Here is a 144,179-nt window from a genome sequence, read left to right as displayed (position 1 = left end):
TCAACTTCTGCATCCTTGAAAACTGGAATCCCAAAAGATCACAACCAATAAAACAAAAACTGTGGAAAAGGTCACTCCATAATACAAACGTGAATGAGCTCATATCGCGGTGTAATATCTCCCTTCCACCGCCTAATAACATGACCGACGTTCACAACCTCACTGAACAATATAATAACGCCATGATGTTTGCCCTAAACACAACTGCCCCCCTCCAACTAACAAGAATACCCATCAAAGACTCCAAACCACGATTCAATGACAGCTTAAATGCGGACAGACAAGCCCTGAGATTAGCACAATGCGCCTGGAATCCTCACCATAAAAATAAGCAGCTACAATAAACTAATCAGAATGGCAAAAGAAACCTTCTTCACAGCCCAATTGGACAAAGCCAAAAATTGCCCGAACTGCTTTTTGAGCTGATTAAGACGCAATCCAATAACACCTCTATCGAATCCCCGCACATCTCCTGCCCCCAACCAAACTGTGATGCGTTTGCTGACTTCTTCCTCATTAAAGCAAACAAGAAAGAATCAGATCTTAAGTCTGCTCTACTTGAACTCACACCCTCCCCTGAACCCTCTTTACCCACGCCCCCGACCACACCGTCATGTCTATCTCCCAAAAACAATAACTTCTGGAATCAATTCACACCCCTCAATAACACAGCCATCCTCAACATACTCTTGACCCTGAAACCCTCTAATCACTTAAATGACTCCCTAACTTCTTCAAAGAAATGTTAGGATCACTTGTCCCGCTATAGTCCAAGATCATCAACGCCTCTCTTCTTGAAGGTGAAATCCCCGACTGCGTAAAGGCTGGCCTGGGGCTCCCTATTCTCAAAAAACCCACGGCGGACCCTGAAGACCTTAATAACTTCCGACCTATCACAAACATCCCTACCGTTGCAAAACTCCTGGAGAAATGTGTATATGAACAACTCCGCAAACACATTGAGCAATTCCGACTCCTCGACCAATTGCAATCAGGCTTCCGCACAGGCCACAGCACGGAAACGGCCATCACTCATATTGTGGTTGATGCTCTACCTCTGCTTGACCAGAATGAAACATGCCTACTAATACTACTTTTTAAAAAAAACATATTTTATTGAATTTTTTAGTAGTGAAACCATACACTTGTTCCAATGTCTTTGTTACATAACCAGATATAATAAGGTGTTCCAACACAGAATCCACAATTTGCACATGTATGTACATGAGTTTCCAGCTTTCCATTAGTTATTGTACATTCAGACATATTGTATATTATCGACATTCCAGTGTAAAGCAATACTTCCATTACAACACAAAATAACACCCCAACTACCCCCCTCCCATAAGGTCTCGGTCTCTGTCCGTCCATTACCCGCTGCATCAACAACATAGTGGGAATTGTCATCAGTAAGAGTGTCTGGTCCGCATACACAACATTGCACCACGACACAACTCTGCTCTTCGGCACACATAGTACACGAGTCACTACCGCACCAAACAACCACTACCTAGATCACAGAATCCAAATCGTGGGATCGCATTCAACTGCGGGATTCAAGGGAGATCGAGTTTTTACGCAGGCCTCTGACTTCTTCTCTGCGCAGTACCGCACTTTCTGCGCCGCCCCAGCGTAATAATTCTGTGCGCCAAGAGGGCACTTCCGGGGGTTTACGAGATTTTCACCTCATGGTTATAATTCTAATAGCCAGAATACATGCAAGGTTTACAAACCGGTGTTGCACTTTATGGGTGGTGCTAGTGCCTACTAATACTACTTGATCTCTCTTCTGCTTTTGACACTGTCAACCATAACAATCTACTTAACCTCTTGGAATGCAGGATGGGGCTCTCGGGCACAGTCCTTACAAGGTTTGCCTCTTTTCTCACCAACAGAACACAAAGAGTCAAATCCAACCAATCTTTCTCCAAATCCAGCCCCTGCACTCTGTGTGTCCCCCAAGGATCCTCACTCTCTCCCACGCTCTTTAACCTTTTCATTGAACCACTAACCTTAATCCTCAAATCATCGAACATACAATATCACATGAATGCGGATGACACTCAACTGCACATGAAAATATCCTCCCCCGAAGACATCAAGTCACTCAACGGAACCCTGCTCAAAACCCTCAACTGGCTAACCACCAACCACCTCAAACTAAACGCCCTCAAAACGGAATTCCTCCTCATCTCACCCACTAAGCAAACCCCCACTGTTGTAAATTATCTACGTAACGTCACCGCTCTCAACTGCACACCACACATAATTGACTCCACAAAATCACTGGGAGTGGTGCTACATAAGAACCTTACATGGAAGACCACATCAGAGCATCTACCAAAGGAGCGAACTTCCAACTGAGTGCCCTAAGAAAGCTCAAACCCTACCTTCCCCAAGATGACTTAAAATCGGCGGTGCAAGCACTAGTCATCTCTAGACTAGAATACAGCAGTGCTACTCTATGCGGACTACCAAAACTCAGCCTAGCCCCCCTCAGAGCTTCACTCAATGCGGCGACCAGACTCATCAATGGTTCCAAGAGAACCAACCACATCTCTCCTGACATGAAATCGCTCAACTGGCTTCCTTTTGAAGCAGGGATCCACCTTAAAATTGCTTGTATGACTCACAGAGCCCTACACTTCAATACCCCAACTCTACCTGAAAAAGAAGCTAGAACTCTCCGGCTGCAACCGGCCCTCAAGGAGCTCCAACACACTGCTGCTTAAGCCAAAGAAATGTAAAAAACTGAAAAATACAATCGCACATTCTCTGGCATTGCCCAGAGAATTTGGAATTCCTTACCAGCGGACACAAGACTGATTCCCTCAACTTTTACCTTCCAAAGAAAAGTTAAGGCCCTCCTAATGAACAATGCGCTGATCTAGAACTTTTTCTCCTCCTGCCTCTGATCCGGTTTAGCTCCTTTAGCTACGATCTGACATCTGTTACGTCCTGTGTCGCCTGCCAATATATCCTTTTGTTCCTGTTGCATTTAGCTTTTCTTGTTGATGATGTATTTGGTTTTTCCTTCCTCTTGCCTACAGATATCTTCCTATGTCTCCCGCAAGCCGTATGTAAAGTGCTCTGATACCCGCTTGGTTATTGTTCATGCTATACAAAACTTTTTAATAAATAAATAAAGAAGACCCAGATTATTTTTGCAATAATTTTGATTGCTTTGCTCAGGTAGCTGCTTGGTCAGCGGATCGCTGGGGACAGTACTTAGGACCATTACTCACCAGTGAGCCACAGACAGCTTATTAACTGACAAATTCTAGAGGACGCACCTCTTATGCAGACATGAAAAGATATATACTTGGGAGGATCAGTGGGAAGACTTATGCTTTCAGCAGTTACACAAGCAGAGAAACGCCTTGAACATTGTTTTACAGAGTGATTGATTCAGTGGACAACGGCTAAAATCTGATACTGATAATAAAAAGGAAATATTTGAAAAAATACATTTGGATCAATTTTTGAGATCCTTACAAATGGGTAAGACAGCCCAATAATTTAACTTTAGCCTTTGGCATAGAAATGATATCCGAATTTATTAGAGCTCAAGACACTGAAGCCGGGAAAGACGATTTAGCTGCCAAAGGTAGGCTCCTTAGTTCAGCGCGATGGGGAAAACCTCTTTTGGTGGGATAGTCTGAGCCTTTTGTATGCATTCCACCTAGACGAGGACCAGAATTCAGGCCAAGAGTGTTTCGAATGTGGAACCTGAGGTCACATTGCTAGATGTTGTCCTCAAAGAAAAATAAAAGAACCAATGAAGATTTGGGTAACAATAAAAAATCTATGTGTTAGTGGGCAAGGCCCCAGCCAATTCCACTATCAACTAAATGTAAACAGGCAACCAGCAGGAGCTCTTCTCGATATTGACTGTAGACAGTCAGTAATGAGACCTCAAGACGCCAATGTAAACCCAACCCACGACAAACAAAATATCAAGAGCTGATGTGTTCATGGGGAACAGAGTGAGTACCATCTAGTCGAAGTCGATAAATAAAGGAAAAAATACGACTCTCCTAAAAGTTAGGTTCATTCCACAATTACCTGAACCCCTTATCCTGGCAACTGGCTACCCAAAGTTCTGTAATCTCGTACAAGACAATCTTGATGAAAACAACCTATTGCTGCCCGAACCCCTTTATTTTTCAGAAGAATGGTAATCCTTTCCCGTGAAGGAAATGCAAAGTAAGAGAGAGAGAAGAAGGGTGAAACATCGTGAGGTTCCAACATCTCTAGTCCTAGTTAATACAGTGGTATTGGAAAGCAAGATTGCAAAGGTGGTAGAGAGCAGTCAACACAGTTGATAGTTCCTCAGCTTTACAGGGAAAAGTCTATGTTCCTGGCACACAGATTGATGGCCGGCTATTTTAGAAGGGAAAAGACAGAAAAAAAACATCTTGAGAAATGTCTTTTGGTTCAAAATATTCACTCAAATTAGACAGTGCTGTAAAGAATGTGAAGTTTGCCAGAAGCATTGTAGGTATTAACCTCCTTTTGCACCATTAATTGTTTTACCCTTCACTGATGACTCTTTAAAAAGAGAAGAAATGGGTTACACCGGATCCTTTTTACCTTATAAGTGTGGGTATAGGTTTGTCTTGGTGATGGTATATTATACAACTCGTTGCCCAGAAGCAGTTCCTCCTGGACAATCACTACTCAGGTTTCTAATGCCATGATTGATATCTTTCCAGAGTAGACTTTACCCAAGAAATTCTGACAGACCAGAGAACTCCTTTTATGTCATGGCTGTGGCCCAAATATGTTCTCAGATAGGTGTAAAACAAATCTACACTTCAGCATATCACCCCTAGTCAGATGGGAAACATACAGCTCTACCCTCAAAATGACTCTTAAAAAATTATTAGGTTTAGAAGCTTGGAATTGGGATCAGATGCTAACTTTAGCTTTAATTGTCTCATGGTGGCAAGAACAAGAGTCTACTGAGTATTCTTCATTTGAATTACTATTTGGACGAGAGTCTAGAACTCTGATTGACATGACTAGAGAGGCTTGGGAAAGTGAGTCTAACACTGCTGAACCCCTACTAGAGCATATTACTACTCAAGAACAAAAGCTTTGTATGATGGACAAGTCAAACAAAGGACCTTTCAGCACAGGGACGTGGTTTTGTTATTCTTACCGACTTTATACAATAATATGATGAGTAAATAGTAAGCACTGTATAAAGTAATTGAAAGGCTACTCCAGTAACATAATGGCTTGAGATAAACAGGACCTGCAAAGAGACTCAAATATACTATGTTAATCGGTTAGAGTAGTAGGAGGGTCTAGACCCTACAATACAGTCTTTTGTGAGAATAACCAGGAAAGGCTATTTAAATGATCATCTGGAGGAAGGGCAAAGGATGAGCTGTCGCAAGTTTTAAAAAGGTTCCAAATATTGTTTCACCAACTTTTGGTTAAACAAATGTTATTTAGCAGGACATTATTACAGAACCTGAAAAGGTACTAAAGACTTGCTGAATGCTCGGAGATAGACAAGCTGCAATAATTGAGGAGGTGATGACATTGTTGGACTCAATCAATCAATCAATCACGGCATTTATATAGCTCGCTACTCAACCGGGAGGGTCTCAAGGCGCTGGGGGAGAGGGTTACGTCACTGCTCGAACTATCTATTGGATAAGCCTTTACAGGGAAACCCATCGGGTCCTCTGGGAGACCAGAGGGCTAGGGTCCCCCCAGTACATCTCCCTCCTGATGCAACACCTTTTGTGGCTGTGCTTGTTAATGTTCCCAAACTAGAAGCGGGGGAGGTAGAACACCATGAAACACTGCGAAATCACACGGAAAATTGGTGTAATGCAAATTGTACGGGCGAAAGTAATGTTGCAGCTAACATATTGATGTGCAGAAGGGTAAATTGGGTTGGCAAAACCAAGAAATGTGTGACAGGCGATTGTGTAATAGTCAACTTTAAATCGCGTGATGTCACAAGCCGCCTCTTCTGGGATGCCTCTCCTTTAGATTCTTTAGGTAAGGGTGTGCGCGCCATGCCGCTGGGTTTTTTCTACCCACCTACATTCAGGGTAACTGGAGATGGGTATGGCAGGCCCCAGCCAAATAATAATCCTGGCTTTCACGGCAAACAAAATCTCCCTTTGATAGGGAATGAGTGGGTGACTAAGAAGGTCAGGGGTGGTGGCGTAGCCACAACAGCAATGAATACACACCCAGATAACCTGCCTCTTTCAAATAGATTTGCGGCTCTTGCCAATCAGGATGTTATGGACTGACTAGAGCCCTCGCTAACTAACCAGCCAGTCATTGCACAGGATGACCTCACTGACACCCCTACCCTCTGTAACATTGCTAACACTACTAACAACTCTACCCCATGCAATGTGGCATGTATTGAAGGGGAGACAATGACAGAGGGAGGCAATAGTAATAGAAATATTAAAATCATGTCCTGGAACATTGCGGGCTTACGAGCCAAACAAAATGATCCAATCTGGTTGGGTAAGCTGAAAGAACACGATATAGTAGCCATGCAGGAAACATGGGCTAGGGAAAACTCATTTTGGCTGGATGGCTACTCCTCATTCTTTGTTAAAGCACAGCATTCCGTGGTGGGAAGAGACATTGGTGGCCTGATGTACTTGGTATCTCTCAACATAGCTGGGAGTGTGAGGGAAATTCCTAGTTCCTCACACTACTTTCAACTGTTAGAGATACGCCACGCAGATAAAAATAAAACACTCTTTATAAATTGTTATAATGCCTCGCAGGGTGGTCCCCAAAACTTTGTTTTAGATTGTTTAGATTTATTTGTTACTGAATATATGTCAAAGCAAACCACTTTTGTTCAAATTATTTTAATGGGTGATTTTAATGTGCATTTATGTGAATCACAATGTCATATCAAGGATCTAGATGGGCCTGATCTCACGACCCCTCCCCACTTTGAGCATAGCCTGAAGGGCTCAGCTATGGAACATCTATTATCAGCTAATGATCTGTATGAATCCAGTTTTGCTGATCCAAAGGATCGGGTGGTTACTTATAATGCTAGGGGCAGTGAATCCATCATCGATTACATTTTATGTCTCCAGGGCTCCTTCATTATGTTCTTTTTTATAACGCCATTGAAAGTGGTTTTAGTGACCACAATCCGGTGTGCTTAATGCTGGATGGATCGCTTGGATTGCTGAAGGGGGCCTTGTTGGCCACTTCTGCGAAACATGTTAAGAGTAAAGACCAAGGGCGGCGATTAAAATGGTGTAAAGTCTATCCAGAAGATTTTTCGTACTTTATCGAACACGAAATGGTGGTGGAATTCCAGACCTGCAGGGACCCTGCTAGGGGGGACAAAGAGATCATTGCCGCTTTTGAGGCTATTTGCTCGAAGGTGGAGAAAGAGCTAACACTTAGACCCAAAAGGGGACCTCCCCCTGCCTCCGGTTGGTTTGACCATTCATGCACCAAAGCGCACTCTGCATTGATAGCAGCACTTAAACAATTCCCTAGAAATAAGCTAGTGATAGCTCAACTAAGGAAAAAATATGCAGAGGCGGTAAAATTACGCAAAAAGGCTGTGAAGGTAGAAGCCTGGGATGCTTTAATGGATTCTACCACCCTAAAAAATAGCTCTAAATTCTGGTCTATAATAAATAACCCCATTTTTGCCAAGACTTGTAACACTGACCTTGAGGCTAATATTCCGGAGTCAGATTGGCTTAATCATTTTTCAGTTATCTATGGGAGCAATCAAGTTTATGAAACATTCTGCATACCCCGTTATTCTAATATGCTACCCATTGTTGATTTTACTGAAAAGGAAGTCAAGGTCGCAATAATTGGGTCTGCTAAGAACAAAGCCCCTGGACCCGATGGGGTTCCATTGGATTTATATAAATCAAACCCAGAGTTGTGGGCATCTGTTTTAACGAATGTATATAATAATGTACTTAAAGGGGGTTTTCCTAATACCTGGGCTTGCTCAATCATTGTACCAATTTTCAAAAAAGGAGTAAGAAATGACCCTAAATGTTATCGCCCCATATCCTTGCTGGATTCCTCCATGAAAATTCTGGGGAAAGCACTACTGGGGAAAATTAATAAATGGACCTTAGAGAATAACATCTTGTCCAATGCCCAGTATGGCTTCCGGTCAGGTAGGGGGACAGAGGACCAATGCTTGAACTTGAACATGATCATCTCTAAATACACTAAGGCCAAAAAAGGGACAATCTGCGTTGCCTATATGGATCTGTCCACGGCATTTGATCTAGTGAATAGAGCCAAGTTGTGGGCCATGTTGCTACAAATGGGTCTGGACCCCCCTTTGGTCTACTTCTTGGCTGAACTTCACAAGGATCTAAAGGCTTCCATTAGAATGGACCAAGAGGGACATCGCACAGCATGGTTCAAATCAGGCAGGGGCGTGCGACAAGGTTGCATCCTTGCCCCTATGCTGTTCACTTTATATATAAACTCTCTGGAAAAAGCTCTACTGGCTGCATCTGTGGACATTCCGTGTGCAGGAGACACTAACATCCCAGTGCTTTTGTACGCGGATGATGCTGCTTTAATAGCTAGGACACACTTGGGCCTCCAGAGACTTCTTAATGCATTTAGTGACTTTATGTCCTCTCTTGACCTTGTGGTCAATAACACGAAATCCCATGTGATGGTCTTTGGGGCAGCTATAAATAACACTAAATCTTTTTTTTGCAAAGGGGAAGTGATCAGTAATGTTAAAGTTTTCACTTACCTGGGAGTAATTTTCGACACTAAGGGCAGTTGGATCCCCCAGATAGTAGCAAAGACTAAAGCAGTGAGAAGCTCGGTTAACGCTATTTTAAGCTTCTCAAGGAGACTAGGGGGGAAACTGAAGGACTGGGTTCTGTAAGACCCAGCGGTGCCAGGGCACAACACCTAAAACCTTCGTGGGTAACCTGCTCCGGCGTACAAGTCACAGAGACACGGGACACTTCCTTCGGCGTCAAAGATTCAAGGTTTATTTGCTGCAGGGAACACAGAGATCACGACAAGTACACAGCGTGCAACTTGGGGAGACTGCTTCAAATTGGTTCTGTGGATCGCTCCTTTTATACAGTTTTTACCCATAGGATAACATTGAACACAAAAGTTTACAACCCGGTTCTCACAATTATCCCCCAGAGGGGTCGCTTTGGTCACTTTGAAACACATGAGGTCCGAAACATAAGTGCGGAAACATTTGGCGGTTCCCAACTGTAAAATCCCATCTTCCCACTATTAGCAAATTCCAATCAGCAGTAAAACAGATCGAAATAGGAACAAGGACAGGTGTAGAGGAAGACGGAGACAGTGGGGAGATCGGAAAGGGTGTAAAAGGGGAGATAACGGGAAACACGAGATGCAGGCATCAAAGGGACGTGCCTAATGAGATGCACGGCTGAGACAATAAGCCCGTGCGGCAAGATGAGCCTCATGCGGCGTCATCTGCCTTACAGTAGCATCCCCCTCGTCATAAAGACACTTACAAAGAACATGTGTCTTCCGCAAATATCTTGGGAGTCCCAGGGTCGCGAAGCGGACAACGTCCGTTCGCTGGCTACTTGAGGGCAAGAGACAAAATGGATGCCGTATCTAAGATGGAACCCGTGGGTACAGATGAAAAACCCACATAACAAATGAACGGTTTAAGCTAGCACAGCGAAACTGCGCACACTTACTAAACTCGTCATTTGCGGTTCATAGATACCAGACTCGACTATATTCGTGCGAGTCGAAAGCACCACTTACAATTGTCACGGAACCTCAGACGCTCCTTTTGCCCTCATGTAGGCAAGCACTAGTCGGGATCATATTCGATATTCATCAGACCATCGAGATGTTGCTGTAGCATAGCTCTGTCCAACTGAGTCCCCCTGGTAACAGATGGTTGTCTCATACACGTTGTAGCACAAAGGCCACATAAGGCAGGACCACACTGCACACAAAGGCAACACGTGAACAGGAACACTACCACAACTCCGATGATCATCAGAATTTTCCAACCCCAAGTCGACATCAGGCCCCAAAACCATCCTAGCAGCGTCCAATCCCCTACATCCACGTGTATGGATTCGGAGATCTTATGCAACCTCGAGATGGCTTGATAGACAGTTGGAGCATTATCTGGAATGAAAATGCAGCAGCTCGAATGGATCACCTTACATACCCCACCGCGGTCTGCTAAGATGACATCTAAAACCATACGGTTTTGTAACGTCATAAGTCTCTCCGCCTGAAGTTCTGTGGTGATATTACCAAGGGCACTGGCAGTAATATTAGCTGTCGATTCTACCACTCGAGTCAACTGTCTCAGGTTCCTACTGTTAACCATAGGTCCCCAAAACGGGAGGAAACCCTTGAAAAAGTCTCCTGCCTCTTGACCGGCAGTATCCTCTTCGCTAACTACGCCTCGCACAACTCTAGTCTTGTGATAATCGGCATCTACAGTGAACGTCGGAGGCAACAGATTTGCAATGAAGCATGAGCCCATGAAGTCAGCGGGCAACCATGCATATGCACGATCATAACAGATAAAGTATGTACCCTTGGCAGCCAGAAACACAGGGGACGAGGACATCGGCAGAATGTAATTTTCAGTGCAAGCACTTGCTCCAAGTCGGGCTTGCGATCTTCGGCCACGACCCATAAGACAAAAATTACCAGTGTGGGGTACGACCCATATTGGAGGCGAGCTTTTAAGCTGCTTTTCGCTAGTGAACACACTATATTCGCCTCTACTTAGGACTCTATAGGCTTGTACCTCTTCTTCAGGAATAAGCGAGGGATCATAGATATCGCTATCTAAATCCTCTATGGCTATCGACAAAGGCTTCTGATACGAGGTAGGACCAGAGTAGGGGGAACGTGGTTCTCGAATGGGGTGGAAACCCAGTGCGCTTCGAAACATTGTTTGGAATGCTCGAGCTGACCCTTGGGAACTATACGGTAACACCAGATATGGAATTCCCTTATCCGTAGTATGTGGCATCAACCCACACACCCAACAATTAGTAGTATTAACCACTAACTGATGCTGATGGAGGAGCTGAATAAAGGAATTGTTGCGAAATTCTACACGTCTAGCCTGCTCGTGTTCCGGTAACATGTGAAAGGAATGGGGAGAAGCAGTAGAGGTAAGATTAGGGTAGGGAGTAGGAGTAGGTGTAGCAGGTAAGAAGTAAGACATCGTATAGTACACCCCACCCGCCAATAATGCAGAAGCAGTCAAAAATAACACAAACAGTTGGAATATAAAACATTTGGTACGACTGAGTTGCTGCAGCTTGAGTCGGTGCGCCTTAGCTCCCTCCAAATCATTCAACTTCGAGAATGCCATTCCCTACGACCGTCCGCAACGTTTCTTGACGCACTTCGTTCTGTGTAGCAATAGTCAACCCCTAGGAGTTCCCAGGGACCGACGGCCTTTAACCTAGCGTCAAGACCTACTATCCAGAAGGAAGTACGCGCGCGGCCCTACGGCCTTCAATACACAATATGTATATACAAACACAAAGCCTCTCGGCTGTAGAAGTAAAAAGATACAAGGGAGGAAGCTCAATATATATATATATATATACAAAAATTATAGTGATACGTATGCTCAAAACTGATCACGGGAAACAGGGATAATGCAGTCGTTAATTCAGCAAAACTAAATATTTTTATTTGTCCTTAGTGCGAGATCGCAAAGAATATCGGTGTTTCCCGGGACGTGTCTGCTCGTTGAACAAAGGATCCGTTGAAGAGACAGCGTCCTGCTGATCAGTCGATTGTTCTGGTCTTGAGTCTTTTGCTGACAATTGTTCAACAGTGTCTTTCTGCTGCGCTGAGGATTCTCCAACAGGCTGCGCGTCGCTGAAAGGTACAAACGCCGGCAATGTTTCTGTTTCTGTTGACGCAATGCCTTTCCTTACCCACGGGTCTGCCGGTAAAGGGATAGGGACTCGCTTCGTATGGGTGGCATGCACCCAATTTTTACGCCCCTCAAGACGAACGGCAGTCCTCGTGGCCAGGAGCACCTGGTAAGGTCCGGTGAACCTCGGGTCCAGATTATTCTTGCGTGAAAAGTTGCGTGTCACCACCCAGTCTCCAGGCTGGAGCTGGTGGCCTGGACCCTCCGTCTGCGTCGGCAATGCGTCGTAAACCTGTTGGTGAATTAACCTCAGTTTAGCAGTCAAGTCATGTAAATAGTCAATCAACATTGGATACTCAAGATCAGAAAACATTCCTGGCCTAGGAACCCCCCACACATTCGCAGGACGGCCGAACACTATTTCGTAGGGACTAAGCCCTATTCGGGAGTGTACAGTCGCCCTAGTTGACAGTAATGCTAAGGGCAAAGCGTCAGGCCACGAAAGACCAGTCGTAGCCTGAATCTTCGCTAGCTTTAGCTTAAGGGTGCCGTTGTACCCTTCAACCAATCCAGCTGACTGGGGATGATTGGCGCTGTGGAATTTTTGATTTATTCCAAGGCCCTTACACACACTCTTCATCACACTTCCAACAAACTCACTTCCGTTATCTGACCAGACGACTCTAGGCATTCCATACCGAGGAAAATATTCCTTCAATAGGATTTTCGCAGTAGACAAAGCAGTATTGTCTTTGAGAGGATAGGCCTCGATCCATCGGGAGAATGCGCAAACCACAACTAAAACGTATTTCAGGTTATTGCATCGCTCCATATGGATGAAGTCCAATTGAATCACCTCAAAGGGATACGAAGGGGGAGCAAAACTGCCAGGAGGAGTTGGGGTTCCTTTGCCAGGATTGTACATCATACACACCATACAATTCTTCACCAATCGTTCAGCACATTTCGTAATTCCATCATTCTTCCACACAGGCGACAACAATTTACAAATGCCTTTCACGCTAATATGTGCTAACCCATGTGCCATTGTCACAACGGCCAGTACATACGCGTCAGGCAACAACCATCTTTTCTGATCCGACAAGTCAATCCAACAACCACTCGCATCCAACTTTCCCGTACTTTCTTTCCACTTCGCCTTTTCAGTCTCGGTGGCCTCATTCTGAATTTCTTTCACACTTTCAATGGTGTCTTCACACATACTCGATTCCGTAGGCCACCTAACCGAACTCGTCACATACATTCGAGTGCTAATGTTCCGGGCAGTCTCCTTAGCAATCTCATCTGCAAACGCGTTACCACGACCAACATCATCCGTCACCTTACGATGCGCACTACATTTAACAATCGCAACTTGCGTAGGCAGCGTCAATGCATCCAAAAGATCATTCACAAGCTGGCCATGCTGAATCTTCGTACCGTGCGACGTCAAGAAACCTCTCTCTCGCCACAATCGTCCAAAACTATGCGCTACACCAAAAGCGTATTGGCTGTCGGTGTACACATTCACACGTTTCCCTTTCGCCAACATACACGCTCTAGTAAGAGCAATCAGCTCCGCAGCTTGGGCAGAATTCTGATTCAATCTTGCAGTCTCAACAACAGTATTCAATGTTACAACTGCATAAGCAGTAGTCACATCACCATTCGGCAACTTAAAACATGACCCATCCACATACAGAGTGCCATCCGGATCTTCCAATGAATGGGGTGTTTTTAAGGTCCACTCGACCTTTTGTTTCCTCTTCAGTCCTCAAGTAGCAGTCATGTTCTGCTACTTCATCTGACTCTGTGTTAATTGGTAACAAAGTTGCCGGATTTAAGACATTACAACGTTTTATCTGAATATGGCTTGCCAATAACGTCAACTCGTACCCAGACAACCTCGCACTCGTCAAGTGCTGAGTTTTCGTACGATTTAAAAGAGTATCGACTGCATGCGGAACCATCACCGTAAGCATATTATCCATGACCAATCCTGCTGATTGTCGGATGGAGACCGCAGCTGCCGCAGTTGCTCTCAAACAACTCGGCAATGCTCTAGCTACTGGGTCCAAGGTCGAGGAAAAATATGCACATGGACGTTGCTTACCACCAAAAGGTTGCGTCAAGACACTCAAAGCACAACCTTCTCTCTCGTGAACATATAATGTAAACGGCTTGCTGTAGTCAGGGGTACCCAACACAGGAGCCGAACACAATGAATCACGTAATTCAGAAAAACTTTTCTGACATTCTTCCGTCCATGGTAAAGGAGTCGAAACATCCTTGCACGTAAGAGCCACCAATGGTTTCGCTAGCAATGAAAAATTAGGAATCCATTGCCTGCAGTATGACGTGATACCTAGAAAGGCACGCACATCTCTTTGGGTTTTTGGCACAGCCATTCGCGCAATCGCTGCAATTCTCTCTGGGGTCAATCTCCTTCCCTCCTTTGACAATAAGTGACCTAGATAGGTTACTTCTTGACAACAATATTGGAGTTTAGAAGGGGACACCTTATGATTTAGCTCACAGAGATGTTGCAGCAATGACACCGTAGCAAGTTTGCAAATGTCCTGAGTATCGGCAGCCACCAATAAGTCATCGACGTATTGGATCAAAGCCGCACCAACCGGCAACCGAAACGCATCCAGTTGACCCTTCAAGGCTTGACTGTAAATCGATGGACTTTCACAGTAGCCCTGAGGAGCGCGTTTGAACCGGAAGCTTCGTCCACCGAGAGAGAAACCGAAAAGGTCCCTGCTCTCTTCGGCAATCGGGATGCTGAAAAACGCATTTTTCAAATCAATCACCGAAAACCATGATGCAGTAGCTGGAATCAGAGTCAGGAGCGCCGTGATGTCAGGCACAACAGGGAATTGAGGAACCACAATTTTATTCACCTCCCGTAAATCGATAACAAAACGATAAACAGGCGGTTTTGTAGGATCTGTGCGTTTAAGAATAGGCAGTACAGGGCTATTGCACACGTTTCCCCGAGTCTCTTCAATAACATCTTTCTCGATCAAATCATAGATGATCGCCAACAGCGCTCGTTCACCGTCAAGGGAGATACGATACTGGGGAATACGTGGCAATCGCACATTAGATTTCAACTGAACAACATAGGGAGAGATATCCAGTAGGCCCACGTCATTTGGACCCGTCGCCCACAAAGACGCAGGAAGAGAACTCAATTCCGGTGGAAGCTTATCAAGAGACAAGTACATAGGAGAGACAACCCTCTCTCCTAACGTAAGCTTTACACCCGCAGGAGAACAATACAAAGTTGCGTACAAACGTTTAAGCAAATCCAGGCCCAAAAGATTCTCGCCACAACCCGTGGTTAAAATCAACGGAGCTTCTAGCTCACGTGGCCCAATTTGAAGGGGCAAAGGGCGCGAAACTGGATTGCTAACGGGGGCGCCAGAGAATCCAACGGAAACATTTGTTAAGCCAGACAAAGGTGCGCCAGGGAGTTTCGAATGCATGATAGAACTTTTCGCTGCACCAGTGTCCAACAGAAAAGGCTCAACGACGCCCGATGTAGCAACTGCGACGTAAGGCCCTCTCTGATCAACCGGAACTGATACCACTCCCTCTCCTTGTCTTTGGCTGTCCTAGTAATTACTGTCGTCAGTTCCCTGATCGACGTAATAATCGTCTACATTGTACTGCGCAGATCGTCCTTGCGATGATCCACGTTGATCGAAACAGTTATTAGAATTAGATGAGTTATCTGAGCGATCATTCTGAGCACCACGACCTCTACCACGTGACGCCTGTTGCGAACCACCACGACCTCCTTTAGATGAGTTACCACTATTACGTTCATTCAAAACAGGGCAGTTAAATTTAATGTGTCCCTCCTGTCTACAATAAGCACATTGATTGTACCCTAACGATGATCTTTGGGAGGAGGAATCATTACGCGGCTGTGACCGATTCGATTGCGACTGCGATCGATTCTGTTGTGAATTGTTCTGATTTGACCGCGGAGGATACGCTTGTTGCAACAACACTTTAGTTTTCAGCTCTTTCGTCTTTTTGTCAGCACGGTCATTCTCTTCTTTCTCTCTATTCTCATAATATTGTGCCGTAGCCAATATCTGAGCTGAGGTGGAAACGGCCCATGCACTCTCCGAATTTCTCAATTTATTGCTCAAGTCGGGCAATAAATTTGAAACAAATTTATCCACAAACAACCTTTGACCACCCTCAGTACCCATATCCTGACCACTATGGTCGATGAATGCTTCCTCAAACCTCGTAAAGAAGTCGGAAACACTCTCATCTTTCTTTTGCTTACAAGCTGACAATTTGTCCCAGTTTACCTTCATAGCTGGCATAAGAGTTTTCATTAACGTAATAATCCTTTGGGGAAGGTCAAGAATCAACTGGTCGGGTTTAGTAGCAGCTACTTGTCCGGCGTCTGCCGCTACAATGGCAGCCCAAGCACCACCTAATTCAGCCGGGTGATTTTCATGTCGAATCTTAGCCCATACCGGTTGCGGTACTACATTGCCAAACAACATATCGATATCGGCAAGGTTCATTATCGTAGCATCTACGAGCTGCGATAATTCTTTGTAATACCCTGTAGGATTTTTGCGAGGGTCAGGCAAAGATTGCTTCACCTGTAACACTTCCGAGCGTTTCCATGGAAGATGTATCCATATTCTCTGGAAATGCGCCAATGTCGGAGGATGAGCATTAGGATCAGCTGGTACCCAAACCGGCGGAACTTCGCGCATAGGATATTGGCCAGATTCATCTGGTTGTTTCTCAATATCCTCAACAAACAATGCATGAGGTATCGGAGCGGGGCGAAGAGACAACAACCGCTCAATAGCACGTCGAACATTAGTATCTACTATCAGTCCATGTGAAAACTGGAGCTGAAGCTCAGACAGGGCGGTCAGTACCTCGTCAGGCGCATCGGCCGCTATCTGATCATGAAGGAACTTACACATTTCATCAAACACGTATCTTTGGGTAGGTATGTTGAATTGACAAAACGTTTCGAGGACAACACGTGGTGGATTTCTCTGCGGATTTACCATCCAACCCATCGCCATATTATATAGCGCAACGCGTTCTCTGTTACCAGGAAGCTGACTTCGTCTCTGAGGACCATCGAAACCAGCGGACCCATGAACAGGTCCGAGCGAATGAAAGAAACTAGCCGCAAGAGGAGAATTGCGGCTACGGGTAGAGGGAGAAGAATAAGACACAGGGCTAACAAGAGAAGGAGTAGAAACAGTAGCAGCGACAGGGGTTAACAAAACAGGAGCAGTAGCGGGAGCAGGAGTATGTGGAAGCGGAGGAGCAGTAGGGATAGAAGCAGGCAAAGGAGCAGGAACAGTCGGAAGAACGGGTGCAGGTTGAGGAACAGGTGGAGGAGGAATAGGTGGAAGAACAGGTACGGCAGGGACCACAGGAGCTGCGGTACCCTGTACGTACGGAGGTGGCGACTTCATAAGATAAGACATTAAAGGATCCTCAACTACCTCTTCCTTCTTATCCGACTCCGTAGGCAAAGCAGGATAGCATTTATCTATGGTCATACGCTGTAGTCTCTCAAACACTTCCTTATCCTTATCCTCCTTATCACGCTGGAACTGCTCAGCTTTCTTCACTATGGTAGCAACATTATCTCGCTGACTACGTTTATTCTGTCTGATTTCTTTCTGTCGGGCTTCTTTGCGCCACAACCGAAAGGCATCAAACATGGCCGGCCTTGATTTTCGTTCGAACAACTTCATTTCTAGATTATCTAAGATTGACGCCTCGAAGCTACCGTGAGGTGGCCAACGAAGGTCGCCGTCCTTCTTTGTATATTTAATCCAATAATCGTTAAAGGTAATTGGGCTTAGCCCATGTTTGCTATATAGATCATAAGTAGGAGTTCCAACCGGAGGTATCGGACACGAGTGCTCCAGTCGGGAATACGCACCACAAGGTCTGAAACAACTAAACAAAGTACTGCGACCAGGCATCTTGCACACTAGCCGAGTTTCACAAACTTCAAGGGTTACGGGATTTACCAAGTCCCAGCAACGAACAAAACCCTCGGTTTTTGGCGGCTGCAGTCGTCAAACAACACAACAAAGTACGCTAGCAAAAGTGTCACCGACAAAAACACTCACACAGCGTGTACAACAAAAACACTCGCTAAAGTGTCAACAACCAAGAGCTATGGGAGCGACCCACAAATACTTAACTCAAAAATCGATGGCGTCACCAGGAAGGCCCGTCAATCGTCTCGCTATACCAAGGTCTACGCCAGGCGCCAAAACAGGTCTACAGTCAGGGCAGCAGTCCGTTGCAGCCGTCCGGAGGCGGGAATCTTCGCGGGAAAAGTCTTCGGGCCACTTATTTCGACAACAGGATCGATGAAGCGGAGTGCACCTTCCCTCGGAGATTTCACACGAAGTTCCTCACGATCGTCGGGCTTGGACCGGTACCACTGATGCAGCCCCACGTTGGGCGCCAACTGAAGGACTGGGTTCTGTAAGACCCAGCGGTGCCAGGGCACAACACCTAAAACCTTCGTGGGTAACCTGCTCCGGCGTACAAGTCACAGAGACACGGGACACTTCCTTCGGCGTCAAAGATTCAAGGTTTATTTGCTGCAGGGAACACAGAGATCACGACAAGTACACAGCGTGCAACTTGGGGAGACTGCTTCAAATTGGTTCTGTGGATCGCTCCTTTTATACAGTTTTTACCCATAGGATAACATTGAACACAAAAGTTTACAACCCGGTTCTCACAATTATCCCCCAGAGGGGTCGCTTTGGTCACTTTGAAACACATGAGGTCCGAAACATAAGTGCGGAAACATTTGGCGGTTCCCAACTGTAAAATCCCATCTTCCCACTATTAGCAAATTCCAATCAGCAGTAAAACAGATCGAAATAGGAACAAGGACAGGTGTAGAGGAAGACGGAGACAGTGGGGAGATCGGAAAGGGTGTAAAAGGGGAGGTAACGGGAAACACGAGATGCAGGCATCAAAGGGACGTGCCTAATGAGATGCACGGCTGAGACAATAAGCCCGTGCGGCAAGATGAGCCTCATGCGGCGTCATCTGCCTTACAGTAGCATCCCCCTCGTCATAAAGACACTTACAAAGAACATGTGTCTTCCGCAAATATCTTGGGAGTCCCAGGGTCGTGAAGCGGACAACGTCCGTTCGCTGGCTACTTGAGGGCAAGAGACAAAATGGATGCCGTATCTAAGATGGAACCCGTGGGTACAGATGAAAAACCCACATAACAAATGAACGGTTTAAGCTAGCACAGCGAAACTGCGCACACTTACTAAACTCGTCATTTGCGGTTCATAGATACCAGACTCGACTATATTCGTGCGAGTCGAAAGCACCACTTACAATTGTCACGGAACCTCAAAACCAAGTGGTGCACTTTTAGCCTTGTATAGAGCAAAATCATTGGCTATAGCTAGGTACGGGGCTGGATTATGGGGTTATGTAAAAACTGAAACCATCCAAACGGAAGTTAATAAGTTTTTATGTTCAATATTAGGACTCCCCGCATCAACAGCCACTTTTTCAGTCCATCAGGAGCTTGGAGTGGGATACATTACTGATGTCCTCTCTATGGCACCTATACTTTTGTGGATAAGAGTGTGGACAAATAACAACTTAGGCCTCAACCACAAAATCTTATTGGACTGCCTAAAATTGGATAAGTTTAAAGATATTGCTTGGCTGGCATACATCAACAAGTGCTCTGTAGAACTGGGACGTCCAGAGATTTTCTCCTCCCCGCTTGATTTACAAAAAGCGGACCTGGCTTGGGTCAAGGAAAATTGCTACAAACTTAAGTCCTTGGAGAGAGAACAACACCAGTTAACAAAACCCACGGTCAGAGCGCATTATATGACACTTACCCGTATTGCCATCCAACCGTATCTTGCCATAGTCAATATCCCGTTTCACAGATGGCTTCTGGTTAAATTTAGATTTAACCAGATTTATTTGGTACTCTGTGACAAACAGGGATGGTTCAAGCCTGAGGAAGCACCTGTATGTGGATGTGACAACTTTTCCATACAAGACAATATGCACCTTATGTTATTCTGCCCTTTTTATCATGTTCCAAGGCAAAAGTATCTGTTACCCTTGTTGAAGGGGAAAGCGTTCATGCAAGCAAAACCTGCTCTTTTGTACCTACAAATGCTTGACTCTCCCCTGGTAATGTTCAGTGTGGCAAATTACCTTGTCGCTGCTGTTCGAATTAGGAGGAGGAAAGTACAAACCTAACTGTGGGGACTGTAATGAATTTGGTATCTCTTGCTTTTTTGCACACAATGAGTCTTTTTAAACTGACCTTTTTATTGTTCTAAAAATGCACTATACCATATGAAATAATTTTTATATTAATTTGTACTGTATCATATGGAATTTTATTATACTTGTATTGTATTATGTAAAAATTTCTTTTTAAATATGTACTTGGAACGATTTTTAACTGCTGTAGTATGCTTTTATGATTTTTAACAAAATCGAATAAAGTGGTTTTTGACTTGACTTGACTTGCTCGAACAGCCAGGTCTTGAGCTGCTTCCTGCAGGAGAGGTGGTTCTGGGTCAGCCGAAGGTGGATGGGGAGGGAGGTCCAAGTCTTGGCTGCCAGGTAGGAGAAGGATCTTCCTCCGGCGGTGGCTCGGCGGATGCGTGGTACGGAGGCGAGGGCGTGGCTGGTCGATCGTAGCTGGCGGGTGGGCGTGTAGAAGGTCAGCCTGTCGTTGAGGTACTTTGGGCCCAGGTCGTGGAGAGCCTTGTGTGCGTGGGTGAGGAGCCTGAACGTGATTCTCTTGCTGATGGGGAGCCAGTGCAGGTCTCTCAGGTAGCCGGAGATGTGGTTGTGTCCGGGATGTCCAGGATAAGTCGTGCGGAGGCGTTCTGGATGCGTTGGAGTCTTTTTTAAAGTTTGGCTGTGGTTCCGGCGTAGAGGGTGTTCCCGTAGTCCAGACGGCTGGTGACGAGTGCCTGGGTGACGGTCTTCCTGGTTTCGGTGGGGATCCATCGGAAGATCTTGCGGAGCATGCGCAGGGCGTTGAAGCATGATGTTGACTTGTCTGGTCATCGATAGGGAGGAGTCCAGGATGAATCCGAGGTTGCGTGCATGGTCCGTTGGTTTGGGAGTGGTGCCCAAAGCAGGGGACCACCATGAATCGTCCCAGGCGGAGGGTGATGATCCCAGGATGAGGACTTCCGTCTTGTCTGAGTTCAGTTTCAGGGGGCTGTTCTTCATCCACTCGGCGACGTCTTTCATCCCCTCGTGTAGACTAGCTCTGGCGGTGGCGGGGTCGTTGGTGAGGGAGAGGATCAGCTGGGTATCGTCGGCATAGGAGATGATGTTGAGGTTGTGTTGGCGTGCGATGGCTGCGAGGGGGCTCATGTAGACGTTGAAGAGGGTTGGGCTGAGTGATGATCCTTGTGGTACGCCGCAGATGACTTTGATGGCTTCGGATCTGAACGGGGGGAGGCGGACTCTCTGGGTTCTTCCGGCGAGGAACGAGATGATCCACTCTAGTGCCTTCTCTTGGATTCCGATGTTGCTGAGGCGCTGCACTAGGGTGCGGTGGCAGACAGTGTCGAACGCTACGGAGAGGTCCAGGAGGATGAGGGCCGCTGTTTCCCCGTTATCGAGTAGGGATCTGATGTCATCGGTGGCTGCGATCAGGGCGGTCTCGGTGCTGTGGTTGGCTCGGAAACCGGACTGTGAGGGGTCGAGGGATACATTCGTCTCGAGGAAGGCGGCGAGCTTCTCGATGACTTTGGCAGGAAAAGGGAGGAGCGAGATGGGGCGGAAGTTCTTGAGGTCGATGGGGACCGCTGTTGGTTTCTTCAGGAGGGCGCTGAGCTCGGCGTGCTTCCAGCTCTCCGGGAAGGTGGCGGTGTGGAAGGAGGCGTTGATGATGTCCCGGAGATGGGGTGCGATGATGACGTCGGCCTTGTTGAAGACGTGGTGGGGGCAGGGGTTGGTGGGGGATCCGGAGTGGATGGTGTTCATCGTGCTGGTGGTGTCTCCGGGGCTGACCGGGGTCCAGTTGCAGAGGGTGGTGGTGGCGGGCGTTGGTCCGGTGGTTGGGTGCGTGGTTTGTGCGCCGAAGCTGTTGTGTATGCTGGCGATCTTGCGGTGGAAGAAGGAGGCGAGTGAGTCACAGAGGTCTTGCGAGGGGGTGATGTCGTTGTTTCCGTCGCTGGGGTTGGAGAACTCTTTGACGATGCTGAAGAGTTTCTTGCTGTCGTGGGCGTTGTTGTCCAGTCGTTCTTTGAGTGCTGTCTTCTTGGTGGTGCAGATCAGCTGGTGGTGCTTGGGGGTGGCGTGCTTGAGGGCGGTCCTGTTGTCTGTGGTCTGGTCGTGGCGCCAGGCTTTTTCTCGAGGGTGCGGCAGTTCTTCTTGGAGTCATTGAGTTTGTCGGTGAACCAGGGGGTTTTCTTTCAGCCGGGTCTGCTGGTAGGGTTCTTTAGTGGTGCGAGGTCATCGGCGCAGGCGGTCAGCCACTGTGTGAGGTTGCTGGCTGCTTTGTTGGGGTCCGTTGTGCTGGTGGGAGGGTACTGGTTGAGGGAGGCGGTGAGCTGCTCAGCGGTGATCTTGCTCCAGCTCCGGCGAGGGACCTGTTGCGGGCGGTGGTGGGTCGTGGTTCTTCTGAAGCTGAAGTGGACGCAGCTGTGGTCAGTCCAATGAAGTCCGGTGGAGTGGCTGAAGGAGATGTGCTTGCTGGATGAGAAGACGGGGTCAAGCGTGTGGCCGGCGTAGTGGGTCGGGGTGTTCACCAGTTGCTTGAGTCCGAGGTTGGCGAGGTTGTCCAGCAGGGAGGTGGTGTTGTTGTCATTGTTGTTCTCCAGGTGGAAGTTGAGGTCCCCTAGGAGGATGTAGTCAGCAGAGGGGAGGGCGTGCGGCTGATGAAGTCTGCGATGTCTTCGCTGAATTGCATGCGAGGTCCCGGGGGTCTGTAGATGAGAGTGCCTCTGAGGGTCGTCTTGGGGTCGGTGTGTATCTGGAAGTGGAGGTGTTCGGCGGCGGTGAAGGTGTTGTCGGAGTTTGTCAAGATGCGGATGGTGTTCTTGTGTACGATGGCGATGCCTCCTCCCGTCTGGTTGACGTGGTCCCTCCGGGTGATCTTGTATCCGTCCGGGATGGCGATGGCGATGTCGGGCGCTGAGGAGGCGTTCATCCAGGTTTCCGCAAGGAAGGCGACGTCTGGTGCTGTTGTGTCAAGCAGGTTCCAGAGTTCGACGGCGTGCCTATGGACGGAGCGGGTGTTCAGCAGGATGCACTTCAGGTTGTTGTTGCTGGGGCTCGGTTTGGCGGGAGCGGTGCAGTTCCGGAGGCAGGTGAATTTGCAGGCTTGGCAGGTGAAGCGTCCGTGGGTGCGTCTCGGGGTGGCTTGGTAGCAGGCAGGGTTCCGGCCGGCGTTGAGTGCGTAGAGGGTGGAGGAGTCGTAAGTCTGTCGTGTGGGCTGGCATCCTCGGGGGCCAGGGGTCCTGGCGCTGGGCGCGGTCCAGGCGCAGACAGGCTTGCCTTTGGGGCGCCTTTGGCACGCCCGCTGCACGTGACCGCTGCGCGTCCTTGAGGTCTCCATTTAAGGCGAAGTGGGAGGAAGGAGCAGCTGGGAGGCGGGAGCGGGGAGGACACGGAAGAAAAGGGGGCGGGGCCACGAGATCACGGCGGCAGGAAGCGGGGAGCGGGGCTATCACCAGGGGAAACAGGCAATACAGGGTACAAATATCACAAATATCACAATGAGACAGCAGGGGAAACAGTGCGGCAATAACAGGAAAAAACGAGCTTAGGAAAAACAGGCAAAAAACGGCAGATCATCACAGTGAGCAGCAGCGAGGGGGCACACACACAGCTGGGGGGCCATGCGGCGCAGAGGTGGCCTGAGAACAGGTCACACTCACCTGCGCCGCGCGGTCTCCATTTAAGGCCAAGTGGGAGGGAGGAGCAGCTGGGAGGCGGGAGCAGGGAGGACACGGAAAAAAAGGGGGCGGGCTGCGAGATCACGGCGGCAGGAAGCGGGGAGCGGGGCTATCACCAGGGGAAACAGGCAATACAGGGTACAAATATCACACATATCACAATGAGACAGCAGGGGAAACAGTGAGGCAATACCAGGAAAAAACGAGCTTAGGAAAAACAGGCAAAAAACGGCAGATCGTCACAGTGAGCAGCAGCGAGGGGGCACACACACAGCTGGGGGGCTGGGGGGCCGTGCGGCGCGGGGGTGTCCTGAGAACAGGTCCGGGGAGTTATAGAAAACTCAAATAGTTATTGGAATTCCCCAGTAGTCCTTGTACCAAAACCTGATGGGCCCATCCGGTTTTGCATAGATTTTCGACAAGTGAATACGATTTTGAAGTTTGGCACATATCCCTTGGAAAGGATAGATGAGATGAATGAGAAATTAGCCTTTCCTTAATCATACAGAAAGGAAAAATGGCTTTCTCCACTCTTAGTGGGTTGTACCCGTTCACTGTTCTGCCCTTTGGGCTTCAGGTTGTACCCACAACTTTCCAAAGAACGATGAATACTCTGTTACAACCCCACCAAAAATATGACCTCTCCTATACTGATGATGTTATCATTTACAGTTCAACTTGGTTTGAAAACCTAGAACATTTTTCAGCAGTCCCAGAGACTTTCAAACCAGGGAGGTTTAAAAGTAAATCTAAAAAAAGGCATCTAGCTTGTAGACAAGTAAAATATTTGGGATATTTACTCAGGCAGGGATTTATTAGACTCCAGGAGTTAAAAGTGGTTGTTAATTAGAATGCTTTCTTTTTCCAAATCCGGAAAGATCTTCCAGCCTTAATAGAACTTGTGAGATATTATCACAGGTTCATCCTTTATTTCTCTCACTGAACAGCTCTGTTAAGCGGTAAAACATGGTATCTCGTTAAATTAGCCTCTGCTCTCATGCCATTTTGTATACCCGCCCCATTTTGTGTTTCTGCGGGGACTCTGGTGAAGTTAGAGGTTACGTGCTCACTGAAAGCTGGCTGTATTCTTAAGGCTCACGTTTCAGAGTCAGCAGCCCTGCCCTGCCGAAGGGCCTATGTGCACAGATGTGTGTAATCTGTTAGTCCACCAATGCCTGTAATCTCCCTTGCCTATCTACAAAGATGACGTGGGTAGGGGTTTATCAGGGTTCAACAGTTCAGCATGTAAGTATTGTGTAAAGGGATGTATAAGGGGTTGTGTAAGCGTTATGTAAAAATGCTAACGAGGGTTATGTAAAGTGTGATGTAACCATGACAAAGGGATTTTTGGTGAAATCCTGTGGTATCCAAAATGTATAAAGGTAGGTCTCATACTGTTCTAGTTTGTTCCCTCTCAGGCACTTGCAGTGTCTGTATGACAGAGCCATCTCATGAGATATAATAAACTTGTGTTTTGTCCCACTCCAGTGTCAATCCTCATTTTTTGAACCCATAGACAAGAGTGTGTCCATGCAGCAGTGATATTTATAAGAATCTCGCTTCTACAATTGGAGCTCAACGTGGGGCCCCATTGGGGGACACAGCTGGACCAGAAGGAGGTTGTGTCAACGGGACAGAAACACTAAGGTGTGCCCCACAGACTGAGACTTGTTCTCGCAGCGAAGGTGGTTTTCAGGTAATCGACTTGACCTTTCTGGCTGCTGTGTATCTCAACTGGGGCTCTTTGGTTGGAATTTGGGAGGTGATCTAATAATCCGAGGATCAGCAGGTGGGAGTTGGAGTACTTCGATCAGGTAGGATCACATTGGTTGTCTCTTGGGATTTTTGTGAGTAAAAGTTATTTGCGTAAATGCCTTTGACGGGTAATGTGAGCATTTTTTCTCATCTTTTGGTTTTGGTTAAGAAGTATTTGGTAAACATGCTTGTTTTGAGCACTCTTCGTGCACTATGTTGTTGTTGCAACAAAAATAATGGTTAGAAGAAAGACAGCCAGCACGTTTAGAAGGCACTCCAAATTATGAAATGTCTATTAAATATGATATTTCTTCCATACTGTTTAGTGCATTATGGAATAAATATACAAAAGCCGATGCTAGTTTACAGTGGACACTTCATGGTACCTTTGATTAAAATAAACTGCAATATATAGAAGAGCAACTTTAAAAAAAGAAAAGTAGGCAGAATATGTTTGATGCTTTAGCATTATGAAAAAAATATATTAAACAGAAACAGATTAAAGAAGACAGAGAGAGGAAAAAAGCTAAATAGCAGACTATTGTGCAAAAGATTAAAGAGTTAGAATTAATAATACAAGAAGAAAGTGTAGAAAGTGATTAGAGAGGATTTAAACTTCAGTTGCAGAAGGCATATGTGGCAAAGGAAGAATCAGTGTCTACGGGTTTAGAGGAGGAGGATTCAGAACTAGAAGAAATGCTTTGCAGGCCAGCCCTGCCTCCTTATGCACCAAACCCTCTTGGGAATAATGCAGTCTAGATGGCGCCTCCCCAGTTACCCCCCATTGGTTCAAATGTATCCTCCATTACCTGCTGTTTCTGCTGCAACCCCTGTCCTTGATAGAAAGATTGGAGCCAGTAAACTCACAACTCCTAAACGACGTCATAGATCTACCCTTATAGAAGATGACAAAGTGGTATTATTAGTTAGGGCATGTGAATGGGTTCGGGATGGTGATATACGATTGGATGAGGTTTTCACGACTTTAACACAATACCCACAAATGACTCAGCAGTATGTTGTAGGGTAAGTGGCTAATGCACTGATAGAGGACTGGAGGAATAATATGGATGAGGAAGCCCCTTGTGAATTAATTAGGATATGTATAAGGACAAATGAAGGAGCACTGACTGCTGCTCCTTTAAAACTAGCGGTAGAAGAGATATTTACTCATAAAAGAAAACTTAAGAAGCTCATGTCGCCCTCAGCGAAAGCTTTTCCTATGCGAGAAGCGACCCCTGTGTTTCAAGCAGCCGTAGGTGACTGTCAGGGTGCTAACGCGGCTGGGTTCCTGTTCCAATGGACTTTACCCTAGAAAAGACCAGAGTGCATTTTATGGGGAATTGAATGCTGCAGTGACTTCTTGTGTTATGACTTTAGTTGATATTGATATGTTTTTCGGATTGATATTGCCCCCTGACCTTTGGCGTATGGTCCGCAAACAGGACCATGCAGCTTTTGGCGGTACTTGGGTGCAATTACAAGCGGCGGATATTGATAGGAAAGCGGGGGAGAAACCACCACAGCTTATATTAGATTTACCGGGTCACATCATTACTTATGCACCATAGATAATATCATGGGCAAAATTGGTAGCTTGCAAACAAAGGAAAGATGAGTCGGTCCCTGATTTTTTTCACAAGGTTTGAAACAACATCTCATGATTACAGTGGCCAAGACACAACTTCTGATAATGGTCAGCATTTATTTGTGGACACATTTGTAGCTAACTTGTTTTGCAGACATTACGAATAGCTGAAAGTACGTGGACTTCCTCTACTTCGCCAAAGATTTTGGACATGGCCCAGTATTATGAAAATCAAATAAATGATGAAAAAGAAAAGAAAGTGGATACAACTAAGGAATTAAAAACTAAAATGTTGTTGCAACAGGTTTATGGGCCACAGAGAGGTAGAGGTTGTGGAGTATGTAGAGCTGACCTCCCAAGGAGGACTAAAATAGACTCTTGGACGCTTAGTTTGTTGAGACGGAATCAATGTGCATATTGTATACAGGACAGACATTGGCGATCCGACTGCCCATTGCTTCACGAACAAGGTAGAGGTACGGGACGGGGAGTGACAAGGGGCCCTCAGCAGCGCTCTAGTCCTAGTAATAGACAGAATTATTTTGACAATCCTTCCCCAACGAAAGCCTATTAAGCAGATGATTTTAATGCATTTGATATCACCGGTGCACATTTTAACTAGGACAGCGTAGGACAAGGGAAGGGATCGGTTTCCTTACCAATAGATCAGACAGGCCCACATGTTACTGCTGAAATATTGGGGACCGCGCCAATATTACCAGCCCCATTTTGTTTTTCTGCGGGGACTCTGGTGAAGTTAGAGGTTACGTGCTCACTGAAAGCTGGTTGTATTCTTAAGGCTCACGTGTCAGAGTCAGCAGCCCTGCCCTGCCGAAGGGCCTATGTGCACAGATGTGTGTAATCTGTTAGTCCACCAATGCCTGTAATCTCCCTTGCCTATCTACAAAGATGACGTGGGTAGGGGTTTATCAGGATTCAACAGTTCAGCATGTAAGTATTGTGTAAAGGGATGTATAAGGGGTTGTGTAAGCGTTATGTAAAAATGCTAAAGAGGGTTATGTAAAGTGTGATGTAACCATGACAAAGGGATTTTTGGTGAAATCCTATGGTATCCAAAATGTATAAAAGGTAGGTCTCATACTGTTCTAGTTTGTTCCCTCTCAGGCACTTGCAGTGTCTGTATGACAGAGCCATCTCTTGAGATATAATAAACTTGTGTTTTGTCCCACTCCAGTGTCAATCCTCATTTTTTGAACCCATAGACAAGAGTGTGTCCATGCAGCAGTGATATTTATAAGAATCTCGCTTCTACAATTGGAGCTCAACGTGGGGCCCCATTGGGGGACACAGCTGGACCAGAAGGTGGTTGTGTCAACGGGACAGAAACACTAAGGGGCACCCCACAGACTGAGACTTGTTCTCGCGGCGAAGGTGGTTTTCAGGTAATCGACTTGACCTTTCTGGCTGCTGTGTATCTCAACTGGGGCTCTTTGGTTGGCATTTGGGAGGTGATCTAATAATCCGAGGATCAGCAGGTGGGAGTTGGAGTACTTCGATCAGGTAGGATCAAATTGGTTGTCTCTTGGGATTTTTGTGAGTAAAAGTTATTTGCGTAAATGCCTTTGACGGGTAATGTGAGCATTTTTTCTCATCTTTTGGTTTTGGTTAAGAAGTATTTGGTAAACATGCTTGTTTTGAGCACTCTTCGGGCACTATGTTGTTGTTGCAACAAAAATAATGGTTAGAAGAAAGACAGCCAGCGCCTTTAGAAGGCACTCCAAATTATGAAATGTCTATTAAATATGATATTTCTTCCATACTGTTTAGTGCATTATGGAATAAATGTACAAAAGCCGATGCTAGTTTACAGTGGACACTTCATGGTACCTTTGATTAAAATAAACTGCAATATATAGAAGAGCAACTTTAAAAAAAGAAAAGTAGGCAGAATATGTTTGATGCTTTAGCATTATGAAAAAATATATTAAACAGAAACAGATTAAAGAAGACAGAGAGAGGAAAAAAGCTAAATAGCAGACTATTGTGCAAAAGATTAAAGAGTTAGAATTAATAATACAAGAAGAAAGTGTAGAAAGTGATTAGAGAGAATTTAAACTTCAGTTGCAGAAGGCATATGTGGCAAAGGAAGAATTAGTGTATATAGGGGTTTGGAGGAGGAGGGTTCAGAACTAGAAGAAATGCTTTGCAGGCCAGCCCTGCCCCCTTATACTGGTCAGCATTTATTTGTGGACAAATTTGTAGCTAACTTGTTTTGCAGACATTACGAATAGCTGAACTATTCCTCTACTCCGCCAAAGATTTTGGACATGGCCCAGTATTATGAAAATCAAATAAATGATGAAAAAGAAAAGAAAGTGGATACAACTAAGGAATTAAAAACTAAAATGTTGTTGCAACAGGTTTATGGGCCACAGAGAGGTAGAGGTTGTGGAGTATGTAGAGCTGACCTCCCAAGGAGGACTAATATAGACTCTTGGACGCTTAGTTTGTTGAGACGGAATCAATGTGGATATTGTATACAGGACAGACATTGGCGATCCGACTGCCCATTGCTTCACGAACAAGGTAGAGGTACGGGACGGGGAGTGACAAGGGGCCCTCAGCACGCTCTAGTCCTAGTAATAGACAGAATTATTTTGACAATCCTTCCCCAACGAAAGCCTATTAAGCAGATGATTTTAATGCATTTGATATCACCGGTGCACATTTTAACTAAGACAGCGTAGGACAAGGGGAGAGATCGGTTTCCTTACCAATAGATCAGACAGGCCCACATGTTACTGCTGAAATATTGGGGACCGCGCACAACTTTCTAGTGGATACTGGGGCTTCCTGAAGTGCACTTTATAAAAAACGGATCCCTGGGACTCCCTCCTTTGGCCATATGAACCTGTCCATAGGCTTTGCTGGAAAGCCTATTCTTAGTCCTGTGTCTAAACCCCTGGATCTTACTATTGGACCGTTTACTGTTAGTTCACTGTTCCTTCTTGCACCAAACTGTCCTGACAATTTGCTGGGTCTCGACTTACTCAAACATTTCCATGCACGCATCTATTATTCACCAGATGGTGTATATGTTACGTTTGGTAAGCCGATGCGTAATAAGCAGTATGTTATTGATGAAGTCTCACATGCATTATCCACTGTCCCGTCTTTTGTGTGGGCGGAGGGCGATACTGACGTGGGTTTATTATCTATTAAACCGGTGCATATTCAGGTTAAACAGAATGCTGTCTTGCCCCACATACCACAGTATAAAATATAGCAGGAAGGTGAAAGCGCCTTAGTTCAGATTATAGAGGATCTTGTTGTAAAAGGAGTAGTGGAGGAGATTGATAGCAATGTTTGTAATAGCTCTATTTTGCCTGTTTTGAAGCATTCCATTTCTGAAGACAAAGAAAAAGTTTATCCCTTTGTAATCGATTTGCGTGAAATTAATAAAATCGTAGTGCCACAGTTTCTCGTAGTTCCAGATATTACTACTTTATTGACACTGATTCCATTGTGTTTTCTCAGTAATTGACCTCAAGAATGCGTTCTTTTCCATTGCCATTGCTCTCTCTAGCAGGTATTTGTTTGGTTTCTCTATTAAGGGGCGATCATTCCAATTCTGTTGCGCTCCCCAGGGGTATACAGAAAGTCTGAGCATTCATAGTTAGGCCCTTGAACGTCAACTTGAAACCTTGCAGTTACCCCCGGGCTCTTCATTGTTGCAATATGGGGATAATCTGCTGATAGCAGCCGACACCACTGAGCTTTGTATTGAGGCTACCCTGCCTTTACTGACTCACCTGGCAAAATTGGACCACAAAGGATCAAGAAAGAAGTTGCAGTTTTGTCGACTAGAGGTTACCTATTTAGGTCACCTCTTGTCAAAGGAAGGAAGAACACTGACCAAAGACAGAATTCAGGCTATTATACATACACCTATTCCTCAAATGCAAAAGGACGTTAGGGCATTGATTGGCATGCCGCCCTATTGTCATCATTGGATCCCAAATTTTTCACTCATTATTAAACCGCTTCTTGCCCTTACGACCAAAGATACCCCGTTTTCAATGCCTTGGTCTTTTGAGTGTCAGGATGCATATCACCAACTCCGAACAACGTTATGTTCTGCACCTGTATTGGGAACACCTGATTATATGGAACTATTTTCTCTTTATGTACACAAACGAAAAGGTTGTGCATTGTCTGTCCTAACACAGCCACACGGGGACAAACAATGCCCATGTGCATACTTTTCTGCAGTGGCCACGGCACTCCCTGGTTGACTGAAAGCTGTGGCAACAACTGCCATTTCGATCAGACAATCAGCATAACTTATATTGGACCACAAATTGATGGTTTTTGTTCCCCACTCAGTCGATCTATTATTGAGTCAAACTAAGACACAACATTTGACGAGTGCTCGTCTTACCGGATACAAACTCACTCTGTTAGCACCACACATTACTCTTAAACGATATCTAACCCTAAATCCTGTCACTTTGTTGCCATTGCCTTCTGAACAGCCTAGTGATAGACACAATTGTATTTTCACCACTGAAGAACAAACTAAGGGTCAAGTGGATCTTACTGATGCTCCTTTGTCTGATGTCCAGGGTGAATTGTATATAGATAGGTTGTGCTTTAAATTGCCTGATGGCATCACGACTGCAGCCTATGCTATTACTACGCTGCACACAATTGTGGAGATGGCTCGAATCCCCTATAAGTCTGCACAAGCTGCCAAACGTATTGCACTCCTGAGAGCTTGTGAGCTTAGCCAAGGACTGTCTGTAAATATCTATGCAGACAGTCAGTATGCCTTTGGAGTTGCACATAACTTCGGACGCTTGTGGCAGGAAAGGGGGTTTCTGACGTCACACGGAACAAAGATCCAACATAGAGAATTAATTCAGAATTTATTGACTGCATTAACGTTACCAAAAGAAAGCAGGTGGCTATTGTTAAGTGTAGTGCACACCAGAAATTAGTAGATGATGTGGGAAGAGTCAATGCGTTTGCAGACAATACTGCAAAAGAAACAACACAAAGCCAACAAGGAAAAATGTAAGTAATGTATTCCTCTGCAGAAAAAAATTGGGATATCAACGAAGAGATTAAAGAGATTCAACAGATGGCAACAAAGGAGGAAAAAGAACAATGGGAAAAGACAGATATTGGACAGTGAAAATTGTTGGAGAAAAGGGCCGGATGGGTACAGGTGGAAATTGCCCAGTTCTTATGTATTACCGTTTGTCACTATGGCACATGGCCTAGCACATGTTAGCGCAAAAAGTATAACCAAACAGTTAGAGCAAGTATGGGAACATCCAGATATAAGAAAAACAGCTGATCATCATGGTAGACACTGTATTATCTGTTTGCAACACAATTCGGGGACGTGAGTGGCTACCCCAAAAGGAAAGGTTCTCTCCACCTAGTGCACCATTTGAAGTCCTGCACATGGATTTCATCGAACTAGAAAGGTGCAATAACCTTAGGTATGCCCTGGTTATCGTATGTGCCTTCAATAAGTGGGTGTGGGCATATCCTACAAAAGATAATACTGCACTTACCACAGCTAAGATTCTTTTAAATGAGTATTTCCCTAGGTTTGGGATTTGTCGAATTTTATGGAGTGAAAATGGACCTTATTTTATTGCACATGTTATTACATTAATTACTGAGAGTTTGGGCATACGTCAGAAATGTCATGCTGCTAATCATCCACAATCTGCTGGTTTGGTGGAAGGTTATAATGAAACTTTGAAGCGTAAATTAGCTAAAGTGCAGGCCTCAAAGGGGCTTAAGTGGCCTAATGCTTTGCCAGTAGCCCTCATGTCCACACGAGCAGTGGCACATAGCAAGTCCGGCCTTACACATTATGAGGTGGTATTTGGAAGGCCAATGAATGTATGGGGTCCCCCACGTCCTAAGAAAATGAGAGTACTTAAATATCCTATTTTGTTAGATTACTTGAAGGAACTTACAGACAATCTCTCTTTGATTCATCAACAGGTGCGAGACTCACTTCCTGACAATACTGAAGGAACTGGGCACTTGTTACAACCCGGTGATTGGGTTCTGACCCGCAATTTCCAGCGTTCAGAGAACTTGGAATCTCGCTGGAGGGGGCTGGAACAGGTCCTCTTGGCAACGCGAACAGCAGTCTGAGTTACGAACAGAAACAGTTGGATACACGGCTCGCACTGCAGAAAAGTGCCAGCTGATCTGACTCAGATTACAGAAAACAAGACGCAGGAATTGCACACAATATTCTCAGCAACAAAGATACCTGAAGAATTGCTTTTCACTGATCCAACAATAAGTGGAAGAGAGAGGTACAATCTGAGGCCTCGTGTTACCCACTGAACGGAGTGCTTTGAAAAAAAAAGTAGCAGCGAGTCTGGTCCGGTTAGAGGACCTACTTGGCAGGAGACTCTGTGCTGCAGAGGTGGCTGAACTAGGTTCGGTGCAGTTTGTGGCGTGGATATTCTAAATCCGTGGAAGAACTCAAATTTTTTAACTATGAATTGAGTTTTGGCAAAATAATCTGTCTTACAGTATTCGAATGGAGAAAATTTCAGGGTTTATAGTACAGAAATCCCCTGACACTATTCGAGTGATTATCAATCTGCTATGCCAGGACTGGAAGTAGAGTCAGAACTTTCCACTTCTTGGCCACGGAATCCAGTAACGAGTTAAATAGCTCTTGTTTGCCTTGGCCCAGAGCTTCAGTTCCCAGACTTTTCCGCAACAGGATTTTATAGGGGACCTGAATTGCATCCTTTGAAAGAGGCAGTATATCTAACGATCCTTGAAGCTATAAGGGAATAATTAGTGGACGATTTTTCTTGAGCACTTGCAATATTGGCTTTCTTTTTACTATTATTGAACTGCAAGCCTTCAACAAATTTTTGTTTTTTTTCCTTTATTTTTTTGTTTGGAGGTGAATAAGTGTTGTTTAATTCAAATGTTTGCTTAGCCTCTGAAATTCCCCATTCACTGGTACATGCATTCGACATAAACGATAGACTCCTTTTTTTTAGAAGAATAAAGAACATTTCATGCAGCATTTTAAAGAGACAATACAGTTAAAAACATTTTTGGTTTTTGGTTGCTAAATATTGAGGAAGAATGCAAGGATATTCAACACCTCACGTCGTCAAGAAGGAAAAATTAAAACAGATGTCCATCTGTTTAGCAGCAAGTTTATTTAGTGATATAGGAATTTGTGGAATAGCCTGGTTTGTACATGTGAAATTTCCTGTGCATACGCTTGTTACCCCTGACATCCACACCGTCCGAAACTTACCATTTCACACTGTCACCGATAGATGAAAAACATAGAGTCTCCTACAAGAACAATTCATTTATTCGAATGTTGCATTACACTCATAGCATTACTAATATTTCTAATAGTTGAGTTTGCGGATTGTTACCTGCACACCAGGGTGCAGTGGGAACTCCTCTCATTCCGCTCCCATTTTTGCACAATGGTTCTTGTTGTCTTTCCAGACAAACCGGCAGAACCCCCTAAGGACACTTCTACCAATAGACAGATGATTAATAATGGAGGTCTTAGTCAGTTTGTGGTGCCTAATATGATGGAGCTGGTAAGCATTATACATAGCATTAAATCTGGCTCCCCGGAGGATGTGGCTCGTCCCAAGATTTTTAAGAATCAAGTCGAACTTCTGGCAACGCATATAGGCCACATGGCGAAGCAGTCATTTCTAACAAGTCAGATACCTCAAGATTGGAAAATAGCGCAAGTTATCCCCTTTAAAAAAAAAAAACCCATTTAATGTGTCACACAGCTGGGCAACTATCGTCCTATATCGCTGTTGCCTTTCTGTGCGAAGGTAGTGGAAAAGATAGTTAATAAACAGCTCTCTGAACATTTGGATAACAAACTACATCTGCATCCCTCTCAGTCAGGGTTCAGAGCACACCACTTGACGGAATCAGCACTCCTCTTTTCTACTGAGCTATTGAGGAGTAGAGTAGATGAGGGAAAGACAGCCGCGCTCCTTCTACTAGACCTGAGCGCGGCATTTGACACCGTCTCCCATCCTATGCTGCTCTCTCGTCTTGAGGAGGCGGGTATTGAGGGTCTGGCTCATGAGTGGATGTGTTCATTTTTGGCGAATAGACAATTTCAGGTCCACTGTCCCCTGTTCAAATCCGAGGTGCGCTCGCTCAGATATGGGGTGCCTCAGGGCTCAATTTTGAGCCCAACTTTGTTCAATCTTTATATGGCACCCCTGGTCAAGCTGGTAGTGACGTACGGGGTTGAGATAGTGTCATATGCTGATGACACCCAGCTGATAGTGACTCTGTCTCAGCCCCCGGAAGAGGCCTCAGAAATTTTTTTGGCATGCCTGAGCGGAGTAGCCGGATGGATGAACACCAATTGCTTGCGTCTCAACGCTAATAAAACTGAGCTTTTGGTGGTGGGGAAATCTCCATCCATCTGGTCAACGGCATGGTGGCCTAGGGAACTTGGCACCATTCCGAAACCATTAGATCAGGTTAAAAATGTAGGGGTCAGACTGGACGAGACTCTATCCTTCGAACACCACACTAAAGGGATAACAGGGAAATGCTATGGGATCCTTAAGGTCCTCCGCAAAACCTTGGACTCGCTTCCTGCAAACAGCAGGAAAACTTTAATCCATACTTTGGTGACGCCCCACCTTGACTATAGTAACGCCCTGTACTTAGGTCTGAGTAGCAAAGGTTTGCATAGGCTACAGTGTGTTCAAAACGCGGCAGCGAGACTAGCCCTCAATCTCCCAGGAAGATCATCTGGGAAACAAGCTCTAGCCCAACTTCACTGGCTCCCTATACGGGAACGTATTATCTTAAAAAGCATGTGTATGACTCACCGCATTGCCTATGAGAGAGGGCCTGCCTATCTGCAAACGCTACTCACCAAATATCATCCCAATCGTTCTTTACGATCTCAGGGCCGTATGCTCTTTCAGGTACCCAGAATCCAATGGGTACGGATGGGGGGCCGGTCTTTTAGATATTTGGCTACTAAACAATGGAATGACCTCCCCATTGAGCTCCGGATGGAGCCATCAGAAGCAAGATTCAGGCGTAGCTTGAAAACCCACCTCTTTCCCAAATCCTGATTTTCTTCTGCTCTCTTCCTAGTAGTCTTCTTGTCTTTGGGGTTCAGTGCTGGTGATCAGTTTTAAAGCGCGGGGATACACTGTACCTAGTGTAACCAGGAGCTATATAAAAGGTGTTTATTATTATTATTGTGCTTGGTTTGCACTTTTGTGGGCGGCAAAAACTAGGGGTGTTTCATTTTTTTTTTTTTTTTAGTTCCACACTTCCAGACACATGATAAACATTACAACAAAAAAAAAGATGCTCTTGCTTTGAAGTTCTGTACATCAATACCGAAGTACAAGAATTAAACAAAATACAAAGATTACACAGCAGTTAGATAACCCGAGAGTTAATGCATCTAAAGAAGAGTAAAAATACATTTACACATATCCTCTATATCACCTGGAGATTAAGTAAGGCAGATAGCCCCAAGTCAGATCATACAAGCAATAACCTTCCATCACTCGTCATCAAAATACCCCAATGATATATTTTGTCATTTAAATCCACCATGGGTCTTGTAATACAAATCGTACATCCATACATATTTACCTAATAGTGCCCTCAATTGTTCATATGAGCCAAAAAAAGATCCCAAATCATAAGGCCCACTTTCCGTTTCCTAACCCCCTTTAATGAGTATAAACTAAATTCCAAACTAGCTATTCTATACATTTTCGCCCTCCAAACCTCAAACCTTGGAGCTTGGGGTGTTTCAAGTGCTGATGTAGGGGGTTTTAATAAGAAACTGAATACAGTATGTTATCCAGAAGATGATGGTAATCTGCAAGCAAAGGGATCGTAATGGAAAACTGAGGAATATGCTAGAGGTACCACTGCCACGAGATATGTCTTCACAAGGACACAAACCAGATTAGAGAAAGGATTCCCTATTATAACAGTAACAGACACACAAGCTTCCCTATGTGTAAAAAGTTGTGGTCCCATTTTTGTAGGTAATAGTGATTGTAACACTGTATTGACTATAACAGGTCCGGCTCTTAGTAGTTTTCTAGCATCCCATAATACATATTTTATTTGTGGGAATAAAGGTTATTTGTATCTATCACCAGGATGGTCAGGGATATGTTATGTATCTTTGCTCCTCCCTTCTGTTTATTTAGCTCTAGCTTCTTATCATAAAACTGGACTATCGCCTCTCAATCCTATATTAACTTGGACCAAGAGAATGATAGATATCAAAGCAGTGGATCAGACTGACACCTCATAGCAAGAATAAGTTGACATAAACTTGGGTATGTTTTTTTTTTCATTGGGCCACCCCTTACCAGTTGGAACATACAAAGATTTACTAGAGTAGTTGAGGCAGTAGTTAATCAGACTACGACAGTTCTAGGTAACATCACTGAGGAACTCCAGGCGGCAAGGCTTGTAGATTTGCAGAACTGTGTTGTTCTAGATATTATTCTTGCAGATCGTGGAGGTGCATGCCGAATTATTGGTGCCAGTTGCTGTATTTATATACCAGACAACGGACCTTCCGTATATCAGGCAATTTCTAAATTTCATAAGATAGCGGCCGCGATACACCAAGACAATGGAACATGGACCTGGTCTAGTTGGTTTTGGGGCATTGTTATGTTGTGGGGATGGAAATTACTTATTATTGCAGCCTGTATAGTAGGTGCTATTCTAGGATGTTGCCTTTGTATTCAATGTATACCTATTATATGCCCCCACTGTTTTTCTTTATGCATGTCCTGTACCCCTAAGAAAGTGGATTTTTGTAATGCTAATAAGCAGCTTATGCTTCAGCAACAAATAGATACATTTATGAAAATAGATACAGAATGTTTGAAGGATGCAGATAGAACACCTTCGACAGTTGCAGTATAACGTTGATTTGGTTCTTTATTTTTTATGTATTCTGTATTTCCAAAGGTTTTTAGTTTTTTTACATATGTTTAAAAGATATTCTTGATTGGACAAAATGTATTAAGCAGAGGCTAAAAGGAGGGGCTATTAAGCAGTAAAAAATTGTATCTCGTTAAATTAGCCTCTGCTCTCATGCCATTTTGTATACCAGCCCCATTTTGTGTTTCTGCGGGGACTCTGGTGAAGTTAGAAGTTACGTGTTCACTGAAAGCTGGTTGTATTGATAAGGCTTGCGTGTCAGAGTCAGCAGCCCTGCCATGCCGAAGGGCCTACGTGCACAGATGTCTAATCTGTTAGCTCACCAACGCCTGTAACCTCCCTTGCCTATCTACAAAGATGACTTGGGTAGGGGTTTATCAGGATTCAACAGTTCACCATGTAAGCATTGTGTAAAGGGTTGCGCAAAGGGTTGTGTAAGGGGTTGTATAAGCGTTATGTAAAAATGCTAAAGAGGGTTATGTAAAGTGTGATATAACCATGACAAAGGGCTTTTTGGTGAAATCCTATGGTATCCAAAATGTATAAAAGGTAGGTCTCATACTGTTCTAGTTTGTTCCCTCTCATGCACTTGCAGTGTCTGTATGACAGAGCCATCTCATGAGATATAATAAACTTGTGTTTTGTCCCACTCCAGTGTCAATCCAAATTTATTTAACCTGTAGACAAGAGGGTGTCCCTGCACCAGTGAGATTGTTAAGAATCTAGCTTCTACAGCTCCTCTCACAGACTTGCCAAGGAAGTACAGTAATACTATTCTTCATAACTAGTATTGCAATCCTTGAATTTTGAAAATCCTTCTTATCAATAACAGATGTGCCTGGAATGCGTTTATGAGTAGTCTTAGCCAAGGATGATCAAAGGGGAGAGGAAAGAATGGTAATATTTATTAGTAGAAGAAATTTCCCTTGCAAGATTAACTATTCTACAGTGGAAAAACAGTGCCTTGCGATCAAATGTGCTTCTAGAATCATTACGATTTTAACTCAAAGGTAGGGAATTTCAGTATTATACATATCATGCTTGTTTCGAATGGATAACTAGATTAAAGAATAATAACCCAAGAGTAATGAGGTGGATTTAAGCCCCTAAACCACTTTAGTTTACAGCTTATCATAGGAAGGGGAAAGACCAAAATAATGTAAATTTTCAATCCCACTGACCACATCCCAATTTATTCCCAACCGGTGAAAAGGAAGCAATGAGAGATGTGACAAGGGAACAGAATAAGGAGGGTAATTTACCTGGGCATAAAGTCCTCACTCTTCTAGAACAGGCCAATGTGATCCAGAAAACTCTGAAAATAGAAAAAGGACAATATAAATACAAAGGTGTAGCCGAAACAAAGTATAGACAGAAACACGGAAAGACGGGGAAAAGAGGAAACAATGGACACGTACAACACTGAAAATGGACTATACTTTAGTTTACAGAGTGAAGAAAAGGAGGAGCAAAAAAGCAAGGAACAAGGAGAAGGACGCGAAAGAGTGTATGTCAAGGAAGACAAAGCTAGAGAGGAAAGTCAGGATTTAAATAATGGACATCCCGAGCAGGAGACCCTGACAGGTCCAAGGAAGACTGTGACAGCCAAGAGGATATGGAGGAAGCCTAAGATACCTGGTCAGAAGACTGGTGGACACCATTGACGGAAGGCCATTAGTTTGCCACACTCCTGGAGAGCTGTGGTTACCCAGGTGATGTAAAAGGAGTTTGGATTGGGTGGGAACAATGACAGGAGATTTGAGAAGGATTCTTTTGGTAGTGTGGCGTTCTGCCAGCCATAGGTAGTAAAATAAAGCCGTAATGACCAGAGTCTATATGTGGGGACCAAGAATCAATTTTTTTGTTTCATGACAATTCAAAATTTGCAAACATTCGTGACAAGAATTTTCAATTCTATTAAGGACTAGGAGGCGAGGATTATGCTAGTCTCATTTCTTTATTTAGAAATGCCCAGCAGCCATGTAAAAACTACATTACCCAGAAACACTTGGGTCATAACCATAGAGTCCGTACTATAAATAGCCATGTAGACAATCCCACTTCCTCTTTCTTTGGTGAGAAGGAAATCCAGGAAAGCAGTAAACAGTACAAGAAAGTCAATGTCAAAGCAAACCCAATCCAGGGCAACGAAGGAAAGTTCAAAACAGCAACCGCCGAAGGCAGAAACAGGAAACAATCTTCAGAGAAGAAAGCAGGAACATCCACGTCGCACTGCAGGCACATCATTTGGGATCAGATCCTGAAAAAGATACAAAGCCGTAATACACGTCCATCATATATAGGAACATGTCAAAGAAGGGCGGGAAAAGAAAAACAAGGCAATAGTAACAATCGAATACAGAGCAAGTCATGAACATTGTTCAGTAAATACAATGTATAAACAATGGGTGGGATAATCCTCGCCTCCTAGTCCTTAATAGAATTGAAAATTCTTGTCACGAATGTTTGCAAAATTTGAATTCTATTTCAGGACAGGAGGCTCCGATTATGCTTGTTTAAAGCTCTTCCACCACAACAGAAGCAACAGTAGCAATAGGCTTAAAGTAAAAGGTTTTAAAAACAGAATCTGACGACCAGTCGGCAGCTTTCATAATGTCCCACAAGGTGACACCCAAAGAGAAGGCCTTAGAGGCCATGGCCCCATGGGCAGAATGAGCCCCAAAAACAGAAACATCAATGCCTGCTTCCCCCATAAGCCACCGTACCCAGCAAGCCAATGTGGCAGGAGTAACGGGGCGAAAGGGCTTTTGCAATCCAATCAACAATTGACCTTGCATATCAGAGCGAAGAAGAGAAGTACTCACCTCATAATCTTTAAGGCACTGGACAACACAAAGGTTAGGACGAGCAGGAAACGAAGGGTAAGAAATGACCTCAGTATTGGTTTTAGTTGAACACACCAATCACTCCAACGTTTCCATGAACCTCTGTAACGTTTGTGAGTACCTGGGGCCCAGGCGTTGCTGAGGAATCTGGTAGCGTCCGCAGAAAGGCCTGACACCGCCCAACGTTCCCCGAAATCCGCCACGCCAGGAGAAGGAGGGAGCCTGACTGAACCAGGGGATGCGGATTCTGAAGCGGATCGAGTAGGAGATTCCACTTCTGAGGAAGAAGAAACGGTAATGCGCATGCCATTTCCAGAAGAACAGGGAACCACGGCTGAGCCCTCCACAGAGGAGCAATCAGAATCAATTCCGCCTGAAAGTGTGCCGCATAAGCCAGAACCCTGGGGAGCATCATGAATGGGGGAAACGCATAACATAGGGACGACGGCCACAGTTGAAGGAAAGCATTCGTGGCCAGAGCCTCCGGATCCGGTCTCCAACTGAAGAACTGGGGAAGTTGGGTGTTGAGACGGGACGCAAAGAGGTCGATCAAACAAGGGCCCCAAGCCCGAAGGAGCTGGCGAAACACACGAGGATGGAACCTCCAGTCGCTGAAATCCTTCAGATACCTGGAGTTCCAATCCGCCACAAGATTGCGAGAACCGGGAAGGTATTCCGCAATAACTGTGATCTTGTGCTGAAGACAATAGTGCCAAAACTCCTTGGCAATCTCCCCCAACAATCTCGACCGAGTCCCTCCCAGCTTGTTGATGTATCGAACTGCCGATACATTGTCCATCCGAAGAAGGATACAGCAGTGGGACTGAAGAGGCGACAGGCATTTGATTGCAAACGATCCCACCAGCAATTCCAAACAATTTATGTGGAGTGAAAGTTCCTCCGGAGACCACCGTCCCCCCGTCGAGATCGGACCGCAGCGGGCCCCCCAGCCCCAACGACTGGCATCCGACTCGATCACAATCTCCGGAGATGAGCCGAAAAGAGCTCGGCCGTTCCAGGCGTCCATATGGTCCAACCACCATTGCATTTCCGACTTTGCTTCTTCCGAGAGAGGAATCTGATCGGAATAACGAAGGCCCCGTTGAAGATGTTGAATCTTCAGGCGCTGCAGCGCACGATAGTGCAGCGGAGCAGGAAATATCGCTTGCAGGGAAGACGCTAAGAGACCGACAACTCGTGCTAACGATCTCAACGATACAGTCGAACTTGAGATAACCGAATTCAATTCCCTCTTGCTGTAACAAATCTTCTGATGGGGTAGCAGAAGTTGACAAGTGAGGGAATTGACCCTGAACCCCAAAAAAATCGATCACTTGAGTAGGTTGTAGTACAGACTTGGGAACATTCACTAGAAAACCGAGGGACTGAAGAAGGTCTATCGTCCAGTCCAGATGAGTCATCAGCTTGACAGGACAATCCGCCAGAAGGAGGATGTCGTCCAAATAGATGATCAAGCGAACTCCGCGACTGCGGAGAGACTCCACTACCGGACGCAACAGCTTCGTGAAGCACCAAGGTGCTGACGAAAGGCCGAAGGGTAGAACCTGATACTGATACCAAGTCCCCAGCCACTGAAACTGCAGAAAGCGGCGGTGGGGACGGAAGACCGGAACAGAGAGGTAAGCATCTTTGAGGTCCAGACGAACCATCCAATCCCGTTCCCGCAGGAGATCCCTCAGCAGATGGATGCCCTCCATCTTGAAGTGACGATAAACCACTCCCGCATTGAATTCCTTCAGATTGAGAACCAACCTCGATCCCCCTCCCTTCTTCTCTACCAGGAAGACTGAACTGGCAAAACCTTGAGGATGGCGTACTGTCGGCACAATTGCCCCCTTCAATTCCAGAGACTTGAGTTCCTCTGTGATGAACTCTTGACTTTGCTTTTAGAATTGAAGGGGGAAGGGAGGACGAGACTGGCGTAAGGGATGATAGAACTCGATTTTGAATCCCTGAACCATCTCCAGCCCCCAAGCATCGCTGGAGATTGCGCGCCAATTGGCTAGAAAATGGTGAATCCTGCCCCCCAGAACAACACTGCATGCAGGAAGAAGTCTCACCTGAAGTGGCGGAATCCTGATATCCTCCGGAGGCGCCACCGGAACGTCCTTTATTGTACTGTCCACGACCCTTTCTGGAGGAGTAGAAATTTGAACGCTGGGTGTAGCCCGAATCCTGCTGGCCTCCCCTATAGGACTGATACCCACGTTGACTGGGTGGTTGCGACCACGGCCGGACGAGCGTCCCCTGTATCCTCCGGCCCTGTTGAAAACCGGACGCATGGCCCGCTTTAAAGATGCCTGGGCTTTGTCAATACTGCTGAAAGTACTGACGAAATGAGTGAGCTCCTTTAAGAAGGGTTGGCCGAAAAGGAGGCCCTGAGATGCTGCTTCCGCCTCAGAAGCTGAAAGTTCGGCCAATTTCGGGTCCAACTTAAGAAGAATAGAACGCCGACGCTCACTAGAGAGCGCACAGTTGGCGTTCCCCAACTGACAAATTGCCCGCTGCGCCCATTCAATTAGCTCATCAGGATCAACTGTGGAGGATGCCTCCTTAGCCATGAAACCTAGGTCCAAGATCTTAGTGAGAGGCCCTAGGAGATCTAAGACCTTGTCCTGACAAGCTCGCCAGGACCGATCCAGACCCTTCTTGGGGTCCTTAGAAAATTTCTTTAAGTAAGTCAACATCGTAGGGTCGACCTCAGGCGTGTCCGCTAAGTTATCCGCCAAATCAGGCCTCGGACACTCTGAGGGGAGACGCGCACGCACGTCCTTATCAAATGGTTGGCGGATATGCTGTTGAACATACTCCGCCACAGCCGGGGAGGGGAGCCACGCAGAGGAATGAGGATGCACTATGTCTGCCGGCTCGAAATTCAAAACAGAAGGGAGACTAGGAGCATCAACAAAATGTTCTTTACATTTACGCTTCTTTGGCGGAGGAGGCAGAACCTCAGAGGAGGATGAGGAAGTATGTTGGTCATCACTGTCAACTTCCACCGGAACAGTCTTCAATTTGGAGGAGGACAAGGACTGCGCCAGCCTACGAAAATCAGAAGTATGGGGATTGCCAGGGGAAGAAGTGGACTTCTTAGAAGGCACCCAACCTTGCTGCTGTGCATACTTCGTCAAATGGCGCTTTAGGGGTGTAATGGCGCGCACCAGCGTCTTGTTCATGGAATGCTGAACCCCTTTGTCCAGTGCCTCAACAAGGTCTTGTTCAAAGAACTCGGACCCCTCTTCCTCGTAGTCACCTTCCTCCTCATAGTAAAATGACTCACTCATGGTACACAGTAAATGTGCCAATACAGCCCACTAGGTGACTAGAAATCCTGTTTGCCAGTGGCAAGGTCTGAGGGAGTGAAAAAACCTCGCAGCAAGCAAGTGAAAGCAGAAAAACTGCGTGAAAAAATAACAATTAGAGAGTGGAGGGAGGCTTGCTGACAAAAAATGCTCACTCTCAGCAAAGCCTATGCAAATTATACAACCGGGACTTTTTCTGAAGCTCCGGTGTCAGAAGGGGTCAGCTGAGAGGAAGTGGGCGTCTTCGTCAATCTGACGAGTTCAAAAGCCGGCTCCGCAATGTCAACAAAGGCAGCGTGAGGAAAGAAAGGCAGCGTGATGAGAGCTGCGCATGTGCGGACAAACGGCCGGCCAAACAGCAAAGGAACAGCTCACGCTAGACGCGCGCGAGGCAGAACCACCCCAGAAACTCCACTCCACAGATTTGCTGAATAAAGGCGGCACACGCCCGACCCAGGGAGGTAGCAAACGCTCCCTACCGCGAGCGCCGAACGCGGCGAAGACACGCGACAAACGGCAGCAATAGCGCGATAGAAGCGCACAACAACGCGGCACACAGCGCAAGCAAAGCGCGAGCAATATCAGAAGAAATGCACAAGTAAGCAATTAATAACAAGAAGAAAGCACTTAACTGGCTGCGGAGCAGCAAAGAAAGAGGAAGTGGGATTGTCTACATGGCTATTTATAGTACGGACTCTATGGTTATGACCCAAGTGTTTCTGGGTAATGTAGTTTTTACATGGCTGCTGGGCATTTCTAAATAAAGAAATGAGACTAGCATAATCGGAGCCTCCTGTCCTGAAATAGAATTCAAATTCACTAAGGTCTGGGAAACTTTAAACAGTGAAAGTACTAACTAAAGTATAAAAGGGCGCCTTTTGATAACCCCTACACTTCACACATCTGATTATTAAGGGTGAGATTAACGGGACCAAAAAAGGAGAAGGGTATGGTAAAACTATAAGGACTATTTTCACTAACTACCACTAGACTCCTACTAGAGAGAATGGCCCTAAAGAGACAAGCTGTTTGATATAAAAAGAACTTAACATTTTGATTAGTAGTTTAAGTTTGTCAATTCTCATTTTTCTATCTACTTACTTGGGTTACGTGTTTTTCTTTTTGAGAGAACCGTCGGACAGCCTTTCCGTCGTCCCACTAGGAAAAGTAACTAAGAGTCACTCAGAGTCCTAAAAGATGGAGAAGAACTCTGAGTAGACCTATATGTCCTACAGACATTTGACCAACCTCGCTATAAACACTGTTGTTTTGAATGAAGTGAAAGACAAATAAAGCAACCATTGCTAAAAGGATAAAAAAGCAAGCTTTTAAGTCTTTTTTGTGCCGATTCCTCCTCAAGCTATTAATATATAAGTCAATACAGGACTTACAAATCATATTAAAATTATAATGATATCATATAAAATATCTGTGCGCTCTAGTTCAGTGGAATAGTTAAACTCTATTGGACTAGACTGGTGCAGGAGAACAGGGATACAAGTCCGAGAATTCAACGAAAAAAAAAAACTAGGACTAGCCAGTCTAACTATGCACACATGGACCTGGGAAACTTGGCAACCATACAGGACAAGGGCAGCAAGGTTCGTGGTGGCAGACCCACGAATTAGTCATCGTAATTTCCCGCATCGCAAAGGTTCTCCTACATAAACACCTGGGGAAGAAGCTAGAAAAAGGACTTGAAAAGATTCGGAGTTCCTTTTTCGTTATTTTAGTTCATGTGACCTCATAGCTAGCGTGTCACTGACAGAAATAACGGACTCAAAACGTTCTCTCCGGCTCAGCAGCAGACTATGCCCCTAATGGATAGTGATGTCACGCGCACCAGTTGGTGAGGTAAAACCTTTGTATTTTTTCTGAGTGTCTTCATGCCAGCAATTTGGTGATGGGGACGGAAAGGAGGGAAAAGAGCTCAACGGGAGCACAGGTAAAAAGCCTCACCCAGGGCTATGAGCTTTGTGTCAATCAGTGAGCACAGTAGTTCGTGGGTCGTCATTAAAGGCGGTCAGTCCACTAGTGATGAACGGATGATAACAGAAACAGAAAGAGTTGGGTTTGTGTAAAAAGCGTGTATTGAGGGTAGCTTTAAAATATTAAACAAAATACTTGTGAATGCATGTTACCAGAAAGTACTTAAAATTGAAATGTGAGGAAAAATGGGGTCCTCGGGGGGAGTGAAAGCGTTAGCGTTTCTCCCCCCGGGGATTTTCGCCCGGTGGGACAGGCCGGAGGCGCAGATTGGAGGGTTGGGAAGCAGCGCGAGGGGGGTGACGTCATCGGACAAACGAGGGGAATTTTCCAGTGCGTAGTGAAGAGAGGTGAGAAGCCTTTTCGTGAGGTGCTGGAATTTATGGTGACAGCTGTGTTTTTTCAACATGGTTTCACAAGAAGCACTGCGAGAAGCCCTGCGAGTAATTCAAGCAGCAGGAAGGAGTGATTTATTAGCTGAAAGTGCGGGCGCACTGGTTATTCCTGTCAGGCCACCCATGAGGCACGCGTCTAGAGGGGTGCAGAGTGCTGTGGAAGCCTGCAGGTCGTCGTCAACTTTGAGGAGGTGTGTGAGGAGGGCGCGCTCAGCAGGAACCCGGCGAGTGTCATCTGGGCGAGGTGGGCAAGTTTTGAAAACGCAGAAAAAAGCATTTTCTCTGTCCCCAGCAAGGATGAAGGGGTCCGGAAGACGCACAGGACAGAAGGGTGAGTCAGCTATGCAACTGTTGCAAGAAGTGGTACAAGACAAAGGCGGGGTGGATAATGCCCCGGGTTTGTTGAGAGGAAAGGGGGCTCGAGGAGCTGGAACATTAGCGCTGAAGGCAGCCAGACCTAAACCGGTGGCAGTATTTAGTGTTCCTAAGAAGGTATTGTGTGGGAATGTCATTGGCACAGACAGCAGAGAAGAGTCAATTTTGTCATCAGAAACAGTGCCCTCTGACATAGGGCTCGTATGTTATTCAAGTGACAGTGACGAAGGGCCTTCGGAAGGTGAGACGCAAATTGAAGTGTGTCAGGGGAGTCAGGGTATTTTTCCCCCCTTTTTACATAAAAAGGTCACGAATAAGTCTGGGGGAACGCCTACAGAGGGACAATTTGACATTGTGCAGAATATTGCTGGCACTTCACAAGACAGAGACAGGGCTGCGCAGGAGTCAGTAAGCGATTGGGAGGTGGACATTAGTCATCGAGAGGACGACAGGGTGCAGCAAGAAGGAGGCCAGGACCATTTCTTGGAATGTATGTATGACAATGGCTTAGAACAGACACGCTTCAACACAGAGTATATCTTTCCTGTAGCCCGACAGGCGCCTGTGGGTTTTGGAGACGAAGGAGACAACCTGGGCGAACTCTTGGATGGGCAATGGGTATGGGTGGGGCATGACAGGGTGGTGGACAACCAGCGGAGTGCAGCTACTAAGACTGGCAATAAAAGCAAGGCGTTAGTCGCAAGGAGTCAGGAAGAGGCTTTTCGGAGCAAGGTTTGTATTTCTGGAAAAAATAAGAAAACTTCTGGCAGGGCAGGATCATCTCAGAGAACAGAGGACCTAAATCTGGCGGCCGCTGATCGCAGTGGTTTTAAGGTTGGATTTTCAGCGAATTCAGCTAAGGCGGGCAGACTTTTAGAGCGAGGGTCTGCCTTAGATTGGAACACTTACGATGGGGGGGTCGGGGACGGGGAGCGTCCAGGTGGGAGTAAGCAAATTTTTTATCCTCAGAGGGATAGGTGTGGGGAATTACCTCGGTTATGTGATAGAGAACAAAATGATGAAGAGTTAATTTGTAATGAGTTGGAGGATTCATTTCACAGAAAAAGGGAAAAAGAGAGGGAGGGTGGGGCAACAGCTTCTGCTAACTCGTTTCAGGTTTCAAGAGAAGAGGCTGCACCCTTTCTACAGGAGAATCATGAGCGGATTTCTCAGACGGAATTCCAGAGGAGAGAAGAACAGTTAACAAAAGGTAAGCAAGGATGGTGGGGGGCATGGGATATAGAACCGTCTACAAAGACAGATGCTTTAACAAGGAAGAAGGTGCAAAGGTCTTTACTGCGAAACAAGGAGTTACTTCCTACAGCAGGTGAGATGGGTAGTGATATAAATACAACACAAGAAGGGATTAAAGAAGGGTTGAGTGTTCCAAAGAGACTGCCTTATATGGGGATGGCGATGCCGTTGGGCTCTCATTTAAGTGTGAAAACCAAACAAAAAATCTGGCAACATGAATATGTAGATGTTTTCCGTTTATTACATCGCGACCTTCAGGCTAAAGAGGGTTCTAGGGAGGAGGAATTAGAATTGGCTAGGCGGCCTAGAGTCCCTCGTAATATAGACAACTGGACATCAGCTTTTCTGATATTTGCCAGCATATACTGTGAGAGGTACCCAGATAGAGCGGTATCCATATTTAAGTATATGGATGTTGTGCGAAAGGCACATATGCATTTTGGTGGTTTTTCCTGGTTAAATTATGACGAGGAGTTCAGGGCCAGGATGAGTATAGCTGCAGATAGGACATGGGGGGACATTGATATGGAGCTCTGGCTTCAGTGGATGTCCTCCTCACATCCTCCAGACACCACACACACAGCTAGTGGTCTACCAGTTGTGTATCGGCCCTTTCTTGGGCGCGCCGCCCAGGGAGGGGCGGGGACAATGGCAAGAGGACAGACAAGTGGAGATGGGGCATGTTGGAATTATAACAGGGGATACTGTAATAGACCATACTGCCGTTTCAAGCACGAGTGCTCTCAGTGCGGAGGTAAGCATACGCTCCCCCAATGTTTTCCGGCTGCCCCAGTTGATTTGGGCAACAGAATTGGAGAGCAAGGCCAAACAGCGAGGGGACGAGGGGTACCACTCCATCCTTTACCAAAAAGCTTTTACCCCAATTAAGTGGGATTTGTTGGTTCCATGGCTGAATATTTATCCAGACAGTGAGGCAGCATCAAAATTATATTGGGGTTTTAGAGACGGCTTCAGGATTAGCTACCAGGGCCCGAGAATCAAACGTTGGGCAGACAATTTGAGATCTGTAAAAGAGTTTCCTGAAGTGGTGCGGCAAAAGTTAGGGGAAGAGGTAGGGCTAGGCAGGGTGGCAGGCCCCCTTTGTCAACTTCCTTTTCCGAACTTGATTATTTCACCATTAGGAGTCATACCCAAGAAAAAACCTGGGGAATATAGGATGATTCAACATCTTTCATGGCCGGAAGGAATGTCCATTAACGATGTTATTGATGAGGGGGACACATCTGTGTCCTACACCACAGTTGATGAAGCTTTACAAATGGTAAAAAGGTTTCGGAAGCAGCTAGGTTGGGACTAGGTTGGGGGACGATCAGGAGAATTGGTAGATGGCGATCTGCATGTTGCGAGAAATATGTTAAAAAATAAAAACAGTGTACATAACATTGAAGGAACGAACTTACAACATCAATATACAAGCATGTTCAACAAAAAAAAAAAAAAAAAAAAAGGTTTTGAGTTTTATTCTTGTTGTTTCGCTGACATACAATTTTCTTTTACCTAGGTGATATTCGTGGTTTGCATTTTGATAAAAAGCAGATATGGATCGTAGGCCATTCATTCGTCAAGTGGGCTGCGATCTTTGCAGACAACCAGATATATGGAAGGAACTTAGGCATACCTAATGATCGTTATGAACTTTACTGGTGCGGTAAAGGAGGTTTGAAATGGGAGAATCTTTTTCCATTGCTCACTAAAATTCGTTACGATAGAGGAGGACCAGAAATGTTGATTCTGCACCTAGGTGAAAACGATTTAGTTTCCTTATCTGGTCTCAGTTTAATCAAGAAAATGCAACTAGATCTGGCAGTCATCAAAGGTAATTGGCTAGGTACCAGATTAGTTTGGACTGAATTTGTTTTCAGGAAGCAATGGAGGAATGCGAGGAATCACAATGCCATGGAGAAAGCGCGAAAAAAGTTAAATAAGGCAATGAAAGTTTTTTGTATAAGTATGGGAATGTTGACACTTGCGCACGATAACATCACTGGCAAGGAGGGTCATTTGTTCAGAGAGGATGGAGTTCACTTAACTCAATTGGGCATGGCGTACTACATCCTCGAAATTCGAGATATGTTGTCCAGGGAATTAAATGTTGATCTGTGGGTTTCACCAGGGATTGGTTATGATTGAACGTATTTTGCAACATCGTCTGCTACGGCATATGGGTGGGGTCAGGAAAAATCTGGCGTTTTTCCTGAGTGGCGAAAAAGGGGGAGGTCATTGTCTAGAGCTGACATTGATCGTCCTTCATGAAAAGAAAGAAAGTGAAATGTTTTATGAAATTTTGGGTGAATTAATATGATGAAATATATAAAGGTTTTGGTTATAAACATTTAAGGAAATATGTTCAAAAATGAAATTGTTGGTTTTGGCATGATTTTCTAAATTATATGGTTTGGGAAAAAGTTATAAAGGTTTTATTTTGAGTTATGGAAAATGAAATTTAATTGCCTGATCTTATTTAATAAAAGTGGCCTTTTCTGCTACAAGTGGTGTTGTTGTTTTCTCTTGGCCTGGGCCATCTTGGGCGATGGGGTCCTCGGGGGGAGTGAAAGCGTTAGCGTTTCTCCCCCCGGGGATTTTCGCCCGGTGGGACAGGCCGGAGGCGCAGATTGGAGGGTTGGGAAGCAGCGCGAGGGGGGTGACGTCATCGGACAAACGAGGGGAATTTTCCAGTGCGTAGTGAAGAGAGGTGAGAAGCCTTTTCGTGAGGCCCACCCACCCACCCTGTAAAAAAAATAAATAAATAAATAAATAAATAAATACTAACTAAATACATAAATAATAATAATAATATGAAAAATGTATACATATATGCATACCTATGTATAAGATGGAGAAAGCTAACTTTCTGATAGATTGCCACGATAGGACAGGCAATTGTACTATTCCATGACTCTGAGGCGAAAAAGGGGGAGGTCATTGTCTAGAGCGGACATTGATCGTCCTTCATGAAAAGAAAGAAAGTGAAATGTTTTATGAAATTTTGGGTGAATTAATATGATGAAATATATAAAGGTTTTGGTTATAAACATTTAAGGAAATATGTTCAAAAATGAAATTGTTGGTTTTGGCATGATTTTCTAAATTATATGGTTTGGGAAAAAGTTATAAAGGTTTTATTTTGAGTTATGGAAAATGAAATTTAATTGCCTGATCTTATTTAATAAAAGTGGCCTTTTCTGCTACAAGTGGTGTTGTTGTTTTCTCTTGGCCTGGGCCATCTTGGGCGATTTACATTTGTAAATAGCATCCAACAGGTTATTCAGGTTACAGGTTTTATATACATACAGAAAACAAGCATCTAATACCAAACCCCTGGTATTTCGTCCTAAGCTAAATCGCCTTTGTACATCAGTCTTTCATCCTTGTACATCAGTCTTTCATTGCTTTAGGGCAAAATTTATATCTGAATTTGCGGTTTAAAAAACGAAATTCTGCACAAATCAGGTTTCAGATAGTCTGTTTGGAAATAATGCATCTTACTAAACAGGATCAAGAAACTACAGATCCCCTTTTCAATGGAACCAAACAAGAGCCGTTAACTTTTTAGCAGTAGCCAATCATAAACCCAAAGAGTCTGTTCGGATTCTCTGCATTCAGCAAGTCCTCTTTTCTTTCTGTTGTAAAATACGCCATTTTGTTTTTTTTCTTTGCAACTGGGTCTTATGTGAGTAGTGTTATGCTGGTGAGCTTATGGGGTACCAAGGCTTGATGCACAACAGGTAGGAGCTTCGTTTAGGCCCGGGTGCAAGCATGGACTCCTCCTTGGCCTATTTCTATGTCAGGACCAGAGGCTCCGATTATGCTTTCTCATTTCTTTACTAGAAATGCTCAGCAGCCAATCACAGAACAGTAAAGAAAAACCCAACTACAATATCCATGAATACTCTGGGTAACCTGATAAACCATAGAGTAACCACACTATACAAGGTCCCATAGAGAATACCACATCCTCTTTCTTTGCTGCTCCGCAGCCAGTTAAGTTCTCTATTTCCTTTATTTACAGCATTATTGTGGGTTTTTTGCATTGTATTGCTGTATTTTCCTCGCTTGTTGCTGTCTTTGCTTGCGCTGTCTTTAGCGTGTTGCTGCTGTGGTGTTCGGCTTTTGGGTGCGTTTAATGCGCGTCGCACTGAGTTTGCGGTACCGCCGGTGCAGGGAGCATGTGTTCGCCTCCCCGGTTCGGGCGCGTGGCGGCCGCGCCTCTGCCTTGTGGAGTGGGAGATTCGGGGACTGGGAGGCTGCACGTGCTGCTCGCGTGGTCCTTTCAATAGAGTGTCTGCAGGCGGCTGTTACCGCGCATACGCAGCAGTCATTTATTTGTTTATTTCCGTGTTTCGCGGAGAACTACACGCCGGAGCAGTGTTCTTCCACTGCTCATGCCCACATCCTGTGTTTCTTGTCCCCTCATTACGCCCTAATTGGTCTGATTAAATCGCTCCAGAGCAATCAAATACAGTATTTAGAAACAAATTTCAGTCTAATGAAGAGTTCTCCAGATTGTACCATTCAGAAGTAAAAGTCTTTATTTTCTTTATGTGTAGATCTAGAGTAACAGATTCCAACAGATGATCCTGTATAGTTGAATTCATCCAATGTAGCCAAACAGACAAATAGCCAAAAGCCAACACGTGTTTCGTCTTGGGGACAAATCACCCAATGACTTCCTCAGGGCTACAATAACAAAAAGAGGCCACATAAGTTGTACTAATTTTAACACTTCAAATTATCATCTAACAGAAAATAAAGCCACAATTAAAGCCTAAAAAGTAGGAGGCTGGAGTCCATTAGTATGCTATAATCACCCAATGATAACACACATCAAATCAATACTGTGAATGAAATGATAACCAAAAGAGCTGGAAAAGCCGCAAGTAAGAAAGAGGTGCAGAAACACATAAAAATCACCAAGTTAAGAAAGAGAGATAGAATAAAAAGCTATAAGTCACCAAATAGACAAAAGATTCAGAGCCAGTCTGATTCTACAGCTATGCCAAAGCTATAGGATTGACCTGATTGAAGGTTTTTAGTTCAGTATATGAAATAGTTTATATTTCCGAGCCAAGAATTAGCGAGACCCATAGCCATTGATTGATATACATGGTTGATCAGTCATGAATATGTATAGGACTCACCCAGTAGTTTCTATAATAATCTCATCAAATTGGCTTCAATGTATCTGTGAATGGTCCCATGTAATAATGGTCTAAGGAAGAAGAACGCGGGGAACAGTGAGGAACAGAGCAAACTAACATAACATTAGTCATTAAGTTTGCATTATGATTATATGGGATACTTTATTGGGCCAAGACCCAAATCTACATTCAGTATAGGATATGATTATTCCTATATTTTCATATTTCTGTCTTGGGATACCACGACCGGAGGAGTATCAAGTGAGAACTCCCCATATGCATATATCAGATCATAGTCAATTAATAAAAAAAAACTAAAATGTTTGAATTCCGTCGTGTATGTAACACTCCAAGTTACATCTAAACAGGGCAAATTGAAATTTCTCAAATAAATCGACACATAAGTATTATAGGAATCTAAGTATTAAAAATATCCCACACCACATATATTGATGTTAAGTATTTGTCCTTAAAACAACCTATTTAAAGTCTAATAATATTTTACCTTGAAATGGACTAGTTGCTCATGTCCAATCAGATTATCAAATCGAAGTTCGCTTTGGTCTAAAAATAGGAATGAGGGTAAATTTAAGTAAGGTAACATTATCAGATATTTAGATTTCTTAATAGGGACTGATTAGTGTATACAAAAGACAACTTCCGTCTTCAATTGGCCGGCCTTTCAATTAGATCCGCTACAACTAATAGTCCTAATAGGACGAGTACCCATCTAAAAGATTATCGCACCCAACAAGTATATTACCTTAAGTGGACTGGAAATACAGGTCCAAAGGTTTGAAGGTGATGTGATAAATCCTAGATCTAGGATGGGAAACAATAAGAAATGTGAGTCACAGGAAAGTCAAGTGTCTATTTGCTATAATACAGACACAATAATCATATGTGAAAGATGATGTGTAACAAAATCAGCACAAGCACACCAATTATACAGTCTTTTTTATATTTAGGACAAGATTGTAAACACGAGAACGTCCCCAACGCTATCAAAAAGCCACAAATCCATAGGTACTGGCGTATAAGTACCGACAATAGTGCAAGCTCTTAGAAAATAGCTGCCTAATCCCTCACGTATTTGTAATCAAATAATACCCCACACTTCGATTTTGAGTGATGTAGCCAAGGTTTAGACCAAGGAGAAACATGTATTAAATAACAGAAGATCCCCGAAATTATCGATTTGCAGATTTACGCGGGAAAAACCTGGGTGGTTAAATCTAAGTTCACTAAGTTTAGATCTTACCAGGTCCCGGAGAGTACTCCCGCCATCATTAGAAAGCCGTCAGTAAGTGAGCCGAGTTCGTAATAGTACAGGTTTAAATGGTAATGGCTCCACCCTCGGAGTCCAGTGTGTAGATATCAAAAACGGACTTCCATACGTAATGTATCAAGGGGAAAAGCCGGCGCCATCTTAAGGTAGTATATTTACGGTCATTCTGTTGCATGTTTATAATCAGAAACCACAAGTTCAATTAAAAGTATACGTAAACACTAAAATCGCGAGTCCTGTCGAATAACAGAGCTTCATAAAAATAAATATCGACAGAGAAGACAAAAACTTTGTGCCGTCTACAAGCTATTTATTCGGTCGTAAGTAATTCATATAAAGTTTCCGTGTCTGATTAAATGTAAATTTCATACATATCCCAGAGACGCAAAGTGGTGATTATATTAACCACTCTTATTAGTGGTGACTAAGTTAGAAATCGGGAAATTATTCCAAATACTGCTCGTACAACCAGGATGTCCAGAAAGGACATCACACCAAAGCCGATGCTCTTCCACTATATCTTTGTAAGTAATAACCAGATAGTGAAAAGGTAATATATATTTTAAAATTTAAAGTGATACTTTTATAGAAGGAGAGCCAAGCCAGAAGGGTAGAAAGGCAAGAGGGTAAGGAGAAAGCTCAAGTACCAAAGGAGCACAGTATTATAAAAGCAATATATTCATATTGCGACGTCAAATATACAAAGCGTATCAAGCTTATAGTAGATTTGAATCAAATTTCACACATTTTGATACAGTTTGACACAATTTTTGGATATTGACGTAGACAGTGCCATCAGATTAGTTTGCGGGAGACAATATATAGATGTCCATCATCAGTTGTTACAATATACATCATGCACATTATATCACCAACATGTAAGAAGTTCATAAGAGTTTTACTATACTATGCTGTTGATTAATCAACAGTATTTCAACATAATTCATTTGATATTCGATGAGATACAATCCAGACACATGTATCATTTGTTTCCATCTAGTGTTATGTAAAACTAATATCCTATACACCAAGGAAATAATGAAATTCATGGTCTACATTAATTCCGCACTCAACAGCACGTAACCTCAGAATCCAACATGCCTCACATTGTCTCAGTTTGAGCATTCTACCTCCGCCTCGGGCATCATTGTGTACCACCTCAATACCAAAAAATTGGGAACCGAGTGACCTCCTCTGATCCGGGCACGTTTTGGCATGACATCCAATTGGATATCTAATGTCTAAATTTTTGACAGCACAAAAGTGTTCAGACATTCTATCTTTCAGGGGACGAATCGTACTCCCCACATAGATCTTTTTACACTTACTCTCGAGTATGTAAACCACATATTTGGTCAAACAATCGATGTGTTCATTTATTTCATATTTACGTGAATTATTATACTCAAACTCTTTGACCCCTTTCCTTGCAAACCTGGACATGCTACAGCAGCCACATGCATGTGAGCCAGAGTTCAGTTGTCTTAGCCACATTGTCTTGTTCTTTAGTTGTGTAGGGTTGGATAACTAGGGCTAATGATACTTTGAATAGTCTTGCCCCTTCTATAGGTGATACTGGGGGATTTGGAGATATATTTGATCAAGGCTTTATCTGCCATTAGCAGATGCCAGTTTCTTTTCAAAATCATAAATACTTTGTGTGACCATGGATGGTAATTGGTCACCACACGTACTTTGCTTTCTTCATATTTGTTTTTTTTTTTAGCGGTCCTCAGAGTCTCAGAGCTTTTGATTTTCATCGTTCATTCTTTAGCTTTGCAAATAGATTCCCCAGAGTATCCTCGTTTCTGGAATCTCCGTGCAATGTCTCCTACAATATCTACAAAATCATCCTCTCTGCTACAATTTCTGTGGGCTCTCAGCATCTCCCCATAGGGAATGGCATTAATCTTACTCCTAGGGTGGGCACTATTGGCATGCAGTAGGGAATTGCAAGAAGTGGTTTTTCTATGCATTTTACTCTGTATTTTTCCATTAGATTGAAAACGTTCCAAATCCAGAAGGACAATTTTGTTCGGATCTGATGTCATGGTAAAAGGGATATTGAATGAGTTATTATTCATAGTGTCAACAAATTCTGCCAGTTCTCCCTCTGTACCAGTCCAGATGATTAGACAATCATCTATATAACGGCTGTAATACAGGATATATTCCTGCCACTTTGCTCCGGATTGGCCCCAGATGAGCCCCGCCTCAAGCCATCCCATAAAAAGACAAGCAAAAGACGGAGCAAATTTGGAACCCATCGCAGTACCACAGGTCTAGAGGTACCACTCACTATTGAACAAGAAGGCATTGTTCTTGCGGATCAACCATGCCATATCAATAAGCATTTCAGAATGCTCCAATAGTTCTAACGGGCGTCGGAACAAAAACATTTTAAGTGCCTGTATGCCATGGTCATGCAAGATGTGTGTATACATGAGCAAACGTCCATTGTTACAAAGATCATGCCTTGGTCCCAGTTGAAATCATTCAATATATTCAGGACATGTTTACAGTCACTAATATATAACGGGAGATTGATTACATAGTTCTGTAAAAAACCATCCACAAACTCCGCAATCCTCTCAGTTACCCCCCCCAATCCCAGATATTATTGGTCTGCCAGGGGGGGCTTTCATGTCTTTATGTACTTTTGGGAGCGTATATAGACAGGGGAAGCAGGGCAAAGTGGCAGGAATATATCCTGTATTACGGCCATTTTATAGATGATTGTCTAATCATCTGGACTGGTACAGAGGGAGAACTGTCAGAATTTTTTGACCATATGAATAATAACTCATTCAATATGACTTTTACTATGACATCAGATCCAAACAAAATTGTCTTTCTGGATTTGGAACTTTTTCAATCTAATGGAAAAATACAGAGTAAAATGCATAGAAAAACCACCTCTTGCAATTCCATACTGCATGCCAATAGCGCCCACCCTAGGAGTCAGATTAATGCCACTCCCTATGGGGAGATGCTGAGAGCCGGCAGACATTGTAGCGGAGAGGAGGATTTTGTAGATAATGTGGGAGACATTGCAAGGAGATTCCAGAAACGAGGATACTCTGGGGAATCTATTTGCAATGCTAAAGAAAGAACAATGAAAATCAAACGCTCTGAGACTCTGAAGACCACTAACAAACAAAACAAAAATGAAGAAAGCAAAGTACGTGTGGTGACCAATTACCATCCATGGTCACACAAAGTATTTATGATTTTGAAAAGAAACTGGCATCTGCTAATGGAAGATAAAGCCTTGACCAAATATATCTCCAAATCCCCCAGTACCACCCATAGAAGGGGCAAGACTATTCAAAGTATCATTAGCCCTAGTTATCCAACACAACCAAAGAACAATACAATGTGGCTAAGACAACTGAGCTCCGACTCACATGCATGTAGCTCCTGTAGCATGTGCAGGTTTGCAAGGAAAGGGGTCAAAGAGTTTGAGTATAATAATTCACGTAAATATGAAATACATGAACACATCGATTGTTTGACCAAATATGTGGTTTACATACTCAAGTGTAAGTGTAAAAAGATCTATGTGGGGAGTACGATTCGTCCCCTGAAAGATAGAATGTCTGAACACTTTCGTGCTGTCAAAAATTTGGACATTAGATATCCAATTGGATGTCATGCCAAAACGTGCCCGGATCAGAGGAGGTCACTCGGTTTCCAATTTATTGGTATTGAGGTGGTACACAATGATGCCCGAGGCGGAGATACAATGCTCAAACTGAGACAATGTGAGGCACGTTGGATTCTGAGGTTACGTGCTGTTGAGTGCGGAATTAATGTAGACCATGAATTTCATTATTTCCTTGGTGTATAGGATATTAGTTTTACATAACACTAGATGGAAACAAATGATACATGTGTCTGGATTGTATCTCATCGAATATCAAATGAATTATGTTGAAATACTGTTGATTAATCAACAGCATAGTATAGTAAAACTCTTATGAACTTCTTACATGTTGTTGATATAATGTGCATGATGTATATTGTAACAACTGATGATGGACATCTATATAATGTCTCCCGCAAACTAATCTGATGGAACTGTCTAAGTGAATATCCAAAAATTGTGTCAAACTGTATCAAAATGTGTGAAATTTGATGCAAATCTACTATAAGCTTGATACGCTTTGTATATTTGACGTCGCAATATGAATATATTGCTTTTATAATACTGTGCTCCTTTGGTACTTGAGCTTTCTCCTTACCCTCTTGCCTTTCTACCCTTCTGGCTTGGCTCTCCTTCTATAAAAGTATCACTTTAAATTTTAAAATATATATTACCTTTTCACTATCTGGTTATTACTTACAAAGATATAGTGGAAGAGCATCAGCTTTGGTGGGATGTCCTTTCGGGACATCCTGGTTGTACGAGCAGTATTTGGAATAATTTCCCGAATTCTAACTTAGTCCCTAATAACTAACAGTGGTTAATATAATCCCCACTTTGCATCTCTGGGATATGTATGAAATTTACATTTAATCAGATTTGGAAACTTTATATGAATTACTTACGACCGAATAAATAGCTCTTAGACGGCACAACGTTTTTGTCTTCTCTGCCGATATTTATTTTAATGAAGCTCTGTTATTCGACAGGACTCGCGAATTTAGTGTTTACGTATACTTTTAATTGAACTTGTGGTTTCTGAATATAAACATGCAACAGAGTGACCGTAAATATACTACCTTAAGATGGCGCCGGCTTTTCCCCTTGATACATTACGTATGGAAGTCCGTTTTTGATATCTACACACTGGACTCCGAGGGTGGAGCCTTTACCATTTAAACCTGTGCTATTACGAACTCGGCTCACTTACTGACGGCGTTCTAATGATGGCGGGAGTACTCTCCGGGACCTGGTAAGAGCTAAACTTAGTGAACTTAGATTTAACCACCCAGGTTTTTCCCGCGTAAATCTGCAAATCGATAATATCGGGGATCTTCTGTTATTTAATATCTTTTGTTTCTCCTTGGTCTAAACCTTGGCTACATCACTCAGAAACGAATTGTGGGGTATTATTTTATTACGAATACGTGAGGGATTAGGCAGCTATTTTCTAAGAGCTTGCACTATTGTCGGTACTTATACGCCAGTACCTATGGATTTACGTGATTTCATCTCCCCTATTTGTGGCTTTTTGATAGCGTTGGGGTCGTTCTCGTGTTTACAATCTTGTCCTAAATATAAAAAAGATTGTTTAATTGGTGTGCTTGTGCTGATTTTGTTACACATCATCTTTCACATATGATTATTGTGTCTGTATTATAGCAAATAGACACTTGACTTTCCTGTGACTCACATTTCTTATTGTTTCCCATCCTAGATCTAGGATTTATCACATCACCTTAAAAATTTTGGACCTGTATTTCCAGTCCACTTAAGGTAATATACCTGCTGGGTGCGATAATCTTTTTGATGGGTACTCGTCCAATTAGGACTATTAGTTGTAGCGGATCTAATTGAAAGGCTGGCCAATTGAAGACTGAAGTTGTCTTTTGTATACACTTATCAGTCCCTATTAAGTAATCTAAATATCTGATAATCCTACCTTACTTATATTTACCCTCATTCCTTTTGGACCAAAGTGAATTTCAATTTGATAATCTGATTGGACATGAGCAACTAGTCCATTTCAAGCTAAAATATTATTAGACTTTAAATAGGTTGTTTTAAGGACAAATACTTAACATCAATATATGTGGTGTGGGATATTTTTAATACTTAGATACTTATAATACTTATGTGTCGATTTATTTCAGAAATTTCAATTTGCCCTGTTTAGATGTAACTTGGAGTGTTACATACACGACGGAATTCAAACATTATAGGTATTTTTTATTTATTGATTATGATCTGATATATGCATATGGGGAGTTCTCACTTGATACTCCTCCGGTCGTGGTATCCCAAGACAGAAATATGAAAATATAGGAATAATCATATCCTATACTGAATGTAGATTTGGGTCTTGGCCCAATAAGGTATCCCATATAATGCAAACTTAATGACTAATGTTATGTTAGTTTGCCCTGTTTCTCACTGTTCCCCGCGTTCTTCTTCCTTAGACCATGATCACATGGGACCATTCACAGATACATTGAAGCTAATTTGATGAGATTATTTTAAAAACTACGGGGTGAGTCCAATACATATTTATGACTGATCAACCTTGTATATCAATCAATGGCTATGGGTCTCGCTAATTCTTGGCTCGGAAATATAAACTATTTCATATACTGAACTAAAACTTTCATTCAGGTCAATCCTATAGCTTTGGCATAGCTGTAGAATCAGACTGGCTCTGAATCTTTTGTATATTTGTTGACTTATAGCTTTTTATTCTATTTCTCTTTCTTAACTTGGTGATTTTTGTGTGTTTCTGCACCTCTTTCTTACTTGCGGCTTTTCCAGCTCTTTTGGTTATCATTTAATTCACAGTATTGATTTGATGTGTGTTCATTGGGTGATTATAGCATACTAATGGACTCCAACCTCATACTTTTTAGGCTTTAATTGTGGCTTTATTTTCTGTTGTTAGATGATAATTTGAAGTGTTAAAATGAGTACAACTTATGTGGCCTCTTTTTGTTATTGTAGCCCTGAGGAAGTCATTGGGTGATTTGTCCCCAAGCAGGGCTCGAAAATTCCACTCGACCGCTCGCATAGTCGAGCTAAATTTATCAAGGTCGAGCTGTTTTTAGGTCTTACTCGCCCTTTCTGGAGAGTAGGAAAACAAACCAACTTTTGTCCTCTGTCTGTGAAAACGGAACAAATGTGACAAGATTTAAAGGCATTTTTATTGCTCTCAGAGTTAATGAGCAATAAAGATGCCTTTAAATCTTGTTATCTTGTCACATTTCTCCTCTTTCAGAGACGGAGGTCAAGTAGGTTGCAGTTAGGTCGAGGACATTTTTTAAGGTACAAGTTCTGCAGGACTAGTACCATTATTTGGATATTTCGAGCCCTGCCAAGACGAAACACGTGTTGGCTGTTGGCTATTTGTCTGTTTGGCTCCATTGGATGAATTCAACTATACAGGATCATCTCTTGGAATCTGTTACTATAGATCTACACATAAAGAAAATAAAGACTTTTACTTCTGAATGGTACAATCTGGAGAACTCTTCATTGGACGGAAATGTGTTTCTAAATACTGTATTTGATTGTTCGGGAGCGAATTTTGTTTTCAGCTATTTTCTTCAGTTTTTACAGGAGATTGGTTTTGCCACGTCAGTGGTCGTTGCCTCTGTATTCCCTAGAAACCTCTGAACTTGAAAAATCACACTTATTCATAACATACAATATTTCCCTGGAGGAAAAATCTGCCATAACTAGCCTAAAAAACAATACCGCCCTAATTGTTAAACCTGCTGATAGGGTGGCGGCATAGTGCTACAGGATATTGATGACTATAAAAAAGAGCTACTACGCCAAGTCACTAACACCGATCATTATTGCAGACTCCCTTGTAACCCGACTAAAGGTATACAGACATTAATTAAACAACTTACGACTGATGCCATGGATTCGGGTTTCCTAAGCAAACATGAGTTTAATTTTCTGAATACCACCAACCCTAGAACTCCAGTCATTTATACCCTCCCCAAGATCCTTAAGAGAATGAACAATCCCCCGGGCAGACCCATTGTGTCTGGTTGCGGATCTGTCTTAGAACCCCTGGGCCATTATGTGAACTTCTTTCTAAAAGATTTTGTACCTGAAACCAAATCCTTCATTCGCGATAGCATGCATCTAATTAACTTAATTGAGAACCATCCTTTCAATCCTGATAATGAGACTCTATGTACTCTTGACGTGGAGTCTCTTTATACTAACATACCACAGAGAGATTCACTTCTAGTAATGGAAACTATACTTAACAGCAGACCTCGCCCACATGCAGTACCTACCCTATTTATAGTACAGCTCCTGGAGATCTGCCTCACACAGAACTTCTTTTTGTTTGACACCCAATATTACCAGCAAGTCCGTGGCACTTCCATGGGGGCTATTTTTGCCCCGACCCTAGCCATCCTGTATATGGATTGGCTAGAATGCAATATCATCCTCGCAGATAGCAACCCATTCCATCGGGGGCTGCTTACATGGAAACGTTACATTGATGATATTTTCATCATCTGGGGTGGCCCGGTCGATGGTTTCCCGGGTCTCCTACACTGGCTTAACAATAACTGCAATGGCCTCACATTTACTCTGACTCACAGCAAGTCCCAGATTCCCTTCTTAGACTTAACCATCCAACATCAAGATGGTACATTATATACTTCCCTCTTTCGCAAACCTACAGAAAGAAACATGTTACTAAGCTACAGTAGCTGTCATCCCAGGGCCCTGAGAGACAGCTTACCCTATTCACAATTTTTGATGCTGAGACGTAATTGTTTTAGAAAAGAGGACTACTTCACTGAGGCTAACACCCTGTCTGTTAAACTTAGAAATAGAGGCTATCCAAGACGCTTAATAAAGAATTCAATGAAGAGGGCCTGGTACTGCCCCCGTGAGACTCTATTGGAGCCCAAACCCAAAAAACCTACTGACAAGTTGGTCTGTGTCACCACCTTTTCTACTGTCTCCAATCGGATAAAACCGAGTATAAAAAAAAACTGGCACATACTTAACTCTGGGCAGCTCGAGTGGGAATCCCCTTTATTTGCTTTCAAAAAAAGTAAAAACCTTAAGGACCAATTGGTCAGGGCAGCCCTTCCCCCCCCACATCCACTGTAAACACCACGCTCAATGATTATTGGTCCCTACCACCACTCCGAGGCCATTCAAAGTGTGGGTCGTGTGTTGTTTGTGACTTTTCCATTGAATGCAAGGAATTTGTATTTAAAGATGTTAAGAATGAACTAAAGACATTTACAAACTGCAACAGTTGCAATATCATTTATGCAATTTTCTGCCCCTGTGACCTCATTTATGTGGGCCAGACCAAACAAAAAATCAAGCTAAGAATCTCACAACATCGGAGCAGGATTCGTTGTGGCACAGCTAATGCCCTTTTGGTCGAACATTTTCCCACTAAAAGACACACGGAAAATGATATACGTTGGACTGTAATCAGCCAAATCATCATACCACCAAGAGGTGGTGACCTGACGCGGATGCTAAACAGAGAAGAGCTCAAGTGGATACTAAAAACGGACAGCCTTAATTCTGGACTCAACCTCCAAGAGGACTGGACTTCTCTAATCTAGTTTCCAATTAGAATTCCAAAAATGGTTTTCAGATGTAAATAATGTGATTTTCACAAATGTTCTTATCTGCCAAGTGATTACTTAACTTTTTGCAATGTTCACTGCGCCGTGCATGGTTCACTTGCACTGTAATTATGTACCCTACCCCACCTGAGCACTCCAATATGGCCGCCATTACGAGCCCCTCTTTTATTTTTATGCCCGACACTCCCCCCGTGGCTCTGTCCAATCAGGATTGCTGCTATGGCCATTTTAACCTCGTATCCGGCATTCCCCACGAGGAAGCCAGGAAGCCATTCATTGCACCGCCTGACCCGGTAAGTCTCTGCGCTGAAGGGTTACGGCAGCCACTGTATCTCTATTTCTCCCTAACGCGCCTAATTAATTTGTATACAGGTTGCTCCTTGCCCCGCGGCAACTGCTATTCGGCAACGCGACCAGTACTACGCCCGATTGTGGTAAGACCCGCCTCATTTCTGAGTGCACATCGGCTACCGAGAAATGACAGGCATTTAATCTTCCCCCTTTTTGTATCCTGCAGGGCAGTTCCCGCCTCCACCAGGTCCCTATCTAGGTCACTCCTCATTACTCCCGGGCACCCCCTACTTCTCAGTGAACTCCCGTTGTTTATTGCGCATCTCACTCCACACGCATGTGTTACTCGGCGTTCTACGTGTCCGCGCTACAATTTTAACCACAGCAATCAGCTTCATTTCACAATTGTGAAGCACTCTCAACATGTCACTCGGCGCAATGTATATATTACGATCACGGCTCCGCTTCCCAGACCAGATTGAGCCTCACCACACCTTCGACGAATCAAATGGTTTCTATGCTCTATACACCTCGGCAGTATTGATTTTTGCACGCAAATGCACCAGCCACCCTTAGTCTCACTTAGCCACCATCAACACAGGTAGAACCGAGTCACCAACTCTACCTATCCGCAATCAGGAGTGCACATGGCCCTATAATTTTCCGACCCCTCACTTTTGGTAAAACACATCTATTATGGTTCACTAAGTCACCCATATAACGTGTAAATTCTAAGTATATGTCCTTAAATATATGTATGTTTCTTTCCTTCCTCTTTAGGCATTAGAGGCTTAAATCAATAAGGCATTAATGAATGTCCTGATGATGGTCCCCATGATTTAAAAGTGGGATCGAAACGCCGTCGACTTGTTGTGCACCATATACAAAAACTTATGATTTGAAATACTGTGTATATGTAATGGTGCCTTTTTGAATTTTCTGTACACTGAATTCTCACAGAAAACCTTGCGTTTGCCTTAAAAGCCCTGTTCTTTGTCACCTACTGTATCTGACCCGATTTTGTTTGGGTACAGGCTTGTGCGCCCCACACTGGCGATTTGTTGAAGGTAATCTTCTTGTAAATGTAAATTTGTCAATTGAGTAAAAAATTGCAGACCTCTGTCCGGCTGGACATGTCACCCTAAATATGGTACTGATCTCGTCCATATTCATTGTCGTACATTGAATCATTTGCATGGGACCGCTGTTGTTTCTTAAAGTCTGTATTCCGTAGAGCATCCACTATTATAAAATTGTTTCTTCTATTTTCATTGGTTCTGCGCAAGACACTACCCAACCACTTTCTGCAAGTTCTGGCATATACAGTACAACTCTTGTGTAATTATGGGAGATTATTATGAGGTAGAGGCCTATTATGATGATGAGGAGGCGTCTGGTTCTATGGAACAGGATTTGGTGGAGGCCCTGGATCAAGGTGTCGAGGACTCCGTCAATAAGGCGTTGGTCCGCACCTTTGCCCCTTTGAAGCGCCACCTTTCTAATTACGCATTGCAACAGGGTTGGTTGCCTTCAACATCGGGGCACACTTCACTTCTAAATCTCCCAAGAACCCGCACCAGTCGGATTTTTCTAAGCTAGCCAAGTCATTATCTTCTGACCAGGCTTCTGGGAAAGCTACCAAGTCTGAACGCTCGTTACCAGCTTTCCAGACCGATGATGGTGATACCACTTCTGAAACTTCGTCCTCTGGTCAGGATATTCCGCCTCCATCTAAAAAAGCTCGTAAGGAGCATTTTTTGGATGCGCCCTCTCATCCCCAACTGCTCACATTCGATACTTCAGATATTGTACACCCCAACTCCACGTCTTGGCTTCCTTCTCCGTAGGTTGCGGATTATGTACAGACACATATTCGCCAACCGTTCGAAAGGGACGTGCGGGCCCGCCTTAAGTCGGAATGTCCGCGTCCTGATCTGGCCGATAAATTGGCAAATACACCGGAAGTGGATCCAATGATGGTGACGTACCTCAAAAAGTATGCCAAGGATCCGAGAAAGGGCATAGACAGGGCATGGCGTACATGTCAGGATAAAATGTTAGATCTTCTGGGCCCCCTGACGAAGATTTTAGACTTGGGCTTTTGGGCCAAGGAGTCTGATGCTGTCATTGATCCTGACGAGTTGGTTGGTTGATCTCAGAGGGCCATCTGTCTGTTAGGAAATGCTAACTGTGCGATATCATGTGAGCGTCGTCGCTCTATTTTGTTGAATCTGGACCCAAAACTTGCTGAGTTGGCTACATCTGAATCGGGTCCTCTTCCTCAGGGCTTTTTATTTGGACAACCCTTCCTCAAGGAATTAACTAAGTTTGTAGACACTTTTAGTGGGCATGACAAGGCTCAATCTTCTCTTCGGGGGGTGTTCCGTCCGGTTTTTGGAAGGGCCGGACGTAGGGAACGTTCGTTCGGCCGGGGAGCCAACCAATCCAATCAGCGTGGATATCAGTCCAAGAGAGGAGGTGGTCAAGATTCCTCTTACACCAACAAGTCCTCCTTCTATCCCTCCCGCAAAGGGAGAGGGCAATTCAAGAAAGGTCACTACGGTGGTAATCAGGGAGGACGTCACGACTCCTCCAATTCAGGTGAGTCTAATCCTAGCCTCAGAGGTTGTTTTGGGGGCAGAATAAGATTTTTTTCTTCCAAATTGACAATTGATCTCGAGCGATGCTTGGGTGTTGGACACAGTAAAGGGTTACAAAATAGAGTTCTACAGTTGACCGCACCAGCCCCATCCTTCGTCGCCCCTGTTTTTTTCCCAACGAGATCAAGAGGTAATTTCCGCGGAAATCGAGTCTCTTTTAGCCAAAGGGGCCATAGTTCAGTCTTCCCGTCATCCTCAGGGTTTCGCCAGCAATATCTTTCTGGTCCAGAAAAAAGGGGGCGGATCCAGATTGGTTCTCAATCTCAGGGAGTTCAATGGAGGGGTTGTCTACCGCCACTTCAAGATAGAGGGTATCCATCTTCTGAGGGATCTGCTTCAGGAAGGGGACTGGATGGTCCGCCTCGATCTGAAGGATGCCTACTTGTCGATTCTAATTTACAGCCCTCATTGGCGATTCCTCCAATTCCAGTGGCTCGGGACTTGGTTTGAATACAAAGTTCTCCCTTTCGGCCTCTCGTCGGCACCGTGGTTCTTCACGAAGCTTCTGAGACCCATTGTGGAGTCTTTGCGAGCCCGCGGTGTTCGCCTCATCGTATATCTCGACGATATTCTCATTTTGGCACAGTGTCCTCTCCTGTTGAGGACTCATTTGAATTGGTCAATAGATATGTTACAATCACTAGGGTTTCTGGTGAATCCTCAGAAGTCTGTTTTCAGTCCCTCTCATTCGATAGAATTCCTGTGTTTTCTGGTCAATTCGGTCTCTTGTCAACTCCACTTGCCTAATCAGAAGATCCGATCCATCAAGAGGGAGTTGAGGTTGGTTTTGTCCAAACGGAGTGTGTCATTGAGATCAATAGCTCAGATTGTCAGTCTGCTGGCTTCTTCGATTCAGGCGATTTTTCCGGGTCCTTTGCATTACCGGGCTCTTCAGCGTCGAAAGATCAGACATCTCCAGAAAGGCCTTCGCTATTCAGATCAGATTCCTCTGTCAGAGGACGCGTGGTGGGAGATGTTATGGTGGTTGGAACACATGGAGTCTTGTAACGGGCGAGCCCTGTTCGGGACATCCCCGGATGTGGTGATGGAATCCGATGCCAATCTGTGGGGTTGGGGAGCCCGTTGTGGTCAGATATCGACGGGAGGAGTTGTCGCTCCATATAAATTGCTTGGAGCTCCTGGCAGGGTCTTTTGCGATTCGTTGTCTGGCCCCGCAAATGACGAATTGTTGCATACTCCTCTGCATGGACAACGTTTCAGCGGTTCGGAATGTCAACAAGTTAGGGGGGACGAGGTCCAAAATTCTGGCGGAGATTGCGAAGGATTTTTGGCACTTTTGTCTTCAACGGCAGACCACTGTTATTGCAGAATATCTCCCAGGTTGCGACAATTTAGTTGCCGATTGGAACTCTCGTTATCTGAGGGATATCAGCGATTGGAGGCTTCATCCTCGTGTATTCCAGTCTCTGTCCCGGATTTGGGGTCAGTGTCAGATAGATCTATTTGCGTCTCGCCTCAACACTCAGCTTCCCCGGTTTTTCAGTTGGCGTCCGGATCGGGAAGCCCTAGCCACAGATGCTTTTCTCCAGGACTGGCCTCTTCTCCTGTGTTATGCCTTTCCCCTATTTGTGATGATTCCCAGGGTCTTGGCTCGCACGAAGCATTTCCAATCGGAGCTCATTCTGATCACTCCTCTGTGGAGGGCTCAGGCTTGGTTCCCAGTTCTTCTGGAGATGAGCTGTCCGACGCCGCTCCTTCTTCCCCAGAAATGGAACCTGTTGCTGGACCCTCTCCTCAATCCGCATCCCCTCATACAATCGGGTCATCTCCTCCTAGTGGCATGGCGGGTTTCAGGGAACGCTGGAAAATCCCAGGCCTTTCTAGAGACGCTGCCAGATTTATCAGCGAGGCTTGGTCCCCCAACACACACTAACGTTATGCTTCAGCTTGGATACGATGGTGTGGTTGGTGCTCTCAACGGGAGGTGGGTCCCCCTTCAGCGGATATCTCTTTAATTGTAAATTTTCTGGCCTCTCTTGCTTCGTCAGGTCTGGCTTATCGGACGGTCAATGATTTTCGTTCTGCCATTTCTGCAGAACATATCTCTATCAATGGCAAAGCTTCGGGAGAGCATCCTTTGATTTCTAAGTTACTCAAGGGTATACAGCTGGTAAAACCGCCATGTCCAAAGTATGTAGCTTTATGGGATGTTTCTTTTGTTTTGCGTATTTTGGAGTCTTGGCTTTCCAACTCTTTGTTATCTCGCAAACAACTCTCAGCTAAACTGACGATGTTACTGTGTTTAGTTTCGTGCAAACGTGTTTCTTTCTTTGATAACTTTATTTCGATCACAAAAGACCATAAAAGTACATGATAAAGCAATACATTCCACTAATAAATAACTCACTCACTGCTAAAATCATCTATGTATATACCTATTTACACATAAAAAACAGCACTAGTAAAATTCAGATTAAATCAGTCACAGTAGTTATCAAAGCTTACATTTGAGTTCATAAAATATATGAACCACAATTTATATCTTTAAAAAGGTTCTTCGTTTTGACCACATTGCATTTAAAAAACGGGAGACAGCAACAACAATAGGAGGATGAGTATCATATTTTAGTACTCTAAAAGCTTTTTCACATTCTCTATAACCAAGGTTCCTACAAATTAATTTCACCCAGCGATTACGCACAGATTGGTATTCGGGACAAAAAAAGAGAACATGAATTTCGTTTTCCGAATGGTGTCTGCATGCTGGGCAGTCTGTATTATTGATCGAATTCCATTTACTGGTAAATGCCCTAAGTGGCAGACAACCCATTCTGAACTGCAAAAACAACTTTCTTGACAAAGTCCTCTTTTTTGTACTCCTCTTTTATTTGGAGGAACTAGGACGTCAGTCTACCCACTGATGAGCTGGCATGGAGAGCCGCCAGATTATGGTACCTATACTGATGTACCATGTCTGCCCTGGAAAGGGTCGGGCAAGATACGTCAGGTGTATCCCAAAGCTCTGATAGGCCAATTCTGCCACAGAGATCCTTGATATGGCTTAACCAAGGAGTTTTATTTTGTCTAATTGCTGCCCAAAACATCCCTGAATTCATTTCGGTGTCGGGCCAATTCCGGGACAGACCAGAGTCTTCTCCAATAGGTAACTGGCCTTAGTGCCACCTCCTCTTCCAGAGGGAGTACCCCCAGGTCCAGCCTGAGTGGCACTAGCGGGATGATAACTGGCAGTCCTAGCAAATTCCTCATGAATGAGTGTTCGACCCTGGCTAAGCTAGTCGGCTTATAGTGCCCCCATAGTTCCACCCCATAGATGGAAGCCGCTCTTGCTTGTACTTTGTAAATTTCTATTACTGGAGCAGCTGGCTTGTAAGCAGATACTCTGTGCAGTTTAGATAGCCCCCTGCCGTTTGGGTCAGCTTTAAAGCAGACTTGGAACTTGAGTATCCCTTCCCAGATATTCCTCGAGAGTAATGCCCAGATACTCAAAGGTCTTTCCTCTCTCTAGGGGTGTTCCATTTAAAACTGGGTTTGGGCGCGTCTTCCTTGGAGGGTGAAAGATCATAAATTTCGTTTTCGATAGATTTATCTCGAGCCCTCTCAGTGCACAGAAATCTGCAAAACCATCCAGGGTTCGTTGGATACCCATTGGTGTCCTGGACAACAGTAAGGTGTCGTCCGCGAACATCAATGCGGGTACCCGACCTGTGGCTAATCTAGGGGCATCAATATCCTTTACATCAAGAAAATAATCTATGAGCCCATTGATGTATAGGCTAAAGAGGGTGGGAGGCATCACGCACCCCTGACGCACCCCCTTTTGTACCGGAAAGCGGGCCGACAATTCACCATGTTTCCCACATCTGACCTGAGCAAAGGTTTCAGCATGGAGCCTCCTCATTACGTCAAGAAGGTAATGGGGGATGCCGAGGTCCAGAAGGACTCTCCACAATTTATCTCTGGGGACTAGGTCAAATGCAGGTCCACGAAAATGAGGTAGAGGCTGCCACCCTCTACACTCACTGATTTCCAATCCAGGACCTGAAGACGAAATATCTGGTCGATAGTTGACATACTGGTTCTGAATCCAGCCTGGAGGGTACTCAAGATCTCGTTTTCCCATTCCCAGGTCTGGATTCTTTCCAAGATAATTTGTCCCATCAACTTCTGGGCAATATCAATCAGGCTGATAGGCCTGTAGTTTGAAGGTAGCGAGGGGCAGCCTTTTTTGTAGATGGGAACTATCTGTACTCCACACCAGGTATCTGGTGGGTTCATCCCCATTAAGATGGAATTGAACAGGACACAGAGATAGGGGGCCCATATTTTCGGTTCTGAACGGAATAGTTCTCCTGGCAATTTATCAAGCCCGGGCGCTTTATTTGGTAGGAGCTGGGCAATGGCGGATTCGACTTCGGTAACAGATATCTCCTGCACCTCCCCCAATTGATAATCGTAGAGGGAGGGCAGGGTTATCGGAGCCGAGTCATCGATGCCCGAACATGCGTACAGTGTTCCGAAATGGGCTTCCCATACTGCTGAAGCTATGTTGGGGGTAACTGCTGTTCTATCTTCCCTCCCTCCATTGCTAACTTTTGCCCAGAAGGATTTCAAGTCCTTGTGCTTTAAAGCTAGTCTCAGATTCTCCCACCTGTCTATCTCCCAGGACTTTCTTTCCCTTTCTATCACCTGCTTATACTGCATCCGGAGTTCCCTTGTCTTTGGCTTGTCCTTGGCCTTGATTGCTTCAATTAGGTCTCTTTTCTTATTGCGACAATTGGCGTTATACCAAGAGTGGGTCAGCGCTGGTTTTTCTTTGGTGCTCTTTTCCGGGAAAAACACCTCGAGCAATTTGGAGGTCAGCTGATTGTGGATTTCGGCAGGTTTCTTATCTCACCCAGTTTGTGGACCCAGTGTCCCAACCCTGGCCATTTTGTGGCACAACCTGCTGATAGGTATATGCCAATTTATTTGGAGAACCCAATATATGGGGCCACTTTACTGTCCTTCTATTGTTGTTTAACAGGAGAGGTTGTTGCACGGGGTTGGGCTCTGCTTGGTGGTTTGGCAGGCCCCAACTCCCTGGCTTTATTATCATTACCAGAGCGTTATGGTCACTGTCTTATCGCCTTTGTATCTGAAAATCCAAAACCCTGTCCCAGGATCTAGATTCAATCATAATGTAATCTATGATTGATTTTTGCCCTTCTCTATTAAAAGTCGATAGGCCAGGTCTATCCGAATTTGATCTCCCATTACAGGGCCTCAGGGATAGGGAGAGCGTTAGTGACTTAATTTGCAGAACTAGCGGCGTCCATGCTTTCACTGGTGGGATCATAGGAATGTTCCAGTGCTGGTTTACAGCATCCAGATCTTCAGAACCAATGTTACCAAGGGGTTCGAACTGGCAGTTAAAATCGCCCCCTAATATCACATTGTACTCTGGGTCAAGAGACGATATGTATTCTTGCAGTTGATTTATAACAGTAGACTCTTGCCCACTCTGGGTTGGCCTGGAGTAGATGTTAAGTAGGGCTATGTGTTTTTTGGTTGGGAGGGTTAGTAGAACACATTGTATATCGGGTGAGTTTGTTGGCAGCTGATCCGCTTTAACTCCCAAGTGCATGCCCACCCAAGTACTAAGTCCACCCGATGGTCTACCCCTACCCTTAGTTATAGCCAGTGTATTAAAGGTAGCAAACCCACTCTGCTGGTTGTCCTCCAAGGCCCAAGTCTCCTGCATGAGGCAAATATTGTGTTTATCTATGAATTACCCCCAGTCTGGACAAGCTAACTTGTTTTTCATTCCTGCCACATTCCATGAAAGAATGTTAATGTTGCCTTTAGCCTCCACAGCCGCAGTCCTCTTGCTGGTACCACAGCTTGTTAGCCCTGGTGGTGGGTCTACCTTTTGTATGGGTTTCCCATCCCCCCATCTCACAGCTAACACCGTCTCCAGCCCCCGCATTCCTAAACGCCCTCCCAACCCCTTTGTTAACATGGTGCGGAGCCCACCACACCCGCTTGAGAAACTCCCCCTGTTGTTACCAGACATTGGCACAGATGTTCCCTCTCCCCCAGAGAACCATGCAGTAGAATAGGACACTTCATCTTTGCAAAGCCAGCCACCCAACCTCTAAAAAACTCTTATTATCAGCTTTGTTGGATGTAAGCAGACTAGACCTCAACCGTCAATCTACTAAATCCAGGACGCTATATCTATTGTTGTGATGAAACCCCTTCCAGTTGGCGTTGCCTGGTAAGAATGTATCACCCTGGTAGACCGGCCTTCCCCTATTAGAAACAGGGTAAGGGTTACTAGAGGCAACGGGGTAGAAGTGAGTTAATGGAAGAGATTTTATTTGCGTGTCTGGGCTACCTTCTTCCCAATTACAGATGTGCTTAACGGCCCGGCTACTCCTGAAATTGATAACAACGCAGTCCCCCTGTATATTTTAAGCCCGGGACCCCACCCAGTCCACACGTCTAGCAAAGAGAATTTCACTAGATCCCTGGTTAGGGAGAGACCTGTTGTGGTTTAACCAGTGGATACATTTATTCTTTAACTCGCTATAGGCCTCCGTATTTCCCTGGCTCAAGGTAGGGACCCCGGCCAAGACCACCACATAGGGTATAGACTCAGGCGGGAGGTCCAAGCGAGGTAGCTCGGTCTTGCGGGCATCAGAGGACCTTGCCCAATTTACCATATTCACTGGTCGATCTGGGTTTTGGGCCCCCAACTCCCCTCCTCCCTCCCTATTCGTATCTGTTGACACTGCATTGGAAACAACAGGAGCAGAAAGCATTGTAAATTGTTCACCCAATGTAACAGGGGGAACAGGCAAGTTCGTTGTAGCATATGTTGCTTGCTGACAACCCAGGTTTGTATGCCTGGGAAGGCCCTGGTCATTGATGGTGCTATCTACAGCCCGAGTACCCTCCCCTCCCTGTGCTGAAGTGCACAGTGATTCAAGATGAGAAAGTCTGTGTTCAATAGAATTCAGTCTTTCATAGATGGGAAGGCAATTTTCTGTGACTATTTGTTCCAGTTTGACCCAAAAGTCTCCACTGTTCTCAGGAGGGATCATATCATCAATAGAATAGGTGGTCGGAAGCGTGTTTCAGTTAGCTGCACTACATCCCGATCGGATACAATTAAGTTACACTCTGCATTATCACTTTACAGGATTTTTGCTTTTCTGTTCAGTAGTGCAGTTCCTGCGCGCTTTCTTTTAACTGCTGCATCAGGCACCTGTTTGATAGTTCCATATTTATTACCAGATGCCGACGGAATTGACAGTCCCGATCTAGTTGTACCTGGGCTTTGTGGGACAATGCATAGGTCATTGGTTGCCATTATCACCGACAGTGTAGGACTAAGCGACCTGCCTACTGTGTCTGCAGGCTGGTTACCTTCTCCTGAAGATCCAGCAGACATAGTTACGGCCGTTGTTTAAGCCGCTGGTGGAACTCCTGGGCCATAGTTTGAGACTCTGGTGAAGATGCATTAGCCAGCCTACCCAACGATGACCGTTTCTCAAAAATTGGCTCCAAGGTATGCCTTTTTTCTGTTATCTCGATTTCGCGTTGTAGCACTGATGATGCCCTTATTAGAAATTGATCTAATGACCCCACAATGGTCCCGCCAGTGAGCGACCTTCTCCCATTTCTCACACCGGCTACAGCCATTTTCCTGGTTGAAATTATACAAAAGTCTCAAGAAACTTGCGACAAATATGGTGAAGTTAACGGCTGTGACACAGTAATGTATGAGGATTTAAAGTTAACTGACCTTGCTCTATTATTGCAGGAAGTGTTCAAGAGGGCGGCCTTGTCCAGTCCTCGATCATGCTCGGACAGGCGCAGATGGGCCTGCCCTTGGCCCGGGCTTCGCCCGCTCGTGCGTCCCGCGTCACGGGGAGATGTAGGTAATTAAATAACCCCGGTATCCGGGAGGGAGGGGCTGCTTCTCCGCTCTTGGCCCCACTGCTATCTGGGCCTTGAAGTCACGGCCCCAGGTGCTCTGCTGGCAGAAACCGCACCAACACCACAGTCGCGAGGTGATTATGCCCCCGATGTCAGGGAGGGAGGGGCTGCTTCTCCACTCTCGGCCCCAGGTGCTCTGCTGACAAAAACCAACTCCACAGTCATGATGGGTCTCCACGTGTTTCTGATGTTGGGGCTCTGGATCTTGCTGGTCATATATTCTCACCTGAAGGTGTTACTTTTACTATCTCCAGACGCACCAAATGTAATACGTCTTCCATTACATATCCTTCTTTTCCAAATAATCTGAAACTTTGTGTGGTTCAGTGTATTAAGGATTATGAGGTGAGTACTGCTCCTTTTCGACAGGATCAGCATGGTCAATTGTTAATTGCTCTGCAGAAGCCTTTTCGGCCTGTGACTCCAGCTACGTTAGCAAGATGGGTGCGATGGCTCATGCATGAAGCAGGCATTGATGTTTCCACATTCGGTGCACATTCCACACGAGGGGCTATGGCTTCTAAAGCTTTTTCTATGGGAGTGAGTTTTCTTGACATAATGAAGGTCGCCGATTGGTCATCTGACTCTATGTTTTAAATCTTTCTATTTTAAACCTATTGTTGATGTTGCATTTGTAGTGGTGGCACAGCTTTAAACAAGCATAATCGGAGCCTCCGGTCCTGACATAGAATTAAAAATTTGCAAACATACGTGACGAGAATGTTCAATTCTATTAAGGACACGGAGGCGAGGATTATCCCACCCAATTTGTCTGATTGCATTTCAAATGTGATGATATTGTTGCCATTTTTCATGCAACTGTATATTGTGTATTATTTACTTCTACTCCTTGTTGTTTCCCCCCCTTCTGACTATTATGCATTTCTATTATGTGGAATGGTGTATTACGACTTTAAATTTCTTTTCAGGTTCTGATCCTAAATGAGGTTGTTCCTGTACGATCCTTTCATCTGTCTGATGACTGTTTCAAGTTCCAGTACTTCTGTCATTCCTGCAAGCATCGCGTCTTCCTTTCCAGTGCACTGCTGCTTCGTGATTTTTTCCTTTAATTCATGGTTTTGTTTTGGACTGCGACATTCTTCAATTGAACAGTTTTACTATGGACAAAGAAAGAGGATGTGGTATTCTCTATGGGACCTTATATAGTGTGGTTACTCTATGGTTTATCAGGTGATACCCAGAGTATTCATGGGTATTGTAGTTGTGTTTTTCTTTACTGTTCAGTGATTGGCTGCTGAGCATTTCTAGTAAAGAAATGAAAAAGCATAATCCTCCCCTCTGTGTCCTTAATAGATTTGAAAATTCTTGTCATGTATGTTTGCTAATTTTTTATCCTAGCCTCTGTTCTGCCACAGCCTCCTTGAAGGGTGAGCCAGGTTGGTGGAAAGACAAGCTGTGGTGGTGGACATAAGCATGAGGTTGCATGCACTGCCATGTTGATGTCCCTCTACCGCCTGGTGGAACCCCCATGTGAAGAACCCTTCACATGCACAGCAGAGTGGGGGAATTCCAAGCAACCACGAAACTAATTAAATGTTAAATTATTAAAAAATAATGTAAAAGTTATTTAACTAAAGTGATTCCAAAGACATTAGAAATTCCAGACATTTGCATATTAGTTATGGTAAAGTTGGAACGGTTACACCCACTTCGAAACACAGTATTAGTAGTTTGATTGTGTACTGTGCAACCTCGTGTTATCCAAACACTAAACAAGCATTTACCTGGTAACCCCAATGCTCACTCCACAAGGAGTGAAGCAGCCACTGCAGCTTTATTGAGAATTATTCCTATTGCTGATATAGTTAAAGCAGCTAGTTAACCTGCTAGGTGAAGGTCAATACATACATTAACCAGACATGTTGGGTATCTGAGTGGATTAACACTCCGATACCCAAATGAGTAAGACTGCTTGAAGCAATTAATTTTGTTAACGTATTCATACGTTAATTTTTTTTACTATCCCGGGAATACCGCACTATTTTCTAGGATGAAAAGGCTTGTTACTTTTTTCAGATGTTTTTGTTGATCACCGATGATCCCATTATGTTAAAGGCAAAGTCACTTGTAATCCTAGTTCGACATTGTATGTATCGTAAGCAACCTACCCTCTATTCCAGTGCCAGTTTTGGGATGGTAAATGGAACAAAGTGGAGATCATTAGTCCCAGTCAAAAAATTAACTCAGGCAACACCCAGTACAAGTCATTATGAGATTTAAAAGCAGTCGGAGCATTGACGTATTTCAGCTCCTTTAAGCTGTGGCATATTTGGCTGCATTTCTATAGTTGTTTTATTTTGTTTCCTTCTCTAAAAGGTAAAGTTATCTTTAAGGTTTTCTTTTTGCTTTAGGGCAATATTTATATCTGAATTTGCCATTTAAAAAATTACGAAATTCTGCACACATCAGGTTTCAGATAGACTGCTTGAAAATAATGCTCTTTTAAAATGAATATACAGGATTGTTGGAAACCTTTATGTTGGAGCGGACACATGTGGTACAGTTAGACCTCTTTAACTCCAGAATCATGGCATTAGACAAAGGGGCTCCGCGGGGATCGATCTTTAGTCCCACTCTCTTTATTGTATATGTGGCTCCCCTAGCTGAGGTCATTTGGTCATGGGCCTTTGATGTCATTTCGTATGCAGATGATACCCAACTTGTCATTTCCATGGGCCAATCCCTGAATCCACCAAATATAAATTTAGGCTTCATGACCAAGACAGCTTCTTGGATGATGGCTAATTTCCTTCTGCTGAACGCCTGTAAAATGGAAATTTTGCTTTTGGGAAAGCACACGCAGTCTGGTCCTATGACGGGTGGCCGTCTGAACTGGGACCTACTACAACCCCTAAAACAGTGGCCAAAATATAGGTGTACTTTTTGCTGACAGCCTTTTCATGAAAGAGCATGTTAACTCAATTTCGGGCACATGGTTTGGTCTGATGTGCATGCTCAGGACTCAGGAAAGCCTATCATTGGATTCCTCTGCAGACCAGGAAAATTCTTGTTCAGGCACTGATAGGGAGTTTCCTGGACTACGGGAATGCTTTAATGGCCGTAATGAGCAAAGGCCTCTTTCCCAAACTTCAAGTTGGTCAGAACACGGCTGCCCGTCTGGTTTACAGCCTCCCTCCTCGCTCTCTATCTGCACCGAAATTAAGATATCTTCATTAGCTTCCTGTAAAAAAGAGTGCTTCATTTTAAACTTCTGTCTGTTTTTTTAAATCCATGCATGGGTGTGGCCCATGCTATCTTAAAAACAAGCTGCAGCCATACTTTCTGGCACGCTACCATAGATCCAGCGAATGATTGCGGTTACATCCTAGGCGTATTGGTACGGCCAGGCATGGGTGTCACTCTTTCTCTTTTCTGGCCCCAAAACACTGGCACCAGATACCCCTGCAACTTCGCTCTTCTTGGGACCTACCTTCATTTAAGAAATCTTTAAAAACATGTCTGTTTAGTCTCTTATTTGATCATTAAACTACGACCTGTGTTGGCTACTCAAGCGGCAAGAGATCCCCGTGGATGATTCGTTCGCTTAATACATTTTTATAACAACAATATATGTATGTTTAATAAATAGGTATGGGATCCTGCACACTGGCAGGACTATTCAAATGTTTCTCACTTCTAGGCCTGGTCCCTCACGATAAATTTATTGGGGAGTTGAGGTGGCTGGGTTGGGAAGGCACAGAAAAAACATGCAGACTTTAGTGTATTAAAACCAATTTACATGTTATGCCCCATTTTCATGTGGCAAACTCATTACGAATTGACCCGTTATTTGGTCAATAAATATTGCATCAATAAATTCCAACACTGAGGTGTTTGGAATTTATCAGATCCAATAACTTTCACCTCTTATGAGTTTTGCCTCGTGAATGGGGCAAAACATATAGATTTTGGTGCTTATTGCACAATAATCTGCATGTCCCGGCAAATGGAATGATTTTTCCTCCTCTAAATTCAGGCACGTTTGAATGGCTGAAGTTTAACAGGGGATTTTTTTAAACACCCGTTGTATACTTGGTACAATCAAAAAAATGATTACTCATAACTCCGAAATGTGCAGCCAGCAGGAAATCAGTAATTATCGGCCCACTCATGATGAGGGCCGAAGTGTGGTAATTACTCCACTCTTTTCTGACCGGTTTGTAATGTGTGCCGTAGAATAATATCGGAGAAGTCGGATTGTAAGTGAGTAACTTTCTTCTGCTTTATTCTAACTCGGTATGTAGATATTTGGTTGTCTTGGCCACACATTCGTGAGGCAGCAGGTAGAGTGAAACAAGCACTGGCAAAGTCAATAGGTCTCTCCTTTGCAACCTATTGCTTTCAAAATAAAATGTACATTAAAAAAATGAAAGCAGGAAAAAAAAACATTTAGCTAAACTACTGTAAAATTTCAGGTACATTTCTTCGCAGAATCATTTAGCAACATGCTGATGCATTCATCCCAAAAATATTAATAATGGAAAAACAGTATAACTAGTTCAATAAGATTGTGGGAAACAAAAATAAACAAGCATTGGCAAAGCCAGTAGGTCTGAAATTGGTAGTTAGATTTTTAGTCTTGTCAATGTGTGACCTGTTTTGGCATGGTTTTTGTAGCGTGGGAGCTGCCTGGCCCTCACCATTATAACAAACATTGGCAAAAGAAAAAATTGTTTTTGGTATCAAAAAGCACACAATGCCACAGTAGTTACTGGTGCTGAACAATACTTCTTTGTGTGCTGATATGCTACTGGTGAAAGAGCCCAATGCTGTCACTCACAGTGAAGCCAGCCGATAGAGAGACAGAATTTTAATAAACGCAAAAGGTCATGATCAACGCCAGACCAAATTAGATGCCCAAATATCAAAGAAAGTCTCAAAAGTGTACCCATGGTATATGTCCTTGCATTAAGTGCAGCTGTACGGATTTCGTGAATTCCAAAGAATTTACAGAAGTAGGACAAGAAATAGTACTCCTAAAACATTTTTGTTTACTGAAGTTTAGCATGATCAAATTTGCATGCGTAGATTTGCTCATGCGAAAATCTGAGTGTTTGCAAGTTCACTTTCCCTCCAACCACTTTTTTTCCAACTCTGGAAGAAGGTTTACATCTGCCATTGTCAAGTGTAAATTTCTCAGTGTGGGAAAAGATTGAAGAAGAGTTGCTGAAAATCCTTAAACATGCAGTCACTAGGTTTGCACAGATTCAAAAGGGCATTCTAATCCTGGAACTATTGCTTATCACTACCTTCAGCCCCAGTATGTAGGTCTGTGGAAACGTGGCAATAAACTGGGATTGCAAGTATTAAAAAACTACTATAGTATGAGCCCTGGCATAATCAGAGAGGCTATATCAGAGCTCTTACATAATAAGATTGCTGCCATAATTTGTCGCCGCACTACATGGCACCGAAGGGACAAGTGGATTTTGTTACAGGATAAGTAGATTTATGAAGCAACCTGCCCCAAGGACATGTAGACATTTTATTAAATTCCACACCCCTGTTATTTTAAATTACAATTCATGTAAGTTTAGGTTTAAAGTATTTTATTGAAGCAGGGTGGGGTAGGACACAAAGGGGCAGGGAACAGGTGAACCACAAGATCCGCGCACCAATGCGCATCATACAGCCAATACAACAATGCAGTTACAATTTTGCAAGAGGCTCCATCCGACTCGGGAGCATAGCTTTAGCACCTGTGGGCACGGACAGACAACGAGGGGAGGGGGGGGGGGTTGAAAGGGAGGGGAGGGGTGGGATGGGGGGAGGAGAGAAAATCAGGAGGGAGGGGACAAGAGAGAGAACGAATGAAAAAAAAAAAGGGGGGGGGGAAAGAAAAAAAGGGGGGGAAGGGAAGGGAAGAGAGGAAAAGAAAAAAAGAGGGGGGGGGTGCAGGGAGGAGAAGCAACCCCGCTCCAAAAACCTACCTAACCAAACTGAACCCCCAACTACCATACCCCAACCCACCCCCTGTACTGTGCCAGCATCTACAGTCTCCACTACTGTGAAGTCTCCATGAATCTCTACTATACAATACCGACCCCACCCAATCAAGCAGGCGGGTTCGGCGGCGGCGTCAGCCTCAACAACCGAAGATATCTAGGGCAGGTGATCTCTCGAAACTCGGAACATAACAGGCTGTGAAAGGGCTCCCACAATTCCTCAACGGTATCAGTATCCCCCAGGGCTACTAAGGACATCTTCTCCATTCCAAGAACGTGCCATAATCTGTGCAGCCAACCAACTACAGAGGGAAGTGTTGTAGTGCGCCAGTGTATGAGAATATTCTGCACCGCTGATCCCAGCGCAATTGTGATCTGTCTACCCCTCTTAGACCTAAGGGGATACATCAACCCATTCGGCAACCCCAACAGGACATAGGCCGGGAATCTAGGCAGTTCTATCCCAAAGCATTTGTCCACCTCGCTCAGGACCTCTTCCCAGTAAGGAGCCAGCAGGGGGCAATCCCATAGTATGTGTGTTAGTGTACCAGTGTTGCCACAGTTGCGCCAGCACGTCCCTGGTATCGCCCTATCCATCTCGTGCAGTTTCTCCGGAGTGCGGTACCAGTAGGTCGAGATTTTAGTAAAGGTCTCTGTAAGACCCGTGTGGTAGGCCGAGTGGCACGCGCGGTAGGAGATGTGGTCCCATTCTTTATGACTCAGCTTGCGCCCGAGCTCTCGCTCCCATCGTTCCCGACCGGGGTTGTGAATGTGAAATGAGGGGGGCTGCAGCATTTTATACAGGTCTGAGATCAGTTTGGCGTCCGACGTGCGAGTAATTAACCAACGCTCATACTCCGTGATTTCCCGGTGTGCCGCGTCGTGCACTTGGGGTTGTAATGCCCAGTGGCGCGCCTGCATGTATCGCATGCGCTCCGTTTCGGGGAGGCCATAATCCCTCCTCAAGTCCTGGAAGGAGACAACTCCTTCAGGGGAGTACAAGTGGTACAGAGTGCAGCAGCGGGCCACCCGCCAGCGCTCATAGGCACCCTGTTCCATCCCCGGGCCGAAGTCCGGGTTGCCAATGAGCGGCGTAAAGGGAGAGGGGAAGGTGGTAAGCTCGCATCTGGCAGCCACCGAGTCCCACGTCTGGAGCGGGACCCGCGTTACCAAAGACGCGTAAAGATTGGGGGGCCGATGGGCTCGCCTCAAGAATGGCACTTCCTGCAGCGTCCTACCCGCCACCGCCTGATCCTGGAACAACCAGTGTTTATCAGACTCCCACCGGCTCCATTCCACGAGATATCGGAGCTGAGCGGCCTGAAAATATTTCCGCAAGTCCGGTATCCCCAGCCCTCCGGATTCCGGTGATAGCATAGCGATGCCCCTCTTGATCCTCGGCCTGCGGCCCTGCCACACGAACCGTGCAATGGCAGTCTGAGTCTCCGCAAGCCACCCCGCAGGGGGATGGAGCGGTAACGCTCTGAAGAGGTAAAGCACCTGAGGCAGGAGGGTCATCTTCACCGCGGCCACCCTACCCAGTAGCGACAGCGTGCCCTTATCCCACCGGCCCAGCTCCTCCCTGATTTTCGTGCCTAGAGCTGCGTAATTGGCCGTGACCATCTCCGGGAGGGAGGGCGCCAACAGGATCCCCAAGTACGGGATCCGGTCCTTGGACCAGCTCAGAGGGTAAAGCCTCTGCAGTTCCACTCTAGTGGCAGCAGTAAGCGAGATGTCTAGGGCGGCTGACTTACCCAGGTTCACCTTGAAGCCCGCCACGTCAGCGAATAAGTTCAGTTCCTCCACACAGGCCGGCAGCGATCTCCGCGGGTCATCCAGCGTCAGAATGACATCGTCCGCGTACAGGCTAATCGCATGACGAAACCCACCCATCTGGACGCCGATAATGTCAGGGTTCCGCCTAACCCTCTGGGCAAATGGCTCCATGTACAAGGCAAAGAGCAAAGGGGAGAGCGGGCACCCCTGTCTCGTGCCCCGCTCAATGGGGAAGGGTCGAGAGCTGCCGCCGTTCACCCGGACCACCGCAGATGGGAACCGGTAGCAATTGAAGATCAGATGACGGAACTTCTCCCCTATCCCAAATTTGCTCAGGACTTTCTCAAGGTAGGGCCAGTGCACCCTGTCAAAAGCCTTCTCCGCGTCTATGGACAGGAGCATCCTCTCTCCAGGGATCCTGGAAGCCTTCTCGAGAATGTGTGTCACCCTTTTCGTATTATCTACCGTTTGCCTACCGGGCACGAAGCCCGCTTGGTCCGAGTCAACCATGCCGGGGAGGTGCAACGCCAGGCGTGCAGCTAAGATACTGGTGAACACCTTCAAATCAGTGTTCAGCAGCGAAATGGGACGATAGGACCCGCAGGCGGTCCTGTCCTTGCCCGGCTTAGGGATCACTGAGACCGTGGCCTGGAGAAATTCGGAGGGGATGGCTCCCGGTTCTGCGAAGGAGTTAAAGAGGCGAGTCAGCAGAGGCGCCAGTTCCTGACAGAAGGTTTTGTAAAACAGCGGGATGAAGCCATCCGGTCCCGGGGCCTTGCCCAGTTTGAGCCGGGATATCGCCGTGACCACCTCCTCGATACGTATGTCACGCTCCAGATACTGAGCCTGAGCCTGTGTCAGCGACGGGAGCGGGACCGAGTCCAGATAGTCCCCCTCAGCCTGGGCCGAAGGGGGCTCCCCGGAGTAGAGGTCCGCATAAAAGCCGCGGAAGACGTCCGCTATGTGCTCATCGGTCGTGACTCTGCCTCCGGCCGGGTCCAGTAGTTCCTTCACTCGGTGCTGCTGGTGCTGCACCCTGAGTTTGTTAGCCAGGAGCCGCCCACACCGATCGCCCCCTGTGTAATATTTGTGCTTCAGGCGGAGCACCGCGTACTCCGCCCGATCTGTGTCAAGGGCCGCCAGGAGCTTCCGCGCCGCCTTCAGCTGCCTCCACACCCTGGGGGCCCCTGTCCTGTGATGAACCTGCTCCAGTTCCCTCACCTGCCGGGTAAGCTCATCTCTCTTGAGTTGTCGTTCCCTATTCTCGGCAGCGGAAATCGCGACAAATTCGCCTCTGAGCACGGCCTTTAGGGCTGCCCACTGTGTCGCGCGGGAAGTATCCCCATTATCGTTCACGGTCTGAAAAGCCAAAATGGCCGCCCTGATCTGATCCACCACCGACCGCCTATGCAAAAGCGTGTCTCGGAGCCTCCAGACCCCCCTCGGCCGAGCCACCGGCGGAAGAGTGAAAACGCCCTCCACCGGAGCGTGGTCAGAAAGAGAGAGGACCCCCATGTCCGCATTCGAAGCCAAAAGAAGCAGTGGGCCCGACACTAGGAGATGGTCTAAGCGCGCATAAGATCTATGGGCGTGTGAGAAGTAAGAGTATGCGCGGGTGGTGGGGTGGAGGCGGCGCCACACGTCATGCAGGTCCAGCTCCTCAAGTCGAGTTCGAATCGAGCCCGAAAGCTCACCCAACTGATGGCGCCGCTGCACAGACCTATCCAGCGCCGCGTCGAAAACCAGGTTCAAATCACCCCCCAACACTATGTGCCTATCAGAGGTGGATGCAACGTCGTCCAAGGCCCTGTGTAAGAATTGGTCCTGATGATCATTGGGGCAATAAACGGAGCCTACAGTCAGTGCTAAGCCCCCCACCTTAATCCTATATACTAGAAGTCTCCCTTTCTGTTCTGCTACCTTGCTCACGACCTCACCCCTGAACCCTCTAGAAAACAAAATGGCCACCCCTGCCGTCTTGGAGGTGCTAGAGGAGAAGAGCTGTGTGGGGAACTTGGGGGTATGCATCCGCGAGCAATCCTTAGCCAGCAAATGGGTCTCCTGCAACAGGCAGATATCCGCTTGTGAGTTTTCCAACAGGGATAACACTGCCCGCCGCTTAACCGGATTATTCAGCCCTTTCACATTGAGAGTAAGCACCTTAAGAGCCATCAAAGAGGGAGGTCAAGGAGCACATATCAAGAAGCAAAGCCCCGCCAGCAAACACAGAAGGCACCCTTCGAGGCCTCAAAACAGAGCAACATTGAATCAACCACTGGCACAGTACAGTCCCCGAACCCCAACACCCCACAACCAAAAAACCCCCCCCTGCCCCTACACCACCAAATCCACACCACCCCCCGCTACTGGCCCCCCCTCTAGGTCCCAAAATCAAAACATCTGCCCGCCCGCCCCAACCCCTTTCCCCGCTTCTCAAACTTTTCAAAAAAGACATTGTCCCAGTCCGGCCCGAAACGGGCAAGGCCGTGGTAAGTCAACCTAGTGGACGTCCAGCCACCACCTCCAGCACTCGCCCTTCCTCCCGGCCCACCCCCCGGATCCCCGCACCTGCAATAAGAATGAGCTAAAGTAGACTCCCCCCGGAGTGAGTTCAGGCCGTCAAGGCCACTTCGCCATTCGCCGCCACTCTGGAGGCCTCCTGGATGGCAGCCGCCATTTCTGCCCGGATTGCAGGCGAGCCCGGGCGCTCCGCCGGAGGAGAGGCCCCCCCCCAGCTTGTTGCCATCCATTACGAGTGCTGCGCCTCCGCCGTGGGGCCGGGGTATCTGTGTCCGATGCAGTGAGGCCCAACACCGCGCAGACATCCTGAAGGGACCGAAGCTGATGCAAGACACCGTTCCACCTGAAGATCAGACGGAAAGGGTGCCCCCAGGAGTACTGTGTCTCATGCTCTCGAAGGAAGTCCGTGGCGATCTTGAAGGATTTCCTCTTCTGTAGCGTGACTGTGGATAAGTCCTGAAACAGGGTCACAGGGTGGTCCCGGAATCGGAAAGGTTGCTGCCCTCGTGCCTCTCGGAGGATCCGCTCCTTCAAGGGAAAGTTCGGGAGGAAGGCCAAAATGTCCGGAGCGGGCGCCGTGGCTCTGCGGGGGCGACCCACCCGATGTGCCCGGTCAATGCGAATCCGAAAGTCCTCCGACTCTCCCAGGATCGCACGGAAGAGGGCCACCAGATATGCAGTCACGTCTTCACCATCCTCACCAGACGGCACACCGCGGACCCGTATGTTGTTCCGCCTGGACCGATTTTCAAGGTCCTCGGCGTGGGCCTGTAGCTCAATCTGTTGCTCCCGTAGCCGCAGGACCTCCTGCTGCAGATGGGTGATCTCCTCATCTCTGGAGTGACCCGCCTCCTCCACCGTGTTCACACGGTCCCCCAGGGAGTCCATCTCTCTCCTCACTTCGCGGACCTCCCCGGCCACCTCACGCTTGAGTGTTTGGAAGTCCTCCCGAAGGGAGCTAAACAGGGACTCGAGAAATGACCTCGTCACCGGGGGCTCTCCACCGTCTGCCCCCCTGGTTGGTGCCGGGGAGGTCGCGGCAGGCTGGGCACCTCCGCTGCGTAGGGCGCCCCGTCCCAGCATTTCCGGCAAGGTCCGGTCGCCCCGTCGCTGCCCCCTGGCATTCGACATTGTAGATTAATAACGGACACTGAGGCTCACTGAACAGCAAAGAAAGCAGCTATATGCCAGCCGGGAGCAGCCCACACAAAGAGCACCAGGAGGGCCGAGCTGCCCGGCCGAACTTCACAAAATGGCCGCTCAGTAGTGTCGAGGGGACAACGCCCAAGATGGAGACCCTCTCTCCTTCTCCGATCTGAGATCCAGAAATCCGGCCAGTGGGCTAAGTCTCAAGGCAACGTTCGCCGGGGTCCACTGCTTCAGGGAAAGATCTTCCCCGGGAGACTCGGTCCACAGTCCCGCACAGATAACTAGCCGAGGCGATCTCCTCCAGCGGGCCTCGTCTAGCCACGGGCTTGCGTAGTGAGGTGATGCCGACTCCGCCTCCGCTCTGCACCTCCGCTCCGTTCCGCTCCGTACAGCCGCTGTCGGACAACTCCGAGCCGCTCGCGGAGCCGTCGCCGACTCCCACTCCAACAGCTCATGCACCGCTGCGGGCTTCACACCTCGGAGGCCGGTCGCTTCGTCGCGCTCCGAGGGTTGGGAGACTCGGGGCTTCCAGCTCTCACTCGGGCCGTTCAGCGGGCTCCGACCTGGGCTTCACCGGCCAAAATCTCATCCCCGACGGCGCAAACCAGGCTCAGCAGGCTCTCTACACCTCCACCGTGAGCACCAGGCTCAGTTGCCGCTTGATCCGGGGGGGAATCAGCGGTTCCAAGCGGTGCAGGAATTCAGGGGTCCGGGAGCTCTCGGCAAGTGCGACCGCTCAGCCCGCCATCTTGGCCACGCCCCTCATGTAAGTTTAAACACAATATCTCCACCTGCTCCCAATCCTAAATGTAATAAGGTAACCCAGTGGGAGAGAGAGGGCTTTCAACAGTGAAAAACAACTTTAGGAGTTTTTTACTGCTAGGATATGTAAGAATTAAACACACATGTCCTACTTTTACAGTGCACCCTGCCCTATGAGCCTTTAGGACCTACCTTAGGGATGACTTCCATGTATTTAAAAGGAAGGTGCAGGCCTGGCAAAAAGTTTATTTTTTCAGGTCGAAATTACCATTAAAAACTGCACTACAGGCTGCAAGCGCTGCCTGAGACATGTTTAAAAAGGCTACGTTAGTGGGTGGCACAAATAGTGCTGCAGGCCCACTAATAGCATTTATTTACAGGCCCTGGGTACAGGTAGTACTATCTACCAGAGACTTACAAGGAAATTAAATGTGCCAATCAGATGTAGGCCAATTTTACCATATTTTAGGGAGAGAGCACAAGCACTTTAGCTCTGGTTAGCAGTGGCAAAGTGCACAGAGTCCTAAAACCAACAAAAACAAATTCAGAAAATTAGAGGAGTGAAAGCAAAAAAATGGTGTGACCCTGCAGAGAGGGTCAGGGCCAACACCACTGTAAAGTTCAGCTGCTGTGTGCTTGACTCACCCTAGGCCTACATCAGAGGTCTTTAATCTGTGGGGTGCGACCCCCAGGGGGTCCGTGGTGTCCTGGGAAGGGGGTCGTGCATTTCCAGGCCTAACCTCTGCCTGGAATTTAAAATGTGTGCTCTTCCTTTTGAAAACCGGGACGCGGTCGTTAAAATGCTGCAGCTGAAGTTAATTGTCTCCTGTGCTGTGAAACGAAGAGGCTGGGCCTGAAACATTCATTCGTGCCAGGGTACCTGTTTATCTGAATGGAATGCAAATGTGGGTTTTGAGGTAATCTGCTAATGTAACTTGTGCCCGGGAGCGGTTCTGGCTTTAATTGCCTTGTGATGGCAAAGATTATTTTATTTAGTGGTAGTTAGAAGACTTAGCAACTGGGCAGTGAAGTGCATGCTTTTAATTGCTTAGTACCTCTGAGGAGGTGTTTAAGGGACAGTTATGCAAATACTTATGTCATGGTATTACTAAAAATCTACACCTTTGAAGCTCCATTATATCCTAAAACTATTTGCTCAGTTTGTAGCAGTCTACCTTTATAATGTGTGTAATACAAGAATAACATAATGACTTACAATTTCACAGTGCTTTCTGTCACAAGCTGTGACCGCGTAGCACTAAAAATCCACAAGTCAGTATTCCCCACTGCACTGCACCAACCAAATTTTGGAGCAGATTTACAAGGAACTGACACATCTGCATAGATGCGTCAGTTTCCTTGCGCCAGTGCCAAATATCCTTGCGCCACCCTCGATGCCCTGTATTTACAATACAGTGCTCCATGGCTCAAGAATGAACAGATGCGCCAATGTGACGCTTCGCTGGAATTGCTAATGAAAGTGACGCAACTCCAGCAATGCGCCACAATAGATAGGAGAGTCTCACACAAAAAGCCCTGCGTCATTCCTTACTCATGGTCTGAGCAGGCATAGGGATTTTGAAGCAGTGAAGGCATAGATTGACGCAGTGAAATGTTGTAAATTTCACTGCATTAGTTCTGCATGGCTTTTTTTGCATGGGAATGCCTAGCCTGCGTCACATTATACTTGGTGCAGGTATAATGTGACGCAGGGCTTTACAATGGGACGCATCTTCCGAGATGCGTCACATTGTAAATTGACTGAATTGTTTGCGCTGCTGTTTTGTCAAAAAAGTGATGCAAGGAGGCACATGGGGCTTGTAAATCTGCCCCAAAATTCTGTGGCTCTCTGGTTACAGACACAGACCTCTGCAGTGCATTAACTAATAGATGTTTCGTAATGTACTACAGTGCATTTCCTACTGAGTAACAACTTTTTAAAATATATTTTTCATTTAAGCTACCCATTATTTTATGTAGCTACCTGATGGTGAAAGACCTAAAAAACTAGCAAAATATGTTGGGGCTGACTTATGAGAGGCATTTTTTTGAAAGCTCCGGCAGCACAAGCGTCTCAATCGTATCTACGAGGCGACGCAAAGTCACCCTACACGGCTATGAGTGCCCTCATACATATGGAGTAATACAAAGCAGTCCAAGTCGCTACCTTGCCTTAGTCTGTCAATTAGGAGTTCCATGGGCATTGCAGTGGGTGTTCCCACGCAACACCCATGGATTTTGACACTGCCCCAGACTTACCAAACCATGTAAACCTGAGGCAACTGCAAAACATTACGCCTCCCCACAGCAGGCAAACGAGGAGACATATTTTCATGTCTCCTCGTATTTTTTCCTCTTTCTATGGGTGCTGCATTCTGTAGACCAAATAGAAAGAGGAAATCCCCTCTCAGGGCACCTCCTGCACTAAAACAATCCTGCCTACATTGGCGCTAGGCTGCAATTTGTGCGCAGTTGGACTTGGCCCTTCTGGCAGGTTCACGCCTAAAACTTTTTGCTTTTGATATGTGACTTGGTGCTAGTGATTTTTGGCTTCTGCGCACTTTACCACTGTGTCCCAGGGTAAAGTGCGGGCGTGTCGTGAGGTTGGCCAACCCTCCCATAGGAATGCATGGGGAATGTATGTGTCCCTGGTAGTTCCTGATGTGTGGGGAGTGCAGGGTCAAGTTTTGTATGTGCGGACTTGTGTGATTAAATGCTGCCCGATGATGTGTGCAGCGTTATTGTGTCTAGTGTGGAAGTGCCACTTCTAGAAGTTGCCCTGTCTGTGTAATTTATGTGAATTGGCTGTCTGGCTTGTGATTGGCTGGAGCTGGCTGGTGAGCCAGGCTCCAGGAGTCAGGATGGGTCTGCCCCGGTGGTGAGTGGAGAGATCTGCATGATTGATGTGAGGGAGGAGTGCAGCTGGGACCTGAATAGGACTGGGCTTTCCCCATACACTTCTGGCTCCGCCCCCTGTGGTGCGTCTAATGTCCCTAGCCTGGCCAGTGAATGAGAAGAGGGGCTGAGCACATCAGAGTGCTCCAAAACCAGCTGCGACTGGTTTTCCCCCACCTGCAGACAGACAAAGGAAATGTGTATGAAAAAGGGGCTGTGACCCCATGAAAAGGTTCTTCTCTTGCTGATCCTAACGTGAGGGGGGCCTGCTGCTTGTGCTGGGCGCCAGGAGGAACCGCCACTAGGGGCTGCCTCCCTGCCTGGAGGGCCCTGTGAGCTGGCCCCTGGGCCCAGCCTTTGCCCCCCCCTACCTTCCTAAGGACTTTTTGTTGGGCTTTGCCTGGCAGGGTGACGCTGTCCCTGAAGCGCCTGGGAAGCGCTTGATTTCTCCTCCAGGGGAGCGCTGTTGTTTCCAGCTTCAGCCCGGAGCTGCAATTCCCTATTTCCGAGGGATTCCCCGGCGTGGGGATCCCCCTTCTGGCTTATTTTTCGAAGCAGGTGCCCACCCTGCGTATGGCCCCGCAAAGTGGCCGAGTTTGCGGCGCGGGTGCCCACCCCGATTATTTGCCGACTTTTTAGTGTCATTCGCCGGGTGCCCACCCCGGTTTATTCTTCTGGCACCGGGTGGCTGCCCCGGATTCCCCCCCCCCCCCCTCCGGGCCGTCGCGCTGCTGCCTGCGATGACCTGGAAGTGCTCTGCCAGGAACAGGAAGCCGACGGGAGCCCACCCTGCGCTCCGGTACGAAGAGGAGAAGTTCCGCCTCCCAGCGAGGCTCTCCCTAGGGAGAGAGCCCCGCCCGCCGACGACCGCAGAAGCCCAGCCGTCCTGCCCGCAGCAGAGAGGAGACGCCGCCAAGAGGAGACGCCGCCTCCCCAATAGCCGGTGAGTGCGGGCGTCCCCAGAGTCGCTCCTCAGCTCCGGGTAGCGTTTCCCTGAGTTCAGAGCCAAAGAGGCTCCTGGGGGCATTTCGCTGTTTCGAGTCCCCCGAGCGGGACTCCAACGATTCCGGGCATTGATGTTGCGAGCCCTCGAGGCTCCCGGGCACCAGTGCATAAAGAGCCCCCAAGGGGCTCCGGGGGCCATTATTGTTAGAGGGGGCGTCGGGGCACATTACCGGTGCCCACCCCCTCCTACTAAGTGCTACCTTCGTCTTGGGCCATAATTGTTTTTCGAGTCCCCCGAGCGGGACTCCTGCATCACGGGGGCATATTTATCATAGAGCCCAAGAGGCTCCCGGTCACATTGTGCATTGGCTCTTCCAAGCCACGAGGCCCCCGGGCACATCGTTGTTTAGAGCCCGAGAGGCTCCCACCACCGCATTGTTAGGGGCATTCTGGAGGGTAGAGCGGCCCGGTTGGCAGCGGGCCGCTCCACCCAGTGTGGTGGCATTTGTTCCTTGAGCCCACGAGACTCCCACGTGTTCTTGGGCCCCATTGTTTGGAATCCAGAAGAGAGCAAGGAGGCACGCTGGTGCCAGGTTCCCTCCTACAGCTGCCCAGCACTTAGTGGGCAGCTGCTACGTTTAGGCCCTTGCACCTTCTTCCTTGGCTGCCCATGCACCCTGCCCTGACATTGTGGACACAGGGCGTTTCAGCCCCTGAGAGGCCATTTGGCCTGGGGGACAGTACTGGTGTTGTGCCCTTGCGTGGGGTACATGTTTATGGCCCTATGTGATCTTTGCGCAATTTGTGATTACCTGCCTAATGTGTAATGCCTTCTTACCTACACCTCTGAATGTGTCTTCATGCATCATGTGTCTTACCTATACCCCTAAATGTATTTTTATGCTTAGGTGGTTGTTTTTCCTAGTATAGTTATGCTAGTGAGTTCATGGTTCCCTGCGTGATATTTTCCCAAGGTGGTTAGGGTTGCGTAGGTGGTACTTACCTCTTACCAGTGATTACTGGTTGTGTGCTACATTTGCTATTGGGTGCTACAGTTATTATGTGTGCTATGTGCTGAGCATTATTCCTACCAAGTGCTAATTCTACCAAGTGCTAGTTCTAAAAGTGCTTATTCCTGACAGTGGTCCATGTGGCCCTGTCCCATGTATATAATCCCCTGTAAATTCTGCCCGCGCCTCTGGCACATTGTAAGGTGTGTGTTTGCTATCTAATGTGTTTGGTATAATACAAAGGCTATTTTTATATAACCTTGTGTGGAGTTTCCTTTGTGGTGGGCCTTGGGTATTGTTCCTTTTGTTGCTGGGTGCGTGCACAAAAGCTTAACTTACAAAGCCTCTGTGATTAGCCTTACTGCTTGTGTCATGTTACCTAGAGGGTGAGCAGGGGTTATCTTTGGCGTGTAACTCCCTTGCCCTGACTAGAGTGGTGGTTTCTGCCTGGCTTTGGTGCAAGCCTTAACCAACCGGAAATCGGCATTTCTAACATGCGCCAATTCAGTGGGAAAGGGCAGGAATGCATCATATTTCATAAATAAGGTGCATTCCTGCCCTTTCACATTGGCATAGGGCAGCACAGCAAGAACACTTGCAGAGCTGCCCTAGGCCAATTCCTCATAAATGAGGCCTTTTGATTTTAGCCACACCTTTGACCACACACCTACGCTGACTGATCTTTCATTTGATAAACACCGTTTAATATTATTTCCCCACTGTAAAAATGATTTGCTGTGGGAATTGGGGACGTTTATGGTTGTCGATAGTTGTTAATGTTGAGGAGAACCAAGTTCTAGACATTTTTGTTAGGTGGGGCCCTTACGCCTAAAACATTTTGGCAGGGGGGTCTTGGCATCAAAAAGTTTGAAGACCTCTGGCCTACAAGGTATTAGCATATAGCACTGTACAACATGTGAGTGTGTGCTTCTGTGATATATGTGTGCCTGTGAGTGGTAAAATACAGGAAGGCCTGTGGGTTCCATATTGAAGGCCCAATATCTTGAGGAAGGCATAGGAGGTTGAGGAGTGCCAGACAGATGTGTGAATTGCTAAATTCCTGAGAGCTGGTTGGGACCCACATTAGAGGAAGGGAGAGCCAAGCTCTCATGTGGCCTTCAGAAAGGTTCTTTGATTCTGCAAAGGTTTCTTGTCATTGGAGCCTGTGCGCATTTCAGGAAGGCGATGGGCTGTTAAGGGAATCATAAAGAATAGGGCTGGAGGGGCTTTGTAAACTTTTAATAAGCATTGGTCAGTAAGGCAGACACTATAGTCACTTCCATGGCCTGTGTGCAGGGCTATCAAGAGTAGAGTCACTCCTGCTGTGACAGCCTTTTTCCTGGACACAGAAGAGGCCAGACAAGTGGGCCCTTCAAAGTGGTCCCCCGGAATTATACAAATTTAAAATACTAAGGGCCAGATGTAGGTCACCAAATACGGGTCGGTAACGGCCGATTTCGGCCGTTACCGACCGGTATTTGGTGATTGAGATGTAGGGGGCCTTAAATTTACTGATTCAATATATTTACAGAATCGATAAATGTACCGATTCTGTAAATTACCGAATCAGTAAATTTAACGGTAACTCAAATTTGTGATGTAGGTGGCACTGAAAACAGTGCCACCGGCCCTTAAGAATTTGTTATTTACCATGACATACTATGTCATGGTAAATAACGAATTCCTGTGTACATGCACATCTGTGCATGTACACCTGTGCCATGTGGCACACATACATGCCCTTAGGGGCCCCAAGGGCATGTATGTGTGCCACATGGCACACAAGCCAGAATCAGGGGTGCAACAGGGTGTCAAAATGACACCCTGTCCCCCTTGCAAATTCGGTAATTTTACCGCATCGGTATTTACCGATTCGGTAATTGACATTGATTCCTATGGGCCTCAAGGCCCATAGGAATCAATGGCAATTACAGAATCGGTAAATACCGATTCATTAATTACCGAATCATACCGATTCGGTAATGAATTCGGTAAAATTACCTACATCCCGATTGCCAGTTCCTAAATACCGAATATGTATGATTCGGTATTTAAGAATCGGTAATCTGGGATTACCTACATCGGGCACTAAAACACTAAATCCCATCTGTGTCTTGCAACTGACTGTAAAAAGAGGAGATTGAGCCTCTCAAGTTTACACACAGGACTTGTACATGAGTGTGGAGACGCTTATCATGACTTCTGCCTGTTGGGACCAGGATTGGGTATTGCAGTCTGCCAGTCTTCCTGCCAGGTGAGAGGGCATCATTCAGGAGAATCAAGACCTTGGAAGCTGGAGCACCAGAATCTGTGTACCTGAGACCAGAAGACTGTGTGAGGAGAAGGAGAGTGTCTGGAGGGAGCAAGCTCCAAAGGAGATCCTATTGAGTGGATATGTGAAGCCGGACAGGTTTGAGCCAGCGCTGAGGACTGTTACACCGATAGGGCAGTTTGCCTGAGTGCATCTGTTTGTGATTCCCGTGCACCAGTTAGGGGATGCATAGAGATTAAGAACCATTGCTCCGATGGAGCTGTCTGCCTGAGTGCTGCTGTTTGTGACCCCTTGTTCCATGTAGGGGCCATAGTAAAGAGGGAGTGCTGTTGCCCTGGAGCAGCATGTGACGGTGAAGCATAGTGGGTTGTATTTTTGACCATATGTTAATGCTTTTCAAACTTGTATTTATTAATTGAAAGCCATTATTATTAGGGTGAGCGTTTTAAGTAAATGTTGTAAGTTCTGATTTCACTACTGACAGTGGTTCCAATATAAAAATGTGTACACACGTTTTCAAACTTTAGCAATATGAGGCTATGTATATGCTAAAGAAGTGTGGTCAGTTGAAAACTGATAACATCCCATAGGGCACTCCAATATTTTGGAAATAATCCTCCTCTATTCATTACAAAATAACGTGAATTCTTTTTCAAAGATTTATTCTTCCTTAATTCATCCTTAATTCAGATATATCATGTTCTGTTCAACAAACGATGCCATTTATGTTGAGAAACATATATTTTTTCCTCTCATTCCATTTCATATTCGCGCCAATGCATTTCGGGCATTGCCCTTCGTCGGGGAGCATCTAAACAAAACGACATATTGTTCTAAGTACAATATCACCATGGTAATAAACAAAAGTAATCAACAACAATTTTCTGTTATTTCACTAATTAAACAAAAATTATGATCATATTCTACTACAAATGTTACAGTTGGTACTAATCTAAACAAGCATTGGAAATGCAATAGGTCTCGCATCATTAGAGTTAGTGCTTTTAGAATTGTTTATGGGTTTTTTTTGTAAATCTTTAGCATTTTTGTTTCCTGTAGCCAATGCTAAAGAATTACAAATAAAAAAAGCCATAAACATTTCTAAAAGCTCTAACTCAAATGCTGCGAGACCTATTGCACTGTCGGCTGGGGTTTTTTGATGGTGCTGTGCTGGGAGAGAGAGTGGGGAGGGGTTGGAGAAGGGAGGGGGCGAGACCTAAAAAGGCTTTTATAACCAGAAACGTGGATATAGCAGCATGCGTCCTCACCCAGAGTGGTTGGGAAGGGAAGTGCGAGTCTTAGCTCCTGACATACCTTATATTGGAGTGCTGCACAGTTACCACGAGGTGGCACTGTTTGCAGTGTTTGGGGTGGAAGCTTTAAAAACTCCCCACCTGAAATGTGTAGTCATTCGAATTCATCAGAAGTTATATTCGTTACTGTTTAAAAAGCCTAATGCACGTCTGCCTTGCAGGACTGTGACTACCTTCGCAAATAAGAGACCCCAAGAGATGCGTATGGTGCCAGACAAGAATCTCCTGCATTTAAAGTCCGAGAGTAAAGCGAAAGGCAGAACAGCTGCGAGGGGGTGGGGGTGGTGGAGGAGACTCGGGCAGCGACTGGGTTTTAAATAAACTCCCCAGTAGCTAGTGGTAAACTCTTTACGAGGCTTTTAGTTGCATCTAGGAGAGTCTTGGACTTACTGTCTTTTATATTTGTTACCATTTTTATTTGCTAGAATTCGAAGCATCCTAATAGGGCTTAAACTAAGACCGGATGTTCCCTCACATGCATTAATTTAGGTTGCATTGAGCAGTGCGTGCACTTTGCTTGACCCATTGAAGTGCCTGGCTAAATGCTCACAGGAGCTGTGTGCTGATGCACGCGATGAAAAACCAAAGCATGCTCTTGCTTGATCCAAGACGCTGATGATGTCCCTGTGACAGTGCCACTTTGGCTGAATGCGCACGTACTAGAGTTTCTCCTTTACCTGATGGGTAGAGACTAGTTAGTAACGAGACGCACGCAAAACGCGGTGTTCAAGGTACAACATTAACTCATGATCTTCTCTGTCATAATAAACCAGTGACTGCGCGTAAACCGTGTCCTTGTAGTTGTGATCCAGAGTGGAGCTTTCACACGGAGTAGTTCGTTGTCGGTACAGAGATCACACTGTGTTTGTTGTCTTGCACCCCTGTCTGCCTGTTGTTGGTTGGTTTGGTACTCATAAGGAAAAGCAAAAACCCGCAGATTGCGTACTGGCTGCTTAGTTTGTGGTTACTTTGTGTGTTCAGAGTCGCCTCAACAGATCTTTAAACAAATACCCGCTAATGAAAAGCAGAATCCACGCGCTGCAGCTCATGACAAGACCTCAAAATAAGCGCATTAATGCTGCTTTATTATTAGCCTTGTATAACACAATAGCCCGAGTCACTGCAAATATTGGCAGAGCAGTGCTTCAACCCCATAAATGTGCGAGGTGCTGTACAATGTAGAAGGCAGGGTAAATGCATCAATTTCAGTTTGTAAACCCGTGTGGGTGTCTCGTAAGGAGCTCGTTTTTTCCTGCTTTTGTAAACGCTCCTATGCGAGTAGGAGGAGGAGGGGGGAGGAGAGTAGGAGGAGGAGGGGGGAGGAGAGTAGGGGAGGCACGGCCTAGCGGCCGTGCAACCAAGAAGTGAGGGGGCGGAGCTGGGGGAGGCTGTGAGAGAGAGAGTGGGGAGGAGAGTAGGAGGAGGAGGGGGGAGGAGAGTAGGAGGAGGAGGGGGGCCAAAAGAGACAAGACGGAGGGAAGGCAGAGAAGGGGAGGGGGGAGGAGAAATGCGACACGGCGGGCAGGGGAGGGGGCGGAGCGGGGGTGTGGGAGGAGTGCGCCTGAGGGAAAATACGCGGCTGGGGGCATGTGCACGCGCTTTTAAGCTCAATGCGCATGCGCATTAAGCTTGCATTGCACGGGCACTGCAAGGAATCGCCTCGATTCCTTGCAAGTTGGTTAAAGACTGTTTAAGCCCCCATAGTCTCGCAAGCTCGATGCGCATGCGCATCGACAGGCGAGACCTAAAAACGAGCAGGGTGCTGTTAATACGAGAGATTCGCGTGATCGATGAATCTAACTCAGCCTGTGATTGTGTTCATGCAGTGTGTGATAGAGGGAGATAAGACGTGCTCTTGTAGATAAAAATAAAGACTTCCACGAGGTCCCAAGAATATATAGACTGTGATTTTACAAGAGTAAAAGTCGTGACTAGACAGAAGTGAAAAACGCGTGATTAAACAAAGGTAAAAAACATGTGATTAAACAGAAGTGAAAAACGCGGGTAGCGTTATGGAGACGGTGAAGCAGGTTAACAGACAGCTCATATGACCCTGGCAGGCGTCAAGCGGTCAGGAAAGTAAGTAAAGAGTAAACAGGTTTAGATTACTTACTAAATGTAAAGCGGCAAAGTTTGTAATGGCATCTTCGCGGGACTGGTTACTACAGAAACTGTGTGGTAGTAAAAATGAAAATGAAGATAGGACTAAAGTCAATGCCGTGATCAGGATGTAAACACAGTAAGACCTGTAAACGAGTGTGACATGATGTAATTCTCAACTAGAATTACACATTTGTGCTTAGCACAAACTTTCGCCGATCATATTGTTCATTTAAACTGATGTTACACTTCCATTTACATCATGTCACACTCGTTTACAGGTCTTACTGTGTTTACGCTCACGTGAACACATAACTTCCTGGTTCTTGCATGATATTTGACCGCACACAGTTTCCGTAGTAATCAGTCCAGCGAAGATGCCATTACAAACTTTGCCGCTTTACATTTAGTAAGTACTCTAAACCTGTTTACTCTTTACTTACTTTCCTGACCGCTCGACGCCTTCCAGGGTCATACGAGCTGTCTGTTAACCTGCTTCACCGTCTCCATAACGCTACTCGCGTTTTTCACTTCTGTTTAATCACGTGTTTTTTTACCTTTGTTTAATCATGCGTTTTTCACTTCTGACTAGTCACGACTTTTACTCTTGTAAAATCACAGTCTATATATTCTTGGGACCTCGTGGAAGTCTTTATTTTTATCTACAAGAACACGTCTTATCTACCTCTATCACACACTGCATGAACACAATCACAGGCTGAGTTAGGTTCATCGATCACGCGAATCTCTCGTATTCACAGCACCCTGTTAGTTTTTTAGATTAGTACCAAATGTAACATTTGTAGTAGAATATGATCATAATTTTTGTTTAATTAGTGAGATAACAGAAAATTGTTGTTGATTACTTTTGTTTATTACCATGGTGATATTGTACTTAGAACAATATATGTCGTTTTGTTTAGATGCTCCCCGACGAAGAGCAATGCCCGAAATGCATTGGAGCGAATATGAAATGGAATGAGAGGAAAAAATATATGTTTCTCAACATAAATGGCATCGTTTGTTGAAAAGAACATGATATGTCTGAATTAAGGATGAATTAAGGAAGAATAAATCTTTGAAAAAGAATTCACGTTATTTTGCAATTAATAGAGGAGGATTATTTCCAAAATATTAGAGTGCCCTATGGGATGTTATCAGTTTTCAACTGACCACACTTCTTTCACATTTGGTCTCATTCGCCCAAAGGGTGGAGGGCGATACCAAAGGAGCACCCTTTGAAAAAACACATTGGAGCATTGAACTTTATTTGAATTTAGGTGTGCACGGGTCAACTAAATATCATAATATGCTATGTATATGAAATGAAATGAAATGAAAATTGGGTTTATATAGCGCAGCAGTTGCCCTGAGGCGTCCAGGCGCTGGAGCTAAACCTAACAAACCTGGCCACTGAGACTGTTAGTTGTTAAACAGGAGGGTTTTGAGCTGTTTCCTGAAGCTGGTGAGATTTGTGTTGTTTCGCATCTGCAGCGGGAGAGTATTCCACAATTTGGCAATGTTATATGAGAATGAGCGTCCTCCTGCTCTGGATCTAAATATTCGAGGGATTGTGGCAAGAGTAGCAGTTGAGGAGCGTAGAGTTTTATTGGGTTGGTATGGGGAAATCAGGGAAGAGTTGATTTCTGGGCCCATTCTCCAGAAAGTCTGATGGGCGATGCAAAGAGCCTTAAACTTTACTCTATCCCTGACAGGCAGCCAATGCAAAGTTTTGAGGCCAGATTTTATTGAGGTCCTCCGAGGGATTCCCAGGAGCGCCCGGGCAGCACAGTTTTGAGTGCGCTTAAGTTTTTGTAGAGTATAGTCCGGGGCTCCAAAATAAAGGGCATTGTTGAAATCCAGCCGTGATTGGATCAGGCCCTGTATGACAATTTGTCTGGCCTCGAATGGAAGGAGGGGAAGGATTTTTTTGATTACCCTGAGAAGGCCAATGCAAGTGGCTGACACTTTGGTGGCTTGAGTGTTTAGGCTCAGCGACTTGTCAAGCCATACTCCCAGACTTTTGATATTGTCTTTGGGGAGGGGGGGGGAACCCATACTTGAGGGCCAAATTAACTCCAGAGTGGAAGGAGCTGCTGGGCCAAGGAGCATAAGCTCCGTTTTGTCATCATTAAGTTTCAAGCATGAGCTTGACATCCACCTTTTTACGTCCTCCAGGCAGGCCGCCAGGTCAGGTGGAGTCTGAAGACCGCTCTTCTGTGCAAGGGAGACCACCAGCTGGGTGTCGTCCGCATAGGAGATGATATTAACACCATGCGGACGAACAATCCCAGCCAGCGGCCTCATATACACATTGAAGAGCGTAGGGCTTAGGGAAGAGCCCTGCGGCACTCCGCACCCCAGTGGCCTACTGGAGGATACAGCTGTGCCGTCGAAGACCTGGAAGGTTCTGTCTGACAGGAAGGATTCCAGCCACAACAGGGCATCTCCGGATACTCCCAGGTCGGCAAGACGGTTCAACAGGATCTTGTGATGTACCGTGTCGAACGCGGCGCTTAGATCGAGGAGGATCACTGCCACTGATCCCCCTCGATCCAAGATCCGTCTTGCATCCTCGGTCACAGCTAGAAGGGCAGTCTCTGTCCCGTGTTTGGGGCGAAAACCCGTCTGGGAAGCATCAAGGAGGTGGTTGTCCTCGAGAAATGTCGTCAGAATGGTGTTGACGTGCTTCTCCAGGATTTTAGACGCCCACGGGAGCAAAGAGATAGGACGATAGTTACCCGCATTAGCTGGGTCCAGGGAGGGTTTCTTTAGGAGGGCCCGCACCATTGCGTGCTTCCAGGTTACGGGTACTGTCTTGCTCAGTATAGAAGAATTCAGCAACTCCAGCAGGGTGGGGAAGATAATATATGCTCCCAGAATGCTCTGTGATTTGATGCAAATACTTGCAGAAGCTTGAAAGCAAGATTGAGGATTCTTTGCTTTCAAAATAAAATGTACATTAAAAAAATGAAAGCAGGAAAAAAACATTTTGCTAAACTACTGTAAAATGTAGGGTACCATTTCTTTGCAGCATCATTTAGCAACATGTGTTGATGCATTCTTCCCAAAAATATTAATAATGGAAAATCAGTGTAACCAGTTTCAATAAGATTATGGGAAACCAAAATAAGCAAGCATTGGCAAAGCCAGTGGGTCTGAAATTTGTGGTCAGCTTTTTAGTTTTGTCAATGTGTGACCTGTTCCAATCCGTGGAAGCATAGCATTGATTCAATCAACGGAATTCAAAAGCACCTCAGATCTGCTGCCGGACTCAGGAGGACTTACAGCATGATTGGAGGAGTGTTGTGGATGTCTGCCGCCTTGTCTGCAGCATCCAGACTTCCGCTTACCACTGAGCCGCTGAACTGCGACTCCAATGAGAGCGGGTAAAACTGATTGCCAGGCCAGGCCAGGTGCAGAAAGACTTTGACTTTTAGGAAGCCATAGTGGAACTTCTATGCGTTGTATTTGCTAGCCGAGCCTAACATGAATGTTTTGTCACAGGAATGGGGAATAACAATAGTTCTTTGACCGAGAAGTGGGGCTCAGGGACTTACCCAAACAACGATAGACTGCCAGCCATAGGAGAATGTGTATTATTTCTTTTATGGTGTATTTCACTTTGTGTGTGTACAGAAGTACTACTTTTTCACAAAAGCAAGTATCTGACAGGACATTCATTTATTGGAGTTGCTATGCATGTTTTTGAGTTGTGAGTCGATGTACTCATGGCACCTACCTCCCCTTGAAATGCCTCGTCCTGCTTGGGCCGTACTACCACTAAGTGTCAAGTGCTGAAGGGGTAGTAGTTGCTCAGGGCTCACAGCAATTCGGGCCCAGGGGCATCAGATGTAAACGCCAACAACCGCTACAGTTAGTCACAGTAGCTTCTACTTGCCCTGTGACCCCTGGAAAGGTATTCTGACTTCAGCTATAAGTGGATTCTTAGTAACTTTTTTTAGCACCGGACCTGAAATGGTACTTCAGATCTACAGATGAAAGTCTTATCACAATTGTTAGGAAGGGGGACAGGGGACAAGAACATACCTTGTATGGGTGGAGAGAAAAACACAGGTCACTCATGAAAATTCACTCAATCAAAATATTGAAGATAAAGTTGTTTCAGGCCAACCTTATTATGGGCCACTTGTGGTGACAAGTTGGCAGGCGCGAGGCAGACACATGAAAGAATTTCTCTGAACGTTTTCTGTCAGCACCTCCTTTTACTTGCTGCAAGATTGCTCAGGGGCAGCTGGCCTGGCAGATACCCTTACGGAGCTGTAAAACAACAGAACAGTGAATTTGAACTTTGTGTTCCCTGCTTATTGGGTGGAGTGTTAGGAGAAAGGCCAAATCTGAGCGATTGATTGTCATAGGCCTGCCTAAAAATGTCATATGGACCTGGCTGACTCCGACCCAGACCTACCGGCCTATGCAATACATGTAAATGGATGCGTCCTAATTATACCAACCTTATAATGTCCATGACACGTTAACAAAATCATGGTGTTCACCCAAACGTTATTGTGGTGCTAAAGGTGCATTAGCTTGATCTCTTCGGTTTTTTGTTAATTTGAGATATACTATTAAATTGATTTCGGGCAAAGACCAACCGAGTCAAATCCACTCTGTGCTGTAATCCGCCCTCTCCACGCCCTCCATCACATTTCCTCTTTGCTGCTACACTGTTTGTGGGAAAATAGCATTTGTCTTTTCAGCACTCACTTAAGAGAGAAGTCACAAGTGCCACTGACGTAAAACACCCTTCAGTAAACACCTCGCTAAACAGCGGAAAGAATTTCACCTCTTCATTGGGCCTTGCTTTTGGGAGGGCATCTCATGTTCAAGGTCTGAAACAAACAGCCCAACGGTGATATTTTAAGACCACTGCTGGCTGAATACATTCTGGTTGACTACCAAATTCAGCGTTTCAAGAAAGAGGTAGGCCTTCAACTAAACACGCATTTGCAATGCAAATTGGTCTCGCATTTGTGAGAGATAGAGGCATTGAAAATGACAATGTCTTTTACCTGCCAAAGGCGTGAAAGAGGAAAGACAATGGAAGCAGAAAGGATGCTAGAGAAAGGAGGAAATGAAACGGAGGTGGAACGAATCTGAGGAAAGGGGACAACTGGGGTGAAAAGAAAATTAGTGGCAAATGGAAACAGCACAATAAAGATAGAATGATCAAAAAGAGAAGTTAAGAAAGCCCAAATGTCCAAAGATTAACACAATTAACTAATTAAAGAAAGCAGGAAATAGAGATAAACAAATGGAAACAGGAGAAGAAAATAACAAATGAAAGCAGAGCGAAACAGAAAAAAGGTGGAAGAAATGGAGCAGAAAGGCATGGTTTCCAAATCCATGTTTCTAATTTCCATGTAATCCCTCATAGATAATGAGACATTACATTTCTTAAGATTGTGAAAGCTGTAGGGGAAGCAGCCAATGCACAAATTCAGCTTAATAGAAAATCGATTGAAATTTAAGAAGGCTTAAAATGTGTCCAGTTCCCCCTCCCTTTGTTCATTCACTGCAATAACTAATTGTAATTGTAATTGTAATTTTATATTTATATAGCGCATTATCACCAACGATCTCTAAGCGCTTGCTTTGGGAACCCGTCCTGGTTTTTCCCTGTGAGATAACCTGTACTAGGCACCCCCAAGGTGAAAGCCAGGCATCCCGCCGCAGGGGGCCATAGTGGAGATTAAGCAAGTAATTGCCCGGAGTTGCAGAGTGTGAACCAGTGATTCGAGCAGGCACCGAATCGAGAATTATCGAGTCCGTGGACATTTTTGGGCTCAAGACCCTGCCGCGTCGGGAATTGAACCCTGGTCGCGGGTCTGACCTCTGCTTCATGGTCTGCCTCTTCTAACCATTGAGCCACACTTTGAAACATTGAACCATTGAGCCACACTTCTCCACTAAGTCAGGTGTGAAGCTACCATCTTGCAGCTCAAAAAACAAACTGCAAAGCGACTGAGATGCCATCTATTGAGTTCCATTCTGCTCATTCAGCCATGCAGGTGGGTGAGTCATGTCTTGGGAGAAGGCATTTCAGAGTCATACACATCACATTTTACCTATTCTCACCGAAGAGACATCAATGAGCCACACACACATGCAAGTGAAATGGCAGCGAGTTTCTGCTACCAGAGTATCTGTCTTTGGAGATACACAAAGGAGATTCCACCGCTGGTCTACAATGTTGGTGAAATCACAGAGAGCGGTGGAGCATGGTCTGTGGTTGAAGACAGCAGTCTGAGTGCAACAATAACGTAGATGTGGGTGAGCAGCGCTAGACCCTAGAAATGAAGCGCATTGTGTTCATTTCTTTAGTATGATCTATCTGCTAAATAGGACGAGCTTGGTTAGTGCGGCCGTGTATTTCACTGTTAATATAATGATTCAGTGTTGTCTGGTACTGCGGGAGAGATTGGAGGTGCCAGCATAGTCAAGTGCTGCTTAGTCAGGCCCTAGGTACAAAATGCAGTTCACAGCACCTTTTGGCGAAACAATGTACAACACAGGTGCACATGGAGCAGTCCACAAAAACTGTGTGTCGAGTGTACATTGCCAAAGATGTATGCTGCGAGGCACTGGGCAGTGCCAGAAATAGAAGAGATTCCTGCAGCGCACATCTTTGTGTCTAAAGTTACTGAGCAGTGCCAAAGATTGGCATATAGAAGGACACTGCATTTTGTGCAACGCGTCAGTGTACACTGAAAGAGATGGAAGACATACAGCAGAAGACAGCACTGTGTCTGGTAAGTCACTCAACTGTGCAAGAGAAAAATCCCATACTTCAGTACGAAGCACTTCCAGTGGTGAGTCATGACGTAGCTCAAAAGATGGACTATATGATGGGATGAAAAACAGTGTCTGTGTGTCGAATAACTGTATGGTGCAAGCGACAGAATACACGTGGCAGTGCACATCTTAGTGTAGAGTCACCGTAGAGTGCTGGAGACAGAGGTGCACCAGTGTACAATGGAAGAGGCCGACCACGTGCTTCAGTACATAACACTGTCTGAGTCGATTCTCAGCCCACTTCGGGAGATAACCCATATGCTGTACTGCACAGCATTGTGTGGTGATGCAATGTACACTGCTAGATCCAGACCACACACTGGCAGAGACAGATTACATGCAGCAGAAGACACGGCTGAGACATGGAAGATTCCATGAGTACAGCTTTTTGAGTGGCAGTGATGAGACGGTTGTATGGCATTACAACGCGGGCTTTTACCCCGCATGCCAATACAACGCGGGGATCTGAAAGAGACACGTTAGTGATAGATTCCTTACCTTAGAATATCCCCAGGCGTCAGACTGTATCCGGAAAATTTTGCGTAGCAATACCCCTGCGCGCCGGCAGGCGTCGTCCGCGGCTCCGCGTCCGTCGCCGACGTCGTCGGAGTACATAGACGCCGCCCATGCGAGCTGACATCAGTTCTTTTTTTCGCGTCAGCTAGCGCAGATCCAGAGAAGCTCTAGCCCTTAGTCTACCCCTTAGTCTTTTTTGACTAAACTTTTTGATCTTTTTGATCATTCCTCTACTCGAGTCTTCGACTCCAACGGGGCCGGTAGGGATGCCCGGGTTTAAACCCTGTTCCAGGTGCGACCGACTGATGTCGGTTACCGACCCCCATCACCGGTGCCTCAAGTGTTTAGGCCTCGACCACGACGACCGCACCTGCTCCGACTGCCGGGCCCTGATGTCTAAAGCTAGGCGGGAGCGGTCCCGCAAGCGACTGGAACTCCGGCAGTCGGCCCCGCGCCGCTCCAGGTCCCGGTCCCACAGGAGGTCGAGGGACAGGTCGCGGGGTCGGTGCCCTCGCAGCTCCGGGAGTGGACAGGTAAGAGGCATGAGAGGTCGGAGAGACGTCATCGTTCCTCCGACCGACCCCGACGCTCGCGCGATGCGGCCGGGGGTTCGGGTGACCCCACCCACTGCCTGCCCCACACCTTCTGGTCCCTGGGCATGGCCCGACGCCTGAGGAGGTCGAGCGGTACCTCATGGCCATGAAGTCCCTCCCTCATCAGCCGGGTTCCGTGGCGCCTCCGAGCCCAACGGCCCCGGCTGGAGGGCCTAGCGGGTCGGGTGCTTCGGCTCCGATGCCGTCGGGTGCTCCGGCCCCGGCGCTGCCGGCGACTTCGGTCCCGGCGCCGCAGGCCCTCCCTTGATCCGCTTCCGGATCCGGGTCGTCACCGGTCGACCTCACGACCTCACCGGTGGGACCTGAAGTTTCAGTCGGCCCAGCACCAGGGCAACTTGTCCGACCATGTCTTGATCTCGGAGGGCACTACAAGACAGTTGCAGTGGTGGCTCACGGACCGCGATTGGATCAGTGGCAGATCACTCTCCCTAACCCACCCAGAGCATGTAGTTGTGACGGACGCGTCCCTCCTGGGCTGGGGGGCCACATGGGAGAGGCGAAGATCAGAGGCCTCTTGTCTCCGGCGGAGTCCCAGCTCCACATCAACCTTCTGGAGCTGCGGGCGATCCGTCTTGCACTGAAAGCATTCCTCCCTCTGTCCGGGGGAGTGTAGTGCAGGTGTTCACGGACAACACCACCGCCATGTGGTACTGCCACAAACCGGGCGGGGTGGGGTCGTGGACCCTATGCCAGGAGGCTCTGCGCCTCTGGCAGTGGCTGTAAAATCAGGGCGTGACCCTGGTGGTTCAACACCTGGCAGGTTCCCTGAACGCCAGGGCGGATGAACTCAGCCGCCGGTGCATGATGGATCACGAATGGCGTCTGAACTCGGACGTGGCGTAAGGCCTCTTTTAGCAGTGGGGAGAGCCTTGGTTAGATCTATTCGCCACAGAAGCGAACGCGCAATGTCATCAGTTCTGCGCGTTGGAGTTTCCAAGGCGGCACTCGTTCGGAGACGCTTTTAGTCGCGAGTGGAGTTGCGGTCTATTGTACTCCTTTCCGCCTATACCACTTCTGCCCAGAGTGCTGAAGAAGGTCAGGCGCGATCGGGCCCAGGTTATCCTTGTGGCTCCAGACTGGGCACAAAGATACTGGTATCCCGAGCTACTCAGCATGTCAGTCGATCCCCCGATTTGTCTGCCTCTTCGGGAGGACCTTCTGTCGCAGCAGCAGGGGACGGTCCTCCACCGAACCTGTCCAGTCTCCACCTACGAGCTTGGAGATTGAGCAGCGACAGTTGAGGCCATTTGACTTGCCTCCCGAAGTCTGTAATGTCATTCTGGCAGCCAGGTGTCCCTCCACGAAGTCAGTATACGCCTGCAGGTGGAACAGATTTGTGGCATGGTGCACAGCAAAGGCTGTGGGTCCACTCTCTGCACCCCTTTCTGAGGTTCTCCTCTTCCTTCTTTCTCTTGCCCAGCAGGGCTCTGCTCTGGGCACTATCAAGGACTACCTTTCTGCCCTTTCCGCCTTCTTAAGGCTACCTGATGAGCCTTCCTTGTTCAAGTCCCCGATTGTAAATAGATTTTTGAAGGGCATCACACACATGTTTCCTCCTGTTCTATTCGTGATGCCCCAGTGGGACTTGAATCTTGTGCTTACCTACCTTATGGGTGCTCCCTTCGAGCCGCTCCATAATGTCCTCTCCGTCTTCCTACTTTGAAGACTGCCTTCCTGGTGGCCATCAACTCTACCAGGAGAGTGAGTGTGCTCAAGGCTCTTTCTTCTACACCTCCTTTCCTCTCTGTTTATCCGGACAAGGTTGTGTTGCAGACAAGACCCTCTTTCCTGCCCAAGGTTGTCACAGCCTTCCACATCAGGCAGTCCACTACCTTGCCCACCTTCTTTCCGACTCCGCATCCCTCGAAAGAGGAAGCGAGGCTCCACCGTCTGGACCCAAAACGTGAGCTCTCTTACTATCTGGATCGCACACGCCAGTTCCGGGTGGATGACCAACTCTTTGTTGGTTACGTGGGCGCTAAGAAGGGAAAGGCGGTGCACAAGCGGACCATCTCACGGTGGATCATCTTGTGTATCCAGGCGTGTTACTCCTTGGTGAAGAAGGAACTCCCTGTTGGGCTGAGGGCTCATTCCACTCGGGCCACGGCGACTACCACTGCCCTGGGCGGAGGAGTGCCCTTGCAGGGCATTTGCCAGGCAGCTATGTGCGCCTCGCTGCACACGTTTGCAAGACATTATTGCCTGGAAGGCCAAGTCCGGAGGGTAGGCATCTATGGCCGTTCCTTCCTCCAGGACTTTCTGGTGTGATTATTGGTTCGCAGACCCACCACCAGGGTTGGTATTGCTGGGGTATCTGTCTCTTTCAGATGCACAAGTTACTACTTGTGTAACGATATATCTGTAAGAGACATTAGTTGGTGATAGATTCCTTACCGACCCACCCATCCTCCCCGTGCGAACCGATATCTAGGGTTAAGGTCATCCCCTTTCAGGGGCCTAGTTTCATGGCACCAGTGTTGGTTCTATCATGGCTCTGCGTATCTGGCACGGAAAAGCTGTGTATCAGAACTGATGTCTGCGCGCATGGGCGGCGTCTATGTACTCCGACGACGTCATTCTGGCGCTAAAGACGCTGACGACGGACGCAGAGCCACAGACGACGCCTGCCGGCACGCAGGGGTATTACTACGCAAAATTTTCCGGATCCAGTCTGACGCCTGGGGATATTCTAAGGTAAGGAATCTATCACCAACTAATTTATCGTTACACAAGTAGTAACTTGTGCATTACAACGAAAGTCATTACAACGACTTTCGCTGGAGGGCGCTGGATAGTGGAATGGTTTAATTTTCTATTCTAACTCCAGCCCACGTTGACAGTAGGGAAGGTGTTGGATAGAAAATTAAACTATTCCCTATCCAACAGCGCACCCAGCGAAAGTGGTTGTAACGACTTTCGTTGTAATCCCTGCGTTGTAATGGCATTGTGGGGTAATCCCCGCTTTGTCATGGCGGTTCACCGTGTGCACACAGCCTAGAAATGTAAATATTGTAATTTACTTACTGCAAAAGAGTTACAGCTGAGTGAGCTGTGATCTGTGCAAACATGCACAGCACAGGGAGCAGCGGTGCAAGCCAAATAATTTATAGGGAGAGCCGAACCATAAATTAGCCTTGGGTCTGTTTTGGTCTTAAGAGGCAAAGCACAAGCCAAGCCATCAAAAGACCGATCTACTATACATATTTTTTATATTTTGCATTTCATTATAAGTGCAAGCCCTTCCAATGTAGAGAAAGCGCACATTTCTTTTTTTATTGCTGTCATGCAGCGTTACAGCAGATCTCTATACTTTTTGTTGTTGTTCTTTTCTTACAAGATGCATTATGGAGGGAGAGAGAGGTCAGTGCACATTGACGAACACTAGGACTGATAGCTTTTGGCAAGGTCATGAGATGTGGAGGACGCCCAATGGGAGAGAGAGTATGTTCTGTGACGTGAGGTGCGGTGACTCCCACAGAAGTAATGAGGGACGACCAGGAGAAACAATGTGGTGTCCATACGGGAGGAGGGGCCATCATACGCTGTACAGGGTAATGGGAAACCAAAATGTTCTCCTAGTGAAATCGCCTGGGAGGGAGCTAAACACCCAAAGGAGGGACATTTACGCAAATGCATCATTAACAAGCCAGTGTGTAGTGTAGTTCCTATATTCCCAATAGGCTCTGTGCATTGGAATAACATAAACGATAGTTTAGACGTAGGACTGAGGTCGACTAGGTCTCTATTGAATATGTTAGACTTAATTGTGTGTGCCAGCTAGCTCAGAGGTCACTAGAAATTTTCTCGAGTAAACAAGAAGGTGTTTAGCTTTCCTGAATAGAATAGACAAGAAGGGATTAGCTTCGCGGAAACAATAGATAGCTATTTTACTCAGTCAATCGTGCATGCTTCGTTTCACCAGAGATGCAGAGAAATAGAGAGACGGGCGTTTTCAATAAAAGGGTTATTTCTTGAGCAGTCTTCTTTCTCATGCAAGAGAAATGAATTGCCACAATTGCAATACTTGTCATAAAGTAAAGTGCGTACAGTAAAAGGAGTATTATGAAATAATACTGTAAAAGCATTTATATGGTTTCTAAGCCATAAGATACTTAAAATGGATAAAATACATACAATGATAAAATAATGACTAAACGTACACAACTGGTGTTTCTAAGATACGCCTACCCCAGTGTACCTAACCTAAGCCTAGTACAGGGAAGGAGTAGATGAGTTACAGTTTTTGCCAAGAATCTGAATCAAGAATTCTCTATGGGTCTAATCCGCTCCGTACCTTGGGTATAGAATGAAGGAGGTCTTGTATCTCTCTCTCAGGACTCGATCTCCCAGTAATCCGCGAGGGTATCAGGGAAACACTGGAGCTGGATTTTCTCGGCAGGAGAAAAGACAGCGTCTCTCTCAGTGCGTCAGCAGGGAGGGTTGGCTTCCTTCGGCACTCGCATCAGCAGGGCGTCGGGCAAGTAGATAGCCGATTCTGCTCCAAACCACCATGTCTTGCTTAAGGCAGATGTTGGTATATTTATACCTGGAAGGTGCCGAGTTAGACGTAAGGTTGGACATAAGACGTCACTAAGAACTGGCAGTTCTTCCAGGACTTTCAGGAGTTCTAGGACAAATCAAAACAGAAGCAGGGGGAATTCCCGGGCTGCTGGAGACTTGGTTTGTTTAAGAACGCGTTGTACTTATTAGGAGTCTATGGGAGTAGCCTTGCCGTATTTGGACTGCATTGGCTATGACTTAATATGGATATGATTCTTATGCCTTTATAAGGATATGATTTGTTATAACCACATAAGGGCATAAATCGGGAATATCTAATTAGGGTCCTAGATAAATTCACAACACCCATTCCACGTATAATGTCCATCATTACTAAATACTAAGCAGTACTAAACATATAACGATGTATGTGTTTTCCAGCCCACCCCAAAATACATAGTTTGGATTTGAAATGGTGTATACTCAAAAAATCAGAATAATACTGTACGTTTTCAAGCAGTGGTATCATTCAGATAATGCATATTTTGTTCATTTAGAATGTTGACTGAATGAATCACGAAATTTACATTTATGAAATGGCTCTTAATACAGAGAAGGTCGAGACCATTTCATCACATATTTATACAAGACTGTACATGTGCTAGAGGCTAAATCAAAATATTGTCTCTAGGTATTTTTAAAAATAGAAATATTGTTCTCTAAGAATAGTTCTAGCAGAGTATCATGTGCCAAAAAAAAGTAAATATTTTGGGAACCGGAGAAAAATAGTTTAGCTTTCGGGAAGAAAAATAGTCCCAATGTTTTTTAGAAGTTCTGTTTATCAAAACTGAAGGCCGAATTCAAAGTTCAGTGAAATCTGTGTGCTCGCTATTTCAAATATTATTCCCTTTGTTAGGAAAGAACATTACCTCTGATAGGCCGGCAAAAAATTTGTCTACAACAGTAGGTGAAAGTTGGACCAGATTTGAAAAAGTGGAAATAGTGCATATATGCGATGCATTGCCATCATCGGTGTTTAGATCAGCAATGGTCATGGAAGGTTGTACCTGTGTACCGCTTTCATCTCCTACCTCACCGCCACCTAATCGTAATGGTGAGGTCTCAACGAATGCCGTCATCAGAATGGGTAGCCGCTGGGGACAACACGTTGCATGAGCCGTTACCGAACCAAGTATCGACATCCATAGGTACTGCTGATGGGAGTGTGAGACAGATGTCTAACACGCATTCTTCTCCGCAAAGCAAGCATCGTAGAACAGGTAGGATGCAATCTTGACAGATTGGTCTGAATGAAAGAAACCAGGTAGTATTCAGATCTCTTAGCCGAGCCAAGCCGAGGACTTTAGTGATCCGCTCTCGGTATTGCATTGCTAGGATCGTGTCTTCCATTGTAGCCTGAGTGTTGTCTGTGACTTGACTTGCCATATCGGAGCAGAAGGAACAAAAGTAAGATTCTTGCTACGAGTCCCAAGATGAGAGGTAGGCCGCCGAACACAGAATGCACGAAATTCGGGAAAATGCCAAGAACTGCTTCAAAGGGTGCTAGCAGTCCCGAAAAAATTGTTTTAAATACATGTGCGACGCTGCTGGTATCAGACATGTTTAAGATTTGACTTAACATTTCTACAAAATGTACGGGGCAATTTGTTGATAATAATGCATGCATCTCTGCTGCTGTCCTTGCAACTTGCAGATCATACGTTTCTCTAGACGAGGTTAAAGGCACAGTTGTTTGTAAAAGAATAGACTTCATTCTGCTTAAAGTATCAATTCGAATGGAAGAGATATTCAAAGAAGGCCATATTGCCGCCTCCATGTCTGGTTTGCTGTTTGGATACAATACTTATATACAACAAGTGACCATGGAAGTAACGCTCACGAGATAGGTTTTTTCTGGCACCATGCCACAACAGCTGTGGTTACTTATTATAACGTAGCTGCAGTTGGAAAGTTGTCTGAAAAAAGGCTCTATCTGTGTTGCAGGGGTGCCGTGCAGGTGACTTGAAAGGTTATTTGAAGAACCTTCGCAGTCTCCATGCAAGTTAAATTCTTGACACAGAAGTGTACCGCTTAGTGATTTTTTACAGTTGTTACCACTAAGAAATACTTCTTTCTTGGACCCACTCCAATATCTATGTGTATAGTATAAGGCAAATTCCAGGTTGACTTGATGTATCCTTTACCCAACCTTTCATACAGGCCTGCTGGTATATACTTTTGGTAGTATTGAAACTGAAACGTTGTTATCGGGATTGTAATGGTGCCATGTATTATCCATTCAATGACCGGTCGTTCTGACATTGTCAATGGCAATTTTTCAAGTTTTTCAATGCTCAGCACCGTATAGTCTGCCCCTCTTTGTGCCAAAGAGATTTGTTTATCAGTAAGGTTAAAGATTGAAAATAATGACGTTGTGGTGATTAGACGCTATGGCACGTTGCCTGAACGCAAATTTTCTCCAGCCTAACTGTACAATAGAACGTAATTGGGACTGGCCATGTTCTAACATTAGCATATCCTGTTCTATTATATCAATAGCAGATGATACAATGCTGTTCAGTGAATACATTCTGGAGGACAGAGTCGCTAACCCATTGTCCACTACAGAAAGTGATTTTTCCAAATGAATACGATCAATTTCTCATATTTTTTCTGCAGTTTCAATTTGTGTTATTTTCCAATCTTCATTGTAAGCTGCGTATATACCGGCGTATATGAAACGTTTTTGATGCTGTTTGCGAGGTCCCAGTAAGAAATCTCGCAAGTCAGCACCTTCTTTAAGTAAAGTTAAGTGTTGCTTAATTTCGGGTAGTGTGGATTTCTGTAGCCATTCGAGGCACAGTTTTCCTACACTGTATGTTGTAACTATCCCTGGATGTTGTCTCTGGGAACATCTTGGGTCTAGCCTATTCTGTTTGAACCCCTGTACTTAGTTCAGGAATCTATCTTGACAGTGTCTGTGGGCCAGATCAACCATTTTCTCCAATCAGGATTTGTTCTGTTTTGTTTTAAAATATAGGACACGTCTAACCCCTCATCTGTAGTATTAAACCCTGAGAAGTATGGGAATTTTTCATAAAATGTTTTCAAACTGCCTTTTGGCGGAGTTGGACAATGTTCCCACTGATTATAACTGAACACATTTCTAGGATTAGCAGATTTATGCAAATAATGATGCCCAAAATGATTGAAGCAATACATTTCTTCATAATTCGATGAACCCTGTAAATAATCAAGTTCTGTACATTTTGCTGACATTTCTAAATCTGACATCATATTATTAATATTTTCAAAGTCCCAATCATCAGAGAAAGTTCTAGGTGATACAAAGTCACTTAAAGAAATCTTGAACTAGTGTGGATATTTCAAAAGTTCAACCTGGCCATAGATTTTGTAATCAGTATTGTCCCATGCTACACCACCAGGTATAGGAATGTTCACTGATGATGGTTCTCTTTTTTCAACGTGAGAGGATCTGTGAGGTTTTAGAACCAAGTTGATGTTCTGACTTGCTGTTTCCATTGTACTGTATTTTCCATCAATCATTCTTCCCAAGCTTAAAATTAAGATGAGCCAGAGCAGGAGGAAAAGTACACCTAAAACAATCCACAGTTCAATCCACGGTGAAATCAGATATGTTTCTCCAAGTTGATGAAAGAGTTCTGTAATTTTGTCTTTGAAAGTTTTGTTTGCTGGCTTGTCTCCATGTTCTCTTGGATCATCGGAAAAGTCATCGTAATTGATAAAGTAGCCAGATGCAGTTCTGTCAATTGTTTGGATGGCATCAGGATTGTTATTAATCTTTGTAGTTGCTATTTCCTTTTTCATATTAGAATAGTCCGAGGCTACATCATTGTAGACAGGTGTTTCTTGATGAACTGTTGCAATTTGGGTTTCTAGAGGCACAAGTTCCATGGCTTTGTTGCATAGTCCTTTTTTATTCACTGCAGGTTTATCAAATGTGATTAGTCTCTCAGTTTGAACCTCTTGGATCGTAGCAAGGTTTGGTCTTCTGCTACTTCTTGGGAGTCCACTGGGCCTATTGGCCACATGGTTGTGGTTTTACCAGGTCGGTTGATACAACTCGGTTCTCCTTTTTACCAGCAAGGGGCGGTAGTACGACTGATCTTGTTCCGCTGATGGCTAAGACACGTACTGCATTTCTGTAAGAAGGCCCAAATTCCTTCTTCACCGCGATTTTTTCTCTGATCAGATCCCCAATCTTTGGAATCCAGACAGGTCTTGCTGGGACAGGTGGCTTCTCTTCAGGGGCCGTGGGCTTTAGCTTTGTATTACTTAGACTTCTTCTTGTTTCATTTAAGTCCTGTAAAACAGCCAAACGATCTTTGATATCAAAAGCTTTTTGTTTCACCACTGAAGTCTGACAATCGAGATCTTCGATTATCATTCTTGTACCAAAAAAAAGTTCATACGGAGTGATTCCACCCAGAGAATTTCTTGGCAGATTGTTAAGACTACGTTGGACACTTATTAGATGTTTGACCCACCCATCACCCGAACCTAATACCCTCGCTGTTATAGATTACTTTATGTCACGTTTTTTTCTCTGCACTACCGCATTTCCCTCAGGATGGAATGGACTAGAGTACCGCAATGCAATGCCCATGCTGGCCAAAGCCTCCTTGCAAGCTCGAGAGCTAAACGCAGGACCCTGGTCAGAATGTAGCATGCCAATTGAGTATGTGCCGATAAAGACTCGCAAATCTTTTATAACAGTTCTGGCATCAGCCGAGCGCTGGGGCCACATCCAAATGAATCTCGTCTTAATATTTATGGGATTGCATTTGTCTGGTTGGACGCCTGCGTGTAGATAAGTCTAATGCTGTCTAATAGAGGTGTCTGGGCTGGTATTACTGTGCTAGAGTCAGATATCTGTTCCGGTTCATAGCTGCGATCTCTATTGCAGTCTTGACAATCCATTGCAAAGTTATAAACTTGCACGCTCATTCCCGGCCACCAGTATTTTGATTGTAATTCTATTAGAGATTTCAGGATCTCTTGGTGCCTCAGACCCAATCCCATGTGTGCTTTTTGAATCAAGAAGACTCTCCGGTTCGTGTTTGGAATTACTCTATCCCCCACTCCAGGGATTTGAGCAAACGGAACGGAGTTCGCATCAATTATGTATGTATTTCCGAGTGGATAGTTTAGCGTTAACGCTGCATAATTGCCTTCCATTGAGGCTCTTACAGCTAGTAGCGTTTCTCCATCTATTTGATTTTTAGAACGCTTTTTTGTAGCTACGGAAGCCGGTTGACCAGCTGCCACCGTGGCTCTTTTAGCCAATGAATTCCCTGCAACGTGAACGCCATCCCGTTGAAGCCCCTCTGCGTATGTATCATGTGAGTCTTTTGTAGTTCTTTCTGCAAAAGAACTACCTGTTCCCATAGCTTTTTATGCTTGATTGTGCAACCTCTTTCATCTTTGTAACCATTTTTAATCCAGGTCTGCATGGAATTATTATATGATTTGACTCAGTAATGCGAGTCGCACACTATTAGTGTGGGGAATTCGCGATCTGCATTTTCAAGCGCCATCTTCAAAGTTCGTAGTTCAGCTCGCTGAGCTGTACAGTTTCCGATTGTTTCAGTTTCAGTGACCATTGGTCTGAATTTACCTAAGCACCAGCGACCTTTAACAATCGCACACCCTGAGTTGTAAACTTTTTTATCCACAACGTAGTGTTGTGCAAATCTATGTGTGTAGATTACACAGGTGTACTGTTCCAGAGGCAGAATTTCGATCGACAGAGGACATTCTTGTTCGTATTCTAGATGTTCTAGCTTTTTCATTCTGGGATCAAATGCGTGTATCACTTCAGTTGTATCAAGAGAATTAACCAATTGTATCCATTTTGGATCTAATGCCATAGCATTTGGAATGCTCGTTCTTGTTACTGCTTTAAGGGCTGATACTGCTGTTAAAACAGATATCCTCTTCCCACGAGCTAGAGCTTTTTCTTTTGCTACAGCCGTTTGAACCGCAGTTAGAATTTTTTCAGTAGAACTGAATTTCATTTCAGCTTGTGTGTACAAGTGTGATTTGTAAGCTATTGGTACTGTTTCTCCCTCATTAGAGGTCAGATATGTCAATCCGCATCTTCCTGGGATGACTCGGATTATACGGTTGCGTTCGTTTGTGCGTGTTTGCAGTTTTGTTTTAGTTAACATGTCTGTTTGTAAATATCGTGACATTTCTGTGTGTTTTTGAGTCCAAGTAATTGGTTTGAAATCAGGTTTTATTAATTCGTACAGTGGTTTAACCCTCTCTGCATAATTTAGAATGTAAGTTCTTCTGAACTTCAGGAAACCTAGAATTGATTGTAAGTTTTTCAGTGTTTTTGGAGCTTGGAGTACTGCACACTTCTCTAAGAAGTTGTCTGCTAGGCTTTTGCCTTGACTTGATAATTCATATCCTAAGAATAGGACTGTCTGGTGGGCAATTCGTGATTTTTTTAAAGTGAAATTTGTACCCTTCAGATGCGAACCCAAGTATGATGGTGTTCACTCTTTTTAAGTGTGTCTCCAGGTCATTGTCTGTAAGATTGATGTCATCGACATAGGATAATGCCTCATCATCATACATTTGTAGTAACTCTGTTACCCTGGCTGAAAATAATCCTGGGCTGCTCTTGAATCCCTGTGGGAGACGACAAAATTGCTTTTGGGCCCCCATGCTGGAGAAAGCGGTCAAATACCTGCTTTCTGGTGCAATGTTTTGACAGAAAAAACCATTTGAAATATCTAATGTCATTTTTTTTTGTGCACGATATTATTCATTAGTGCTGCATTGCGTGAGTTTTGTACTGCAAATGTTTTACAACAAGAGTTTAGGTGTCTGTAGTCCAAAACTAGACGATATGAATCGTCTGGCTTGGAGACAGGAAACAAAGGATTGTTCATTTGTGAGGTGCATGTTTCAATCACCCCTGATATTCTAGATGATCTAAGATCTCTCTGACTTGTTTTTTAGCTTCTTGCTTAACAGGATACTGCCTTTGTGCAGTTGGTTGATTTTTTAACTGGATTTTATGGTGAGGAGAATCCTCATCCCATCCTACATGATTTTTATATAATGCAGGAGCTTGGGCCACTGCCCATTTTCTTGCATATGTGTATTTTTTATGAATTGTAATGTGATTTGAGAAGGCAGGCATAATCATTTCTTCGCCATGTGGGCACTCCCTGACAAACTCTGGTGGCCAGTCCTTTTCTGCTAGAAGGATGTCATAACCTTTAGATAGATTTTCCCAGAAGAGACCTTTTATTTTCCTAGTTTTATCTCCCTCTATACGTAATGTTATTTCATATAGTTTATGGGGCACGCTAACTCTGGTGTCTGCAGTTTTCACTTGAATGTATTCATTCGTGTCCACTGTCTCCAGAAGATTCATCAGGATCTTGCGAGCTATGGTCACTTCTGCTGCGCTGTCTAGCATTGTTTGGGCCCACTCTCCGTTCTTGAGTTGTGTCCTCAGGATCCTCGGCATGTTTTATTTTAATACTGGCTACCTTCTTTTTGGGAAATTGTAATTTTTTACTTTGATGAGCAGGTTCTTTGTCTTTGGACTTGACGCGTTCTTCTTTATGTTCTGACCGTCCTCTTCTTTCCGATTTCTGTAAGGAAGTCTGAAAAAATCGAGAGGGACGTGTATCAATATTGTGATATCTGTCAGGTTTTATCAAGTTTTCCCTATTTCTAAGGTTATATCTTTTTTCAGAGGGCTCCCGTTGTGGAGACTTACCCCCCCCCCCCTTTCTGGAGATCTATCTCTTCGTCGGGGCGACTTTCCTCTGGACTGGAAATGTTTTTCTCTGGGAGAGGTTTGCCTATTACCCTCCCACTTCTTCTTTTAAAAATTGAGATTATTTTTAATGAAAGTTTTTTCAAGATTTTCAGTTAGTTGTGGTTTTAGTGGTTTACCACCTAAACTGTCTCTACCTAATTCTTCATAGGATTTTTCAATTATTCTGGCACGTTCAAAAGTTTGGTCTGCTATATCTGTTTCTTTTAGTTTTTGGCGGATTGCCACAGAAGCTGCTTCTCCTTTTATGTTGGCTACTAGTAGAGCCGAGACTTGCTTAAAGTCTTTCAGTAATTTCATACCTAGAGTTAAAGCAGATTCTGGACCATATTCATTTTGAATCTGTCTTAGTACATCTGGTATAACCGCCATAGACGGAACACCACATGTTTTTGTGAAGATTGAAGCAAACACAGTTCCCCAAGTGTCACAGTCCTCCACATGTGGTGCAATCCCCATTGGCAGGCAGATTGTCAGAATTCTGTGTTTTTCATGAGGGGTAGTATCAGGAAATACTGCCTCTATCTGAGTACTTTTTTGAGCTAACCAGAACGGAATTTGTTCCCGTTTTGCGGCTATTTTACCAATGACTGATTGAATAGTCTGTGGTGTAATTTTATTTGTGTTCCCCTGGTGAGTGGTGTGCTGTGGAATTTTTATCGCTGGTTGGACTTTTAAAGTCTGCATGACATATTGTACCAATTGTCTATGTATTTTAATTAATTGTTTTAGTTGAACTAAAAGTTCTCTGTCTGACATTTCTTCAATGTCAGGATGTGGTGTATAGCTGTCTAGAACCGGCCATTTGGCTCCAGCTCTACCTAGTGGACCGAGCCTGGTAATGTGATTTTGATGTTTTAGGGCGGCATTAAACCAGAGCTCATGCTCTTGGTAAGTTAGTGGAATTTCAACTTCCTCGAAAGGGGTGTATTCCGCTGGAGGCTCCCCTACTTTGTAGTAGTGGAACTTGTGTGTTACAGCATGTGCTGCTGGAAAAGTTATCCATGAATAGAATACCTCTATCTGCCGATATTCATGTGCATCGACAACAAATATGACTGTACCACCTCTCGATGATACTCTATTTTCTATAAGTTTTATAGTTAAAGTTTTCCTTACTTTTACCGGGATGAATATTGCATCCGGTTGATCTTGTTGGAGACTTGTGTCTTCGGTCAAAAGTTGAGCTGCTAGTCCAGCTCTCTCCCTTTCGTCGTCACTTTCTGACATTTTACTGACTGAAAGTTTGCAGATCAAGTTTCAAGGAAACAAAGATTAGGTGCACAATATTTTAGAACACTGTATCCTTCAACGTTGACTAAACCAAAAACTAATACATAGGAATCTCTTCCTACTAAGTTTTGGCGGATATTAACCTTTTACCCACTCCAGACGTCTATTGGAGTTTTTACGGGAAAAAGGGTCTGTGTGAAAAGCACGACTGAGTTACTCTAGTATATAGCGTTAAATTATCACCTTACCAAACGTTGGGCGCCATGTAGTGTAGTTCCTATATTCCCAATAGGCTCTGCGCATTGGAATAACATAAACAATAGTTTAGACGTAAGACTGAGGTCGACTAAGTCTCTATTGAATATGTTAGACAATTGTGTGTGCCAGCTAGCTCAGAGGTCACTAGAACATTTCTCGAGTAAACAAGAAGGTGTTTAGCTTTCCTGAATAGACAAGAAGGGATTAGCTTCTGACAACCATATCACATGACAACTTTGTTCCCCCTGCAATAAGGAATATATCTCCAGTCGCGGAAACAATAGATAGTAATTTTACTCAGTCAATCGTGCATGCTTCGTTTCACCAGAGATGCAGAGAAATAGAGAGACAGGCGTTTTCAATAAAAGGGTTATTTATTGAGCAGTCTTCTTTCTCATGCAAGAGAAATGAATTGCCACAATTGCAATACTAGTCATAAAGGAAAGTGCGTACAGTAAAAGGAGTATTATGAAATAATACTGTAAAAGCATTTATATGGTTTCTAAGCCATAAGATACTTAAAATGGATAAAATACATACAATGATAAAATAATGACTAAACATACACAACTGGTGTTTCTAAGATACGCCTACCCCAGTGTACCTAACCTAAGCCTAGTACAGGGAAGGAGTAGATGAGTTACAGTTTTTGCCAAGAATCTGAATCAAAAATTCTCTATGGGTCTAATCAGCTCCGTACCTTGAGTATAGAATGAAGGAGGTCTTGTATCTCTCTCTCAGGACTCGATCTCCCAGTAACCCGCAAGAGTATAAGGGAAACACTGGAGCTGGATTTTCTCGGCAGGAGAAAAGACAGCGTCTCTCTCAGTGCGTCAGCAGGGAGGGTCGGCTTCCTTCGGCACTCGCATCAGCAGGGCATCGGGCAAGTAGATAGTCGATTCTGCTCCAAACCACCGTGTCTTGCTTAAGCAGATGTTGGTATATTTATACCTGAAAGGTGCCGAGTTTGACGTAAGGTTGGATATAAGACATCACTAAGAACTGGTAGTTCTTTCAGGACTCTCAGGAGTTCTAGGACAAATCAAAACAGAAGCAGGGGGAATTCCCGGGCTGCTGGAGGCTTGGTTTGTTTAAGAACGCGTTGTACTTTCTAGGAGTCTATGGGAGTAGCCTTGCCGTATTTGGACTGCGTTGGCAATGACTTAATATGGATATGATTCTTATGCCTTTATAAGGATATGATTTGTTATAACCACATGAGGGCATAAATCGGGAATATCTAATTAGGGTCCTAGATACATTCACAAAAAGTGTTTCTGAATGCATCAGATAACATCCTATGGCAATTTGTGGGTGTGCCAATGTAGTGAGGGCTGGACCTTGTTGCGCTTATTGCTATGTTAGCATAGGCTTATTAGAAGTTTAAACGCCATTTTACCTTTTTGCTGCTTTTGCACACCAAACTGCGTATAGCTGTTGTTGTAAGTTAAGTGTGTGAAATGCTTCAAATGAGAATGGCTTTTTTTCAGCATCCCTAGACTTACATCGCGACCCTAGTCTGCACAGTGAGTGCTAAAGCCTCCAAGGTTATCATAGCAAGGTAGCTGTTTTTCGGGCTGATCGGCTCACGTTTTAGACATAACATACATGCAGCTGCAGCCAACGCGATTCTGGCGCCTTTAATTTTGCACTGTAAGCATGATTTCAGGCACTTGGAGGAATCCTGTTTTTCCAGAGAGACCGAGAGCTTTAGCAGATCTGTGATACATTTCTGCTGATCTTGGAGATATGAGATCCCCCACACAAGCCTAAGAGACCTTCTACATTTTATAAAACATAGTTCCTACCTAGGGAGGGTGATATAATAGGTGCTATAGGACCTGTTTTCACCATCATTGTAATATGATTTCTCCCATTGTATTTTATGGAATATCTACAATGCTGATCATATGATTTCTCATCATATATCTGCTTATTTTAGCAAAGATACTGCATCTTAGAGCACGTCGTTAAAATAAATATTTTAACCTTTCCTGTGACTCCTTTTTACTCCTGTTGTTGATTGGTATGAGAGTATAACGAAAGAGTGTTCTTGCTTCCCACCATTTCTGAGTATAACCTAACTCGCATGTTCTGGGTTGTCTATTCATTGGTTCCTTTGCTATAGGACGAAGAACTAATGTGACACTGATGCTATCTGATTAAGGGTTCTAGGTACTGAGGTGAGTTTTTTTGGTACACCATAATTCACTGAGGTCTTGGGTCTCTGTGCACGGTTCTGTGTAGGAGCAGAATCCCTGCAACTTGGCGCACTCAACTTAGTGGTCTTATTTTGAGACTCTCGAGTGACGCTTATATCAGTCCACGACCCCCTCACAATTGTTTCTGGTTGACAGTGGTGACGTCTATTCAAGCTTGATAATTTAAAACGATATTTATTGAGTTACTACCCAGTTGTGCTACGTTACTTTGTATTGTCTTTTTATCTCTCTTGTGTCATTATGGGTGATGTTGACATACCCCAGCATAGCCGGATGGCGGTCAGCAATCATTTGGAAGACATGGCTTGGCAGTTCAGGCTGGACTGTTCCCATGAGGCACAGGGTCAGACTGATTTGCATATAGCCATGACTGAACTGGGGTGGCAGAGTGGGCTAAATAACGGTGATGGATTAAACCCAGATCTTTTGACTCGTTGTGAGTGTTTGAATGATTCAGATGCTCTGTCCATCACCACCCCCTTTTGTACCGCTTTTGGCCACCATAAGTGTGGCAGGGTATGCTCAGACGTGAGTCCCTTGCTCACTTTGCCACTGGATTCAAGCAAGCCGGGCTGAAGACGGCTGGAATGCCAGAAATCGGTCCTCGGAAGCTTGTTTCCGGTCCAGGGAAGAAATGGCTTGGCAGTTCCGCCTGGACTGTTCCCATGAGGCAGAGCTGGGGTGGCAGAGTGAGCTAAAGAACGGTGATGGATTAAACCCAGATCTTTTGACTGGGTGTGAGTGTTTGATTGATTCAGATGCTCCGTCCATCACCACCCCTTTTGTACTCCCATAAAATTAGGGCAGCTCCTTGGGGGGCCGGGCGTTGGCTACTGCGGAGACCCCGCCCTGGAAACCTGGACGGTGGCTCGGTCCCAGGGAGCAGAAATGGAGGGGTCACACAGGGGAGCCGCATAGCAGCCAGAGGCGGAGAGGAGGACTGCTCAGTCGTCAATATTGGCTTGGCTGACCCCTGGGGGGAGACCCCTACTGATGTCTTGCTGCTGACTGGAGGTGGGACTGCTCCCCGAGAGAAGACCCTGAGGTCCACCCGGCATGAGAGGCGCCCGGGGACTCGCGGACACTACTAGAGGGAGCGGTGAGGTGTCGCTGGCTATAATTTTAGATGTGGTAAGGAGCCGCCCTAGATAGCCTTAGTGGACACCAGCTGTAGAGGTGAGGAGATCCCATTGGAGGTGCTGGCCAACATGTCTGTTCTGGGCTACAAAAGATCTTGCTAGGGGATTAGATATACTGCGCTGAGCTACATGATATGTTGACTGTTGGGGCGTATTTAAATGTGGGGAAGAACCCCTGGAACATACTGCACCCCCCCAAGAGTTCAAAAGTATGAGAGGAGCGGCCCGGACGGGGTGACTGGTTGTGACCAGGCATAAGCGAGTGGGGCGAGATTGGAAGCAGCCCGTTCTTGGATAGCTGGGCGGACGGAAAAACTGCGCCTCGACAATAGGTGTGGTGAAGAGGTGTTCGTCATCGTGAGACAAGATGGCGGCAAAGACCGACTCGGATAAATCCCTGCCCATGTCCATCAGAAGAGCCAGAGCCATTCAATCCAACAAATTGGATCGCTACACTCTGCCTAAAGGGTCACCTATAGAACTGAAAAAAGGCCATGTGGGAGGGGACGACAACACTCCTGCCAGGGACGAGCCGACGCTCACAGATCTAATGGCGGCTATTACTGGAGTACAGACATCCCTGGGCCAGACACTAAAATTGACACCATTACCATTGTGGTGGGGCTGATCAAAGCAGATCGGATGTACCATGTTACAATGCATACCATTACGACTACCTACTGTTACAACGCTACCATTACAACGCATACCATTACAACGCATAGCGCTTTGAGGTGCTGGATAGTGATAAGTATAATTTACTATTCTAACTCCAGTCCCCGTGGACACTAGGGAAGGTGTTGGATAGTAAATTATACTTATTCCCTATCCTAGAGCGCCCCCCAGCGCAATGCGTTGTAATGGTATGCGTTGTAAAAGTTGCGTTGTAACAGTAGGTAGTTGTAAAAGTTGCGTTGTAACAGGTGTATACCAAGCAGATCTCACAAAGGCAAGTGAGAAGGTCAAATCGCTAGAAGTCAAGACAGCTAGCCTCATAGATGATGGGAACCTGTTGCAGCAAGAGGTGCGTGATCTTAAGGCCTCAAGAGTTCTTACTGATCGTAAGCTAGATGATTATGAAGGAAGGGCACGACGCAGTAACGTTCGTATACTGGGGGTGCCAGAGAAGTTGGAAGGTCATACACCGGATCAATTTATTGAGAATCTCATTCTTAACCACCTCAAACCTAAAGGTCTTAGTAAGGTCTGTGGGCACGGTAGAACGTGCCGGGCAGTAGACCTCGACCGGGGGCCCAACCCCGTCCTATGATTGCTAGAGTTTTGAACTTTCGAGTCAGAGATGTGATCCTTCAGGCGGCTCGAACCGAGCTTCATTGCGATTTGAAAATGCCACTATCTCCTTATTCCCGGATTTTACCCAAGCTGTACAAAAGCAACAACAGGGTTTCTTGGCGGTGAAGAAGAAAATGAGAGACAAGGGTATAAAGTACGCTATGATGTTTCCAGCCCGCCTCCGGGAGGAGCTCAACGGGAAGGCCTGGTTTTTTGATAATCCTAAGGTTGCAGCGGATTGGTTGGACAGTGCCCACATGCCGGGCTCCGAGAATCAAGACCGAGCAGGGCGGGTGAACAATGATATTGTAAATATGGGGACTTGATTGGCTTGAATTGTTGTAAGTAGCTGTGGGTTTAGGGAGTGCATGGACATTGTTTCCCTGCCTAGCCAAGTTTGGAAAGTAAACTCAGTGTATTGATTAGAGCAGAAGTGGTGACGATGGGTCGGGGGTAGGGGCAGTGGGTCAGCCCAATGGCCCTCCTCTGTTTTCTACTTTTAGTTACCGATAGATTAGATTGGGGCGACAGGCACACTGCTAGTTGGGGATGAGCATTAGCTACATGCAGGGCTGCAGGGCGGTGGGTTCCGATTTGTGAGGTGTTTCGTGTTACAGTTTTTTTTTTGTTTACACATTTATTTGTTCGCATCAGGTGTCAGTATTGCTTTTCAATGCTAGTGGTGTGGGGTGAATGTCTCGTACTAGTCAGGGATCCGGGATAAAAGTGTTGAGCTGGAATGTCAATGGGCTGGGTGACAAGATTAAAAGAGGGATGGTGAATCAGCTAATTAGAAGACACTCCCCGGAAATTGCTTTGCTACAGGAAACGCATCTTGTCGGGAATCGGTGCATTGCCCTGCATAGAGGGAGATACAAATTAGTAGTGCATGCTGGGTTTACATCCGGGTCTAGGGGGGTTTGTATCCTACTCAAAAAAATTGTCCCGTTTAGTCTGCAGTCTACATGGTCGGACCAGAGGGGCAGGTATGTGGGTATCTCGGGACAGATGAGGGGTAGGACGGTTACCTTATAGTCCATCTATGTGCCGCCGGGCCTTCAGTCTGACAACTTTAAAGATCTGAGTGCTGTTTTTCTAACCCTGGGTCTCCTGGTGTTGGGGGAGACTTCAATGCGGTACTCGATGGGGGGGTGGATAGATTCCCGCCACGTCCGCATGCGACAGCACAGAGGTGGCTCTCTGACTTCCTTGAATCACTCGGGTTAGTGGACAGCTGGAGATTATGCAACCCGACCCAAAGATACTTCACTCATATATCTGCCGCACAAAATAGCATGTCCAGGTTAGATTACATACTAGTTCCTGCGGCCATGGCACACACAGTTAAAGAGGCAAGATACCTGGGAAGAGGTATCTCAGATCATTCCCCGATGTGGTTACAGTTCGAGATCGGGCATTCAGAGGTTGGTAGAATCGCTCCTATTAATGCTTGGCACTTGAAGGACCCATGGTTAAACACAATAGTGGTTCTGTTGGGTAAGACACATTACTTTGACAATGCTATTGAATGCAATTTGAGATTAGAAGCTCTCTGATACACATATGCAATGAGAAATAAATGCTCAAGCAATCTAATGATAAAGTTCATATAGCCAAGCGATGATTTCATGTAATTTTATATCAGAATTCATTCATATTACATCTGAATTACTTCATTCAATGATAACATTTGATTCATAATTTGACTGTCAATAACAAGTGACAATTGTTGAAAGGTGCTCGGTTCAATAGCATTGTCAAAGTAATTAGTCTTACCCAACAGAACCACTATTGTGTTTAACCATTAACTACCCAGGTTCTGAGGGACACAGGGTTACCCCTTTTCTTTAATCACTTGAAGGACCCAGCCACAAAGAAGGAGATATGCCAAATATCGGAACGTTATTTTCTGGAAAATGTGGGCACTGTCGATTCAACACAATCTCTGTGGGAGGCATATAAGGTAGTACTACGAGGTATGGTCCACTCCTTGATAGCAGGTAAAAAGAAGGCACACCAGGCCGAAGTGGTCAAGGTAGAGGCGGAGGTCCTAGAGTTGGAGAGGAGGGTGGCGGATACGGCTGCCCAGGGAGACCTCCATTTGTTGAAATTGAAACAAGATGAATATAAGGGTCTAACTAGGGAAAGGGCGGTCTTGCAAAATAATGACATGCAAAGTTGGGTGTATGAACATGGAGATAAGGCCGGTAAGTTAATTGCTAGGTTGGAACATGGAGAGCGCTCCTCTTGCCTGGTGCCTGAGTTAGAGGGGTCGGGACCTGATAACATCACAGACCCGCAGGGAGCAGCAGACACATTCTCCGAGTATTACAAAGAAGTATATACATCAGCTAATGGTTTTACAGAGATTGAGAATAGTGAAATGATTAGAGATATAGACATGCCGAGCCTCTTGGAAGAAAATAGGGAATAATTAGATTTATCTATTACAGATGATGAAATTGCACAAGCAATTAAAAGCATTAAGTCTGGGAAAGCGACTGGTCCCAATGGACTGCCTATAGAGCTATATAAACCGAATGCCCACAAAATAGCCCCGCATGTGCCATGTTCCTGGAAAGCAGAGAGTCGGCACAACTCCTGTATGATAAACGGGTTGGAAATATAGTGGTTATTCATAAAGCAGGAAAGCCTAGGGCGTCCCCTTCCTCGTATCGGCCCATCTCACTTCTCAATGCGGAGCCCAAGATATTGGCGAAGCTACTTGCCACTAGATTGGTCAAAGTCATCACCACCCTGATACACCCTGATCAGTCTGGCTTCTTGGCGCGCCATAATACAGCCCTGAACCTGCGGAGATTTCATGGGATTTTGGGTGGCTCCCCGAAAATATTGGTACCGGCGGTCTTGGTCTCCCTGGATGCCACCATGACATTTGATCGGGTTGAATGGGCTTATTTATTTGCGGTTCTGACTAAACTGGGCTTCGGCTCGGAATTTATTGGGTGGGTTCGATTGCTATATGCCGCTCCTCTGGCCAGAGTGATTGTCAACAACTGTAAATCAGCTGATTTCGCCCTTGGGAGAGGCACGAGGCAGGGATGTCCACTGTCCCCACTTCTTTTCGCACTGGCGTTGGAGCCATTGGCGGCATGGGTCCGTTGTGGGACCGGTTGATACGTGGATTGCGGTGGACATCAGAATGGGAGGATAAAATCTCGCTCTACGCGGATGATATCCTGTTGTATCTTACTAACCCCAGAGCATCTCTGAGTAATTTCTTGGATGTCCTGACTATATTTAGTAGATACTCCGGGTTCGCAACAAATTGGGCGAAGTCAGGTTTATTCGTTATATCGGGAGATCCACGTGTGGCCCCGCAGTCGTGTCCTATAACAATCAAACTTGTGTGATTTAAATACCTTGGCATATATACAACACTGGATCCAAAGGCTAGATATGTAAATAATTTGAAGCCCCCCTTGAGCCGGCTAGGAAGGGATGTGGAACATTGGAGGGCTCTCTCCCTGTCATTGCTTGGAAGGGCGGTGTTATTTAAGATGATGGCCTTGCTGGGGGACCCTGGCTTCGCCTTGGATCGTGGGCAGGCTCCAGGTGGAGATATTGTTAGAGCTTTATATGCAAGGCCGGGAAGATTCACGTTGTCGGGCCCGACGGCACAGGCGTTGCACGTCTGGCATGTGGCTACTAAGGGTTTAAGATGGGAAGGGAGGTTGACGATGGCCACCCCTCTGTTTGATTCGGAGAGGCTTGGGAGCCTATGGAGGACTAAGGGATTCAACAAGTAGGACCTTATCGGAATTAGCCAGATCAAGGACGTATCGGGGAAGGGCTGTGTGCATACTTTTGAATTTCTCCAAAAACAGTACAGCCTACATGACAATGAGCACTTTCGGTATAGGCAGATTAGACACGCCCTTCTCACCAATTGTACCTTTGGGCACAGAACTTCCGGAGGCCTCCCTCCTTGAGGACCGAGTGCTTGACAGTCACCTCCCCAAAGAAACATTTCCCTGATCTATAAGAAGCTGATTAACAATATGGAAGATCCACTTGGGAGTATTGGAGCAGCGTGGGGAGCGGATGGATTGGAGCTGGATGATGAGGATTGGGTAGAGGCGGTTTCGTCTCCCAAAGTGGTTGCGGTCCAGATGAGGCTTAGATTGGTACAACTTAAAATCCTACATAGATCATATGTCACAGGGCCTAGACTGGTGAACATGGGGAGAGCGACAAGTGGAGACTTTTCGGAGGGGTTGTGGTGAATTGGGCACTTTCATGCATATTCTATGGCACTGTGATGAGATACAGAATTATTGAATGAAAATACATGATGTGATCAGAGATGTGCTGGGGGAAGAGACACAACCGTAGGCCCACAGATGTATATTGAACGTATGGGAACCCACAGATTTGAATGGATATCAGAAGCAGTGGGTGATGTTGACGTATATGGTGGCGAAACGTAACATTGCTCAATAATGAGGGGCCAGTCAGTCACCTCAACCTGCCAAATGCACCCAAGACCTGGACTGGTGTATGTTTAGGGAGAGGGCAGTGCTTGTGGCTAGGGATTGTCCAGAGAAATGGGGGAAGATTTGGGGGGCCTGGAATAGTCCCCGCGGTGACTTGTGTACACCCCCGACAAGGCAGGTAGAAGTTGAGACGCTAGAATCCCTGTGATCCCGAAAACTTTGTATATTGTATTAATGATTCTGTACGGTTGACAGATTTAACCTTGCAATGATGTCATATTTGCTCACCTGATGCTTTTATATTGTTTGTTTCTTGTCTAATAAAAAGATATTTTTTTTAAAAAAGACCCCAGTTTCAGAAAAGAAAGTTGCTGCTTTAACAGCGAGATATGCCACGGATAGTGAGAACGCAGCTTCGGAATCTGACATGGGCGCAAACGCTGCTGGACAGCGAGGCGGAAATTACCATAGTGCGGGAGGCGCTGAGTCCAATTCTGAAGGTGACAGCAACTGACATTTTCATTGTTGTTGAGACAGCTGACACCAGAGTGGCACCCCCTGAAAGACTTGTTGAAATCGTCCTTTTAATTGAAGGTGACATACAGCGTACTGTAAAAGGGTTATTTTGGGAGAATCTACTACCCATGACATTTTGTTGGCGGAGGTCGATTGGCCCCCGCCTTTTGTTTTAGCAGCTCCACAAGGGAAGGAGGCAATCCTCCCTAGTTTCGCGCACAGTGTGCTGAAGGAGCGGGCACTGCATTTTGCAGAAGATTGGGCTATGGTGCTTGCACGGCTTTGTATCTTACTCACTGTGGCTGGGACAAATTTTCAGCCGATCATGAGATACCATTGCGGTCTATGCCACAGCCTCAATCTCAATACCCCATGCAACGTAAAGCGAAAGCTCCCATCGCAGAAATCCTTGAACAATTGGAATATCAAGGTGTGATTAAAACGTTTGTGTCTCCGATGAATAACCCTCTTTTTACTGTGACCAAGCCTGATGGCTCGTACCGTTTGGTATTGGATTACAGGCACTTAAACTCTCGTTGTCGGACCTGCGTGGTACAAAATACTCACAGTTTTGCCCTTGTGGATAGTCTCGTGCATAAAAGGTTTAAGACCACATTTGACATATACAATGGTTTTTTCGGCCATAACCTGTCCTCTCTTAGTAGTCAATGAACAGCATTTACCTGCGGTGGCAAACAACGCCAGTTCAGAAGATTGGCTATGGGCTATAAGAACTGTCCAGGCGTCTTTGCTGCCCGCATAGTCTCTCTTTTAGAGAGGCTTGACCCAGATGCATGTTTGTATGTGGATGACATTTATCTCACAGACGACGAATTGTGGCCGCATCTGTGTTGCATTGAGTGCATAATTTGTCAGTTTGCGGAGTTCGTTACAAATTCAACTTTGCAAAATCTCACATTGCTGAGTACACAGTGTTGTTCCTGGGCTATGAGCTCAACAATGAAGGTCGAGGTTTACCTCACTTTCTGGAGAGATGCGCACAGCTGCGCGTTCCGACAACTCTGAAAAAACTACAATCTTTACTGGGGTTTTCTAATTTCGGGTGTACTTACATTCCCGAATATGCCCAGCGTATCAGGCCTCTTTACGCTTTGGTACAACCTACTTTCTCCAAATCTTGCTAGCTGCCTGCTCATTCAGCCATTGTGAATTCTTTGCAGGCTGATCTTTTAGAATCTAAATTCTTATTGACTTGTGATAACCACACCAACCTGGTGACAAGAATAGTTCCTGGGGCTGTGGGTTTCATGTATCTGACTTTTAATGAGGGCGACACAGTCCCTATCGCTTACAAATCACACTTGTACACTTCGGCTGAGCTGCGGTTTTCCACTGTGGAAAAAGTTTTAACAGCAGTGCAATGTGCGATTCTGAACGAACGTGCGCTGTCGCAGGGAACACGCATATTGGTTGTTACTCTGTATCCTGCCCTGGAGGCAGTAACGAAAGCCAGTCTACCAAATTCAAAAACTTTACACCTGAGGTGGATACAATAGGCCACGTCCTTGACATCTCCGGATGTCACGTTCATTTTTGACTTCTCTTAGTAGAGTCAGGAGTATTTGCAGTATGAATTTGTTCATCCGGCTCCTCTGACCATGTGCCCGCTGTAGGATTTCCATTATATAATATATACACTGTCGGTTCGGTGCAACGGGCCACAGGTTCAAAGCACGCTTATTCTTCAGCCTGCGCTATAGTGGTTGGTACTATGGTGAATGGTGAATTTAAGTCCCATGTTGTGCATACACAGACATTAGGGGACTGTACCACCCAATTGGCAGAGCTCTGTGCTCTACTGCTTGCATTGGAGTACGCTGATCCTAGTGTATCTACTCTTATCGTAAGTGACTCTTACTACTGTGTTCAGTTTTACAATGACAATTTGTTCTTTTGGACTCAAAATGACTATTGTGATTCCAAAGGTAGCACAATAAAACATAAAATGGTCTGGGTTCGAGTGGCTGAGCTTAAGGAAAGGCTACCACTCGTATTTGTAATTCATACTCTTGGTCACCTGCGTGTCGGAGTACACGCTGTTGGCAATAGTCTTGCAGATGAAGCGACGAAGACAGCAGTAACAAAATATGTAGTTGCAGCAATTACACGTTCCAAGAGTAAGATTGATGACATCTTGGCAGCTATTTCCGCAACAGAGAACTGAAGTAATTACCCTAGAGGTTTCCCTTAACGACGTTGGTGACAGATTGATTCCCAACGCAGACCGCAGGTCCACACTGATTACAGCGGCTCACGAGGGTATGGCCTCCGCCATGCTGGCGTCTCTGCGACTATCATCTTTACAACAGCGTTACTGGTGGTGCGAATTGTACAAACGAACGTGTGATTATGTCCTTCATTGTGACATTTGCCAGCAGATTAAACCTTCAAGTGCTGCACGCCCGCCCCAGACACAGTTGTATATATCTAATAAACCACTTGGCTGTGTTTACTTAGATCACTGGGGTCCTTTCTCCTCTGATACTGTGTATAAGTACATCTTAGTTGCAGTTGATTCTTATATTCGCTTTGTGTGGGTGTGGCCCCAAAGGAGTGCTGATTCTCAAACTGTCATAAGGGATTTGAGTGTCTTAGTTGGAATTTTTGCATGTGGTACCTTCCACTCGGACCAGGGTCCAGCGTTCGCCTTTAAGGCGTAAAGGGATGCCATGCGTTCATTGGGGGTCCAAGTCAAATTTTCGTCTCCATACCGGCCTGAGGGCAATAGTGTTGCAGAGCGGATGAACCATGACTTAGAGCAATCCTTAACAGCTAGGGTTTTAGGCACAGGCCAGAACTGGCTAGCCCACCTCAATAGCATTCAGCGTACACTTAATAATCTCCCTAGAAGGTCTCTGGGTGGGCAGACCCCTTACGAAATGCTCTTTGGTATCAAAATGTTTGTTCCGGACCTTGAGGGTCTACACCAGGCGGCATCTGCTGCTCCCTTTGATGTAGATGAACATTGTGCTGTTTTCCAGAATCTACAAAAGATATGAGACAGTCTTGCAAAGGAACATTTGCCCTCCCTGATGCGGCATTGCAGATTCCGGTAGTTGGCTGGCTACCCCGGGTTGGTGAACTGGTCTGAGAGATGGTCGAGAACAAGAAGGAGTTTGGCCCCTCTTATCGTGCTCCAGTTCCTGTACCTGGCGTGCAGTGCACAAGAACAGTCATTTTGCCTCCACTTCCTGGTCGTAAGGAAAACAGGTACATCTCCATTGACAATGTCAAACTACACAGAGTGGCCAATTCTTCGTAGTATGACACCTGCGGTCTCTTGTCCAGCGATGCTGAGAAACTCTGTTTTGGCCCCTGCACCTACCACCAGGCCTGATGTTGCCATTGAGATTAATACAGTTACGAATCCATTATTGAATCTACCAGCTGGTGATCCTCTTGATGATACTGAGTTCACTTACCCCACAGATTTATCAATGCCCGATTTACAGGCTTGTGTGGCTAATCAGTCACATTTTTCATTTGACACTGACAATAACACATCCAAGCCGCCATCAAAAGTTTCAATTTGTGCTGTTTGGTTTAAGAAACATTTTTTGATTCCCCCTTGGACTTACATTTGGCTGGTGCTTTTTTCAATTTTTTTATTCATGTCCATTGGATTTTTGGTGTATTTTTTCCGTCCTGCGAATGTACACTATGTTAAAGAAAGATCTACAATTAGAAAGATTGATGGAAATTTGGCATCCCACTCCTCATCACACATTATGAATAGGGATCAGACTTTTGTGAATATCACTGCTTGGCCTGTCTTAGATGGGATTGTTTGGGATGCTGTCAAATTTCAGATTCATGGTCCCACAGAGGTTATTGATGTCCCTAATGTACTTCGTGTTTCGATGAAGATGTGGTTAAACAAAATATACGCTCTGATTACTGGGACATCCAAGCCGTTGAGGCTCTGTTTTCTGATTTGAAATATTAAGCTGCCTTTGATGCTGAAGATTTGTATTTAGACTCTGTAAATTATGCTGATTTGTTTTGTTACCAACACTATGGCAATCATTTTTTGCACAAAGCAATCACATTTAGGAATGTGGTTAATTATACACGATGGGAACATTGTCCCACTCCTGTTGAAGGCAGCTCCAAAACTCTTTTGAAAAGGTTTTCTTACTTTACTGATTTTAATCAATCCAGCCCTGATGCATTTTAGTTTAAGACGACTGAGAAGTCCTCTTCCAAAGTTAGACTTACCCAGACAAAATAATTATATTCAAACTCCTTTATCGACCAATTTGCAATAGGAGGCTATGAGCTGTGGAAAGATACGATTGATCTTAAATCTGTTTGGGGTTCTAAAAATTGGCAAATGCAAGGCAATGGGGCTTTGCATCCTGCATGTCTCATCCAGAACCATTTGTTGTTTCTGAACTCAACTTTTTAACAAAATACCTGCTTTAGATTGGCTACATCTAAAAAACGAAATGCCCCCTCATTTCTGATCCGGGAGACTACCCAAATTGGAACAATCACACCAGTAGGTCCCTTAATGATTTACAGACTCTGCTACTAAATTCATCTTTTAACATTTCCAGTTTGGATCCCCAAGGTTGGCTGTTATGGCAAAAAAGTGCAGATTCATGCCAGAATCGTTTTCTGGGTTTGGCCCCGGCTACACACAGGTTAGAGTGGATCCCCGTTTTCAGAGTGACCTTTCTGTCACTACCTATTCTGTGGGCAAGCTATGTCAGAACTGACTCAAACACTCGACTTTAGTGTCAGTTAAGCTTCATTTGTCTAAATTGACTGACAATGTTGATTTGAATGACGTTGTGAAAGGTCTTGCAGCAGGCTGATCCAAAAGATGGATTTATGCTGTTTACAACAAAGTTTGGAAACTGTCCCAAATTGAAACTGCTTCTAGGTTAAGAGCCATTGATCAAGATAATTTAGAAAAAGTGCTTGCAGTTATAGATAATAGCATTAATACACTTTCTTCCCAAATATACACATTAGATAATATTGTTTCTCCTGTTGTTGATATTGTGCAAGATGAAGTCCCAGTTTTGTACCATGGTCAAAATCAATTGCGTTCTATTATGCAGTTTTCATGAACTTTACAAACGTTGAAGGCTGGGAAAGTGCCTTTGAACTATATGAACACTTCTTCGCTGTTTTGCCATTTAATCTGACTTTTAAACAGCAATTTATGTCAATGAAAGATGCTCCATTTTCACTTTTGCATATTGAAAAGTTAGAACCTTTACCATTTTCTGTGGCCGAAACAAATTCTGCAGTTTGGCTTATTCATGGGTTACTAACGCTACCTTTCCCACTGTTAAAATTTGAAGCTTGTGCTTCATGAACCATTGGGTAGTGCATACCTCCATGAGGTTTGGCCTCTTTCATTCACGTATAGGTGTCTGAGTGAGGGTAAAGAGGTTTACTTGAACGGTGAACATTGCACTTCCACACCCGATCACTCATTTGTCTGTAGGAATATACAATTGCATGGCTCGTGTAATTCAGAAGCGCCAAATTTGGCATGTATTTTAAAAGCTACACCCGCCCCGGCTATAACACCTACTTTCACTTTGTTAGCAAACGGTAGTTATTTATTATTAAATAATGAAGATTGCTGTGGCATGCTGGCAGGGATACCGTACATAGTGACTGTCTACCAACGTGTAGTCTGTAGTAAGAATGTGCTGTTTGCTCCTCCGCATGGAAAGCTTGATAAATCCATCTGGCCTTCCATTCCGACCTTGAAAGCAAAGTTCAACAACAGGAGTCGAATAAGGGCTCTTTTGTATCAAAAAGAAGTCGCCCTTACATCTGAGCCTGAAACATTCGTCCTTCACGGACTGAGGTACATGCCCTACTAAACACAGGTCTCCCCCTCCATTTTGGAGCGTTGATTTACACTATCTTCAACGCCTCTTCGACCACAGACTTGGCACACTTTTTTAAAGTAGTAAGTTCTGGCCTCGTGACTTCATCCCAAACTATATTTGGTGTGATGCCAACATTATTTCATTCTATTTTTTCCTGCGTCTTTGGCGGTTTACAGTTAATTCTCACCTTTGCTGCCGGTGTACTGCTGTTAATTTGCTTGCTACAAAATGCTTGCACCTTCCGTGCCCCACAATGATCTGCCCCGGCTGCTCCAACTTCGTAACCGGGTGCTTGAATACTATGGATCGCTACCTCTGGCTACTTTGAGTGTTGCGTATGGTTTATCTTTCCAGTTTTCGTACTTTACATGCGTGCAGCCAGTTTTCCACTGCCTGGATTGGGGTTTTGAGTGGGCTCTGTATTTGTGTCTCTGCAATACGGTGTCTCCTAACCCGGATTATGATCTACCAATGAGTCCCTTAGTTGCTCATGAACTAGACTGTTCTGGTGTCGCATGGAGTCCTAGGCAATTGGGATGTATGGACTGCAGCCTATGACTTTCTGGCACGCAGTTATCTCGAAGAACACCCAAGTTGTCCTCTGATAGTGCTAGAGGCTCTGGCTGTTGAAAAACATGTATGTTCTTTCCCATTGTTAAATTGGATGGCTGAAATGTTCACTGACGATAACAAAAACTTCCTATTGGAGGCGGTTGCAACGTACTGTGCCTATATGCTGTTGGATTGAAGTTACGATTTTTTCTGCTTCATAGACACATACTGGACTGATTAATTTTTTTCCCCTTCATTTTTTTTCTACGAATTACATGTGTTTTGACAATATACACACCTGTTAGGTTTTGAAATTTTATGGTTACTAATTCGGATTTTACTCCCAATTATCCAGTTTGGCGAAATTTTGAACTTGGCTCTGTCTCATTCGAACTTGAACTCTGCGTTCTAAAAATTGCCCCCACTTCTTGTGCGTTCTCTGATCAAGGGAGGGTGTAGTGAGGGATGTGCCTTTTTGCGCACAATGCTATGTTAGCATAGGCTTATTAGAAGTTTAAACACCATTTTACATCTTTGCTGCTTTTGCACACAACACTGAATATAGCTTTTATTGTAAGTTAGGCTGCGTGAAATGCTTCAGATGAGAATGGCTTGTTTTCGACATCCCTAGACTTACATTGTGGACCTAGTCTGCACAGTGAATGCTAAAGCCTCCAAGGTTATCATAACACGCTAGCTGTTGTTCGGGCTGATGGCTCACGTTTTTGATATAACATACATGCAGCTGCAGCCAACGCAATTCTGGCGCCTTCAATATTGCACGGTATGCATGATTTCAGGCACTTGGAAGAATCCTGTTTTTCCAGAGAGACCGAGAGCTTTTGCAGATCCTGATGTGATACACTCCTGCTGATCTTGGAGGTAAGGGGTCCCCCACACAAGCCTAAGAGACCGTCTATATTTTATAAAACCTGTTTTCGCAATCATTGTAATATGATTTCTCCTTTTGTATTTTATGGAATTGTAGCAATGCTGATCATATTATTTCTCACCATATGTCTGCTTATGTTAGCAAAGATACTGCATCTTAGAGCACGTCGTTCAAATAAATATTTTAACCTTTCCAGTGTCTCCTTTTTACTCCTGTTGTGGATTGGTATCAGAGTATAACGAAAGAGTGTTCTTGCTTCCCACCATTCCTGAGTATAACCTAAGTCACATGTTCTGAGTTTGCTATAGGACAAAGAGCTAATGTGACACTGATGCTAGCTGGTTAGGGTTTCTAGGTACTGAGGTGAGGTTTTTGGTACACCACAATTCACTGAGGTACTGAATCTCTGTGCACAGTTCTCTGTAGGAGCAGAATCCCTGCAACACCAAAACCCATAGAAGAGATACAACAGGTCTTGTGAGGCTCAACCTAAAAATAGGAAAGCAAGACATTTTGGCCAGGCTTTGCTTTGAATGGCAAAGAAGGCTGAGAGAGGAGGACAGCGGTGTCTGACTGCCTGCACCAGCACTAATATCCTTTCAGAAGTACTGGGAAGTCGCTGCTGATATGTTATTTACCCTTCTTTTGCATGCCTGGCCTCTATTGGAGAATGAGTTATATAAATGGGGTAACCCATAAGACCACTGGACCCGGGTTTTATATGTTACATCAAGAGAATGGTCTCCGTGGAGTTCAATTGCAGATCAACTTAGAAGAAATAAATTCTAACAAGTATAAAAACTAAAATATAATAAAAATTGTTTTGCCTTGTATGTAATTGCCAAATGATATGCGGGACAGGTCCTACAATCCCTGAATGTATATGAAACGCATTACCTTTTCCTTCCTCTACACCATCACGCAAACCTCCAATCTGGAGGCATGCACATTACCTTCAGGTTCCCATGATCGTTCGGAAGGATCGTAACCTTTCCAGTCAATGAGGTAATAGAGACGACCTCGAATACGCTTTGCATCTAAGATTTTCTTAACCTCGTATTCAAGGTGATCTCCGACTACAACCGGAGGTGGAGGATTGTCAGGTCGTGTTTTTGAGTCATGGGTTTTCAAAAGGGAGACATGGAAAACTGGATGGATTGCATAATCTTCAGGGAGGATTAACCTTATTGAAACTGGATTAGGACTTTCTCAATTTCAAAGGGGCCTATATATCTTGGCTTTAGTTTTTTAGGACCCTCTAGTTGAATATTTCTAGTGGATAGCCAGACTAATTGTCCTTCCTTATATGGCGGAGCTGGTAATCTACGTCTGTCCGCTGACATTTTCATCCTAACTTTGTTCTTAACCCAATTTTTCTTAACTCGATCTTGAATGTCTAACAGTTTTGTCAATCTGTCAGTAACCGCTGGCATTGCTTGTTATTTTTCTGGCATGATTATGGGAAGGGATTGAGGGTGTTGACCAGTTAAAAAATAAAAGGGAGAACAGCCTAATGCAGTATGTGAGGTGTTATTGTAGGACAATTCTGCCCAAGGTAATACTTGATCCCAATTACTAGTCATGGTAGATAGTAAACAACGCAAGCCCTGTTCTAGATACTGGTTTACCTTTTCAGCTTGGCCATCTGTCTGGGGATGGAAAGATGAGGACAAGGCCAAGTCAATTCCTAGTTGTTTACTGAGTTGTGTCCAAAATTTTGACACAAATTGCGGGCCTCTGTCCGAAATAATTTTGCTTGGAAGCCAATGCAGTTTAACAACATTAGTTAATAAAATGTCACTAAATTCAGCTGCAGTTGACATTTTCCGCAAAGGAATAAAATGTCCCATTTTTGACAGTAAATCTACCACAACTAGTATTGTAGTGTAGTCATTCGATTTGGGTAAGTCAGTAATAAAGTCTAAACTGATGGTGTGCCATGGATGTGGAGGAAGCTCCATAGGGTGAAGCAACCCCATTGGAGCTGTGTGTAGAGCTTTTTGACGTGTACATACAGGACAAGCTTTGATGCATTGGTGAACATCAAAAATCATATGATCCCACCTAAAACATTGTTGGCATAGTTCTTGGGTTTTATTTACTCCTGGATGAGCTGCCAAAGCTGAATCATGATTCCATTGTAATACTTGGTTCTGTAAGTCCTTAGTAGGAACAAGCAGTTTGTTCTTATGAGAGAAAAAACCCTCACTAATCGTGTTTTGTTTCTTTGATAACCATTGTTGCGGATCTAGAGTCTTAATTTGCTTCTTGACCGAGTCAAGGAAAGTGTCTGAATGAATTTCAGCTATAATCCTTTCGTTAGGAATAATACTTGGTGATTCTCTAGTCTGATCTTGGTGTTTATCACAAACCAACCGAGATAAGGTATCAGATAGCAGTTGTTTGTTTCCTGGACGATAAGTAATTAAGAAATCAAATTCGCTAAAGAATTGCAACCACCGCATTTGTCTAGGAGTGAACGCTTTTACTGTAGAATAAAATTGCAAATTTTTGTGATCAGAATAAATAGTGATGGTGTGTTTGGCTCCCAAAAGATGGTATCTCTATTCTTGGAAAACTCTTTGATAGCCAATAGTTCACAGTCGGCAATGGTGTAATTCTGTTCGGCTAACAGAAGTTTCCGGGAATGAAAAGCTGTTGGATGTAAATGCCCAGTCTCTGCATCTTTTTGCATTAATACACCACCAAAAGCGGTTTGTGAGGCATCCTCCTCAACAAAAAACGGTCTGTCTGGGTCAGGATGCACCAAAATGGGTGCTGAGGTAAACACCTTCTTTAAACAGTTAAAGGCTTTTTCAGCCTCTTCCGTCGAGTGGAGTTTCTTTCCTTTTTTCAGTAAATGAGTGATTGGTGCTACAATTTCAGAAAATTTTGAGATGAACCGTCTGTAAAAATTTGCAAACCCCAAAATTCTTGTGTATTCTTTATGGAGATTGGTGTTGGCCAATTCAGTATTGCTTCAACCTTTTTTGGATCCATAAGAATCCCTTCAGAAGACAACCAGTATCCCAAAAATTCCACTTTTGTTAAGTTGAAAACACATTTTTCTAATTTCACATACAATGAATTGTCTCTTAATCTTTGCAGCACTGATCGGACATGTTGCACATGATCTTCAGTATTCCGTGAATATATCAAGATATCATCTATATACACTATGCGAAAGACATTTATGAAGTATTGAAACGCAGCTGGGGCGTTGCACAGACCAAACGGCATTACCGTATACTCAAAAAGTCCAAACTTTGTTCGGAAGGCGTCTTGCACTCATCGCCCTCTTTTACGCGAATTAAGTGGTAAGCTCCTCGTAGATCTAACTTAGTGTAAACACTGGAGCCTTCGACCTGATTGGGCAATACTGGAATTATTTGCAGAGGATACCTGTTTTTGATTGTTGCCTTATTGACTGTGTGATAATTGATGCAGGCTCTCAGATCACCAGTCTTCTTAGCCACGAAGAAAAGTGGCGACGAGACTAGTGATGTAGAGTGGCGAATGAACCCTATTTCTAATAGCTCATCCAAATATTTTCTCAAGTATTCATTCTCGGGTTCAGTTAGAGCATACATCCTACTGCACGGTAACACTGCTCCGGGAATTAGATCAATTCGACAATCATAGACCCTGTGAGGTGGCAATTTAGTGGCTTTAACAAGGTCAAATACGTCAGAAAAGTCCTGGTACTCAGTAGAAATACATGTTGTTTCAGTACTCACACCTGCACAAAAAAGGGGCATTATTAGGTCTTTTGCTTCCTGATAGCAATGCAGTTTACAGTATGATGACTCCAAGGAGACTGTTTGTTTAATCCAATCGATTTTCGGATTGTGCAGTTCAAGCCATGGAATGCCTAGAATTACCTTAAAGGTAGTGGTATCAATGAGGTCAAACACTTTGTTCTTGGTATGACCATTGTCTGCAACAATAGTTAATGGCTCGGTGTGGAATCGTATTAAACCAGAGTATAAAGCCGACCCATCCACTGCTCTTACCGGTTCAGGCTCTTTCTTGGGCACTTGAATAAGTTGTAGTTTTCGGGCTAACTCTAAGTCAAAGAAGTTTCCGGTGGCTCCAGAGTCAATGAGTACCGGTATGCTATGTCTTTGTTGTCTAGATAAAACAAAAAATTACCCGTATAGTTAAATTAGTTAACATTAACACACTTGTTACTACATGCACATACCTGGAGACCCTGGAAGAAAAACTGCAACTGGGGTACTTTTCTGGAAGACAATAATAAAACAAAAAGACACAGGCACCCTAAACAATCCTTACGTTGACCAAATATACTCCGATCTAAACCTTTAAAATGTGGTTACTGCGGATACAGTGCTAATACACACTTTGCGTTAATAACAATCATAATACACAGTTGGTTTGTCGGTGATTCTTGTCTGCGCAAGAATTGAATTGTCCGGTGCTTGTTTGTATTAATTGTCCCAGTGGAATACCACAAAACTATGAATAAGCTTTTGTTCCAACTGCGTAACTTTTATTTGCATTGTCTTATGCTTGTTAGCTTTGGTATGCAGTTACATTGTTCAAGGCTTGTTTATATTTGTTGAGGATAGCGCTACAAAAACAAGTATTCTGAGTCTAAATCACTATGCACAGTCGTTGCTAAGCAACTTTTAAGAGCTTACTGTCCTTTTTCCGTGTTTGCAGGTCTTGGTCGAGTTTCCTGAAGGAGGGGCAGGTTCCAGTAGCTTCCGAGGAGAGGTTCCGTCGAATGCCGATGAAAACTGGCGGCCGCGCAGGATCTGATTAATGCAGGTAAGTGGGGAAGAGGTATAGGGCTGAGGGGACTGAAAGGCTTACTCTGAGCTTTAGGAGACTGGAGGGGACTGGAAAACGATGAAGAGCTGGAGCAGGTCCGGAGCGCTCGTCATGACGCGATGCAAAGAAGCGAAGCATCGTCACGTTTACGAGCGCTCCCTTTATAGTGTCAGCGAGCGGCGGTTTAATAATTTGCATGCGCTGCACGTGGAGCCCATCCCGCTAGTGAAACGCGTAGAATGGCACATGTGGGTATAGGTAGAAAACAAACAAGCATTGCTACCTGTAAATGGAACATTGTACAAACACACAAATACAAGAACAAGCAAAGGGTATACATGACTTTGCTCCCCGGGAGACAAAGTGACCTCTTTTACATGTTTTCTTTCATCATAGTTTCTTTTATAACATGCCTGTTTGTGTTCAACATGTTTTCGGACTTTATCTAAATCCAAACTGGAAGCATAATTAATTTTGTCAATTAACCATGAAGAATTGAGGGAAGAAATAGGTTTCCTACCCCCTAAGCAATACATACAGTGTAACATCTGTTGCAGAGTGAGGAGTAGTGTTGTAACTCCACACTTTCCGATTGATATATTTAGAAACATCTAACTTGTTGGCCACTGCAGTTTGTACTCCCTCTTTCAACATCTTGTTCCCACGCTCAACTAAACAATTGGACACTGGACTGTACAAAGGTGCAGGTGTGTGACCAATCATATTTTCACAAAGAAAATCCTCTAACTCCTTAAAAACAAAATGGGTTCCATTTAAGCACAAGTCCTCATTATAGCATTTGATCCATTCCTCTTCAGAAAGTTTCAACTCTTGTGTCACATCAGTCACAGAAAAAACACAGTTAAAATCGTAATTTTTAGAATGATCACTTTCAAACTCATCACTGTCAACAGGCAAACATGAAAGACAGTCCGCTCGAATATTTTTACCCCAGGAATATACTTGATTTCAAAATTAAATTCCTGTAGCCTTGCAAGAAGTCTAATCAATCTAGATGATGCTTTATTGGATAAACTGTCGCCCAACATAAATATGAGTGGTTTATGATCTGTTTATAACTGAAATTTGGAACCCCAAATGTACATTTTAAATGTTTCCACAGCCCATGAGCATGCCAGAGCTTCACGCTCAATGGTACTATAATTGAGCTCAGCTCCAGTTAAAGCTCTGGAAGCAAACGCCACAGTAAATTCTTGCTCATCCACCAATTGACTAAGGACAGCTCCTAGGCCCTTGGAACTTGCATCCACAGTTATTATACTCATACATCCATGTGTGAAGGGTCTAATAACTGGAGCTTCAAGAATTAATTTCTTAACTGAGTCAAAAAAGATTACATCTTATCTGTCCAAACATACCTTGCATTCTTTCTTGATAAATTCCTTAAAAAAAGCACAATAATGGCATAAGCTTGCACAAAACGTGCATAATACTCACTCAACCCTAAAAAGGCTCATAAGAAATCTTTATCTGGAGGCTTAGGTGCACCTTTTATGGCATTTAGAAGATTTGCTTTTGGTTTTATACCTTCCACAGATATGTTGTGACCTAAATAATCCACTTGCTGAGTTATGAATTAAAATTTTTTCCTATTCACAGTAATACCATGCTTCTCTAGTTTTTGTAGTACCTGTTCCAAAAGAACATAATGCTCCTCTAATGTTTTAGAATGAATCAAGATGTCATCTTGGAATGCTTGGATTCCAATACAGTTGGCAGACATCTGATCCATAACACGCTGGAACACGCTTGCCGCGGATACCAATCTGAATGGCAAGCATTTGTACATGTAAACCCCAAATGGAGTTACAAAGGTAGTGAGATGCTGTGACTCTTCGGACAATGGGATCTGATGATAAGCCGAGCGCAAATCAATTGTGGTAAAAAATGTACTACCACCCAATTTGGCAAGCACTTCTTGTATCCTGGGCAAGGGATGGCAGTCAACAATAATATTGCAGTTATATACTCTTAAATCGGCACACAGACGAATATCACCTGAACTCTTGTGTGCTACTACTGCTGCAGAAACCCATTCCGAAGATTCTATTGGGGTGATAATATTTTGTGAACACATCTCACTGTGAAGTTTCTGTAAATCCTCTCGAGCAGACAGGGGAATTGGTCTACACTTTTGAATCACAGGCACAACATTTTTCTTAAGTCGGATAGTGTGTTTGAAACCTTTACACAATCCTACTTTGTCTGAAAATATATTTGAGTATTTAGAACAAAGATCCCCTAGAACAGAATCTGTATGTGGTACAGATTGCAGGGAATTCGAAGATTCTTGTACAGTAGCCACAATTGGAAGATCTCCTAATATAGCTGGTTCGGAATGACCTGGTCGAAGAATCATACCAAACTTAGCTTGATCTTGTCAACCAAGGATATCTCGTCCATTGAGAGCTACATACATTTTTGTATAAATAATACGGTCTTTACATTTTATGGAGTCACAAAAATAACCAAACATTTCAATATCGTACTCCCCAAATGCTTTGGGATTAACATCAGTAGGTTTGAGAATTGATTTGCACCAGAATTTATCAAATGTTTTTCATCTAATATTGTTATTGGAGATCCAGAATTCGCCATAATATTAAGTTCAAGAGACCCAATTGAGACACTACATATAGACCCTTTACACTTTTTTGTGTTACTGTGCAAAACATTAATTTCAATGGAAGATAAAAGATTACTCATGTCTTGACTTAGAGCATCCTCATCTACATTGAGAAGATTAATCTTACTTTGTGATTTAACATTTTTGCATACTACATAAAAATTTCCAATTTTTTTTACATGTATTGCATCTTTTGCCTTGTGCAGGACAATTCACATTTCCTAAATGAAATTTTTATCTGCAACGGTAACATGTTCCTTTCTTTTCAAAAGGACGATTTACCTTAGATTTGTTGGTAATAGCATTTACATC

The sequence above is a fragment of the Lissotriton vulgaris genome, chromosome 7, assembly GCF_964263255.1.
Source record: "Lissotriton vulgaris chromosome 7, aLisVul1.2, whole genome shotgun sequence".
NCBI classification, from domain to species: domain Eukaryota; kingdom Metazoa; phylum Chordata; class Amphibia; order Caudata; family Salamandridae; genus Lissotriton; species Lissotriton vulgaris.
The sequence above is the reverse complement of the archived record's forward strand: the minus strand, read 5'-3'. Positions refer to the sequence as shown.